Here is a 121,896-nt window from a genome sequence, read left to right as displayed (position 1 = left end):
TCTTTAACTTTTTTGCAACAATATTTAATCATCCAATAATGAAAGTAGCGTAACACTCGTAGTTTACATGACAAAGTGCTATTAACAAAATATAGTAGTACTAATTTTCAGTTTTGTGTAACACCATTGTGAGAGTGTTTTCTTTGATGAGTTAAATATTTCTTAGTGTCTAACTTATTTTGCAAGTTAACTAGTTTATATACAATGAGATGGAAGACTTGCCTTGAGGAGAGACTCAACAACGCCACGAGGTTCACCAAGCACAACTTCAAATCTGATTTATCTTTCAAGAAAGACTCAACACAAAAAAAGTTTTTATAGACTTGTCGTCGATGAAATTAGGAATGATAAATATGTATTCTGCTAAACAGAATCGAATACTTCCGACATACATATTTCCCTTTTCATTGGGATCAATGATCAATAATTTGAGTGACATTAGGAAATGGACAAGTTTAAGATGACTGGATTCCCTTCTATTAATGTTAGACCAGACGATGAGCTCGTGTTCTTTGTTGTTCATTTTTTTTGCATATAATACTTTTTCTTATTGGTTTTGTGTTAAGATTAAGGTCAGTACATCAGTCTAAACCACCATATATAACTTGTTCAATTAATTGATTCAATATATAAATTTGATCTAATTTTTTTTATTAAAAATGATAAAAAAAAGTTAGTTGGAATATGGTAAAGAGTCACACCATTTGCTTAGCTTAGCCACCAAAACACAGGAGCATGGCCCCTCTCAAGCCATTATTATTGACTTGAATTTATTTCTTTTTTCCCTTTTTAAGAAAAAAGTCATATTTCAAATCAAAATTAGCACAATTGGCCATATTTCAAATCAAAATGAGCACAATTATATCAACTTATCATTCTAATCATCTCGAATTTTGTTAATTACTGCACGAACTAATTATTCTAGTACTATTACTTTTTGCTATATGCAGTTGTTATTCAATCAAGACTTAGGTGATGAACCCAAAACATAATGTAAAAATCTAAATTAGTTGGCATGTACAACCAAAAAAAGTTATCATAATAACAACACTGTTGAAAATATCCCTTTTCAATTTGCGATTTTTTAAAAACATATATGTGAGCATTATATACTATATGTTTGATTTTTTCCAACATATGTTATATTTTCTCTACAAAATAGTTCAAAGGATATGCAAATATAAATTCCACTAAGACCACTATATACTCATGAAATATCTTTTTACATATAATATAAATAATAAATGTATATAAACATGCACGCGTGGAGTGGGGTTGGGTGTGTTTGAGTAGTGGAATGGATTCATTGGAAGTAAATGGGAAAATTAGTTGTTTGGCAAGAGAAGAAAAATAAATACTAAAGTTGGGGGGTGGGGCATTAATCCATGGAGCCATTTTGTTTGTGGATTCTCCAACAAAAACATCCACGCTTGGAAAGCAATTTAAACCCATTTATATAAATATAATATATCGATATACATGTGTGTGTGTGTGTGTGTGTGTGTGTGTGTGTGTGTGTGTGAGAGAGAGAGAGAGAGAGATAATTAAAATATTAAAATAATTTGGTTACTAATTATTTAATATATTTACCACGATTAAAGCACCGGAAAAAGTGCCAATTCATCCGCTGATTGCTTATTATTAGTACATTAATTATTAATACTACTAATAATTAATTTCACTATTCCATCCACTTGGTCTAGCCTTTTTTATGTCGTGGAATTGCTAAAGAAGCCATTTCATTGGGTAGAACAATCAAGTCGTTTTACACTTTTTACGAAATTAAATGAGAATTTTAGTTTGAATGATATCATATGACTTACAAGTTTTTCTCTAAAGAAACAAACTAAAGAAACAAATAATAATTCTAACTATAGTGGCATACTATAACAACATGTTTAATAAATGAACAGAATATTAAAAAAAAGTAAAATAAAAATAACTTAATATAAAGTAGAAAATTTACTATTGTTAGTGCTAGAGATATATGTCACACTATTATTTACTAGTATTATAAGAAACTCAATTTTTGTCGGTTTTATAAAAAAATCAAATTTGGCATATATTCAATTAAATAATCACATTTAAGAGGCAAATTCCTTAGATAGAAAAAAAATGATACGATTCTTTAATGACATTTAATGTTGAAAAGATACATTAGCCTCCTCATGATTTCTTATTGACTGAACAAATCATGATTTCTTATGTTAGATGACAACCCAGAAACAAAACTCTTAATTTTAATTTGGATATAAATGGGTAAAGTTGAAATATATTGGCCCATATATCATCAGCTACATACCAAGACCCAACAAAAAAACATATGTCTAGCCCGGCTTATGTGTCATGCTTCAACAGGAGTATTCATAAGTTTGGGCTCATTTGTAGCATATAGTTGAGAATATTAAGATTAAAAAATTGAGATAAACAGCTAAGATAATACTTCTTTCGTCTCATCGAAGATGACCCACTTTCTTTTTTAGTTTGTTCCAACCAAGATGACTCATGATTAAAAATAGAAACACCTTTTATCTCTACATTATTCCCTCTCTCTTACTTTACTCTCTCTCCACTTAATACACAAAATAAAGTTACATAAAATCTTGTGCCGCCTAAGAAAGTGGTCATCTTCCTCGGGACGGAGGGAGTAGTATAATAGATTATTTTGTGTTTAATTACTCTTATTAAGAGAAAATTGAACGTTATGTATTCATGTGTGTATATTGTTTTCTATATTAATATACAAATGGTAGTGATAAAATGCAAACTCTAAATATTGTACAAACTTCAAACTATGATCTGGACTATTGAAAAATGTGCAGATGATAAAATTACCTCAATATAGAATGTCAACACGATGTACACGTAGGAAAGTGGTGATAAGAGCATCTCCAATGGTGGAGGACATCCAATAGCTCTCACATAGTCTTCCCACTGCCACGTCATCACCACTAAAATCCTCCTGCCACATCATCTGGACATGCAACTGGACATCCAATAGCCCTCATATAGCCTTCCCATAGCCTATCCACATCACTAATAACAATTATATAATTTAATTTACAATCGTAACAACATACGGAATTTAATTTACGAGACAAATACGGGAAAATTGAATAATACTATTAAAATTTAAAAAAGTACAATAATTTTAAAAAAAGTACATTAATTTAAAAAAAAACTACAAAAATTAAAATGTACAATAAAAAAATTACATAAAAAATCACTCCTTGCCGCCGTCGTCGCTCAGCCCTTCGTCCAAAGCCGTATATATAGTATTTCGGAATTTTTTTTAAAAAAAAAATTAAAAATATGACGCCGGTCTGACGCCGATCCGGGGCCTACAATGGCGCTGTGAGGACGGCGTGAGAATCGGCGTCAGCTCAAGAATCGGCGTGGGCATGCCGATTTCGACGAAGCCGCTAGCAATGGTTCGGCGTCAGCACCGGTGTCCGCAAAAAATCGGCGTGCCGGTGCCGACGCCGTCATTGGAGATGCTCTCATATAGACTAACATTTTGTCATTACGAAAATGACAATAATGGAGTGCACATGAGGAAAATCGAACAAATAGAAACCGCCTACCACTCCCACAACTCCGTTTCCTTTCTCCTTCTATCCACCTCCTACCACCCACTCCACCTCATTGCCACCTACCCCCTATTCCTATCTCTATTATAAAAATGAGATACAATGAATCGCACGTGGAGGTTGAGACTAAGAGCATCAGCAGTGGAGCGGAATTTCCGGTGGAATTCCCGGAGGAATTCTCAAAAACACCTCCTACCACGTCATACGGACTTCTCACCGCCCTGCCACGTCATACGGAATTTCCACTGCATAGTAGCAGAATTCCCACATTAAAAAAATTCACAAATTAGACAATTTCTGGAATTAAACAATTTACGGAATTAAAATTTCGACGCGAATACGGAGAAAATGCATCCACTTTATTTAAAAAAAACATACTTCATTAAAAAAAACATTTAATGAAAAAAATCGGAATTCCGCGGGCGTCAACGCAATGGCAGACGTCCACAAGGAATTCATCGCGGAATTCCGTATCCGTGCCTGGGACGCGCAATGGCGGACGTCCGCCACGGAATTCCCGCACGCTGGTGAGAATTCTGCGTGGACGTCCGTCATTGCTGATGCTCTAATAAGCCTAAAGAGAACGATGCCCTGAGATGGAGGAAGTGTGAGTCGTACTTGAGTAACGGGCATGCATGAATATTTAACCCACCCACCAAACAACTGGATAATACTGTTAGACCCAAATTGAATAAGCTAATCACGACCTAATCTCTCTTTCCATACACTCCTGCTTTCGAACACTTGAACTTTCTCATCTCATTCAACGACATAACCCGGATCAATTCATACAATCTTAAAAGTCAAAACTAATTAACCTCCTAGGCGAAACAACTGCGATCGGACAAAAATAACCACCATCTAAAGATAATGAATATAAATAATAGTTGTTGATTCATCTAAAATACCCAATAAACTCACAATCGAACTCAAGAATTCTGAGAATTTAAATAAAAAAAATTCAATTTGTAGTCACAAAATCACACAACAAGTCCATCGTTAGGCCATCCACAACGCTGTTCCTATACCGTTCCTTAAACCACTATTTGAGGGCCCCACTGTACTTTTTTACTCCATTCCTTAACTAAGGAACGGAACCTGCAACCCTCCGTTCCTTAACCGTTCCTTAAATTACTATTCATTCAATTTCATTTTTTTTTATTTCCAACCCAATTCAATTTAAATAAACACACTTTAATAAAAAACAAACACACTTTATTAAAAAACACACAACATTAAAAACAAATTCAACTTAAACATAAAAAAAATAAATAAAAATAAAAATAAAGTGTAGATGTTGGTTTAGGAAGGAGATTGAAATAGAAAATTGGAGAGGAATTGATGTTGGTTTAGGAAGAGTAGATGTGTAGTTGTGTGTGAAATGTACTCCCTCCGTCCCGGACTACTTGCACTTATTTCCTTTCTGGGCGTCTCAAGTTATTTGCACTCTTTACATTTTTAGTAAAAATTATCACCTACAGCCGCAATTGTTGACTTTGCTATACACTTATTCCTTAATCTCCGTGCCGAAAAGGAAATGTGCGAGTAGTCTGGGACGGAGGGAGTTATAAATTAGGTGTATTTATAGAATAAGAAAATAAAAATAAAAATAAAAAAAAATTAAAAAAATTAATTATTGCGTCATCGCTGACGTGTCCCGCTCGCGGGCCGGCGAGTGGGAAGCACGCACGAAGCGGGGAGCGCCACGTCGCCCCAGCGCGTGGCGGCACAAGCCGTGCCGCGTTCCGTGCCGTCGGCACTCGGCACGGAATGGGAACGGAATGGGAGCGGAATGGTGCGCCGCAACGCGTTCCGCGGCGAAACTGTTCCGGCGGAACGCCTTGCGGGTGCCCTTAGAGTTTAGACTTTAGACTTTAGACTGTTTGACGTTTCAACAATATCTTAATCGAGCGCCAAAGCAATTCTTTAAAAAACCGAAATCCGAGTAATCTAGTCGGAATCCATATTAACCGTCAGATCTAGTCTTATCCACGGTTAACAATAGATAACTAAGCATCACACGGATCTAATCTCATATCCGTCGATTAAAACTTCAAGATCCACGGTGCCAATCCCTTACCACCACACTCCATCTTCCTATAAAATCAATCTTCCACACTCCCTCTCATCATCAAAAATTCAAACGTAATTCATTCCCTCTTCCAACCCTTTTCGCAAATACAAATCGAAAATATGTCTGGCCGCGGCAAAGGTGGCAAAGGATTGGGCAAGGGAGGCGCTAAACGACACCGTAAGGTGCTCCGCGACAACATCCAGGGGATCACGAAGCCGGCGATCCGCCGCCTGGCTCGCAGGGGCGGCGTCAAGCGCATCAGCGGCCTGATCTACGAGGAGACTCGCGGCGTGTTGAAGATTTTCCTCGAGAACGTCATCCGTGACGCGGTGACCTACACCGAGCATGCTCGCCGGAAAACTGTGACGGCGATGGATGTCGTCTACGCTCTCAAGAGGCAGGGACGCACTCTCTACGGATTCGGTGGTTAGGTTTTAGGCTTAATCGATGTATAGATGAATTGAATCGGAAGTTTAGGGTTTGTGTTTTACGAATTAGGGGTTTATGTTTGTGCCGTTTTGATTCCGCAAAAGCTAATGAAATTTCAACGTTTTCAAAGACCTTGTGCTACTTGTTCTTATAATTCTATGCATTTTTTTGTTATTGAATCATTAGCTTAAATTCACTACTGTGTTTTGATGTTGCAGTAGCAAATCACATTTCCAGTGTATGTTTGATTTTCGTTGATTGAATTCTATTTCTTCGATTTAATCGGCTCGGATCTGGAGTTGTGTAGAATGTTGAGATATTCAATTTTGTTGGTTTGATAAAAGGATTTGAATATGCTAACGATTTGCATCAGTATCATTATAAGCTGTGGAGATGGTGAAATTGTTTGATATTTATATTCAAATAGAAAATGCGTATGAATGTTTATTTCATTATTATTTGAATCTTGGCATCATAACTGCACCAAGTGCAACTTTATTTCATTATTATTTGAATCTTGGCATCATAACTGCACCAAGTGTTGCACACATATACTATATATATATACACTACTAATACTACTACTAAATTATTGAATCTTTATCTAGATAAATATGTTGAGTTAATCTACCAATGATCCTATATCTGTCAAGCAAAACTTGATATCTTCCATCTCTTTCATCAATGAAGAGATGCAAAATCTTGTTGCATTCAGATACTGAATCACCATTTCTCTTAGATTTTTACCATCTTCTTCTTCGTCCTCTCGAGCAAGGGAGGCCTCTGTCTGTTCTGTCAACGGAACACCTGGTTTTTCTCGACTGCATAGCTTCCCGGCCTCCATATCCTCTAAGACTACTTGAGGCTTAGTGATGATCCCTTGCTCGAGATGTATACACGTAGAGCTTAAGGTCTCCTCAAATAGATGCACCTCGTTGTTTATCTGTTCCTGAAATTTGCTTCCTGATTCAGTCTCAGCTAGCTTGGAGAGCAGCTCAAGATTGTGGGTGATGAAGCACAGCATATCCACGGCGTTGGTCAAGGATCGAACGAGCTTCTTGTAGCAAGAAGCCCGGAAGGGGAGGAACCAGAACCCGGGCTCCGTCTCTGCATCTGCTACTAACCCTTTCAGCTGAGAGACTAGTTGATTCAGATGCCTTTCCCTCTCTTTCATATCACGAAACTCATCGCTTGTTTGGTTTTTCTGCATTCTTGTTCCTTTTACGCAGTCTTGCAGGGCGGAAACTGTTAAATACGCGTGATTCCTGGCTAGCGTGGCTGCTGTGGTCGGCTGCAGGAAGAGCTCCACGACAATGAAGGCCGTTATGCCTATAAAAACCTCTGTGAGCCGAGCAATGGCAAATTCAGTGGGAACACCGTAGTTCTTCCTCCCGAGTATCACCAACGCTCCTATGGCTGCAGACACTCCGCCTGTTTGCCCGAACATTCTGCTGTGTCGCAGAGAGGTCGTGACGATGATCCACGGAAGAAGCGCCAGAAGCCTCAGCACTTCGTAGTGGAAGAGAAAACAGCATATCACTCCATAGACCGATCCCAGAGCCGTCCCCTGCAGTCTTGAGTTAGCCACCGTGAATATCGCCTGCCTTCCTTCAACGAAGCTGATGGCGATTGTGAGGCCCGCCCAGCATCCGTTCTCCTTGTCGAATAGCAGCCCCAGCAGCACTGCCAGGCTGAGGGTGAGCGAGCATTTTGTCGCGAACATCAGCCTCTCGTGGCTGGGAATCCAGCGTTTGAGTCCTGTTTCTGTCTTCGTTGGAGGCTCAGAGTTGCAGCACGCAGCCTCGTTGAGGAACATGTGTATGCACGAGAGGTAGAACGAGAGCCATCCGAGGTTCCGGGATGGGAGCTTTGGATCGGGCAAGGATGATGAGTTTGGCATGAGTTCTGTTTCGACTTTGGAGTTGAAAGGAGAGTAGCAACGAAGCTGCTCGATTCTCTCCTCGATGCGTGTGGATATAGCTTGCGTGAATTCGGAGATTTGTTGCTGCTCTGCTCCTTGAAATGGAGTGGCTGTAGCAGAAGAAATCAAGGAGTATTCTATTCCTCTCATCTCAAGCTCCATGTTTTGAAGTCTCTCTCCTAGCTTGGTTGGTTTTCTCCATGGCCTTTCCCACCATAATCCATCCTAAAGAGAGAATGGTTGAGTTGATGATTCTGGAATATGAAGGAGGAATTTTGGGAGAGTAGTTAGTTAGTTAATTACCTCGGAGATTTTGATGCTTTGGAAAAGCTTGGATCCGGTTTCGGACAAGGGCTTGGATTGTGAGATGAGTTCGATCTTGGTTTGCTTGTCCGTCGCGGTTAGAGCGCGTAGGTATAGGTTCATTCTCTGTGAAGCATTCTCGGCATACAATCGGCAGAGCTCTTCCACCTGTAGTCGAAGAAAAAATATCGTTCGCCTAAGATTGTCTAACTTGCTATAGTAGTATTTTGACTCAATAATAAACTAGTTTTGTATAACTACTACTCCATCCGTTCTCTCATAGTTGAGGTGAAACTTTTCCGCATGAAATTTAAGAAAGAGACATTGAATATGTTAAATAAATAGATAAAAAAGTAATAGAGTGCAAAAAATCAGAAAGTATGAAAGTTTTTTTTTTCTCTAGCTTCCTTAGGTTATGTACTACCTATTTGATTGAGATTATAAAAGAACAATTTATTTTATTAAATGAAAATATAAAAATAAAATAAAGTATTTATGTATAAACATGTTGAAGAAAAAGAATTATGATATTAAGATTCATTGAATAACTAAAATAAGGTACGATACAATTTCGAAAATTAAATTAGTTACTAATGACACATGCGTAAATGAAATTTTATGATTTGATAAAAGACCTTAGGAAAGCAAGTTTAAATTCTAAATATCAAATCGTATATTTTCCGAATCATGCTCTAACACGTCAAAGTGGACAACATGGCCGAATCGAATAATTGAGTTCTTAAGAACGACAAATAAATTAAACGAATTATTTAATTTGGTTTGATTTTGTATATTAAATTATTACTACTGTATATTTCAATTGTTAAATATATTAATCTTATCTTAAAATGATATCAAGATTAGAAGAAAAATAATACTCCACCAGTCTACTGAATATTGTCTCATTGGCAGACGCCACGAGTTTTATTGGAAAATTGGTAAAAATATAAGAGAGGAATAGATAAAATTTGATAGAAAAATAGATAAAGTGGACAAAGTAAAAGAGAGAAAGCACAAAAAAATAATGAGGCAGAAATATAAAAAGTGAAGAATAAATTGAGAGTAATGTTCTATTTTTGTACTCTCTCCGTCCCAAGGTAGATGTCACGAGATTTTAAAAAATGTTTTTATATATATTAAATATAGAGAGAATATATTTTTAAATATCAATGCTAGAGAGAATTTTTTAAAAAATGAATTGTGAATCTTTTGTGAGATAAATTGAGAAGGAAAATGTAATATTTACCTTGAAACAAGAGAATATGATAGCACTAATTTTGATGGATAAATCAAAACGGAAAAGATGAATACTATTTTTTTTAACGGAGGAAAAGAATATATATAGTAGTATTTACTACTCACATACATTACACATACCACGTAAATGATAATCTATTGTATTCTCACATCTTGTTAACCAAAGTGTAAAATCCAAAATTTAAGATTTCATTATGAAGCTAAATCGAAGTACTACGAATTAATGAAAAAAATGACGGATCATTTTATTCAATTAGTTCACTTTTCGTAAATTAAATCAACAATAATTTTAACCAAGAACTACATTTAATCAAAATAATAAATACTCCTATAATATTTTATACTGACGAATTATCACTTCTATAACTTTTATTCATAACACACTAACTTTTACCAAAAACCACCATACCTTACTAGAGGCTCGGCTCGGGTACGGCAGGAGCAAAGCGAACAGCGCCGCCAATGCTCCCAGCGCCGTGCTCGCGCCGAGGTACACCGGGTGCATGTAACCGCCCGTCGACCCATCGCCGAGCACCGCCGCGCAGCTGACCAGCACGATCTGCCCGAACGCGATCTTCTTCGCGGTCAGGTGCGTGCATTCCGGCAGCGCCACCGCGAAGGCACCCGCGGCCACGGCCGCGCCTGCGGCTAGGGGTGGCATCTGGGCCGCTGGGCCCAGGAGCCAGCGCCACAGCACGGCCAGCGGCACGACCTGCGCCGTGGCGCAGAACGCGTGCCAGCATCCGCGCAGCGCCTCCCCGGCCGTGGCGTCAGAGATGATCGTTACGGCGGTCAGGTAGGAGAACGCTGCGAACTTTATGTGGCGGGCCCGGAGGAACTCTGGGCCGTAGAGCGTGGTCACGCCCACCGCGGCGCAGGCCGCAGCGGTGCGTGACGCGGAGCGCAGCCGCGTGCGCCACGCGGCGCGGCGGCGCTCCGCCACTGTGCAGGTGGTGCTTCCCATTTGGTGCTATGATCTTTTTTTTTCCTCTTTACTTTGGAGTTTTGTTAAGAAGTAACGTAGTGTTTTTTGGAAGGGAAAAGGATGGAGTGATTCTTGCAAGAAAATGATGGATGGACTTATTTATAAACGCGGTTGCGATGCGGTTGGAGAAGTGTGACAAAATTTTTTGCTGGGTGTAATAGTGTAAATATTTATGTATAAATAAAACGAGAATATTAAAAATACTTTCAACCATTTTCGGCACACTAAACTATTAATAATATTCAAATAATCATCACAAATTACTTACGGTGAATTGTCGGAAAACTATGAATTTTGGTCAAATTTTGGTTAGTCCCGCAGCGTTGAGAATCAATTATAAAAACCTAACACTTTTCTTGATTTTTTTGCTTGGTTTAATTTGGGTGAAATTATATTTAGTGTAAATTGCCGGAAAAACAATGAAGTTTGATTAAATTTTGGCCAAACACACATCTTTAAAAACTACAATAGTTGTATATCATAACTTTGACATTTTTTCAATTGTCCCATTTATTTGTATTTGGTATGACGTTAAAGCCGATATATGTGAATTTTTGCAAATATGTATTTCCTCACAAAAGCAATTAATTTTAATAAGAAAAATATTGAAAACCCCGTCTAATATTAAGCTAAAGTATTTTGGTTCCCAAATCATACATAAATTTGAAACATGTCTGCAATAGATCAACAAAATATTAAAAATAGTAAATTTGAAACATGTGTGCCATAGATCAACAACATATTAAAAATAGTAAGAAATTTGATTTTTTAGCATGAGAAAATTGAAAAAAAGAATTCGCGAATTTTCCAACTAATTGTCAAAGTTATATAATAGACCTTATGCTGGCCAAAATTCATGACTTTCCCGCAATTAACCCAATTAATCATAATTTGATATTTTCGTATCTAGTCGCACCACCCATCCAACGGGTTTACCCCACATGCGGTGCTGATTGGGTGACAGGGTAGAGTCGCGTGACATGCTTTTACACTATGTAGGGTGTAAGCATGCCATCCTCAGTAATCCGTAACGATGTAATAACAATTGATTAGTTCAAACCATAGCCCTAAACTCCATTTCAATATTCAAAATATTTTTTTTATGAAAAATTCATCTTCTATTTTAGTTTCAAAAAGAATATAAGTATCTACATGAATGCCATTTGGATGCTACCGAGTCAAAATAATTAACAGTTTGCCACCCAATTATAGTCGATTATGTTATATTATGATACATACATGAAATTATGTGTATTATGTGGATGTTATTGATAGTATAAGATATTTTAGAGACATGATTTTGCCTATATAACTATTAAAAAACGGTCACATTATTGAAAAAAAGTTGCATCATTTTTACTCTTGTGATTTCGACATATTATTATTTAATATGCTTCAGAATTACATTGTTAATTGATTTACTATATCGACAAGAGTTGGTTTCAGGAAATATTGAATCTAAACAGCAATATTCCAACGAAATGGGACAAGATGCTGTTGTTTTGCAATATAATTTTGTTTTTTCTAATATTTACGATTTCTTTATTTTTTCCTATAATTCTTTGATCAATGGTCGTATCGTCATCATCCTCCACCAACCCCAATTCTTCATAGATATGTTTATATTATTCTATATTTCATCATTTTAATTGGGTGAAAATCAATACTCCATCCGTCCCATAAGAATATGCACTCTTTACTTTTTAGTCCGTTCCGCAAGAATATGCACTTTCTAATTTTAGAGAGTCATTTCTCTCTAATGAGGTGGACTCATTCTCCACTAACAACACTTTAGTTACTTTTTCTCTCTACCCGTCTCTTACTTGATCAATTTTACATTAAAACTCGTACCGATCCCAAAGTGCATATTCTTTAGGGACGGAGGGAGTATATATTTTCAACCAGGAAGGAATATTCCTCAAGCATTTGGTTCTTTTTTTTTCTGAGAATCCTAAATATTCATTCCTCAAAGTTTTATTGATTTTTAATTAATTTTACTATATAAAATCATACACCCACAAACACAAAATTTAATAAATAAATAATTACTGTATATAAATATGGAGTATAATAAAGACCGTCGGTCACAGTGCACACATTTGGCAATAAAATTACAACTAAAAAGAAGTCTGGGGCTTAGTTTATGCTAAGCAGTGGACAATATGGTTTTTAACCTTTTAATAAAATATTACTACAAATTTATAGTATTTCAAAATAAGTTGGATGATTGAGCTTAGTTTATGTGAGGGAAGAGCTTATATAATTAAAACGCCGTTCTGTCATATGCATTATATGTTCGATTGAGATGTCTTTTATGTTTTAAGTGTCACGTAACATTTCAAAAATCATGTCTTATAAATATCTACAACACATTGTTTGGTAAAATTAAGTATAATTACAAGTTTCTAGATCGACCTTGAATATTTGAAAGAGTATCGTCAGCCCATGACAACAGGAAAAATCAATGAAACTCCGCCTTCGGTGGAGTTACTTCTAATTCCATTATATTTAATTTGTTCTTGTTTGTCAACCATAGCTATTGAAACCGCCGCACCTATTCTCCCTTCAGACGTCGACAACAACCTTCTTCGATGTATCTCACCCCACAGGTATTTTTGAACTTGCCATTCTTGACTCCTGCCGAGCTAACGAAGTGCGACACAAATGCTCATATTGTAGTGCATTAAACTTGAATTGTAGATACATTAAGCTTGATTTAAATACATATATGAACTTAATTTTATTGTATTAAACCAAAAATTAAGGATGTAGCTAGCTAAAAGAAAGTGTGACTTGGATCTAGAGCACAATGGGATGATCTCGAATTTTCTCGATCAATCAAATAATAGTAGTTATAATAAATATCAATAGTACTAGTATATATGAAGATTGCCTTGTCGGTACGTTATTAATTCTAAAATTGTATTGAATCGTACAACTGTTTGGATATTAGTATGCCAATGAAAATTATCATCATCATCATCATTGTACTAGCTATTTTTTTATGATTAATGGATAAAATATTTATTATTTGTATGAAAAGTTTGGAATGCTGATATTTAGCTAACATTCACATCATAAATCATGTGTGAAGAAATTAAAGTATTTTCTTATTCAACTTCAAGTTAGGATTTTACAATTGCAGTCATTAAAAGATTCAAAACACATGAAAAATGTTACAATCCCCCCTAAACGATTTTCATAATATATGATCCACGAAACTACAAGCCGATGCTACCTTTTACTTAATTTTTCAAATATATCGATACTTTCTTCTGGCAAAATAAACACAGATAATAACGAATATAAATGAAATAAACAAAGAAATTGTTTATGCAATTTAATACAATGTAATTACGTCAAAGGACGATGTTAAGCCAAATATATCACTATATGATTTTCGGATGCAATTTATAGTGAAAGATGGCGTACATATAGACTGGAAAATGAACCTAAATCCTATCCACGATGGAAATTGAGTTATGCCTAAATATGCGAACTGATAAACTTCTTTTCAGGCTTCATACTCAACAGTTTCGTCTAACAATATTCAGTGTGATTATTTAGTATGCATTCACGTAGAAGCAAGCTAATTTTATTTGTGTAACATCGAATTATCTGTATTTTGTATGAATAGTATAACGTATAGTATTGTTTTATTCAATGTGACAGAGGCAATCCATATATCGATTTATTCAAAATAAAAAGTAAATTCTTTATATTTGAACTTATGTTTTGCTACGGATATAATTCATACGAGTGTCTCGGTCTTGCTATTAAATAATTAATTAAGGTCCACTAAAAATAAACAAAACTCACAATAATATTTATTGAAGTGAAGTCGAAATTAAGTTGTCAGAATATAAAAAGATGTGGTTGTGGGGCATTCACTTGATCCAAGCATAGTCGTGCTTCAATATAATAATCTACTAATAACAGTGCTACAATTTTATAAAAACTATAATAAGTATGCTAGTGATTTTTTTTTTGCATTTTTGTAAAAGATTCAAAACATATCAATTGATCCGCAACATCAATACAATGTTCAAGAGCTACAACGGCTTAACAAGTAACATGAATAAACAAATGAAAAAGGAACAAATGTAAAGAATATGACAAATATACCTACCGTCAACACATAAAACATGAAGCAAAAGAAACGATCAACTACACAGTCAGCAAAGATCGAAAGAAATCACACCACCACAAGTTAGTCCACCAAACACTCTCCCCTCTCGCACCCCTAAATCCGCTGCTAATGATATCCATGTATCTTACATGGATAATAATTTCAAATATTAATTGAACTAATTTCTCTAAAGGGAAGAGGATCTTAATTTAATGCATGACTTGGAAATGTGGATTGCCTCTGTCACAAGGAAACAATGATTTCCACAAATTCTCCAACTAGAGAGAATTTAAATGAATAGTTTGATTGGACAGTATATGTAAGTTGGGATGAGTTACTTGCCTATGAGTACATCAAAATGATCATATCCTCTCATTCAAAATTAAATTCGTGCACCTACATTTATTACATAGGTGTATGTGGCAGCTTCGCGTTGATCGTGTGGTATATCTTGTCAGAACATCCGCAACGCAAATACTCTACACTCTTCATGAGTTGTAAGAGAATAAGTGTGAGTGTATGCATTCTTGGTAATGTGTAGAATTGATTGTATACTACATAAAAATTGAATAGTGTAAGTAAAATAATTTTGAATAATTTTTCGGTATTTATGGATGATAGATGTAAAGTGAAATGATTGAAATACATGAATATAACAAAATAAGTGCTTTTTATGCTCACAATAAAAAATTTGAATCCACTTATACTTTTTTGCTCATTGGAGGCGTGTGTGTGACTTTTTTTGGAGGGAAATAAATTAAACTTATTAATAGGGTATAAAAAAATATAAAAAACAAGCAAAAGACAGACACATTGGTGAGCATATGGAATGACCTTGTCATGTGTTACAATACAATACGACCTTTTAATTGATCTAAAAACAATACAAGCAATAATAAAAGAAATGACATAACAACTATGTGTTTAAAACAAAACCAGACGAAAAAAAATAAATGCCGTATTTAACTATATCACAACTTGAAAAGATTCAAACTCCCAATCCAGCATAAGGAACATTACTCAACTTGAAATCTTCAAGTAATAAAATTTGAGAGTAAATATAAGTGATAAAAGTCTGACGAATCAGGGTGAAGATCAAATAAGCCCTTTTTTTGCAGCTCGTCTCCGGCATGCATCTACAATGGATCTAGCTAACCTATGTCTTTCCAATTGGGTTGCGCAAAATCGAGTACTTCAACCTAGTGTTCCTCTTGTGATACATTCGAATCACGACTAGTCAAGATATGTTCTAACTGAACATGTTTACAAACGCATCCATCGACATTCGTTTAAAAGCTAAAACCTATGCAAGCATTTAGGAATAAGAATATATGCACCTGTCCTATATATTGATGAGCAACTATACAATACTCAAATTGGGCTATCAATATTCACAGCCTTTAAAACCGAGTCCAACAGTATGAAGAAAATAAAGTTAATGGAATTTGTTCGGCCCATTAATAAAGAATCGGTGCATATTTTAGAGATAGAGGCCCAAAACACTATTAGCCCATTATCATCATCTTAGTTATTTACAATATATAATGTATATTTTATATTTTTAATGAAAATTGATATTTCCATCGGTCTCTATCTACTCCGTTTTATAGAAATAAAAATTTCTATTATTAGTAGATTTGTGATGAATCTCATTTTCATCAACAATACTCTTATAAATTTTTCTCTCTATCGCTTCTATTTACAAATTGTGAATTAAAATATGTGATATGTTAAGTTTTGACATGTCTAACGGCTACTATTTGATTTGTCTTTTAATTAGGGATGAACTATTAGATTTATAATTTGATTTTTTGTCAATTTGATCCGATTCGAAAATTTAATGTTTTATGAAAAAAATGAGTCCGACATGTTCCGAATGGTATGAAAATCCGAATTCGAACCGAAAAATCTAAAATTGCACAAAAATTTGGAGTGTAAAATTACAAAATCCAATGCAAAAAATTTCGGAAATTTGAAAACCCAATATCAAAATCTAAAAATCTATTACAGCAAATACCATTATATTTGTACAACACAAATGTTTTATATACTTTAGGTTAATAATTATACTAATTTTTATTACATATAATATATAATTTATTTTAGATTAATTCATATTTTAAAAAATTCATTTGGACTGATTTTTTAATTTCGGTTTGGTTCATATTGAATTTTTGCATTACGTATATTTTGCTCATCCTTGGCTCTAAGCACACCGTACTGTAAGAGGTTAAGTTCCAATACTAAATTTGAGATATCATTTATTCGATAATTTCGGTAATCGAGTAAGTTTGTTACAAGGTACTTAGAAACGTATCGTCGACCATCTATAAAATGAAAATACGAGTGCAATGATACGAGTGCAATGAAGAAGTATTGTTTTAGTAGAATAAGATCTTTGTTATAGTATTACCAACTAATTAAAATGAACATACAAAATGAAAAAGTTTCTTAAACAATAAAAACGAAAAAAGGAAGAAAAATAAAAACCAAGCGCGGCTATGTTCAAACCGTTCAAACCTAGCACTCCCTCCACGCAAAGACCGCAGCCCATCTCCCACCGTCCGATTTTCAATCCGACGGCTCTTAACAATTAGGGTTTATTCAGAACATTCTAGAACGTCAAAGCTAGCTCCCTCCCTCACATACAAATACCAACTCATTTTCTGTAGCCCAGCCTCTCAATTCAAATCTAGTTTTCCTTCACATCTCTCTCCCAATTAGATCTGTAAACTGCTACTATGTCTGGAAAGGGAGAGGGTCCGGCCATCGGGATCGATCTCGGCACCACCTACTCTTGCGTCGGTGTGTGGCAGCACGACCGTGTTGAGATCATCGCCAATGACCAGGGAAACAGAACCACGCCGTCCTATGTCGGCTTCACGGACTCCGAGCGTCTCATCGGTGACGCTGCGAAGAATCAGGTCGCGATGAACCCGATCAACACCGTTTTTGGTACGGATTTTTTATTTTTTTAATGATTTTGTCTGCAAGATCTGATTTAGATTGTGATTTAGTTGATTTCACGTGTTTCCTTGAATTTCTAGTAGTTTTGGATTGTGTGCATATATATGTTCGTCGATTAGTAGGCAAAGTATTCAGTTGATATAAGTAGAATTATCTTAATAAGCATGATGCTGAGCATGATTTTGTCTGCTAGATCTGTTTTGGATTGTGATTTAGTTGATTTACCGTGTTTCCTTTGATTTGGGTTGGTTTTGAATCGGGAACATCTGTATCTGCGTCGATCTGCTTTGTTTGTTTAGTAGGTAAAGGACATAATAGCTACAAGTAGAATTATCTTAATAGGCATGATGCTGAGCATGAATCTGTGTTTTTACTATGTCGCCTTCGATCTGATTCAATATGATACCGATTGTCATCTTAGGAATATGCTGTTGTAGTTTTAAGTGACTACGACGTAATTTTCTACTGGAACTATGCTATACGAGGTGTAAATTAATGTGAATCCAACATAAACCAGCTGTTCATAACCATAACTTGAAAAATAGATATTTTAAATAGGCTTAATATATTGCTTTGTTTTTAGCTTGTGATGTAGTTCTTTAATTTGCATGAATTCACTCTATCACCTTGGATTTAATCGGACTACGACGGTTGATATTGCTCCTGTCAGTGATAGTTACATTGTATTCATTCTGTTGGTATGCACGATTGTTATTGAATGCTTAAATGAATATACACTCTATGTAGCCTTGGTTAAGTATAGATTATTGATTGTTCCATTTTGGTTATTTTTCAGATGCTAAGAGGTTGATTGGAAGGCGTTTTACTGATGCCTCTGTTCAGAGCGACATCAAATTGTGGCCATTCAAGGTTTTTGCCGGACCTGCTGAGAAGCCTATGATCAGTGTTCAATACAAGGGCGAGGAGAAGCACTTTGCTGCTGAGGAGATCTCCTCCATGGTTTTGATGAAAATGAGGGAGATTGCTGAGGCATACCTTGGTTCAGCAGTGAAGAACGCTGTCGTCACTGTCCCAGCTTACTTCAACGACTCCCAGCGTCAAGCCACCAAAGATGCTGGAGTCATTGCTGGCCTCAATGTGATGCGTATCATCAATGAGCCCACTGCCGCTGCCATTGCCTATGGTCTTGACAAGAAGGCGACCAGCGTTGGGGAGAAGAATGTGTTGATCTTCGACCTTGGGGGTGGTACTTTTGATGTCTCTCTTCTGACCATTGAGGAGGGTATCTTCGAGGTGAAGGCAACTGCTGGTGACACTCACTTGGGTGGTGAGGACTTCGACAACAGAATGGTGAACCACTTTGTTCAGGAGTTTAAGAGGAAGAACAAGAAGGACATCAGCGGCAACCCAAGAGCTCTGAGGAGGTTGAGGACAGCTTGTGAGAGGGCGAAGAGGACACTTTCGTCCACTGCTCAGACCACCATTGAGATTGACTCTCTATATGAGGGTATTGATTTCTATGCCCCCATCACCCGTGCTAGGTTTGAGGAGCTCAACATGGACTTGTTCAGAAAGTGTATGGAGCCTGTTGAGAAGTGCCTGAGAGATGCCAAGATGGACAAGAGCTCTGTGCATGATGTTGTCCTTGTTGGAGGATCCACTAGGATTCCCAAAGTTCAGCAGTTGTTGCAGGATTTCTTCAACGGCAAGGAGCTCTGCAAGAGCATTAACCCCGACGAGGCTGTTGCCTATGGTGCTGCAGTCCAGGCTGCTATCTTGAGCGGTGAGGGTAATGAGAAGGTCCAGGATCTGTTGCTTCTTGATGTCACTCCCCTTTCCCTCGGGTTGGAAACTGCCGGAGGTGTCATGACTGTCTTGATCCCAAGAAACACCACCATTCCCACCAAGAAGGAACAGGTCTTCTCGACCTACTCCGACAACCAGCCCGGTGTGTTGATCCAGGTCTATGAAGGTGAGAGAACGAGGACCCGTGACAACAATCTCCTTGGAAAGTTTGAGCTCTCCGGCATCCCACCTGCCCCCAGGGGAGTCCCTCAGATCACTGTCTGCTTCGACATTGACGCCAACGGTATCCTCAACGTCTCGGCTGAGGACAAGACTACTGGCCAGAAGAACAAGATCACAATCACCAACGACAAGGGCAGGCTCTCCAAGGATGACATCGAGAAGATGGTCCAGGAGGCGGAGAAGTACAAGTCTGAGGACGAGGAGCACAAGAAGAAGGTTGAGGCCAAGAATGCGTTGGAGAACTATGCCTACAACATGAGGAACACCGTGAAGGACGAGAAGATCGCCTCCAAGCTGCCAGCTGATGACAAGAAGAAGATTGAGGATGCCATCGAGTCTTGCATCCAGTGGCTTGACGGGAACCAGTTGGGTGAGGCTGATGAGTTTGAGGACAAGATGAAGGAGCTCGAGAGCGTCTGCAACCCCATCATCGCAAAGATGTACCAGGGAGCCGGAGGTGAAGCTCCGATGGATGATGATATCCCAGCCCCCAGCGGCGGCAGCAGTGCCGGCCCCAAGATTGAGGAGGTCGACTAAATCTATCCCCGTGTTTTACCCCATGGCTTTGAGTATCCTGTGTTTTTAAGTTTTTTGTTGGACAAGATTTGATTTTGATGCTGTTTTTTGTCAGAATCAGTTTAGTGCTCTTTTAATATCGTTACCATATTTTGGATTCTACGGTTTTGCCTTCGATTTTCTGCTTTTTACTTTTCTTATGATTCTTTGGTTCTGGTTTTAATCTGCTTCCTGAAATAATTGAAATTCTTCTCATTGCTTATCAAATTTTGCAGCTTACTGAGCTTTTGGAAATTATGAAAATTATGTTTTTCAGTCATAGTGCAAGAAGGCTTTTTACTTGTTTGAAAGTTTTAAAAATAGTGTTAAAAATAATTCATTTGTAAACTTTTTTTATTGACCAAAGTCAACAATTTATACATTATTACCTTTTATACTTAATTGGTTAAATATTACGTAGTATTTTAAATCTCAAAACTAAAATGAAATTATTGACGGATGGAGGAGTTTAGATATTTAATTCACAATTTGCACTTTGATAAACATTGAAGGAAAAAACAATAAATAAAAACCTTGCACTATAAAGAAATTACCTCAGATATTTAGTACTCCTAGGTAATAAATGATTCGACTCAGCATCCATAACTAGTCTATTGGGCCTCTCCTATAAATTGAAAAAGAGAAATGCCTTCTTGCAGTTTTTCCAGCCAACCAAATTTGAATTATTGCAAAAAGTAGAACATGATATTTTCCTCAACAGAAAGTCAGAAATAGTCTCATTCTCACCCATCCATTGAATTATGATCATACTCTTTATTTAAATTCATTTACCCATAATTTTTTTAAAAAATGATCATACTCTTTATAATTATGTTTTCTACTTTTTCCATATTTTGTATTTCTCTTATTTTATCCATTTCATCTTATTCATAATTTACTAATTTTATATTAAAACTTCACAATCTAGCAATATGACTATTTTTTTTAACATTTTAATTCTGATTAATTCCAATTTTATGATATTATCTAGTACTATAATTTTCTAGGATAAGTCCACATCAATACCATCTCATATCATTTAATTTTTTTTATTGAAAATGAATTGAAATTTAAAGATCGTATCACGATGGACTCGAATATAAGACTCACGCTCTTTACTAGGCCAACACACGAGCATAACCTCTCATATCACTTTATATCACCAATATCATCAATATGTGGTAACTGACATTATTCTATCTAGCCTTTGTTAGGTAGATTAGCTAAACATTCTTGAATTATGTTGTTATACTTGCTTTGCCGTTTGTATTTACCATATGACCCTGTTTAAAGCACGTGTATCGGTACAAATTCCGTTTATTATTATGATCTTTTTTTTTATTTGTAAAAAGTCAATAAATTTCTTTATCTTGTTATTTGTTTGCAGTTTGTATTTACCATATGAAATGGGTTTAAGGCACAAATTGGTATAGACCCCTATTATTTTTGCGATTTAGCTGGCTTTTGCTTTGCAATTCGGATTTACCACATAACCGGCTTCAGGCATATATCAACACATATCTAACTTTTTGTTGCCGTTGCTTTGCAGTTCGTATTTTACCACAAAACCTATGTATTAGGCATAAACCGGTACAAATCACGCCTATTGTTGTGATTTTGTTGCCGTTTGCTTTGTTGATCGTATTTATCACATGAACGGAGTTTATGGCAAGAAATGGTACAAATCCCACTTATAGTTGCAATTTCCGTATATATCCAACGATGATGGGATACGAACTAAACAACTAAACAATAATTGCGAGCCCAATAGCAGTGACGGCCCATCAGCCCAAAACCCAAGAAAGAGTATCAGTTTGGCACAACCAAAGAGTTCGGTCACAGCCTATAGCTCGGTAGTATCAGTTCGGCACAACCAAAGAGTTCGGTCACAGCCTATAGCTCGGTAAAAGCCGACCAATCGAGCTCAACTCTCAGATCGGCAAAAGCTGATCGGCAAAGTTCAGCAGTTCGGTCTTAGTATTCGACCGAACAAGGAGATAGTGGACCCATGTAATCAACCCCACTACCTCCATTACACCCACGATCTATTTAGTGGTATTAAGCAGTTATCAACCCCACTACCAGGGCTGCAAACCACGATCTTAGTTCGAGTGTATAAATAGAACTTAGATCAGATAGACGAAGGTTAAGCTCTCTAGATCCTGAATCTTATAGCAAATCAGTATTGTAATCTGTAAGCGAGACCAAGCAATACAAATTTGCCCTCTCTTCTTCCCGTGGACGTAGATTTACCTCAGTAAATCGAACCACGTAATTTTCCGTGTTGTGATAGTTTATTACTTGCATTTATTCCCATCAAAAATTCGCTAAATCATCACTGGCGCCGTCTGTGGGAAACGACAGAAAACCAAAACTGTGATAAAAGCGAGTTTTTGATCCTCTTCCACCAAAAAATGCGTACCAGATCACATAATACCCATACTTCCGTCCGTGATGAACGTGAGGAAGCTAGTCCAGCCCGTAGGTCTGGAAAACAGCCTCGGGAGAAATCTGCCTCCAGTTCTCACGGTGAAAGAACAAACCACTCAAAAAGTCATCGCACCGAGCCTCCCCAGCAGCTCGCTTTGAATGAGGCTGTCAAGTTGTTCTTGGCTGAGAAGCAGGATGAGTTCTTAACATTCCTGCAAAAGAGCCAGAAGCCGGAGAAGAAAACGGCGGATTCTCCCTCCCCCTCCAGACATGAAAGTCACTACCGCAGTAGTGCCGTATCTTCCAGGAGAAAGAATCCTCACCACCGATATGTTCCTTCTCCTCCTTGTTACCGAAATCACAGGAGAACTCCATCTCCACCATACCGTAGAGATGTCGGATTCGCTATGTATGGAGCGCTGAAGACTCCATTTTCGGATGATATCACCAGAACTCCGTTGCCACAAAATTACCGAACTCCGTCAGTGACTTATGACGGGTTGGTGGATCCTCATGATTTCCTGGGACGCTATCAGTATAATATGGCGAACCAGGGTCTCAATGAGGTTCATATGTGTAAGCTGTTTCCCGAGATGCTCATCGGGAACGCAAGAAGGTGGTTTGATAGCCTCCCTCAAGGCAGCATTAGATCTTACAGAGATCTAATGGATGCTTTTCATAGGAGGTTCTTCCAGAAAGCTGAAACCCGAATCACTTCGGCTCAGCTGCTTTCTATACGTCAAGGTCGCGATGAAAAGATTAGCGACTTCATGACAAGATTCCACAAGGAATGCCTACAAGTAGATGATCTCAATGATCTACTTGTCATTTCGGCATTCCAAAATGGAATTCTGCCAGGAGCTCTCTACAGAAAGCTCGTTGAATGCAGTCCGCAAACAGCTCAAGAGATGTGGGACATTGCGGACCAGTTTTCTCATGCTGATGAGGCAGACCGTCGAAAACGGTATTTAGACAGCTCTTCCAGAGGAGACAAGAGGAAGCCCGATCATAGCGATCAGGGACATCCTCGCCGAACTCCTTTTGAAAGAATTCAAAGGGCACCGGTACAAGACAGATTGGGACCACGTCTCAATCCTGAGAAACCACCCGCTCAGTGCGTACCATTGAACAAGTCGAGAGCGGAAATTTTCGAACTGCATTCTGATATGTTCGAAAAACCAAAGTCGATGACGAAATCGGCCACGCGCCGAAGTCAGGATAAATATTGCTCCTTCCATCAAGACCACGGTCACGATACCGAGGAGTGCCGAAATTTGGCAGCAGGTATTGATGTTCTTGTGAAAGCAGGGACGTTAAAAAAATACCAAAGCAAGCCGCCGAAAAAGAATAAGAAACAGAGAAGTGCGAACTGCGCTCCTCAGGATCCTAAAAGGCAACAGGATCCCGAAGACGATGACGAGCCGCAATATGATGGAGTGATCCAGACTATTGACGCTCTCCCAGCCGGGAAGACTAAATCGTCTCTAAAATCAGAGCGCAGAGGCTTCAATCGAGAGGAGCCAACACATAAAAGGCTGAAGAAGGAGGAAGTAATTACATTTTCAGATGCAGATCCTGTCCCGACCATTTCTCCTCATCAAGACGCTATTGTCATTCAAGCTGGAGTGGCAAACAAACTGATCCACAGAGTGTTTGTGGATATAGGAGCGTCGGTTAGCATTCTTTTTAAAGAATGTTTTGATAAACTGGAAGTGGATCCAGCTCGGCTCAGTCCGGCCCCACTTCCTCTGAAAAGTTTCGCCCAGGAGGACACCTGCCCTGAAGGTATTATCAGCCTTCCGATTACGGTAGGAAGAGCGCCTACTAGCTCCAGTACGATGATCGAGTTTTTTGTGGTAAAAGCTCGATCCCCGTATAACATTATACTGGGAAGAGACTGGCTCAACACAGTTCGGGCCATTTGCTCTACTTATCACCTCACAATCAAGATCCCCACTAAAGGAGGAATAGCAGTCATCCGAGGTGATCAAAAGAGAGCAAAAGAATGTTTGCAGATTGCGCTTAAAAGTGCCGAACAATCAGATCGGCACCATCAAGCATAGCAATCACAGCAGCCGGAGTCAGAGGCAGGCGAAATGAACGAAGTCACACCGGAGCCGAACTCGATGAAAGTTCAGTTATACGAAGATGATCCATCCAGAACGGTCAAGATCGGTTTCGCGGGAACACCTCTACTCCGGGAAAAGACCATCCAGCTCCTCAAAGAGTACAAAGATGTCTTTGCGTGGTCTCCGTTGGACATGCCTGGAGTGTCTCCCGAGGTAATTACACATCGGTTAAATATTGATCCTTCCGTCCGGCCTATAAAACAGAAGCAAAGACTCTTTGCGGCAGAAAGAAATCAAGTCATCCATGACGAAGTCCGCCAATTACTGAAAGCGGATGTATTATTTGAAGTAAAATATCCTTCTTGGGTGGCCAATCCTGTGATGATCAAGAAAAAAGAAGGAGGATGGCGGATGTGCATAGATTTTACGGATCTAAATAAGCACTGTCCTAAAGATTGCTACCCCCTTCCCAACATAGATAAAAAAGTAGAAGCTCTGATAGGCTTCGAAATTTTCTGTTTTCTTGATTTGTATAAAGGATACCACCAAGTTTTAATGGATGAGAATGATGCTTCAAAAACGGCTTTCATTACTGACTTCGGTATTTTTGCTTATAAAAAGATGCCATTTGGTTTAAAGAATGCCGGAGCCACATATCAAAGGATGGTAGATAAGCTATTTCGGCACCTGATCGGAAAAGAGGTTGAAGTATATGTTGACGACACAGTTGTTAAAAGCAGAAGCACTTCGGAGTACGAAAACAATCTCAAATCCACTCTCGACGTGCTCAAAAAAGCCAACCTCAAACTCAATCCCCAAAAATGTACCTTTTTGGTAGATTCGGGAAAATTTCTGGGTTGTTGGGTTTCAAAGGAAGGACTCAAGGCAAATCCCCTAAAGGTTCAAGTTGTTCAGAACATGGTAATGCCGAAGTCAATACATGATGTGCAAAGGCTAACTGGATGTCTAGCCGCACTGAATAGATTCCTTTCCCAAGCAGCCGAAAAGCAAATGCCGTTCTTCAATGTTTTGAAGAAGGCACCAAAGTTTGAGTGGGGAGCCGAACAGAAAAAGGCTTTTGACGAACTCAAAAGTTATTTAACCGAACTTCCTATTCTCTCTGCTCCAACAGATGCCGAAGTGATATTCTTATATTTAGCAGCATCAGATCAAACCATTAGCGCGGTGCTTGTACGAGAAGAAGGCCTAAAACAGCGTCCTATCTACTTTACAAGCCGAGCATTAAGAGGTCCCGAAACAAGGTATCAACCTCTGGAAAAAATTGCTCTGGCATTAGTAAATGCAGCAAGGAGACTGCGGCCATATTTCTATGCTCACAAAGTATGCGTCTTAACCGATCTTCCACTTCGGCAAGTTTTGACTAAGCCAGAAGCATCAGGCAGAATTGCCAAGTGGGCCATAGAGTTGGGAGAACATTCAATAGAATATCTACCTCGGAAAGCCATCAAGGGACAAGCCTTGGCAGATTTTCTTGTAGAGGCAAAGTTCGATCAGGCAATCCCTATTATTGCCGAACAGAAAAATCCTACCAATGATGAACTAACACAGCCCCAGAAACCCGAAGTAGAGCCGCCGGACTGTTGGATTGGATTCGTAGATGGAGCTTCGAATAAGACAGGAAGTGGAGCTGGTATTCTACTTATCGCTCCCGACGGACACGAAGTAACTTTTTCACTTCGGTTCTTATTCCCAACCACTAATAACGAAGCCGAATACGAAGCCCTTCTTGCCGGACTTCAGTTAGCGCAACGTCTACTTGTCAAATCTCTCAAAATTCATTGTGATTCACAAGTCATAGTGAATCACATGCTGGGTACAAGTGAAGCCCGTGGTGAAAGGATGAAAAAATACTTGGACAAAGCGCAAAGTATTAGCCGAAATTTCTCTTATTTTCGGATAATCCACATTCCCAGAGCGGGAAATAGCCGAGCAGATACTTTAGGTAAGTTGGCCTCATATCCGAGCTCAAGGGTGGAGGAATTACCGCACAGAAGCATTGATGAAGCTGAAGTACACTGAGTAACCAGTTCACCAAACTGGATGACGCCAATATTAAAGTATCTAGATCAAGGACAACTGTCCGAGGATAAGAGAGAAGCAAGGAAAATCACATGCCGAGCACGTCGGTATGAACTTCATGAAGGAGTCCTATATAGAAAGTCCTACCTTCAACCGTTATTGCGATGTGTAGGACCAAAAGAGACGGATTACATCCTTAGAGAAGTTCATGAAGGATCTTGCGGTAGCCACATCGGAGCTAGAGCATTAGCTAAAAAAGTTCTGAGATGGGGATATTATTGGCCAACTTTGGTACAAGAAGCAGTACGGCTAGTTAAGAAATGTACGAAATGCCAAATCCATGCAAATATCCCAAGGATGCCGCAGACTGATCTATGTGCTATGCAAAGCCCTTGGCCTTTTATGCAATGGGGCATAGACATAGTAGGACCACTACCACAAGCTCCTCGGCAAATGAAATTCTTGATCGTTGCCGTGGATTACTTCACAAAGTGGGTGGAGGCCGAACCATTAGCTACGATAACAAGCTCAAAGGCATTAGATTTTGTCTGGAAGAACATAGTTTGCCGATTTGGCATACCCCATATCCTCATTTCAGATAATGGGACTCAGTTTACTGACAAAACATTCAAGAATTGGTGCCAAGAGTTGAATATTCAACAGCGGTTCACTTCGGTCTCTCACCCACAAGCAAACGGACAAACGGAAGTAACAAACCGTATTTTGGTGAAAGGATTAAAAGCTCGGTTAGAACAAGCCAAAGGACAATGGGTAGAAAATCTTCCTCAAGTCCTATGGTCTTACCGAACTACACCAAAAACCTCCAACGGTGAAACTCCGTACAGTCTAGTGTACGGCACTGAAGCCGTAATTCCGGTTGAGATCGGCATACCCAGCCCCCGAACCCTCAATTTCTCAACAGAACTGAATGACGACGGACTGAGAGCCGAACTAGATCTTGCCGAAGAAAGAAGAGAATTGGCCTGCATAAAAGCAGCCAAGTACAAGGAGCAAGTAACCCGGTATTATAACCAAAGGGTGAAAAAGCTGCAGTTTCAAGTGGGAGATCTCGTATTGAGAAACAATGAAGTAAGCCGAGCAGAAAAGCTGGGCAAACTTGAACCCACATGGGAAGGTCCGTATCGGGTGTCAGAAGTCCTGGGAAAAGGGTCTTATAAATTAACCCACATGTCAGGAGAACAAGTACCCCGAACATGGCATATTTCCAACCTCAAGAAGTTCTATTTGTAAGAGACAAGGTCCGGTCAGTCTTGTGTCTAGTTCGGTCCTAGGGTTATGTGCTTTCTTATTTTTATTGTTCTTGTGTCTAGTTCGGTCCTAGGGTTATGTGCGTTTTGTCTCTTACAAATGTTACTGAGGTATATTGTTCCTTAAAGGCTGATCCCCTTTTTTTAGATCATGTATTAAAGACAATTGTGAGTCCAAGCTTCTAAGGAAGATACAAGACTCCACAATTCAGCTTAAGAAACAAGCAATTCGTCTGAAACGAACTGCAATAAGCCGAGAACCACTCCGGTTAACTAGGGAAAGTCCAATCCAAGCGATAAAACTCGCCAAATAAGGACACTAACTAAGTCCGGTCAAAGAAGAGTTTACTTCATAAGACCGAGGACGAGTACAGGGAAAGTCCAATCCAAGCGATAAAACTCGCCAAATAAGGACACTAACTCAGTCCGGTCAAAGAAGAGTTTACTTCATAAGACCGAGGACGAGTACAATAAATGAAATAAAAAATCGCTGAACTGTAAATACGCAGTGATAGAAGCGAAATGAAAAAATTTCATTTACTAAGTCTTGTTGGGCATACAATTCCGCTGCCCTACGAGAATGCGTTACACCATTACAAAGGACTATTCTACTGTCTACGATTGCTAAAGTTGAGCCACCTATCCGAAAAATCCTCATGATGCTGAGTTCGGGCGTTCCGAGCAGTTGAAGAATAAGTAGGTGGACGAGATGCTCTGATCGACCTACCGCCTCTTCCCTGAGTCCGGGAAGTTCTAGCACCTCGGCGGCGAAGAGTCTCTTCACGAAGCATTCGCTGATCTTGCTCACTCATATTCACAACTCCTCTACGAACTTCAGGGCGTTCTTGTCTTGACGTCTCCGGTTGCTCCTGAGTCCGTTGCTGATTTGGAGTAGAAATTTGAGTAAGTGGATTAGAGGTTTGAGTTGGAGTGTGAGCATCTGTTAGCGGGAAACGGCTAAGGAATCTCTCGATTGAGGGACGCCGGGAAAGAATGATGTCGTACAGAGAAGCCAAGCGCCGCAATGATTTCACAACTTGTTGGCAAGCCGAGCTCTCCAGCACATTGTTCTCCCGGAGTACATGAAGCTCCTCCCACAGTTCATCAACTTGATTCTGAACTTCAGATATAGTCATTCCCCCGCGCCCGCAGATGAAATCTTCATATGCAGTCCTCTCAGCGATGACAGTATTCAGCTCGGCCTCCAGATCTTTCTTTATGGACTCTAAGTCCTTATTGTTGGACTCCAGCTCCACTAAACGAGCCAAGAGTTCATCATACTTCATCTGGTCATCTATAGCTTTTTTCTCAGCTTCATTTAAAGCCAAAGAGTATAGCCGCTTCCAGTGAAGTACCTCCAGCTCCTTAGAGTTAAGAATATGAAGCAGCTATGTCAGTTCGGCATTACAGTTTACCGAGCAGGCAGTAAACCACAATAGGAGTAAAAGAGATTAAGAAAAGCTATAAACAAGACACGAGTGTAGAAAGGAGAATTTTTTCATTCAAAGAAAAAATTTACACAAGGAGGGCTTCAAGGCCATTTTACAAATAGAAAGAAACTAAACTAAGAGAAGGGAGACGAAATCATACTCCGCCAGTTTCGTCTCCGGCTTCTCTGTGGGTTTCAGCTTCTTTCTCCTTGTCTACCTCGGTCTCAGCCTCGGCCTCCCTACTCCCTCCCTCCTGCTCGGCGCCCCCATCGCCGGTCTGCTGATCCTCCTGCTCGGTCTCCCGGCCGGCCTCATTTTCCTGCTCACCCTCTTTGAAAATTGAAGCGGGTGAAACAGGCCCCAAGGAGGCAAAGATGGCCTCCATGTTCTCGTCACGGTCAGCACGGCAATTACGGACTCGTTCAGCAGAAAGCAGGACCGATGAAGACGCAAGCTCCTCAAGGAGCGGCAGACTCTGGAGGCGCGCTGCAATCTCTCGGCCATACAGCGGCAAAACGACTTCGGGTTCCTGCTCAGCGTTATCGGTCATCAATTTCAGCAGATCGCCGATAAGGGCCGAAAATTGATTGCTCAAAAAGAGTTTCTCCGTGTAAACACGGAGAGCCTCCCCCTGAGCAACCACGGCAGCAGCCTCCCTCTGTTTCGACTGCTCTCTCTGGATGATGAGCTGGTTTTTGGCACGCTGGGCTTCATCCTGAGCCGAGATCCTAGCGGCCCTTGCCTCCTCAAAGTCTGCCCGAGCCTGTTCGGCCTGGTGACGAGCAGCATTCAAATTCCTCTGCATCTCATCATAATCGCTGGACGCTTTAGAGAGTTCAACTGTGACGAGCTTGCAGAGCATATTGTTCCTCTGAAAATGGAAAAAGGAAAAAAGTCAACAGAGGGGCCACAAAAAATATAGGAAAGAAGCAAAACCAGAAAATCAAGAAGGAAATTCACCTCCACAAAGTCCTTTGGCCATAAAAAGGGCTCAGAGATATGTTCCGAAGTGGCCGCAACCGCTCCGGATCCACAACCCCCCAGGACAATGTCTCTCTGTGGCGCTTTTGGGGGTTTCTGAGTCTTCGCCTTCCCCTTTGCCGAAGTCGATTCCGGCTTTTTTGGATCCGAAGACTGACTCGAAGAGGTCTTCTGCCTCTTCGGATTCTTCTCGGCATCAGACGCCGAGCTGGTGGCTCTCTGTTTCTCCGGCTCCTTGGATTCGGAGGATTTGCGACCTAGCCTGCTTAGCATGTTCACTGCCAAAAAGCGAGAAAACAAAGTTAGTTTTCGCCGCTAAAGCAGTAAAGCATAAAAAAGAAATCCTCACCCTCAGTCTCTTCGTCCGAAGACGAGGAATCGAACACGAAGTCACCCTTGACGAGCTCAGATTCCGAATACTGTTTCCTAATCATGGGAATCTTATTGAGCTCGCCCTCGAGCTCGTCCAACGGTTCTACCCGAGGATGAGGAATTACGGACTTCGGCCCTCTCCAGGAAAAGTCCGGAGCCGCTGTCCTATTGTAAAAAAAGAAACGATTTTGCCACTTCGGCCATTTGGTTTTACAGAATGCTCTGAAGGGCTGTAAAGGGATCAAGTAAAACCAGGATCCCTTTCTCTTAAACTGAAAGAAATTAAGGATTGCCCTCAGAGACAGATCCTTTTCTAGTCTACGCAGCTCGGCAGCAAAGGCCGATAAGTGCCTCCAAGAATTTGGAGTCACCTGACCTAAAGGAAGTTGAAAAAAATCAAGATGCTCTACAAAGGCAGGGGGAAGAGGGAAACGAAGCCCGCATTCTAAGCAGGCTTCGTAAACGGTGTCATAACCCTCCGGCGGCGAGTTAGCCCTATGAATGTCGTCGGGAATCACCACTAACCCCCCAGGAAGAAAATATTTTCCGTGTAAGGATATCACAGTATCCTTACTCAAAATGCTGTGAAAATATTCTACCGTCTTCTCCCCGGACCTTTTCCGGCCAGAAGACCCCTTACCCCCCTTCCTACCACTACCTGATTCAGAAACAGTTTCAGAAGAAGAAGACATGATTCTTACTCTTTGATGGTCGAAAGTCTCTGAAGAAATTCTTGAAGAAGCGGAAGAAAATTTTACGCAAAAAAGAGAGAATGCAGAAGAAATAATCGCAAAAGTGTTCCAATGATGAAGAAAGGAAATATTTTTCAAATTCGTCGCACCGTTTCAAATCCCACTTTTTCTGGATTCCCTGGCCGGATTTGCTGTCACATTTAATGCAGACACGTGCAGAGCACGTCCCCTGACGTCAGCCTCCCCCTTACACTTATCCAAAATGCCGAAGTGATTCACTTCGCTTTTCGGGGGGGGGGGTGGTGATGGGATACGAACTAAACAACTAAACAATAATTGCGAGCCCAATAGCAGTGACGGCCCATCAGCCCAAAACCCAAGAAAGAGTATCAGTTCGGCACAACCAAAGAGTTCGGTCACAGCCTATAGCTCGGTAGTATCAGTTCGGCACAACCAAAGAGTTCGGTCACAGCCTATAGCTCGGTAAAAGCCGACCAATCGAGCTCAACTCTCAGATCGGCAAAAGCTGATCGGCAAAGTTCAGCAGTTCGGTCTCAGTATTCGACCGAACAAGGAGATAGTGGACCCATGTAATCAACCCCACTACCTCCATTACACCCACGATCTATTTAGTGGTATTAAGCAGTTATCAACCCCACTACCAGGGCTGCAAACCACGATCTTAGTTCGAGTGTATAAATAGAACTTAGATCAGATAGACGAAGGTTAAGCTCTCTAGATCCTGAATCTCATATAGCAAATTAGTATTGTAATCTGTAAGCTAGATCAAGCAATACAAATTTGCCCTCTATTCTTCCCGTGGACGTAGATTTACCTCAGTAAATCGAACCACGTAATTCTCAGTGTTGTGATCTTCATTTATTACTTGCATTTATTCCCATCAAAAATTCGCTAAATCATCAAACGAAATTGAGGATATTATTTTGCCAAGTCATTCTCCAATTCCTAATTATGGATATTTATTACGCATTAAAACACTGCGTACCAAAAACGTACTATAATAGAGAGATATTTCTAAACACCGAAAAAACATATAAACTTGCCCCTTACCAAACATCACCCAAATTTACATGAAAATGACCCGCCTTTACTAAACACACATTATTAAATTTCATCAAACCAATTTTAAATTTCAATTTGTTCAGATCAATTTTTCGGATATTTTGCTAACCTTACCTCTAACCACACCATACCACGATTTTTTTGGCTCTAATACCGAACTTGTGATATAATCATATAAGTATCCAAAAAATGAAAATATGATGTATGAATCGAGTATCCAAGAAATAAAAATATGTCACTTTGAGCATGTAACAAAAAGTATTATTTCAAGAATTAAGAAGGTCATCATTATTAATTTAAAAAAAGAAAATATAAATATTAAAAAGTTTCTAAAATAAGAAAAAAACCGAAAAAGGAAAGAAAAAAAAAACAAGCGCGGCTATGTTGTATCCGTTCAAACCTTGTTCTCTCCACCGTCCGATTTCCGATCCGACGGCTCTAAGCGGTTAGGGTTTCTTCCGAACATCTAGAACTTCAACACAGCTCAACCCTAATATATAAATAGCAGCTCATATTGAGATGCTCAGCCTCTCAGTTCAAATCTAGTTTTCCTTCACATCTTTCCCCCAATTAGATCTGTAAACTGCTACCATGGCTGGAAAGGGAGAAGGTCCGGCCATCGGAATTGATCTCGGCACCACCTACTCCTGCGTTGGTGTATGGCAGCACGACCGTGTTGAGATCATCGCCAATGACCAGGGAAACAGAACCACGCCGTCGTATGTCGGCTTCACAGACTCCGAGCGCCTCATCGGTGACGCCGCGAAGAATCAGGTCGCGATGAACCCGATCAACACTGTTTTCGGTATGGATTTTTGTGAACTGTGTTTATATTTTTTTGATTTTGTTTGCTAGATCTGCGTCTGATTGTACTTGAGTTGATTTATCGTGTTTACTTTAATTTCTAGTAGTTTTGGTTTGTGTACATCTATATGTTCGTCGATTAATACGCATGATGTTGAGCATGAATCTGTCTTTAATTTTTCTATATGGCCTTAGATCTGAATCATTTTGAAGCCTATTTTCATATTAGAATTTACTGTGTTATGTTTGTAGTGGTTTTTGTCTATCAGATTATACTGTATAGGGTAATTAATGTAAATCTATTCATAAGCCGTATGTAACGCGCGACAAATTAATGCCTGGTGACCTAAGCAATTACTACTTGTAAACTAGATCTTTTACATAGGGCAGATGCTGAGCTTTGTCTTTAACTTGTGTGATTGTAGTCTGCTATTGATTCACATTAGTAGCTTGGATGTGATTGGATTGCTAAGATTGATAATGCTAGTGTGATAGTCATTGTGTTGTTCGGCAATAGCTCACTGTTAGTTGTATCTACACATTCTGTTGTGATGCATGCTCGTTATTGAGTACTTGAATGTATGTATATTCTACATTGTATAGTTGTGACCGGATTTCATTTTTGAAACTGTTTGCTGATAGAGAATTGGTTATTGTTTCAATTACATGATTGATTATTCCATTTTGGTTATTTTTCAGATGCTAAGAGGTTGATTGGAAGGCGTTTTACTGATGCCTCTGTTCAGAGCGACATCAAATTGTGGCCATTCAAGGTTTTTGCCGGACCTGCTGAGAAGCCTATGATCAGTGTTCAATACAAGGGCGAGGAGAAGCACTTTGCTGCTGAGGAGATCTCCTCCATGGTTTTGATGAAAATGAGGGAGATTGCTGAGGCATACCTTGGTTCAGCAGTGAAGAACGCTGTCGTCACTGTCCCAGCTTACTTCAACGACTCCCAGCGTCAAGCCACCAAAGATGCTGGAGTCATTGCTGGCCTCAATGTGATGCGTATCATCAATGAGCCCACTGCCGCTGCCATTGCCTATGGTCTTGACAAGAAGGCGACCAGTGTTGGGGAGAAGAATGTGTTGATCTTCGACCTTGGGGGTGGTACTTTTGATGTCTCTCTTCTGACCATTGAGGAGGGTATCTTCGAGGTGAAGGCAACTGCTGGTGACACTCACTTGGGTGGTGAGGACTTCGACAACAGAATGGTGAACCACTTTGTTCAGGAGTTTAAGAGGAAGAACAAGAAGGACATCAGTGGCAACCCAAGAGCTCTGAGGAGGTTGAGGACAGCTTGTGAGAGGGCGAAGAGGACACTTTCGTCCACTGCTCAGACCACCATTGAGATTGACTCTCTATATGAGGGTATTGATTTCTATGCCCCCATCACCCGTGCTAGGTTTGAGGAGCTCAACATGGACTTGTTCAGAAAGTGTATGGAGCCTGTTGAGAAGTGCCTGAGAGATGCCAAGATGGACAAGAGCTCTGTGCATGATGTTGTCCTTGTTGGAGGATCCACTAGGATTCCCAAAGTTCAGCAGTTGTTGCAGGATTTCTTCAACGGCAAGGAGCTCTGCAAGAGCATTAACCCCGACGAGGCTGTTGCCTATGGTGCCGCAGTCCAGGCTGCTATCTTGAGCGGTGAGGGTAACGAGAAGGTCCAGGATCTGTTGCTTCTTGATGTCACTCCCCTTTCCCTCGGGTTGGAAACTGCTGGAGGTGTCATGACTGTCTTGATCCCAAGAAACACCACCATTCCCACCAAGAAGGAACAGGTCTTCTCGACCTACTCCGACAACCAGCCCGGTGTGTTGATCCAGGTCTATGAAGGTGAGAGAACGAGGACCCGTGACAACAATCTCCTTGGAAAGTTTGAGCTCTCCGGCATCCCACCTGCCCCCAGGGGAGTCCCTCAGATCACTGTCTGCTTCGACATTGACGCCAACGGTATCCTCAACGTCTCGGCTGAGGACAAGACTACTGGCCAGAAGAACAAGATCACAATCACCAACGACAAGGGCAGGCTCTCCAAGGATGACATCGAGAAGATGGTCCAGGAGGCGGAGAAGTACAAGTCTGAGGACGAGGAGCACAAGAAGAAGGTTGAGGCCAAGAATGCGTTGGAGAACTATGCCTACAACATGAGGAACACCGTGAAGGACGAGAAGATTGCCTCCAAGCTGCCAGCTGATGACAAGAAGAAGATCGAGGACGCCATTGAGTCTTGCATCCAGTGGCTTGACGGGAACCAGATGGGTGAGGCTGATGAGTTTGAGGACAAGATGAAGGAGCTCGAGAGCGTCTGCAACCCCATCATTGCCAAGATGTATCAGGGAGCAGGAGGCGAAGCGCCGATGGATGATGATGATGTGCCGGCTCCCAGTGGCGGCAGCAGTGCCGGGCCCAAGATCGAGGAGGTCGACTAAGTCAGTGTCGTCGCTGAGCCATGTGTTTGAATATCCCCTACCTATGCTTTTAAAATTTTTGCTGGACATGATTTTATATTTATGCAGTTTTTTTTTGTATGAATCATGCTAATGCTCTTTTAATGATTATCATATCTTGGATTTTATGCTGTTGACTTTTGATTTTCCATGTTGTGCTTCGTAGTTTATTGTTTAGATTTTTTTCTGCTGCATGAAAGTTTTTCCATTGGTTTATCAAATTTTCTGCTTATAATAGTAATTATTAGGCTGTTGGGTAAACTTTGAAATTAAATGAAAATTAGCTTGATCATGAATGTGTGATGTAGGAATGGTATAATCTAATAAAGGGTTTTAGTTGATTGATTTTCTTAAAATAATAGTATCATGAATCTATTTTCATCATCTGTACTTGGTTGTTTATTTAGTTAAAGAAACAATTCCAATTTTGTTAAAAGTATATAGGAAAAAGTATTTAAATTTTGCATTTTTACTGTAATTAAGTATCAGCGGTAAGTTTAATGTTTAAAAATATTTTAATTATTATTTATAATATATAGCTGATTTTTATATTTATGAATAATTTTTAAATATTGCTGAATAAATCAAAATTCATGATTTAATCTGATAATTTATTATATAAAGAGAACACCAAAAAACCTAGTTTGTTCTATGAAATAGACCAAAAAGTATTGACCATGTAAATTATTCAGAAAGAAATTACAACAAATCCCCTCAAGATATTTCAATAAATGCATCGACTCAGCCTCCATAATTGGCCTTCTCATACAAAGTGAGAAAGAGAAATGCATCTTTTGCTCTCCCCTTTAATTATTCTTTTCCTTGCAGTTTCTCCAACCAACCAACTTTGAATTATTGAAGAAAGTGGAATATGATTTATAATTTCAGGGCCCCACACACATCCAATACGCCAGGTGGATTGGAACTCACAAATAACAAGGCTTCCTTATCATGTCATACATATGTTTTTCTCAACATTTGAATTCAATTTTTTTTGATATTATCTCTCAATATCTAGGATGGTACTTCCACCACTAGTGTTCTCCCACGTGTCAACACCATCTCTCTATCTTTGCAGTTCGTATTACTCATCAAACTAGTCTAGTTAGAGAATGATAAATTCAAAAAACAAAAAACACAGAGAAAAGAGAGCTGATAAATTCAAATATAATTTTCCATAACAAAAACAAAATTACAACTTAAATCAAACTAGATTTCAAGAGGTTCAAAAACCGAATATATAACAAATAATAATACTATCTATAAAGCATATTCCATTCGATTTCAGGTCAGTTTGAGATCACTACCTCTGTGGTGAGGACGAAGACACACGCGGACCTCGTGCTCCTCCTGCCCCTCGCGCAGCTTAGGCACCAATATCTCGAGCACTGTCCCCGGGCCATCGTAGTACGCTTCTATGTTGGCGTCTTCGGGGATCCGAGTCGAGAGCGGGATTTCTCGAACAAACTCCCCGGGCGGGCAGTGCTCTGACGACGGATCCGTCAGCTTGAACGTCCGGTTGTGCCTCTTGACGAATGGTGCGCGGGAGGTGCTTGTGCACGACACCTTGATGATCCCGTGGGTCAGGGTGTTCCTCCACGAGACTTTCACGCTCGGAAGATCCACGAAGGGCAGGCTGATGACGATGAGATAGCCCTCTGCGTCCTCGTAGACTGTTTTGGCAGCTGTGACCGGGCCGCAGGCGCTCCTCAGCACCCCGCTGAACTCGTGCAGCCAGTGAGGCCCATTCGGGTGAGCTTCGGGATCCGGGGCCCGATCGGGAGGATTTACGGCAAGGAAGCACTCTTCGTCATTCCCCTGTGGGAAAAAGTCTTTCTTCCGCTTGTTGTTGATGGGCGAGAGGTCGAGGACATCCCCGTTGCTATGGTTGTTGGTTGGCTGAGTTGACAGATTCAGCACGGATCCGTTGAGGAGCTTCTTCGCGTGGGAATGCAGATTCGCCTTTACGGGAGCGGATCTTTCAAGCTCGAACTCAGTGTTTGGTAGATTTCTCCACGAGCCATAGTCGCTAGCTTCGGGTGGAATGGTGAGGTTGGCTTCCCTCCCGGTGAGCTCGTTCCATCTCTTCCGATCCTCTTCGTCCAGAGCCATGAGGTTCGGGGAGTGAACAACCTCAATGCCGTGAACACACTGAGGGTTCGAAAGACCCCTATAATGCTTACGCTGCATCCTGTGAGACCGAACAAAGCCCTTATCGACGCTAAATGGGAAGGGACGCTCTCCTTGACGAGAATGCCCGTTCATATAACTGCGCAGCTGCATCTTTCCAAGCGCGTTCTCGGGCCTCTCCTTGAACACCCACATATACATGTTTTCCATGTCATGCTGAACCATGAAAGTATCAAGCTGCAGATCGGACTTATTAAAACCCGAAACCCCATTACTATCCCGCACTATCTTCGCCTTCGATTTCTCATTCAAAACAGGCTTAAAGTAGAAGCTGAAGAAGAACCAAGCACCCCAGATGCTATCGACCCTCTTTGCACATTTCCTCCCGACCTTGGGGGCAACAAGGAAGCTCTCCGTCTCGTATATTTGAGTACCTAGGCCGACATCAAGAATGTCGCACGCCTCAGGGTTCCAAGGCTGTGGAGGCTCAGCCGAAAGGGGCAAGTTGATGTCAGGGGCCCCGGTCAACAAGACTTGCCGATTCATCTCAAGGTCGATTTCCTCGTGGGAAGACGAGGCGCTCGAATCCATGGACAGGATGGTTGAAGGGTGATGATTCTCCATTGACAAACCAGTTAGAAGTGCATCTCCCATCACATAAAACACAAAAAGAAGCCTTTTTTAAGGCGCTGGATCGACTAATTTCACCCCCAATAAGAATCTTAACAAAATTCAATCCTTATATGATGTCAATCCCAGCTGCAAACTCCCACCTCCATTAAAACCCTAAACTTGTTCATATCTAAAACTCAAACAAAAAGGGAACTCATATCCCAATTTTGTGTTGAACAGAGCTAGAAAAATCAAGAACAAGCTGATGAAATCCCAGAAAATAACAAGAAATCAGACACTACTAAAACCCCCTAATTTATATCAAGAGAAATCAAATGAAATCCAACCAATCTCCTCAAACCCTCCAAACACAGGCTGGAGACACTGAATCAAGCCCATCAAATCCATATTCTACCTTGTAAATATCTAATACACGAAGAGAGAGAGAGAGAGAGAGAGGGGGAAATTTCTAAATTGAAACTTTATCTATAAAAATTGAGATGTATATTACCAATCTATGAAGCCCAGGCCCAGGAAAAGGACCAAATCGGAAGGGATCTTGGAAGAATACCTCTTGGGATAAGCTTCCACAACCAAAAATCCACAAAAATTAGGGCACGAGGAGGAATCAATTGTACTCAAAATCCTCATCTTTTTTTCTCTCCTACCAATAATTCAACCTATCACCCTTCAACGAGCAGCTAATTGGAGCAATTTTCAGGAGAATTAGCGATGTAGCTCGAACAAGTTTGGTGCAGAAACAGTCAAATAGTGGAACATGGGAAAAAGGGGGGGCGTAGAAAGAGGTGATTTTGGAGAGGGAGAAAATGTAAATGGTGAAATGAGAGTGGTATTTATAGAAGGAAGAGTGAGAGGTAAAAGCCGGCACCGAATATCGCCGGGCTGAATCGCGACGGCGCCGTTTGGACGTTGTTAAGTTAAGGTAGATGGCTTTTGCCTTTTCCTTATCTGTTATACGTTGTATTTTCTATTTTAACTATTTTCTTCATTTGTATAGTTATATTATTCCTTTATTTCCATTTATTTTTTCATAAATTAAAATGTTTGATAATGAAATATAGAAAAGATAAATGGTTGAAGAATTAAGATGTCACAAATTATAAAAAATAAAAATTTATCAAAAATAGAAGTAGAATAATTTTGTAGAACATATCTAAATAAAAAAAAGAAACTACTAGCAATTTTATAGAACGGAATATATGAGATGAGATTGTTGAATCAAGAAATTTAAAATGACATTTATATTCGTATTTAGATTCTAATTTATGGTCTAACTAGAGATCGTGTTTATACTTGTTCCTTGTTTGGTTTGTTTTTCTCGTAGAAGTATTGATATGTGATACTTAAATTCAGCTGTTGGTCTTTATTTGCGGTGCCAAGATTACATTGATTTGGCCAAACATCCATCCCACCTCAACTTGATGACTTCTTGTCTCTCTCTTAAGGTCGATTGATTTTGGCCGAAAATGTTATCTTTTCAGATCGATTGATTTTGGGTGAAAACATATTAAGTTGATGAAAATTAATGTTTACCTATGTCAGTTAAATATTTTTTGTCTATCATTTTTAGACACAAATAGTTAATCAAACAATAATATTCAAAATTAATTTAATTTAGCATAATATAAAAACAATAACATAAAAGGCAATACTAATTTAAATTTTTTAAAAACCATCTTAATTGGTTCAATACAACATCATTCTATTTTCTTATCTGATAAATCAAATACAACCACAAATAATTATCTTAATCACATGTTATGAATTTGTATTCTAATTTTATTCCATACTCCATAGATACAATTAGTTGTCAAACCAACATCAACTAATTTTGTTTTTCCCAAAATAAAAAAAAACTGAAAATGTATTATTGCAACGTTCATGCATCTGTTTAATTGTTTGAAAATTCACATGTCAATCTCCATCATACTGTTTTTTCCTATTTGGCGCATATGATGGCCCATACACTAATTGGTCATTTCACTTAATTTATCATTACATATTATCTATCAGAGTTGTTTGTAAGAGTATCCACTATAAGGCGGACACGCCCAATAGCCCCGCTCCAGTTTTTGTCCATAGCCCCAATTTTGTTGTACATAGCCCCAAAATTCTATTTCCGCCACTATAATGGACACCTCCAATAGCCTCAAAATTCCAAATACAAAATTCCACATTTTCACATCCCTCCAATAGCCGCGTCCTCGCCGCGAACGCGGCTATCTCGCGTCCGCCCCCCCCCCCCCCCCCCCCGCCCAATAGTCCCAAAAGTTGTCCGCCCACCTTCCCCACTATAGCCGCCCGCCCACCGCCGCCCACCGCCCCCAAGACGCGGCTATAGCCGCGTCCTACTATAGTGGACACTCGGATCGAGCCGACATGCTGTGAGCAAGATTCGAGATAAGCGGTCAAAAACCAACCCGCAAAACCAAAAGCTGAAAAACACAACAATATTCCAACCAAACAATAAAAGGCAAACCAACATGTGCTTAAGGATTGTGGATTGTGATTACTTTTACCGTACCATATAAATACGAGACAATTATATTGATATAATGTGAAAAGAGAGTCATGATATTCAACCATAATGTGACTCAGCCATGATTCTAATTCAATTAAAATCGATAAACTTGAGTTCACATAAAAAAACATAATTTTTCTTATAACTATTATTTCCTTTGGCTTAGGAATGAATGTAAGAGTCTTATCTTTGAATTGGTTTGCTGACAAATTTTGTGTTTGTTGTAGTATTTCTTACTAGTATTTAGCAGTTTCTTTTGCTTTTGTGTTTTTAGCTTGACTAGGGTTGTAGTATCCTCTACTTGTTTAAGACTTGTATGTAATTGTTTTTTGCCTTTGCTACTAGTATTTTTCTTTTTCATATCTTTTGCTGATGTACTTTATTGTATTCATGGTCACCACTTTTTTTTATAGTTTAAATATTTTCTTTTACATATAAAAACCATCTCTCTAAAATAAATAGAATATTTGAGGGACTTGATTTTGCCACTCGTTCTCAATAACATAATCTTTAATTATTTAACCAAAGATATGGAAATAGATAAAAAAAAATTATACCAAACGGCAAACTGCACTATTGCTTTGAAATTAAATACACACAAAAAAGTAAAAGTATATAAACCAATTATAAGCAAGTCTCATGAAACGAATAATATATACAAATCAAATTATTAGTTGGACAAAAAAAATCGTGTGCGTGATACCCAACCCATTATTAAATAGGCAAATAAATAAATATTAGGTTGCAATAATTAAGGATAGTAGTGTTATTCAAGTAGTACACGTCTCTATGAATGAATCTTGATGGGCAACATTTGATGGTTTCTAATAATACTCATTGCCGTATATAAGACTCTTTTTTTTTCTCTCTCTTTTTGAAAAGTGGATTGGCTTTTCTACAATGCTTGGCTCTTATTGATTGGTGATACTAATAATATACAAATAAGATAAGAAGGGAAAATAATGTCTACCTTTTTTGGATCCTATTTTATCAAGATATATACTTATTGTATTCCATCCATCCCATTAAAATAGAAATTTTAAAGATAACATAAGTTTTATTGCAAATTCAATAAAATAGAAGAGAGTTAAAAATAAAAGGTAAATTGAAGTATTATTAATTTTATGATTATAGGTGACAATCTTAAATCTCTAGCACTCATATATCAATCTCGCATTCACCAACATTTGTTGGTACAAATGCAACACTAGACCTCATCCAAATGTTTATTTCTCTTCTTTCAAGCATAGAAAATGATATTCCTCCTATGCTATATTCCAAGTGCTTTACAAGTGCTAGAGATTTAAGATTGTCAGCTAAAAGCACTTGGTACAGTAACACCTTATGCTTTAATAATAAACCACGATCTATCTATATATAATGTTTTAGAAGTGTGATATTGCATTGAACTTTAAAAAATTGTAATACTACTACTATTTATTTAATTTCCGAACCTATATATGTGCGTCGAGCAATATAAGTACTACAGTACATTATAATACCTATGTACATGGATCATTGGCCGATCTAGTCGGGGCTGAAAGGATTGATTGATCACACTGTCGGCCTATGAGAATTAGAAAACTTCATTGATGCCGGCATTTGGAGCTATCACCGATCCACATCGCGATAACTCTGCCTAAACCTTTAAGAGTTAGGTGATCTTTGTCCATCATCCATTGTTAACAATGAACGCCACACTGCCCTATATTCAGATCTCAACGACTTTTGTTACGTGTCACACTCCAACCCAAGAGTTCCATTTTTTTATCTGTCATCGCTTTAGATATCTCGATTAAAGAGCCATTATAAGGTTAAAACTGAATGTGTTAGTTAATAAGTAATGTAGTCTCTCATGTACAAAGTGACATATTTTTATTTTTAAAATATACTCCCTCCGTCCCAAGTTACTTGAGTCGTATTCTATTTTAATTTGGGTTGTCCCAAGTTACTTGAGTCATTTTTTTTAGCTAAAAACAAAACATCTAATCGTACATACTTTATTCTTTCTTTTACTTTACTCTCTCTTCTTTCTATTACTTTATTCTCTCATCTACTTTATTTACCCCATCAAACACAACTTTCTTAAATCTCATGCAAAAAAGAAACGACTCAAGTAACGTGGGATGAGGGGTATGAATTAAAATGATACATTTTTAAAAACAAAAACATACCATTCTCTTTATTATCCACCTAACATAATAAATAATGTAGTACTATAAAATCTTATATGCCAAAAGTAAATATTTTAGACAAAGGGCAAACTACTCCGCCAACTCTTCACTATAAGATATACCTTGTCAATAACTAGATTTACCCTATAGTGACAAATATCTGATAAAAGATTTATGTGACGTCAACTAATTTGAGATTGTCACACTTGTAAAATACTAATATGGATCAATAATTACAATTTACAAATGTGCTGACATTTACAAACTGACAACTTAATACACATATAAAATATCCATTATCTATTGGTGTTATATTAAAGATGTACTTACTTACGAAAGTCCAATATTCATTAACCAATGAAACTAAAAAGCACCATATTAATTTCCATTAAATAGCCATTAATTTCACGTGAAATTACTTTGTTTCTCATAAAAAAAACAGAAAAGCACAATGGGACGCTTGAAAAGTGCAGTCTTATTAGGATTAACACTTATATAGTTGCTAATTACTCATTCCTTTTGTCATTTTGAGGTGATAATTACATTTAGTAGTTATCTATAATTAGTCTTTCATTGCAATCGCGTCGTTTGGCGACAGCCCCATTAATAATACATTAATTAATTAATTCCTCCACATGCTTAGTTTGTGGAAAAGAACATGATCTGAAGCTGTAAGATCGCACTGGAATTATTGTTAATTTTTAATAATTACTATTAATCAAGTTGTTTAAACTAATTGCAACTAGATTCCCAAAATTTTGGATAATCAGATATCACCTCTTCTTCAGATTCAGGTGTTTTCTCCACATAACATGTTTCCTACTTTCCTATGACTTTCATTTAGGTCAATTAGTCGATATAATTATATTGAACGAGGAGTCTTGTTTGAGATTGTTTCGTTACGAGATTGATCAAGATCTAGATCCAAACCCAAGTGTTTGATACTTTATTTACTAATGAAGGTAACAATATGGACAAGAGAAATATGAGTTTGGATCGAAATTTATGAAGAGATAATCTGACATAAGTTTTTGCACACGATAAATAATGTAAAGCTCTTGAACGTGGTGTCAGCAACGTACACATGCTACCGATCTAAGTACGGATTTTCTTCTCGATCCATTGAGCCGAATCGACTTCTCTCGTGGCCCGGTGGCTCGGATTCGGCCAGACGCTTTACGAATATACCCTTGGTATAGATGGACTAATAATAGTCGTCTTTACAATTATTTTGTTTTTGGTGTTATCCAAATATAATAATTTCAATGAATTGATGAAGCTAAAAAAGTCAACCGAGCCATTATTTATTTTGAAATAGGATATTTTTATCATATTAAATGAGAATTGTGTATGATGACAAAACAATTCTTAAATAGCGAAATCTAATAAATGAGAATGGTTAAGAACGGGTTAGTTTCGGCCCACCTTCGGCCGGCCCATCAAAGGATCACTATATGGGCTTAAAAATCAATATTTTACCCTCAAAATTTCAAAAAAAAAATTATTTTCAGGAATACTGATCGAATCTATCATGTCATCTAATGATTTAGCTTATAAATTTCAATTCAAAATTTAAAATCTATCAATTTATATATTCAATATTTAGTGGTTGTATTGATTCTATCACAGATTTTTCAACTATATGCTAAACTTTGTAATTTGTATTAATTTAATCCATTATTTCAGATAATTGTTTCTAAAAATAAAACATTTAATATATTTCAATACACAATTTATCTTTGAGAGAAAAATAATACTACAGTCGATCATTTCCAGGGACTTCATGTCACAATTTCACCCTTAAGTGAGAACTGATAATAGAAATTGATCTGGTTGAAAGGATTCATAAATTGAGATAGAATTAGTAAGTTGACAAATAGGGATAAAATTGATACGAATATTAATGGTTAGGGATAAAATTGATAGTATATTTAAAAGATTGAAATAAATTTACCATGTAAAGATTTTTTTTTTGTGGGTGAAAAGTATCAAATTTGTGACAAGTCGCCATCGGAGCCATATTACACAATTATAAAAAGCCAAATTATGTTTATTTTTTATACGTTTATATACCAAGACACAAGACAATTTGGAAAAAAAAAATATTATCTTTTTTCTTTATCCCTTTTAGCCAACATAGGTGAATAATTCGTACAAATTTGGAGACCACACAAAAATGTGCATGTTCCATAGTGATTGTGACAAAAGCAATTTCGGAGTCCACTTGTTTAAATAATGTATTGTTGATAAGCCCAATTATTTATTTTGGTGGGACCCCCATACGCGGCGACAGCCTATTTGTGGAGCAAGAACCATCGTGAAAGCGATTGGTGGATTTTTCTACTATTTTATAATAATGTTTAGTAATAATAATAATAATAATAATAATAATAATAATAATAATAATAATAATAATAATAATAATAATTCCACGGACAATAGAAGAGGCTCTAAAGTTAAAATATTGGAGGGATGCGATGAGAGCAAAAATGAAAACGTTGAGAAAAATGTCAAACTTTCATGAAGGGCAAAAGTGTCATTTTTTGTTGACGGATGTTTACTATCAAACGAAGACTTGATGAATCAAATGAAAGATTTACGATGTGGGTACAAAGGTTACACATGGTAGGATTATTTTAGAAACCTTAACTCATGTACAGGGACGTAGCCAGAAATTCTATATAAATGGGGCAAAAATACACATGAAGATATTTTAAGGATTAGAGAAGGGACAAATATAAGGGATATTTCCAAATATTTTAAAATTATGATCAAAATAGTATAAATGATTTTTTTTTGAGGTGGGGCATTTGCCCCCTGTGAGTCTAATATAGATCCGTCCCTGCTCATGCACCAAAGATGAATATTGTTCGGGAGTTTATATTTGTCCAATACATAAAGAATGTGTCATTCATCAATTCGATGTCACAAATGCTCGACGAATTGAATAAGGAAATTATATGTGAAGGTATCATTGGATTTTGGAAGTAGAGAGATATGTGGATCAAGGAGGAACAAATTAAGAGTGGTGTCTAGATAATTATTTTAACATAATTGTACTAAACACGTTGTGTCAAATATATAATTTATCAAAAGAAGATAAACGTTGGCATAGTGGAATTGTCTTTGATTGATCTGAAGGTCTGCCAGCAAATAATGACTAAATCAGAAACTCTGAAAGTTTTTTAATTTTTTTGGCAAGTATTGATAATTGCATCAACTTAACTTAATTGAGTTGGGGAATTGGAACAAATGTAAGAAATTCATAAGAATCAAGGTCGATGATAATACAATTCAGCGTTCATTGCAATAACTCAATACAAAAACTACCATGTTTCGATCTAATTTCAACACATCTCTCTAAAACATGATGCATCTTAATTTAACAAAATAAAAATTTAGCCTGATCCGAAAAGGCAAATTCCAAATAATAAAAATTCAAATAACATTTAACATGGATATTATATTGGGCCAAATAAATCTGGTGGGCTCGGCCCAATGAAAACTTTATAAGAGACTTAGTTCTAGATTTGAGTTGCATGAAAAAGAAGAAAGAAACATTGGATGCCGAAAATTAAAAAAATGGTTAAAATTCACAATTTATATACTACACTCAAAATTTTTATTTAATTAAAAATAATCTTATGATCTCGGTTCTATTCATAACTGAATTGATTAAAGTAACTATTTTTCTCATATATAGGACCCCTTTTACTTTTAACGTTACACTGAAATCATGAAACACATTACTTTCAGTTTCTTATATAGTTCTAGTAAATTAAGATCTTTCTCATATACTTTAATATGATGTAATAAATTACGAATAATATATAAAAAAAGAATTTAATTGGCAATTTTCTGAAAGTGGAGGTGGGGTAGCCAATAAAAATGTAGACAGAAGAAATTAAAGTTTCATAAGGTTGGGACACACTGTTTATTTCCTCCAAACTTTTCCCCCCTTTTTATGTGCTATTTCAATTTTCTATACAAACTATTATTACTAGTTTACGAATAATATACTTATTTATTGCATGAAAAAAGCAACACCACTGTTTGTTCCTTTGTACATAATTGCATGGAACCATGTTTCAAGTAAAAGATATGAGCACATCTTTAAAAAATAAAAATATGTAATATTAAAGACAAAATGAAACGTTTTGTATCTTTTTGTGTTAAGCCACATGACATGGACTTGCCAATATCCATAACAAAGAAGTTTTTTACAAAGAGAATAAAAATGCTAAAAACCATCAATAGGTGATTAGCTCAATCTCAGCTACATCAGTTGCGAAATCAGCATCGACAAGAAACAAACAAAGAATAATAACAAGTAAATAAAGAAAACAAAAGATGGGATCATAAAAGCCGCACACAAAGCAGACAAGGGATCGAGAAAAACAAGGAATGATATTAAGAGAGAAGAATAAGTTAAAGAATATATACATTCAAATAGATTCACATACAAATCTAGTTCATAATTCCATTACAATTCTCGAAAAGTGTTGGGTTTTTTTTTCTTCTTAGATCAGTTTGGACTAGTCTTTTTCATCAAACAGGACCAAATTTGAAGCCTAGGCATACTAATGTGTTAGTCATTTTTGTTGTTTCGGATATGATGATGTGTTAGTCAAGTTTCAGTTTAAAATCGAAAACCAGCTCTTATACTATGATAGAAGTTCATAGGTTTTCATCTTAAAACTTAAAGGTAATAGCCAAGAGATTCATATAGCAATTTCAATTAAAACTTAAAGGTGATAACCAAGAGATTCATATAGCAATTTTAATTATCACTTTACATTGATGTATAACATTTGTTTGTTTCAGGTGTCCATAGTCAAAAAGTGAATATTGTCCCAAAATAACATTCCAAGTTCACTATTTCATAATAAAATCCCCCGAATTACCGTTTTGTCCTTGCCTCAAGCAAAAAAAAAGTACTTAATGCAATAAAAGAGTAAGTTAAGGACTAAATTACCCACTCTCTTGATTTATGACTTTAGCTACTTATTCAAAACAACTCTTCTATTAAAGGTGCATATTTTCTATTCCAAAAGTTTTCAAACCATTTGAAACACATTAACATAGTAATGGAACATTACATATGCTCCAATTGTTTTTTACTACATAATAATGTGGGAATTTCTAACATGGATGACGTGGCAAATAAGACCAGATTTCTCCATGCAGCAACCACAAAAAGAAGCTTAAAGACTAAGTAATAAATAAAACACCAACCTCTCGAAACCCTAAAAAGCAACCAGCAATACCAAACTAGACAGTGAAAACAATTTAGTAACATAGCTTTATTTCCATGAAAATCACTGTATCTATTCTATATCTATCTATATATATATACTAGCATAAAGCTCCCTGCTTTATTTTTAGCTCCTATATTCTCATTCCCCCTTTCTCTCTCCTCTCTCTCTCTCTCTCAAGCAAGCTTCTAGTTGATGTGATTCTCCACTTACAAAAGAGAAGAAGCCATGGTTTTTCCTTCAGTTCCTCCTTATCTTGATCCTAACAATTGGCATCAGGTTAGGGTTTCTTTTTTTTGTTACTATTAATTTCATATTTTTCCATGAGATCATTAGCCAATAAAGCAAGAATTTCAAAAGATAAATATTCCCATCTCCTTTTCTTGATTTTTTTTTCAATTTAATTTTTCATAACTTGTTTGTTACATCTTTTAATTTTGTTTTTCATTATTTCCCCCTTTTTTTTTCAGCCACAAAATCATCATATAATTAGGAGCAGCGGTGGAAACCACCATCTGCTCCCAGAGCAGGAGGCTGGGGCGCAGCAGGCGCCCCCGCCTCCTGCGGCGCAGGGGCCGATCGGGCCCGGCACGATGTCGGAGCGGGCGCGCATCGCGAACGTGCCGATGCCGGATTCGTCCCTGAAGTGCCCGCGCTGCGAGTCGACCAACACGAAGTTCTGCTACTTCAACAACTACAGCCTCTCGCAGCCGCGGCACTTCTGCAAGACGTGCCGCCGCTACTGGACCCGCGGCGGCGCGCTGCGGAACGTCCCCGTCGGGGGCGGCTGCCGCCGCAACAAGCGGAGCAAGTCCAAGTCCTCCCCGGCCGCCAGCGGCGACCACCAGGTCGCTGCCGCCACGTCGACCTCCGCGAGCACCGTCTCGACCAGCGCCGCGGCCGGGATGCTGCCGCAGTTCCAGCCTCTCCGGTTCATGTCGCCGCTGAGTCAACTCACCGACAACTTCAGCGGCGACATGGGCTTGACTTACCCGCCGACCGGGACTCAGATGGGGTTCCACGGCGGCGGGGCGATGGCTTCGCTGCTGTCGAGCGTCGGCGCCGGCAGCATTGAGCCGTGGCGTATGCAGCAAGTCCAGCAGTTCCCCTTTTTCGGGGGTTTGGAGGCCTCGCAGCAGGGGAACTACCAATTCCCCAGCAGCGAGGCCGGGTTTCTGAGTCAGGAAGCGAGTCGGCTGAAGTTTTCGAGCTCGCTTCTGACTCAGCTGGCGTCGGTGAAAATGGAGGAAAGCCCTAATATGTCGAGGCAATTGATGGGAGGAATTGGGGGAAATGAGCAATGGAATTCCAACACGAATTGGACAGGGCTTTCCAATTTCAGTTCTTCTTCGACGAGCACTCCATTGTAATCAATGATCTCGAGCATTTCTCTAATTGAAAAAAGCCCTAGAAATTGCTAGGTTTTATTTTATTTTTGGGTTTTTTGGAGCATTAATTAGCTTAATATTTCTACTTGATATGTACTGCCTGAGATTAATGTTTAGATGAATGTGTGATTTCTTGTAGTTTTTTCTTTCTTAGAAATGGGTGACTGAAGTAAAATACGCACACGCGCACGCACAGACTCGTTCGTTGCTTAAGCAAAAATGTATTTGTGTAACATCCTTACTCGGTTACTTAATAATCGAATAAATGATGTCACTGAAAGACGTTTTTACTATTTTTATAAGATGTGACTTTAGAGGTAGTAATTTTCCCCCCTTATCTTCTTGTTTCCAAACTTTATAGCGTACAATAAGGATTTTATTTTAATTTAGATTTTATGAATCACATTTGATTGAAATGTAGGGTAAATTTGCAATTTAGGAAGTATTTTCAGATATAGAGTTCCTTTTTTAATTAATGGAGTGCACACTTTTCAGATTGGCAAGCTATTAGTACAAATGTGTGTAAAAATGTAAAAATATTTGATGGATGATTATGTAATTAATTACTTATTAAGACAATCAAGCTATTTTTTTTTCTAAGTGAGCTCATTAATTAAGTGCTTGTAGAGATAAAGTGGAGAATGTATTTTGAATATATCTTCCATATGTGGCTTGTTAACAAATTCATTTATCAATATTGTGTGGCAATTACTGTTCATTGTTCTATCAAAACTATAGTCTAAAGAACTTAAAAAAGAATACGATTAATTGGTTTTTGAAAGTCACAAAACTAAAAGTCATTGTTTGAGAAGCAAACATGTTTTAATAGGATCAAAATAGAGTATTACTATGATTTATTTGGTGCTCCCGTTAACCAATGTTTTTTTAAAGATTAGTATATGAAGATTAAAATGTATATATACATTTATGTAGAATCTAACTATTCCATATTCCTATCGAAATATTTGTATATTGAGCGTATAATATTGCTATGAAGGAACTTAAATTAGTAAATATTGTAACTTAATTAACTCATTTAATCTTTAAACAAATTTGAACTAGTGTGTATTATTAGGAAATAAACACAAATAATATCACAAATATAAAAGGCGAAACATAAGGACTTGTTCACCCAATTCGATACTATGTGTATAAATCCGGCGGCGATGACAATCTACATATTTTCAGTATATAATTTTTGGATGTAAGATACAATGGTAAAACAAATATATATAGGCAAAAATAAAGAACTCTAGTTCTAGCTCAAATAATATTTTTATTAAATTTAAATTTATTGTACATCAGCCCATAATTTCACCATAGTCGAAGATTAATTAGCTTCCTTTGAGACTTCATAGTCAACAAAGCATAAAACAACATCTAATAATATTTCTTGAAAACAAAAGCTCAAACTTCAATGCCTTGAAACCCAATAATTACCTAAGGATTACATCGTACCCTAAAAAACCTAGAAAAATCCAAACTATTCACTTTTGACTAAATTTCTGAAATTTCTCATCAGAAAATCTACCTAGAATTTAGTTGTGCTCACTCTCCCTAGGAAACTTCTCACTCAGATCATGTCGAAATAATGTTCTGTTTTAATAATTCCGTTTGGCTTTAACAATCAATACTTACATATACATACATTTATGCATAATGTGATCATTTTTTTACAATGATTTCTCAATAATATTTTGCCAAGAATATGTGTTGATGTTTTGTATTTTTCTACAAAATCGGACAATATTCTTAAAAGACCATGCGCACTCAATTCCACACACATATCATTCTCTCCTTCCATTTCCAAAACCCCAAAAAAGCATTCAATGTCCCAAAACCCCATAAAAGCTTCTAAAGCTTTAAGAGAGAGAGAGAGAGAGTCACATAAAGAGTTGAATGGACGAGTGAGAGATCATGAAGACAACAAGTCGAAGGAATTTCTTGTTAAATTATTTATTTATTTATGGGAAAATTTACAAAAGAAATCCATAATGTTTGGTCAAATTCTCTGCTACTTTGAAAACCAGCCAGAAAAATTAGGAAGTTCGGATTTGTTTTCAATCATCACATGTCGAAAAAATTGCCATCTATGTGTAATATACTGTTAACATTGTTTAATTTATCGATGGTAACATCCATGTATGATTTTTTCGGCTTCCATATCACATACGATTTCACCAAAAAGTTTTACCATTGAATAGCTAATAACAAATTCGAACTTCACATTTTGTTCTAGTTGATTTTCAAAGTTGCTGTATAGACCAGAATTTGACCAAAATTCATGATATTTCGGCAATTTAACCTGTATTAACATAGACACTTTTTTGGTGGTTGATTTTCTAAGTTGTGAGATAGACCACAATTTGACCAAACTTCATAGTTTTTTCGACAATTTAATTACCTTTATTTATTTTAATTTTCACATAGACACTTTTTGGTACGCGTGAAACACTCTCTGTATCTATCATGTGTGAGTGTGTGTGGGTGTTTTTTGGTCTTAGGTACTGAAAATGCATGGCACTGTCAGTTTCCTTTGTGAATAATAGAGTCATGCTTCTGACAATAGAAATATGTTCTATCATATGCTTCTTTTGTTACCTAATCTTATTTAAACTTTTTTATTTGCGAAAAAGTTCGCCAAATGTCAAATTAGATAAGTAAAATTTACTAAAAGAGATGAAGCATTAGTAGATAATGTTTTTTTTTGCTTTTACTCCTTGAGTGTGTGTGGCATATCTTGCTTGAAACTATGCCTTATCTATATAATGGGTATATTTTTGTAATAGCAGAATAAGGGAAGATGTAACTTTTGAATTAATTAATTAATTAAACTTTATGCAATTTAAGCATCATAGTAATTAGTTTGGATTGGTTAAGATTACCGCAGGCAAATTTGGTCAGTAATTTTTTTAGATGAGATTATTATATTTAATAAAAACTATAGTCTACATCTGTTTGTATAGTAAAACCCGAGAAAAAAAATTATATTTTCTTACTACTATTGAAGATTCAAACTAATTAATCGGAATATTGTAGTATATAATATTCTAACAATAAAAGTCGTATGAAAATATGACTAAGCATTTATTCCTCCCAATATTATTTAACTATAACCACAGTAGTGAGAAAATAGGAACTTGCTTAATGTGAATTCCATTCGAAAAGTCTTTTTCTGAAGAATTACGTTATTCCAATGTATATTCTGTGATTAGAAAATATAGTGATCAGGCATATATTCATGGTTGACTTGTGACTTGGAAATTTTTTGTTTGAGAGTCTTTCCAAATCAACTTTATCTTTTGATACAAAATAATTGCTAAGAACAAAATATCAGCGAACAACAATAAAAGATGACGAAACCACTTTAAAAGATGAAAAAAATCCGAAATTATTAAACAAAAAATATCAATCGAACACAAGAAAATAGAAAAAAATGAGGTAAACAGGCAACACACATCCTAACACACATCCTAACGTTCACCACCAACTTCATCCGCGAAAAAGATGTGTATTAGGCATATCCAGAATTATTAGTTTGGGTGCAATAAATAATTATGGTGACATGGAGTTTCTAATACGACCAATTATTCTTTTACTCTTATATTACTATTATATTTTATTTTCGGGATATAGTTGTATCTCTTGTTTCTATGTAGATACACCACTGCACACATGATAATATCTGTTGAATGCAAAATGATAGCATACAATTATTTTGAATAGTGTTTTTACTTTTTGAAATTATTGTATGATCATATTATTGTTGCTAGATTATTACACATGATATTCATGACACGAGACACTAAGACTTTATATTACATAATGAAATCTCAAAGAGCAAATTCATGATGACATCCAAAATCATGACATCAATCTAACAATTAAGATAAAATTTCTTTACCATAGAGACAAGGAATCTTTGGAATTTCACTTTTTGTAAGAATCAAAGCTGCCTACCAACAACGAATAAAGTCACTATTCTCAAAATAAAGCTCTCTATCTCTCTCACAGCATATACATACAGACACACATGCATATATTCAGAGATAATCATGCAGATTTGATTATTTGTCGGTTAGCTGTCATAATTATTGAAGCTAGGCTGCTGTTATATGTCCGGCCATAAAACACTATTTATTTTTATTAATTTTAATAAATAAGTAAGTAATACTAATAATTATTGATTTAATATTGGATAAATTATTGAAAAATCCATGAAGTTTGATCAAGTTATAGTCTTTCAACAATTTTATAAATCGAAAAAATCATGAAGTTTGAAATTGTTTGTAATAGTGAAATTTTTGATGAACTTGCATCTGAAATGACAGAGAAAGTATACATGCGTGACGGTGAGTTAAACGTGTCATTTATTTATACAAAATAGCAATATTATCGTTTGATAAAAAAATACCAGCAATATATTACATATAGGTGATCGAATTTTTTCGTTGTGCGATTGTTGCTAATAAATCCAAACTTCGTGATTTTTCCAACTTATTTTAAAATTTACTAGACATATTTGACAAATTTGACAAATTTCATGATTTGACAAATTTGACAAATTTCATGATTTTTGAGACAAAAAATTCTTTAATGAAAAGTATAATATCATAATAAAATGAATCGATTTTTTTATTAAATCATCAATAAATGAATCGATTTTTATTTGAATCAATAATTTATTCAATTCTGTCGTGATCCCAAGATTGTGTCACGCACATTAATTTACGTAAAACAAAGTATTTAATTATGCGAAAGCTGGATGTACTAATTAATTATTACTATTAGCAGAGATTTGATGGTATTTGTTAGGCTCGGAAATCCAAGCCAGATCTTGCTAGTTAGGGAAAATTATCCACAAACAAAATAGTAACATAATTGTAGTATACTATCATAGCATAATTAAGCATAAATTCTCACACACACTGTGGGTACTGTATGTGGCAGAAGGCATGCAGCTTTATCTTTTATAAACGTTCTTCTAAATAATGCACCTAAACTATAATACTACTAAGTTCATCACATAGTTTGAATAGATTTAAATCATAGTATAGTATTACAAAATTCTAAATAAGTATTGTAAAATCGTACTCCCAACTCTTTTTTTTTTTGATAAAATGTCCACCCTTCCATATTCTCACATATATCCTTATTTAATTTACAAAAGAAAACATAGATATATAAAGCCTAAACTTGCATATTTGCAAGTGAAAAATGCATATAACAATACATAAATATGTATATCGCCGAACATTAATTATTTTGTGGCATTATCCATCATGATTGTGCCGTTTGTTTGGTAGGAAGTGAGTAGACGAATACGTGTCTCCCCCAATTGCTGTTATACATTACTATAAAAAATTATGGACCACATATACTTTTTTTTATTTATTTTTTTTATTTTGGGCTCATTAAATTGACTATACACAAAAAGTATATGCAGGTTTGAACTGAAATTTGGGCCATTACCATCTTGCTTTATAGAAACTTGACCCAAAAATTATTTTCCAAAAATCAATTTTACCTTCTTGGAATTCCAGTTTTTTTTCACTTCTTTTGTTAGGGAAAATCATTTCTCACAGTTTCTTTTATTATCTCTCATTACTAAGTCCAAGAAGACCTCAAAGTATTAGTGGGAAAAGTCCAAAATATATTGTTAATATAAAATAATTTAATAAATATTCTTTACGTAAAAAAAAGCTCCAACTCAACCACCCGGCGAGTTAAAGGTTCAACACAACAAAAACGTGAAGACCACTAACAAGTGACAACCTAAAACCAGCGCCAACAGCAACAAAACGAAACCCCAACAAAGACACATACTACAACATTCAAACATATACGACAACAACTAACCAGCCTCAACAAATGAGCATTTTAGAAATGACAATCAACAATTATTGAGGCACAAATTACTCAATTACTCGTATAAAGGCTATAAACTTATACGTAGTAATACTATATTTAACGTTATTTATGGAAGAGAAAGTTACTATAGTGTACTACATGTAAGCTAAGATGACGAAACACTGCACAAATGTTACAAATGTACAATTAAAGAAATAGAGAATAATTTTAAATTCCTATTGAAATACAAATATCAAAATAATATAGCACAAATGTTGAGATGGCCGAGTTGGTCTAAGGCGCCAGATTAAGGTTCTGGTCCGAAAGGGCGTGGGTTCAAATCCCACTCTCAACATTGATTTTTTTTATTTTTATTTTAATACTTAAGGGAGTACCATTATATAGAAATAAAACTTCGAATCTATATGGTTCGAAAAAAGGCATAAAAATGAGTAATAATTTTACAATTATTTTCATTTTTACTATTCTTTTATCACTTACCCCCATTATTTTTCACTTTAGCATCAAATGTAGATTAATAAAATATAAAATCTCATATTCAAGCCTCTAATTTGGTCATTTTTATATACACTTCTCCATTCATCAAGTTTCCATTATATAAATGACATGTAGATTCATGTAAAACATAAAGATATCCGTATATAGATGTCAATATAGTCCGAAACTAAATGATTTATTTATCCTAATAACTTGAAAAGAATGGAGAGATATATAGATTGGCTTTTATAATCCAATATTATATCCAGACTACTTGGGCAGTTGGGCTTATTACCTGAGCAGGTTGATGGTCAATCGGGCTGAATGATTATTTGTTTCATAAAAACAAATTGATAATTAAAACTATAATAGCATAAATTTTACTATATATGTTTACAAAAGCATTTTTAATATCAAAATATTCTTTTTATGAGATTAGTATTTATAAATTGGCACATGTTTAACAGTGAAAATGCAAGGCTTTAAGAAAGGGTTACAGTTTCAATTCTCACTAGCAAACACATTTTCAATATTTTTTCCAATAGCGTTTGAACATTAAAATTGTTTCTTCATTGGTTTCAATAATTGCCAACGTATTAATAACCCGTGGTTAAAAACCGAAATAGGATCGCAAGTTACAATTTTCGAACCACGACCGTCTCTCATGAGCTGAACCAAACCTCGAGTTCCATTCTACCGTTCAGATTGCAAAACTTTTAGGGTATCCACTATGGATAGCCACGGGTTGGGGTGGTCGCGGGGCGAACCATAGTGTAGGCGACGTCCGCCCCGGGACGGACGAGAAACGGGGGGCGGACGACCATTCGGCGAAAGCGGGGCGAGGACGCGCAGGTCCGGGGCTATCTATAGTGGGGCGGCGGTCGGCGCGCCGGCCGCCCCCTTGAATTTTATTTTTTTTATAATTTTCGATAATTTTTTGAGAGATGAAGGAAGAAGGAAGAATTGAATATTTTTTTTATAATTTTTGATAATTTTTTGAGAGATGAAGGAAGAAGGAAGAATTAATTTTTTTAATACACGTTTTTTGTTATAATTGATTATAATTGGTTATAAAATTTTAGGGCTATTGGAAGTGTCCACCATAGTGGCGGAAACAAATTTTTAGAGCTATGGACAAAAAAATTGGGGTTGTGAACAAAAAATAGGGCGGGGCTATTGGAGTGTCCACCTTATAGTGGACACTCTTACAATTGTAGTTTTGGCCCAAAGCCAGAAAAACAATTGATATTTGAAAAAAAAATCATGAAAAATTGGGGAAATCGGGAAAACACGCCATTGCTTATGCCGGGCTGGTTAAGCTACCAATTTGTTTTTGAACCAGAACAGAAATCAGCAGTTCTTGAACCGGAACCGAACACAGAGAAACACTTGTTTTTTTAACTGTATATCTGTCGGTTTTAGTACAGTTTACACAGGATCGTACTGATAAAGAAAGAAAGGAAAAAGCTGTTAAACCAATCATTCATCTCTAATCTTCAACCATAAACAGTTAATCATGTAGTAACAAATTTATTCTCTAACAAATCTGTAACCTCCATTTATAGCAAAAAACAGAAGTTGTAGAATAAGAGATCTACTTGTATCTAGGTAGTTGTCAATATGGTATCATAATCTTATTACCACCTTAAATTCATCAACTATTTATAGTAATTTCAGAAAACATATATCACGTAGTAGTATTACACATTACTCATTCAAGTAAGTAACAAACAGAGAAAGGAAACGATGTTTGAATTGAGAAAATATAGGTCATAATTGAATTGAACTTAACAAATCAATAAATCTTGAAAGCTATGTTCTTACAACAAATCTATACTAAAAGATTTTGTTTCCCTAACAATAATATCTGCAAAAGATTTCCATATTGGTTCTCACTGCCTAATTATTTTGTAAAAAACATTAAATATCGCTATTTACCCGACCGACTACGGCTGCTGCTGATCGCGTGACATCGTTCCGAGCAGCTTTTCCTTGGTTAGCCGCTCCGGTGCATCTGATTTGACGACAAAGGTATGGAACACTTTCTCGCTCCCGGAGGCAAATTTTGCGTCTACTATGGTCGCCCGAGCATCCTTGATTGCTCGAACGAAACTCGACACGGGGTGAGCATCGAGCTGGCAGCTCACCTTCAGGGTGACTTCGCCTACGCCTGCTTGGATGTCGATGCTAGGGGGTGGCCTTTCCGTATTTGGCGGATTTTCCGACACTGACGCCTCTCCCGACAGCCTCCCGTTACAAGATTCCAAGCCCTTGAGCTTGTTCTGAAGCTCGGTTATGTAAGCAATCGCATCTCCCAAGAGGGAAGCTTTGTCCATCTTGGAAATATTCGGAACCACCGCTCTCAGCGCGTAGAAACGCTGGTTCAGCTTCTCGCGTCGCTGCCTCTCCGCCTCCACGTGATTGAGGGGCTCCTCCCTCCCGTTGGCAGGCTTCCGGCCACGCTTCCTTGGCCTGTTGTCTTCTGATACCAGCATGCTCTCTTCGATACACGGAACTTCAATGTCAGAGTGCTCTGCCTCTGTGCTCTGTGGTCGCGAATTCGCACCAAAATCAATCTGCATTTGCGCTGGTTTCCGGTTCAACGGATGTTTTATTTGCCTTGGAGGATTATAAACCTCCACTGGGGTTGCAGGCTTCGCGTTCGGGTACTGTCTCCACACCAAACCGTTCCCATTCCCGTTCCCGTTCCCATATTCAACCTTCCTAACATCGCCATTCCCCTTCAATTCCACGCGACCAGAGCATAAATCTTGCCCGAAAACCTTAGGAACCATTTGTTCGACTACAAAACCCTTCGATCGCTCATTCACTGCAACTCTCTTGGACTTCGAAGAGAAAGACGACCTAACGGCCCTCAACACCTCCACATTCTCCGGAACACAACTAACAGAGCCCAGCTCCACCACACCAATATCCGTCGGAACCAACACAACGGTCTGCACCCCCGCATTCCTCGCCAAAAACGAGCGAACGCAGTAATCAACGGGCGACTTAAACGCATCGCTCAACCACAAATGCTCGCCCGAGCTAAAGCACCTTCCCGGCCCCCCTTCCCCTCGACTAAACGAAAAATACATCGACGCCAAGAAAAACATCTCGGCATCCGTCACCCTATCCAACCCAAACGCGTAGCTCTCGTCTTCGCTCCCCCCGAACCAGATATGCAGCTTCTGCAGAACCCGCTTCCGCATCCGCTGCTGCCACTCGTCCTCCTGCCGGAGCTTGAGGAACCGAGTAACATCGGAATCCTCCTCATCGTCCCGGGGCTCCCGACAGCACCCGTCCCCCCACCCCAACACTAAATCCCCAATTTTTGACCTCGACATTTGCCAGAAAATTGCGTAATTCCAACTGAAATTGGACAAATTGGGATGTTCTACTAGATCTGAGAGCTTGTTCTGTAAATTCTCATCATTGCTAATCGACATTAAAGAGCATTCCGCAGAAACCTTGTTTGAAATCAAGTAATCGAATGCTTTGCTACCTAAAACGGCAGAAGCCATAGCCCTATCTTCGTCGGTCCACCTAACACCGGCCATACTAGATTCTCTCCTCATCAAACACTCCAAATCAAATTTGTTCAACAAAAAACAGAGGAAAACACCAAGTTTTTATCTAAATAAATTCAGCAAGATTAAATCTTTTGCTCAGATCTCAAAAACTAACATGCAAAAGTAAAGAATCGATGAATAATGGAAGGGATTGGAAGAATTTACTTGCCGGATTTTGCGGTTTAGTAATTTGAGAGAGATGGGAAAAGAATAGTTTGAATAAATTAAGTGAGAAAGGAAGAAGAAAGAAGCTTATTCGGAAAGAGGCAAATGAAATTATGGTTATTTTATTTAATAATTTAAATTATTTTTGATCGTGACCTTTTTTGGCCTAACCCTGCATGTGTATCACTTTTTGTTCAAGTTAGATATATTACTAATATTAATTTGGTGATTATTAGATTATTTATGGGATGTTACAAAGGGTTTGATTTTGATATTTTGAGTGATTTCCAAATTGGTTGATTTTGTGATGCGATTAGAGAATCGGACGGTGGGAAGCGGGACACGTGGCGGGGGAAGTGGGTGAATGTGGGACACGTGTGGAAAGTGGGAATCATGATTCTCACACGTTTCTCGTTTGGCCAGAAAGGCTCTCATGTCAACGAACGTGAAAGGCACGTGACACGAGGGGAGTTTGGAGTGTGAGAAGCACGTGAGCCGCATTTAGTTTTGTTTTTCCATGCTTTTAAAATAGTTTAGTTGCTTTAACGTGTAGGTTGTGTGTGGTAGGAGGTTTTTCTTTATTTGGTAAAGTAAAATGCTCGGAGCAAAAGAATGAATAGTTCACTAATAATAATACAATGATAAATACAAACAAAAATAAAAGAAAATAAGCACTAATGTAAATTTTAAGACGTTTAAAGGTAAAAAAGTTCATTCAGACAATAAAAAATCATAAGATATCGACAACAAGCATCAAAAAAATCACATCTACAACTAACAACGAAATAGTTATCCTATGCATGTTATCACAAGACAACAAAGGGCATCTACAACACAATGTGAAGAAGACGGGCCAGTCGAAGTCTCATCGTTTTCGCATTTATAATCGATAAATCTCAACTATAAAAGAAATTGATCAAAAGTAGGGTAAAATTAAAATAGAAAATTAGGAGTAATAATTATGAACAATAATAATTTTATACTCCTTCTATCCTATCTTATTAAGAGCATTTCTTTTTGATATAGGATTAAGAAATAAGTATTTAGAGAATAAGTGAAGAGAGACCAAAGGGAATGAATAAAAAGTAAAATTAGAGAATAATTTTATTGTAAAAATAATTGCTCAATTATATACCATGGGGTGACTAAAAAAGAATACGACTGTACTATCATAAAACTGGGGGAGTAGATGTTTGATTATTTTCTTTTTGTTTTTACACTGCTCACCAAACATATGAACATAAAAAGTTTAATATGGAAAAGTATTTGTGCATGTTCAAAGATGTTATGACTCACGTGTTTGAGTCTTTGTGTTTAAACTTGGGTCATTTATTTCACTTGTATCTATTGAATCTCTTTTAATGTGACCATAAATTTTATACAAATGGTCTAGACATAGATAAAGATACATTATTATATTAAAACTATGTACTATTATATACAAAAAAAATAAAACTTGGGTCATTTTTCTATTTTATTCTATTTTATTTTATATTAAAATATACTTTTATATTAAATCTCATATCGAAAAAAGTATTTCGCTTTCAATGGGATAGAGGGAATATCAATATATAAGCATACGTTCGGTGTTCCCGTGACCCTTATTCATAATTGCTAAAAATTTAATACTCCTAAATCGTTGAAGATGAAGATAAAACAATTTAAAATTTAATGCAAAACAATACAAAATTAGAACTAGTCAATGCAAATCACAAGGTTCACGTGCCCGTGGTCCCCATCGTATTGAGTTACTCCCTCCGTTCCTTGTTAATAGAGGCATTTCTTTTCGGCACGGAGTTTAAGAATAGTGTGTTAAATGGATGGTGAAAAAAGTAAGAGAGAGTAAAGTAAGAGAGATGAAGAGAGAATAAAGTAAAAAGAAGAATTACTTTTTGCTAAAAATAGAAATGACTCAATTAACTTGAAACTTCCCAAAATAGAAAAATGACTCTATTAACATGGAACGGAGGGAGTATTAATTTGAACGTGGCTACAATATTTATTTACTAAAACATTATTTGTCTTGCTTATTTAATAGCTACTCATTCGTCCATGACTATGTAGGCATATTAGAGAGAAAAAAAGTATCGAATGCTTTATAAAGAGAAAAAATATAATTCAGTGGTAGTGAAACCATGGGGAAAAAAATAATGAGAAGGAAAGCGTGACATCTTAAGCAACAATTATACCTATTTTATGTAGAGAATATTCTAGAAAAATATAATTGATTAAATTTAATGTGTATTAAATAAATTATTTTGAGAAAAAATATAAATACTCAATTATATTTTAGCTAGGAACCACCGTCACAAAACCAAAAATAAAGATAAATTTGTGTGGGAGAAAATAAAGTTTAATAGTACTACCATTTTTCAGTAAATAATTAATGAATTTTCGATCTAATCTGCAAAGGATAGGCACGAGTAGATATATTTGGCAAGGGGTACTATGCTATGCATCTATAGTTTTGTAGTACATATTTTTAATTAGGTTTACCTATATGTCTAAAACAAAATTAGGTTCAATTATAATCTTCCTAAACGGAAGTCATGTCAAATAAAAAAAGCATATTTTCATATGTTTAGCCAAACACAACACATAGTTTAGACCATTAAATTTGTTGTTAGTTATGTTGATGAGAAAATTTTCCCTTTAAATTCAACACTTCCATCTTGTTGAAAAGCAGATTCACTTTTTAACCGTTTAGAAATTTTCTATTTTTCTTGCATGAATGTGGAGCTGTGTTTTTTGGTGTTAATCTAAACATTGGAATCTAAAATGGATCGTTAGTAGTACTCATGGAGACATTTTATAATAAATAGTTTTATAAATATAATTAAGCCCATATCAAATTTAGGACCTATACAGAAAATAAAAAAAAGTAGTACAAATAAAGTGTTTCAAATTTGATAAAGTAAGCCAATGTCAAATTGAGCCGACATAGTCTTTTTTTTTTCTAGTGTTAAAATTAGCATATAATCTTTTCTTAAATTGAACTCATCCAAATTTCGAGTGCAGCGACGATGATTAAGCGTAGATTAGTTAATAAAAAGCTTCTCTTCCAATAACTGGTCAAATTCTCAGTCACCACACTAACAAAAGTAATTGAAAATCATTTAACAAAAAGACACAGAACACATATTGAATATATACATTCAACCAGTAAAATCGAACATGCCAAGAAAAATCAGTACTCCCTTCGTCCGTCATAAGGAGTCTCATTTCCTGGCGGCACGAGTTTTAAGAAATGTTAAGAAAAGTGGGTGAAAAAAAATTAGTAGAATATGAGCCGCACTTGTATATATTAGTTTTAAATGAAAGATGAGTGTTTTAAGAAATGTTAAGAAAAGTGGGTGAAAAAAAATTAGTAGAATATGAGCCGCACTTGTATATATTAGTTTTAAATGAAAGGTGAGTGGAATGAGTCCTATTACCATTTATGGTAAAAGTGAACCGGAACAGCGAGGACGGACTAAAATTAAAAAACGGGACTCTTATTCGCGGATTGAGAGAGTATCTATTTTCAGTAACACCGTTTAAGTTGTAATTGGAAAATTATGGTCTCAATAAAAAGTTATTATCTTATACTTTACTACTCCTTCCATTCCATAGTAGTAGAATCATTTTTCCATTTTGACCGTTCCGTAGTAGTAAATTATTTTCTTTTTTTTTAAAGTAAAGAGTAACACATATTCTAGATCTTACTTTTCTCTATCTCTTACTTTATGTTCTTTACTTTTTCCTCTCATACTTTATTATCTTTTTATTTACAAACTTTTTTCTTAATATCCGTGCCAAAAAGAAATATCCCCACTACTATGAAATGGAGGTAATATAAAATATTATTTTCTAATACATATGCTCAATGCGTGAAGCATATTCTAATAGGAGAGAATACTCTACATGCGGACTATGCCATGCCAAACTCGGATCGGACTGTGTCAAACATACCCAACCCATTCTTTTCAATTAGATAAGAATACTTTGATTCATTGACACGATCACTTTTACTGATAAAAACTTCACTTTTAACACATATTATATTTTAATTAAAAATAGATAGTTATTTATATTTATAATAACATCACTTTTATTCATTACAATAATTACTTACGTAATAGTCACCACTTTTCGTTGCAAATGTTATTTTTTTAGAACCAGTGTTACTTACAGTATAAAATAAGTTAACGATCTATACCTGAGGATCAGTTCAGAGTGAATTCGAATTAGGTGCGATTTCGGTCCAGGTGATCGGGCCCGCACGAAGAGACTAGAGAAAGAAAGCAAGGGCACATAGATCTCGTGGTGGCTTTTGCACATGTGAAGTTCTTAACAGGACCAAACTCTTTTGAAGCATTTATGCCTGAAGCCCTAACGTCGGTTTCAAGAGTTTAACTCATTCATTTAATTTTTTTAATTCTTTTTTTCCCCTAGTGGTCACTTCAATTAATCATGCATAATGCCAATAAAATTTTTGGCCCATCCAACTTCTCTGTAAATTTTTTTTTCCATTGCATTCATTGTTATTTAATCTCTATAATTTGTGGTCACTTATATTGAATACATTTACTATATCATACAAGTGAAGTGTTGCTAGATTTGATATGATCTTACCTTATCATCTTTGTCCATTTATATCGATTTTTGCAACACGTGCACATTATTTCTAATAGAGTTAGAGAAGCAGCAGCGGATAGGGGTGCCCTGGGACGATACAAGAGCCTAATTTTTCTTTAGGATCAATCGAAAATGTTATAGTCGACTTCAGTTTAAAATATTTCTTTTAAACTTATGTTTTGCAATTATAATTTTAATTCTCATTATAGTAACGAATAATATTTCTCTCTTCGATACCATTTTCACTCCTATAACTTATGTGATGACAATATTGGAGTACATCATGGCTAAGCTAGCTATCACTTCTTCTAGAATCACAATTTTTGTGTTAAATCATTCTAAAGATACAGAAAACAATACAAGAAAGATGCTGAAAACACAACAAAAATATGACAAGAAAGAATCAGCACAAGTAATCAAGTTTGACCACAATGGAAAATTACTTGTTGTGAAGTACTAGTAATAAATATTGTAAGTATATGAATTGATTACTTTTCACTACCATGTGTTTGTCAATCAATAATAGGAGCAAATTCCAGTACACATCTTCAATAAAGATCTTTCATTATCATTTTATACGATTATTTACCGATTCATCTCCCAAATGAGGCATTCATTATGGGCGATTAATTGTAGCTCAATTGATAAAATAGCTGCCATCAATTAATAGATTGAAAATTCGGAGTCAACGATACTAATTATTTTGCAACCAATAATAATTATTTATTAACGTTGTAATAATTCGTGTGCTCAAAAGTTAATTATAATTCCATCCGTCACACAATAAAAGTCATACTCCACTAACTTACTTAACTTACATTTTATTATAAAATTAATATAAAAAGTGAACCATATATTCCACTAACTTATCCAACCTATTATTCTTTACATTTTTTAAAATTCATGTCCATATTAAATATGACTCCTATTATGAGACATATAATATTTTTGACTAAAGTCACATAAGTTTTTGACTAAGTTTTATAGGGGAATAATTGGACATATATAAAAAAAACAATAAAACTATATGTAGCTGGCCTAAAATAATATTTTAATAAAAAGACAAATAATAAAGTAATGATCTTATTTAAAACTCAAGTACCTTGGTAGTACTCTTTATTTGTATACGGAGTATATTCTAAAGAGAGATTTTGACTCCAATGTAGAGATATAATAATAATAATAATAATAATAAGAATCATAAAATTATATTTTTAAGTAAATTAAAAATTATCCAAATCTTATGGCTGAATAGCCTCAACCTTTATGTATCAGTAATAAATAAATAAATAAACGAAAATATATAAAATACACCAAGGCAACTATGACAGCTGTGCTACTCTTGCTACAAAATTACAACCACATTAAATGATAGGTTATGACACTTTTATTGGCAATATTTATTTGTTACACTCATGTCATGTCATGTCACACTATTAATAGGTAATTTGATTAACTTAAAATAACTAATCCAAATCTAAAATTAAATTCTAAAGCCTATATGTAGTAACCAGCTGCATCACTAAGAGTAACAGAGGGAATACACAACAGGACTGTTTATCACTCCCCCGAGCTGACAATAGCATATCACTAAGAGAAAAACGTTTGCAACCAACCTGATATAATGAAAACATGGGACTGTTCGATTGAAAGTTAGGAGGTAGTGAACTTGCACAATGGAGTGTGTGAGTGATGATGAAGGCTAGGCTAACTAAAATTACGGCCATGGGAAGTCAAGCAATCATTGATAAGCATAGTAAGTGTTCTTGCATGTGAATGATACAACTCGTGGATAAAACACATCGATCCCCTATCACTATTGTGTAGCATTTTGATCATAAACATGTGCAACATGCCCTTCTTGCATTAGAGATTCTTATTGCAGAGTAGATGACAACCCGATATAGAAGATCATTTTCCACGCCATATGTCCTGCATTAAAACAAACACTTAAACACGGTTCCCTCGAGTCCTCAACAAAAATTTGTAAGCCCCTGCCATTTCATTTCTTTTGGAGGCATCCTACCATTTTATACCGAAACCAAGCTTGTTTCTTCTTATCTTTTTCTTCGATTTTTACCTCACAATAGCCGTCATGTATAATAAATTAATCATGTCAAGCCCAGCATTGCAACACACACAGCAGCAAGAATATATCATTGATTGCAGAAAAAAACACATAAAAAATAAATCATGAAAATATTTACCTACAATCACTCAACCCTAGTAGTTCAAGTGTGGAAAACGGAAAAACATCAACCAATTAGATCTCTATTTCAGTCTCAATCACTTCAAATCGATTATGGAACATCAATCTAATTCGCACACCACGAAAATTCGAGCTGTGTGCAAATGCCTATTAATACCTTTTTTCATGACAATAATTCGCTCAATTATTCCAAAAACTGCAACAGAGAAGAAATCGCGCAAATTGAAGTATATTGTGAAAGATTTGGTGTTAGCTTCAAATTCGATCAAGCAACAAAAAAGCCCTAATTTCGATTCGGATAGGAAACTTGAACAGTACGGAGGGAGAAAAAATGAAGAGAACATGTGGAAAGATGTTGCTGAAGTTAGTTAAGTCGGTTATATTAGACATAAATGGAAAGGCACTTTTTATTTTGTTATACACAATTCATAAAAAGTAGGCTTAAAATGAGAGTAATAAAATTAGTAAGTACATTGGTACATTACGAATAATTGTGATTTGTGATAATATTATAAATGGAAAAGAACTATTTTATACCTATAAAAATGGATCCATTCAATCAATGGTGGACGTATAAATGTCTGTCCGCCCCCTCCATTTGCCCTGAAGTTAGGGCTGACAATTTTCGACACGACACGATAATCTGACACGAATCCGCACGAAATTATTGGGTTGGGTCAAGTCTTATTGGATCCGTGTCCTTATCGGGTTGACCCATTAAGAACCCGATAATTTCGGGTTGGGTTCGGGTCGGATGCGGGTCGGATACGGGTAACCCATTAAGAAATAATATTATTATTTTTATTATTATTTAAAAATATATATATTACTTTAATTTTTTAATTTCTTATAAATTAGGTTTAAATAGTATAAAATGAATTTTAATTGTGTAAATTAGGTTAAAAATTAAGGTTTAATCGTGTAATATTAGATTTTAATCGTGTAATATCATGTTCGGGTTGTTATCGTGTCGTGTCAACCCATATTATATCGTGTCGATAACGGGTTCGTGTCGGGTGCGGGTCGTGTTCGGATTTGAAGGTAGCAGGTCGGGTTCGTGTTCGGATTTACAGTTTCCTTAACAGGTCGGGTTCAGGTTAGGCCTTATTGGATTGGGTCATTATCAGGTTGACCCGATAACGACCCAATCCGCACGATTTGCCAGCCCTACCTGAAGTTGCTCTAAAGATTTTAAATAATAGCCATTTTCGCCTTAAAACAAGCTACTAATATATATTCCGCCATCTCCATTTACGAATTCTGGATCCGCCACTTCAGGAACTGAAACATGAAGCCGCTCAAGGTCAATACAGAAAGGACCAAAGAGACGCTAGGGTAGAATTGGGAAATTATGCAAGTTGGATAATTATTGGGTCAACTTGATAATAATCCAACTCGTTAAGGTCAAATACGACATGTTTAAGCAAAGCCTCAACCAAACACAAACCTGACCTTCTTTGTTCAAACTCGAACACAATCTGATAGGATACAACACTACTAGTGACACGATTTTCTTCGTGTTGACAAGATACAAAAATAACACAATAATGATTCAAACCCGACGCGACAATCACACGAAATGAGTTAAGCATGTTACAGATGAGATACAAAACAAAAATGAGTAATACTTCTAACTCAACCATAAACCAACGCTACCCGAAATTAAAAATACTCCCTTCGTTCCATAAAAATAGGGACTTTGGGGATGGTACGAATTATAATGCGACATTGTTAAAGTAGGATAGATGTAGAAAGAAAAAATGATTGCAGTATTGTTTGTGGAAAATGAGACTCAATCTTATAAAAGAGAAAAGACTTGCCAAAAAATGGTTATATTTGTGGGTTAAATCAAAATGGAAAAAGAAATTATTTTTATAGGACGAAGGGAATATTATAGTAACAGGGGTACTAAATAATGATATTAATCACAAATTATATAAACACAATCCGAACCTATCCGAAATTATCGTGTCCTTATTTGATAGACATGATAGAGAAAGATATGAAAAGGCTCGACACTAGCTCACTAGCCATTAATTTCATCTACTAATCCTTACTAAAAAAGGTTCTTTAACTTATTGCCCTTTTACTATGTATTCTCCAAAATTTCAAAACCTCGGCTCAAGTAATATATTCAGCAACAACTATATAAGAATCAGTATTAAGATGATGAAAATTAAAATACACAAATCGAAAAAAAAAATCAAAACACTTGCATAAACAAAATCATCTCCAAAACTCTAGTTTAATTATAGTTATTTTTAGTTTAAATACGAATTAACTTTCTATGGATATTAGCTGGGATTTAATTAATCAACTCTATTAAACATCAGCCAGGAAATTACAATAATAATATAAATACATATATATTAATGTTATTTTTAAGAAAACATATTATTATGTCAAGATAAGAGTCGAACATATATATCTACATTAATATCCACTATCATGTTCCAAACGACTGTGCAAAATATGAAACTTAGTAATAAATGACTATCCATAATTGCTGTATACAAAGCACGATTGTTCTGTTTGTTCTACTATTAAACATGCATTGAAAAATGGTTGTGAAAGAATAGCAAATAGGTCTTGCATTGTTTGGAAACATTATTCAATCTTTTGTTTTAATTGCATTGGCTATGATAGTCAAATGGTTTTTTTCAACTCATCCTTGTCCTAAAAATAACTTTTGTATAATCTTTTCTTGCAAAACAATCCTAACTAAAAAAAGGAACAATATTCTGATAAAGTGGTATTGTTTCAAAGGCATTTCAGGTAAAGAAGTAACATAGTTTTTCTACAATTCCCAACAGATCATAAGCCAAAATCATCTAAACTTTACTATGTGATTTGATGATTCGTTTTGATCAGTTGAAAAACGGAAGAGTCTTTCTTTTCTCGCACGCACAGCAGATGATGACGGGGCTGCACACGTGGACAGTCCCGATTGAATGAAAACACATTTGTGCTGGATAAAAATCAAGATTGTCAATATTGACACCAGTGACAAACCAAACTTCATAGTGAAACTAGAGAACAAGTTCATACACATTCGTCCACGGGATATTTACTCGACACTACTGAAGTATGTATCTTTTATCTCATCATGGTCTCAGGCTTGGCACAGGTGACCTACTGTACAAGGGAAAGGATAAGCAGGTTTAGATGAGGACTGACAGAGAATTCTATAAGAATAATATATACATGTAGACGATTCTGAAAGAGAAAATTTTGGACTTGGTAAAATATTTATTTTTCTCAAAGATTGGATGCAAACAAAAGATTAAGTAAAAAGACACCAAGACAGTGCATATATATACCTTCCATATCACGCGCTGTCAGGATTCGTGGCCCCTGTACTTATCATAAACAGGACTTGCTCGCACATGGTAAGGAATCCTGGCCCTTGGATTTGAAGGATCCTCGTACCAATTATAAACAGGACTTGCTCGCACATGGTAAGGAATCCTTCCCCTTGGATTTGAAGGACCCTCGTATCTACCATAAACAGGACTTGCTCGGGCATGTGAAGGACTCCGGGCCTTTGGATTTGAAGGACCATCGTTTCTATCATAAACATGACTTGCTCGCGCACGGAAAGGTCTCCTGGCCCTTGAATTTGAAGGACCACCATGCTTATCATAAACATGACTTGCTCGCGCGCGATATGGATGTGAATGACCATCGTACCTCCTATTGTAGTGCCGAGACAGAGAAATCTATAAGTAATATTTACACGTAGATGATAAAGACACGCAGAGGAAAAAGTTCCAAGATAGTGCATATATATATAACTTCTATAGTACCCATAATCAGGACTAGCTTGACCATGGCGGTATGCTGGAATGGATGACCTCAGTGGAGCATCATTTCTACGCCTTCCGTTATGCTTGTCATCATCATCTTGGAAAGCATAACCAACAGAAATAATTCTATCGAATATCTTACTGAAAATGCAAACTTTAATTTATCAGCCGACTAGGAAGAGGTTAAGAAAAAGTTGAGATGAAGCATAATTCATTACCTCCTATGGGTGCGTTTCAGAGCTTCTGTGGCATCTTCCTGAGTTGCAAAGTCCACAAAAGCATAATTCCGACGCATAGTTACATTGAGAACCTTCCCATAATGCTCAAAGTGGCTTTTTATGTCACGATCTCGAGTACGAACAGGGTCATAGTGTATCACAAAAAGGGTTTTATTTGGTCTTGCGTTTGATTCTGAACCATCATGATGCCTATGCTCTCCCTGAAAAACAAAATATAATGCCAGTGTTTTCGAATGAAATTACTCTTAGGAACCTCATACATTCCTTTCAGAAACAAGTGACCAAATAACACAAATAAAATACGGATGCAACATACCGTGTCCGTGCCCCAGTCAACATGTAATCTCCGTCCCATATGCCCAATCAGTATGCCATCAAGACCACGGATGGCAGCTTCCGCATCATTTTTATCCTCGAAATAGACAAATGCAAAGCCTACCAAGTACTAACTAGCATGAGTAACACAACAGGACTGTTTATCACTCCCCCGAGCTGACAGTAGCATCACTAAGAGAAAAATGTTTGCAACCAAAAAATAAAGAACAGAGACTGAAAACATGGGAGCTAGAGAACTTGCATGATGAACAGTAGGCTAACTAAAATCACGGCCATGAGAAGTCGAGCAATTATTGCTAATCATGGCTTCACCAATATTTAAAACAACGTTCAGTAAATGGAGACATGTGAATGAAACAGCTCGTGGACGTCCTTATGATTAGTGTGGTTGGCATGGAATGTCCCCTATAACTATTGTGGCAGCATGGTATTATGATCAGAAACATGCACAACATTTCCATTTGTGTGTGAGAGAGATCTGGCAAGTAGATAGGTAGCCCTTCTTGCATTCGAGATGGCAACCCAATATACGATTCTTGTTATCTTTTTCCATGGAAAAGGTCCTGCGTGAAAACAAACACTTAAACACGGTGCCCTCAATTCCTCAACAAAGATTTAAAAGCCCCTTCCATTTCATTTCTTTCGGAGGCATCCTGCCAATTTATACCGATGCTAAGCTCATTTATACGACTCTTCTTATCAATAAATTATCACCAATTGCAACACACAGAACAAATCATTGATTGCAGCAAGAAACACATTCAAATAAATCATGAATACAATTATCAACAATCACTCAAGGCTAGTTCAACTGATACTCATCTCATTTCTCAACTATAAACTGGAAAAGGGAAAAACATCAAACAATTAGTTCTTCCTTCCAGTCTTAATCACTTCAAATCAATTATGGAATCAATCAATCAAGATCAAGCTAAACATCAAATTAATTCGCACCACGAAAAATCGATCTGTGTGCGAATGCAAATGTGTGACTTAACTACCTTCTTTCACGACAATACTCTCAATTCTTCCGTATTTGGGGAACAAATTTTCGAAGTCCGACTGCGACTCAAAGTTGCAGCAATAGACCGGCCACATGATCCCTTGCAAAATTCCGATTTCTAAAAACTGCAATAGGGAAGAGATCGCGCGAATTGAAGTATATATTGAAAGATTTGGTGTTACCTTCAAATTTGATCAAGAAACAAAAAGCCCTAATTTCGATTGGGATAGGAAATTTGAGCAGTACGGAAGGAGAAAAAATGAAAAGAAAAGGATGGTAGTTAAGTCGGTTATATTTGAATGGTTTGAACTTTGAAGTAAATGAAAGCCACTTTTTTATTTTTGTTATACATAATTCCCAAAAAAAATAGGCCTAATATGATAGTAGTAATAAAATTATGGATGAAAGCCGATTCACTCATCATTTATATTTAGGCCTAACACGATTACAATTGTGAATAGGATTGGGGTTCACAATTTTCCCACATTTCATCATATGGTGGAAAATGAAGTGATATTCCCAAATTAGTGCAAACAATTCAACACTGTAATAGAAAATTGAATGAGTTTTAAACATACAAATCAACAAACTTCATATTGAATCTGTCTATCTACAAACTTTTGAAACTTTTGATCAACAAACTTTCTAAACTTTACAAATCAACAAACTTTTGGCATATTGAAACTTACAAATCAACAAACTTCATATTGAATCTGTCTATCAACAAAACAACTTCACACAAATTTCATCTGTTTGTTTCTAGTGCTACTTACTACTTCCTCATCACTGTCTCGACCTTCGCACAGGACCTTGCTCGCGCACGATCAGGACTCCTAGCCCTTGGATTTGTAGGACCCTCGTACCTATCATAAACAGGACTTGCTCGCAGCACACGTTTAGGACTCCTGGCCCTTGGATTTGTAGGACCCTCGTACCTATCATAAACAGGACTTGCTCGCAGAACACGTTTAGGACTCCTGGCCCTTGGATTTGTAGGACCCTCGTACCTATCATAAACAGGACTTGCTCGCAGCAAACGTTTAGGACTCCTGGCCCTTGGATTTGAAGGACCAGCGTGCCTATCATAAACAGGACTTGCTCGTCTGTGGCGGTATGCTGGACTAGGTAACCTCGAGGAAGCATAATTTCTACGCTTTCGCTTCTTTCTTCTGTGCCTAGCATCATATTCCTTAAAAGCATACTCAACACGAGGAACTGTATCAAATAACATACTGAAAATTCACAAATTAATCCATCAGCCCACTAGGAAGACGACGTTGAGAAAAGGTTGAAACGAAGCACACATTAACATATTCGTTACCTATTCTGGGAGAGCTCCAGGGCTCTTGTGGCATCTTCCTGAGTTTCGAAATGCACAAAAGCAACATCCCCAGACATACGCACATTAAGAACCCTCCCATAAGGCTCGAAGTGTTTTTCAATGTCACGATTTTGAGTACGAACAGGGTCAAAGTGTTTCACAAAAAGGGTTCTAGATGGCCTTGGATTTGATTCTAAATCACCATGATGCCCACGACGCTTACCCTAAAAACAAATTATAATGCCACTGATTTTGAATGAAATAACTCTCAAATAATTCTCATTTGTATTCTGTAAGACTTAATAACACAAATAAAATGTGGTGGCTACGTACCACGGCCCATTTAACATGTAATCTGAGTCTTTGAGACCCAAATGGCTTGCCTTGAAGTTCTCGGATGGCCTTTGCCGCATCATTTTCATCCTCAAAATAGACAAAAGCATATTCTACAGGTACTAACTAGCATGAGTAACAGAGGGTATAAAAGAAAAAAAACATTTGCAACCAAGAAATAAATAAAGAACAAAAACACTTAAAAATTGGGAATGTTTGATTGGGAGTTAGGAGGTAGAGAACTTGCATGATGAACTAGAGAAGTGTGCGAGTGATGATGAAGGCTAGGCTGACTAAAATTACGGCCATGTGAAGTCGAGCAATCATTGTCTAAGTCACGAATTTTTCACAGTGATGTTCAGTAAATGGAGACATGTGAATGATACAAACTCATGGACCTCATTATGATCAGAAACATGTGCAACATTTCCATTCGTGTGTGAGAGACATCCGGCACGTAGATATCCCTTGCATATGACAAGCCAACATAGAAGCTCATTTTCCATGGCATACGTCCTGCGTCAAAACAAACACTTAAACACGGTGCCATTTTATGCCGAGACTAAGCTCATTTATACGACTCTTCTTATCTTTTTCTTCGATTTTTACCTCACAATAGCCCAGATAGTACCAACCAATTGCATCACACAGAAAAGGAATAGTATATCATTGATTAACAAGAGACGCATTCACATAAATCATGAATTATATATACCACCAATCAATCACTGACTGCTAGTTCAAGTGCTCAACTGATACTGTTCCTATTTCTCAACAATAAAGTGGAAAACGGGAAACATCAAACAATTAGATCTTAATCACTTCAAATCGATTATGGAGTCAATCAAGATCAAGCTAAACATCAAATTAATTCAAAATTGAGCTGTGTGCAAACGCAAAACTGCGTATAACTACCTGATTTCATTTCAATACGCACAATTTTTCCGTATCTGGAGAACAAACGGTCCAAGTCCGACTGTTGAGTCTGGCACTCATAGTTGCGGCAAAACACCGGCCACATGATCCCTTTGCGAAATATCACCTTCTAAAAACTGAAACAGAAAAGAAGAAATCACGCCAATTGAAGTATATTGTGAAAGATTTGGTGTTACCTTCAAATTCGATCAAGAAACACAAAATCCCTAATTTCGATTGGGGAAAGGAGTTGGAGAGGTGAAGTCCGTTGGTTTTTAAAATATTTGGCGCAAAATGAAAGCCATTTTTTATTTTGTTTTGGAAGCCAATATTTATAAAATCGAAATAATATTTTGGGAGGCAATGTTTATAAAATCAAAATAAACTAATTTTTGTGAACGTACTAAATTCACTCATTTTACAAAAGAAGAAGAGGATAAATGCTTAGAATTTCGAATTGAGTTAGAGAGAGGTTTTTCTTTTCTTTTTTTGATGTTTTTTTAATGTATATTAACATTTACATTCTTCTTATATAAGTGTAATGAAGATTGGGATATAATAAAAATGAAAGAGGTATATTTAATTGGGATGGTCTAAAATAGCAAAATGTACCCTATCAAGGGTACTGCTTTGTGTGATATACTGTCAATGAAAGTCGATTTGCTCATTTACAAATGAATAAGATTGATGTTAGAGCATCCAAATATATAAAATGCTTAGGGCGGACTGTAGGGCATCCCACTGCAGATGGAAGGGTAGGAGGATGAAATGCTGATGTTGCGGAGCATAGGGTGCCCCATTGTGGATGCCCTTAGGTCAACAAAGAAGGAACTGAAGAGGAGCTAGGACTTCGAACGAATGGTGTGATGGACGATGATGCTTCATTTTAACCAAGGAAGAACATACGGGTTTTCAATCAAATGCGACTAGGGTTTGGATCGATTGGGGGAAGATACAATTTTTTCACCCGGAGAAGAGGAAGAATCAAGAAATGGCTAAGGTTTTCACTGGAATGGGAATACAGACGTCACATGATTCATTAGAATCCACCATGAATACAGTCAATATGAAAGAAGTCTAATAAGTAGGAACGACCCAAAATGACAAAATGACGAAGTATTATTTTGCACATTGCTAGCAAGAATTGTATGTACAGAGAGTTAAAATTGCAATAAGATAGCAAGAAAAGGAGTTTCAATCATAATCTTCCATTCGTCTAAATGCTATTAGTCAACACTAGTCTTATGACTTCATCCGTTTCTGACTGCTGCTCACTACTTCCTCATCACTTTCGCGGCCTTGGCACGGATGACCTACTGTACAAGGTAAATGATAAGCAGATGATTCAACAAGTATAATAGTAGTATATATCTATTTAGATGATTCTGAGATGCAAAGACCATTCTTTCTCAAGTGGACTTTGTAAAAATCTTATTTTTGTCAAGATTGGATACAGCCAAAAGAATAAAAAAAAAAGAACAAGATATAATATACTACTACCTTCTATATTGCGCACAGGACTTGCTCGCGCAGGGTCAGGACTCATGGCCGTTGGATTTGAAGGGCCATCGTACCAATCATCAACAGGACTTCCTCGCCAGGGTCAGGACTCATGGCCGTTGGATTTGAAGGACCATCACACCTATCATCAACAGGATTTGCTTGCGCAGGGTCAGGAGTCATGGTCCTTGGATTTGAAGGACCATCGCACCTATCATCAACAGGACTTGCTTGCGCAGGGTCAGGACTCATGGCCCTTGGATTTGAAGGACCATCGCGCCTATCATCTACAGGACTTGCTCGCGCAGGGTCAGGACTCATGGCTGTTGGATTTGAAGGACCATCACACCTATCATCAACAGGACTTGCTTGCTCAGGGTCAGGAGTCATGGCCCTTGGATTTGAAGGACCATCACACCTACCCTTTTCATCATCACCCGGCCTTGAAGAAGCATACTCAACACGAATAATTCTACCAAAAAGCGTACTGAAATTCACAAGTCAATTTATCAACTCACTACGAAGAGGTTGAGAAAAGGAAGAGATGAAGCAAGTTAAAACATTCATTACCTCAGATGGGTGCACTCCAGAGCTTTTGTGGCATTTTCCTGAGTTTCAAAGTCCACAAAAGCATATTCCGAAAGTTTACGTACACTAAGAACCTTCCCATAAGGCTCAAAGTGTCTTTTTATGTCATGATTTTTGGTAAGAATAGGGTCAAAGTTTGCCACAAAAAGGGTTATGTTCGGTATTGGATAATATCCCGAACTGCCATGCGAACCACGGTTATTCTAAAAAACAAAATATAATGCTAGTGACCAAATAATTCTCATTTGTACTGTGTTAGACTTAATAACAGGCGCATAAGTGAAACACAAATAAAATGTGTAGGCTACATACCTTGGCCCATTCAACTACTAATTTGCATCTGTGAAACCCAGGCTCAGATCGTTTGCGACCATTAAGACCACGGATGGCATTTTCCGCATCATTTTCATCCTCGAAATAAACAAAAGCATAGCCTACAGGCACTAACTAGCATGAGTAACAGAGTGAATATACAATAGGACTTCTTATCGGGCCCCCCAGCTGACAGTAGCATCACAAGAAGAAAAAAGTTTGCAACCAAGAAATAAATAAAGAAAAAAACCTGATAAAATGGGAATGCTTGAATGAAAGTAAGGAGGTAGAGAACTTGCATGAACTAAAGAAGTGTGTGAGTGATGATGAAGGCTAACTAAAATTACAGCCATGCGAAGTCAAGCAATCATTGATAAGCATGGTTTCACCAATTTCACAGAGACGTTCAGTAAATGGAGACATGTGAAGAGAGATCTGGCAAGTAGATAGGTAGCCCTTCTTGCATTAGAGATTCTTATTGCAGAGTAGATGGCAACCCAAAATAGAAGATCATTTTCCTTAGCATAGGTCCTGCGTCAAAACAAACACTTAAACACGATGCCATTTCATTTGTTTTGGAGGCATCCTGCTGTTATACCGACACTAAGCTCATTTATAAGACTCTTCTCTTCTTATCTTTTTCTTCAATGTTTGCCTCACAAGTCACAATAGTCATCATGAATATACTCAATGCTAGCTAGTTCAACAGTTCAACCGATACTTTTCTTATGTCTCAGCTACACACTCAAAAAGGGAAAAAGCATCAAATATGCACTCAATGCTAGTTCAACAGGTACTCATTTTCCACCGTTTGAAGGCATTTTATACAACCCTATGCTGACACTAAGCTCATTTATACAACTCTTCCTATCTTTAATGACATGAATCCCAGCATTGTTCAGATATTACTTCCAAATTTTCCAACCATTTGCAACAAGCATATACTATTGATTGCAGCTCACACTTTTATTTCTCAACTATAAACTGGGACAGGGAAAATTTTCAAAACATTTAGGTCTTCAATCATCTATGGAATTGATCAAGATCAAATTAGTACTACCAAATTGTACAACCAATTGCAACACACATAACAAGAATATATTGCTTGATTGCAGCAAGAAACACATACATATAAATAATGGACGTATTTATCAACAGGCACTCAATGCTAGTTCAACAGTTCAACCAATACTTTTTCTTATTTCCCAGATACAAACGGGAAAAGGGAAAAGCATCAAGCAGGCTCTCAATGCTAGTTAAACAGGCACTCATTTTCACTGATTAAAAATTACTTTGGAGGCATTTTATACAGACCCTACGGCGACACAACTCTTCCTATCTTTTTCTTCGATGCTCACCTAACAATAGCCATCATTTATTCATCTATTATGACATTAATCCCAGCATTGTTCAGATATTACTTCCAAATTGCCCAACCAATTGCAACAAGAAACGCATACAAATAAACAGGGAAAGGGAAAAGCATCAAACATTTAGGTCATCAATCATCGATTCCAATCGATCAAATTAATTCGAACGGTGAAAAAATGAGTTGTCTGTAAGTATTAACTACCTGTTTCCATTTCAATTCGCACAACATTTCCGTATTGGGAGAACAAACTCTTCAAGTCCGACTCTCGAGTCTGGTACCCGAATTTGGCGCAATAGATCGGCCTCATGATCCCACGCGAAATTTCACCTTCTGAAAAAACTGCAACAGTGGAAGAATGAATCACACAACTTGATAGGAAATTATGCAATGCAAGATTTGGTGTTGCCTTCAAAATTACTACTAATTAAGAAACCACAAACCCTAATTTCCAGCACATTACCGAAGAAGAAAAAGGGGCTGACTAAACTCCGATGAGTTTTAAATTTTTTTGGCGCAAAGGGAAAGCCAACTCCTTTTGTTCTTATATACTCTATTGGTATGTTTTTTTAAGAGTAAAGGCCAAAATTGGTCCTGAACATATAGCCATTTTACGATTTTGGTCATAAACATTATCTTTTGGATTTTTTGGTCCTGCACATATGGACATTTGATCATTTTGGTCCTCCGTCAATATTTCCGTTAAAAACTAACGGTCAACATTATCTTTTGGATTTTTTGGTCCTGCACATATGGACATTTGATCATTTTGGTCCTGCACATATGGAATTTTGATCATTTTGGTCCTCCGTCAACATTTTCGTTAAAAACTAACGGTCAACGGCCGATTTTTGACTAAAACAATGGGTTGGGTCGGGTCGTGTTTGGGTCGGGTTTGGGTTATACGTTAAGAAAAAAATAATATTTTCTTAAAATCTAAGCATAATATTTTCGTTAAAATCTAAGCATAATATTCTTAAAAAATTAATTAATATTTTTTAATTAATAAAATTAAAGTATAGTATTTTTTAATTAATTTTTTTCATGAATTTGAAGAAAATATTATGCTTAGATTTTATTAAAAATAATTTTTTAATTATTTAATTTTATTATATAGATTTAATATTAATATACTTTAATTTTATTATTTTGATTAAAAAATGATTATTTTAATTTGGTAATTTTTTATTTTATTGTGTAATATCATGTTTAAATCGTATAATATCATCATGTTTTAGTCGTTATAATATTTTTAATCAACAAAAGTAACTAAAAATTAAAGTTTTATAATTTTTTAATTAATAAAAAATAATTATTTTTTTTCTTAACGTGTAACCCAAACACGACCCGACCCAACCCATTGTTTTAGTCAAAAATCGGCCGTTGACCGTTAGTTTTTAACGAAAATGTTGACGGATGACCAAAATGATCAAAATTCCATATGTGCAGGACCAAAATGATCAAATATCCATATGTGCAGGACCAAAAAATCCAAAAGATAATGTTGACCGTTAGTTTTTAACGAAAATGTTGACGGGGGACCAAAATGATCAAATTTCCATATGTGCAGGACCAAAATGATCAAATGTCCATATGTGCAGGACCAAAAAATCCAAAAGATAATGTTTAGGACCAAAATCGTAAAATGGCTATATGTTCAGGACCAATTTTGGCCTTTACTCTTTTTTTAATCTATCCTAATTTGGTGCAAGTTTGATGATAAGACTTTGATACCTTTTTTGGAGGGAAAATAAAAAGATAAAGTGTCTTTTATCTAAAAATATTTTTTTAAAGCAAAAACAATTCGATAAATAATGGTCCAATAAAATGCTAAAACACATTAAATAGTGCACTACCATTAATTTTTTTTATAATTAAGTTAATAAATTTATATATTAATTAGCCTTATATTTGGGTTAAAATTGGAATTGTGCTATAGAGTTTAGTTTGTCTTCCAGTTATTTAAGTTAAAATTGAGATTTAATCCTTTATTGTAATACTTTTTTCCGAATTAATTCACGAGCAAAGTTAGAATTTATATATTAATTAGCATCTCCAATGCACGGATGTCCCATTCGGACATCCACTAGGACTTCCCAAAAACACCTCCTACCACGTCACTAGGACTTCCCATCCCACTGCCACGTCACTAGGACATCCCCTTCACAATCTGCCCTTCCCATCGCCCTTCCCACTATGACTTCCCGCAATAAAAAAATCATAAATTCACAAATAAAATAATTTACGTTTACGGAAATAAAATTTCAACACGAATACGAACGGAAAAAATTATCAACTTCATTAAAAAATATACATGATTTGAAAAAAAAATTACATAGTAATAAAACAAAAAAAAAGTAATAACATCGACGTCAACCCCTCCGCATCCAAATCTCTTCGATAATATCGTGCTGAAGTCGAACATGGGCATCTGTTTGCCGCATGCCGGCAAATGCACGCATCCGCTCGACCTCTCCATGAGGTACCCCCATATTCACATTCGCGGTGGCCACGCCGTGACTTGGACCTGCACCCTATCATCTTCATTGGTCCACTGATTCAGTTCCGCAGCTTCATTTTCGACAATCATGTTATGCATTATGATACATGCGTACATGACATCGCCGATGTTGGGAATATACCACTGCCGTGCTTTACTACCGCCCATCGACTCTGGAGCACACCAAATGCCCGCTCCACATCCTTGCGCGCTGCTTCCTGACGGCTCGCAAAGTATGACTTCTTTTGTCCGAGCGGATGCTTGATTGTCTTCACAAAGACGGACCAATTTGGGTATATCACATCCGCCAAATAGTATCCCATATTGTGTTGGTTGCCGTTAGCGACGAAACTGATGGTGGGACCAACGCCATTGCACTGAGCGTTGAACAGGGGCGACGACTGCAGAACGTTGATGTCGTTGTTCGACCCGGCGAATCCAAAATAAGCATGCCATATCCACAGCCGGTAGTCAGCTACAACTTCAAGGATCATCGTGGGATGCTTGGCTTTGAAGCCGGTAGTGTACATCCCCTTCCAGGCGGCGGGGCAGTTCTTCCACTCCCAATGCATACAATCTATGCTGCCCAACATCCCAGGGAACCCGTGCACCGACCGATGCATATCTATCAGCCTCTGGCAGTCTTCGGAGCTCGGACTCCGAAGATACCACTCCTCGAATATCGCTCTCACGCCCGCACAAAAATTCTGCAGACACTCGACGGTTGTCGACTCACCAATGTGGAGGTACTCGTCGAACATGTCGGCCGCGCCTCCGTACGCCAGTTGTCTGATTGCGACAGTGCACTTCTGTTAGGGCGTGAGTCCGGGTTTTCCAACTGCATCCTCACTGATCCTAAAATACAGGTAGCTTCTCTCTAAAGCACCCACGATATGCATAAACAGCGGACGATGCATCCTAAAACGTCGCCGGAATAAGGCATCCCCAAAACGCGGCTGCGGAGCGAAGTAGTCCTGATACAACTGAATATGTGCAGCAATGTGGTCACGGGGTATTGTAGTTCGACGACGGATCGGCCGATGTACCGCCGCCTGCTGCCGCCGCTGCTCCCTCTGGTGTAGCAGCCTATCTATCGCACCTTCCACAGTGACCTCCAATTCATCATCGCTATCACTGTCACTAGTCATTTTAGATATACTTGAAAATAGAGATGTAGAGAGAGAAACTTGTTAACACAAGTGGTGCGAATGAAATGAAGTTCAACGAGCCGTATATATAAAGTTTTTAAAAAAAATTAAATTAAATTAAATACCGGACGTCCGACCCACGCCACAATGGCGGACGTCTACCCGCCCGTCGCCCGCACGTCCGAGGACATCCGACATCCTTACGGGACGTCCGTATCCGAGTTGAAACGCCACAATGGTGGATGTCCCGGTCGCTCGTCGCGGATGTCCGACCGGACGTCTGCCATTGGAGATGCTCTAAACGAACAAATATGTAATGTTTACAATTTTCATCCTATATTTACTCAATTGAAGTTTTTAATTCTTATATATTAATTTGCCTCTAATTAATTAAAAAATACTACTAAGTTTATAGATTAAACTACGGAATATGATGAAATTATATATATTTAAAATTAAATCTAACTTACAAAGTTTGTACTTCTTAACATAAAGAGTAGTGTAAATTGTCACATTATTCAAAACAAACAAGATGCATAAAATGTATCGTTGTTTTAAGTGATAATTTACTTTTTATACGTATATGTGGCGGGAGGTAAGAAATTTATTTCTTTCCAGTATAAAAAATTCATTTAGTCTTTGGTAATGTATATCAAATTATGCTATGTTCTGAAATTAAACAGAAGAAATAAATAGTCAACTAAAATTTGATTATTGGGCAATACGATTTTTCTAACTTGACTTCTCAAAGAAGTTTTAAATTTTTATGATTTACATTATTCATATATTTAATGTGGGTATGTTTAATATTCCATATATGTTTTTCAAATTTTTTTAAAATTAAGCTATTAAATTTATATATTAATTTATCTTTTATTTGGATTAATGACGTGCATAACACTGTCAATAAACATCTTTACTCACACATATTTTCTTTATTTTATATCTTATTATAATTAACTCATATTCTTTGATCATTAGTCACACATCTTCTTTTTGTCATTAATTTTATTATTTTTACTCCACTTAGATTATAAATTAGAATTGCATAATTGTTTCATTCATTAGGGAATAGGAAATTCTTCATTTAGAGTAAGACAAGATAAGTACATTTCTATTTTTTTAAATCTTCACATTGCTTTTTTGAATTCTTATTTTCTATATATTTATTATATTTTGAATTCATTACGTGAAACTCTTATATCTCGTGCATAGCTCGGGTGTAAATACTAGTGAAAATAAATTGAAGGTGACGTTACGATGAATACGAACATTACTACTTTATCAATCTCTTAATATCTCTACGGACTGAAAGAAGGAACCACCCAAAGAGACTAATATCTTTGATCGATTGGCATAGTGCACGATGCTTTACTACTGAATCTCGAGTATTACAATCATGAACATAAGAGTTTTTTTTTAATCAAATGAGGCTAGGGTTTGGATCAGTCGAGGTCGAGGAGAAGATATGATTTCATCATCGTCGATGAATTTAGTGAGCTTTGGACACTTATAAAATGACATAATCTTGAGATGGCTATTATATTGACATATTTTATATACTATGTTGACATTTGTTGCTTTACGAAAAAATTGATAATTTTTGAATTTTTTTTCAAAATTTGACATCGGAACATATGCAAGTGAGATCTCGTTACAATCCTTATGAAATTATCTTTAATTTGATATATGTTGTGCGAAAACATAATTTAAATCGAGAAAGTTATATGCGTTTTAAAGTTATGGATATTTTTCAAAAGTTAGTTATAACTAATTTGTTGTAAATTGACCTTAATACCCTTATTGACGTTTTTGATTGATCGTATTAACATTCCGGGGGTGATGACCTAGGCCATTGATTTAAATATCTAATAGCTATTATTTAACTATAGTTAACAATTAAGTATTGAGTTAGCAATATAACACTCTCCATTAAGTTAAAACCACGTAACTGAAATCCTAAAAAAACGAAAACTACATAATTTTGAATTAAACAAAACAAAAAATGACATAGTTTAAAGCCTTAACAACAACAATTAATTTTGTAAAAAAGTAATGATGGGCTCGCAATTGGCTGCACGAGAAGCATGCCTAGGCACCCGTTTGCTTGAAAAGCCGCGCTCTTTATTTTCTGCATCAGCATGCTTATTATGGATAAGCACGCACCCGACCCCTAAGCGCACCGGGACGTGGATGCTCTTAGGAATAAGCTTATATTTGAAAGGTGGAACAAGTTTATATTTGAAATGATATGGAGAAGCACCACTTTGTGCAGTTGTATTTTGTATTGTTGTTCAATAAATCTCACCCTTTCAACCTTGAAAAAAGGTCAATGCATCTCCGATTCTCACCCTTTCAATCTTGCACAAAAGGCTTAAAGGGTTTTACTTTTCTCGACAAAGTAGAATGCTCATAGCCAAAAAAAAATGACGAGCAAGAAAGTTCGCAAACGTAAAATTTCTCAAAAAAGTAAACAACAAATCTAACAAACAATACAAACAATTACACCTAATTTGAGCATCCTTACAACTAGGCATGAGTAACAACTAACAACCAACAATGCAATGTCAATCAACAACTACATATGACTAAGCAAGTAACCAAAGGCACAACCAAGCAACACAAGAAACAAAGGGCGTGGACTTACCAAAACAGCTACCAAGGATGCAATAAATCAACCTAAGGAGCATCTCCCGATAACATCGAAAAACAACAACCGTATAATTTATCCACAAACAACTCTCGCTTCGTGCACGAAAAAGTCAAAAACATTTAATCTTGAGTTCAATGCATATTTATTGCCCGTGGGGTCACTCCAAACATGTCTCAATTCGACATACATATGTCCCAAGAAAATATAAAGTTCGAGTACCATCCTCTAATCCACACTCAAACGAACTAAATTACAAAACCGAATTTGGATTTCTCCCTTAATTATTCAAATCCAAAAAGTGAGCACTATATATGTCCACACCATTTAAAAGTAACACAATCAAATAAAACAACATGATGAGGTATCACAACAATTTAATTCTTCATGTGAAATGAATCTACACTACTAAATTAATATGCCTCAGCCCTTGCACGAATGCTACAAAAATTTAAAGATAAAAGTAATTTATGCACAAATTACATTCATTTAATAACTAAATATATAAAATTAAAAAAGGGAAAAAATTTTCTATTCGATAAAAATAATTGTATATTGTGTTTATTTGACGCATCTATAACCGTCCAATTTCATCTTGATCGAACGATCCGGCTTTCCTGCAGCTCTTCAGCCGTAACAGCCCATACAATTTCCGGAATTCCTTAGGCATTGCTTCCTTCCAGGCGGCGCCGCCGCCTTCCTCCGTCACAAACGGCGGCGCCGGCGAAGATGCCGAGCTGTCGCTCGGCCGCGTCGCGGCGGCCCTTCCGCCGCTCGATTGCAATGCAGAAATTACAGATTTCAGCGCGCGGCTCGGGGAAGAGCGGTTCACCAGCATCAACTCGCTGATCTCCGCCAAGCTCATCGCCGCGCCGCTCTGGAAAATCTCCTCCACCTGAGGAAACAGCTTGTGCTCCTTCACTCCGAGATAATTGCTCGCTAGATTTTTGAAAGAGGCGAAATCGCACAGGGGGAAGTGAATGTGCATATCGATTCTCCCCGGCCGCAGCAGCGCCGGATCGATTCCGTCCTTGCTGTTCATCGTGAAGATCGAAATCCGCTCCTCCTGCGAATTCAATAGTCCGTCCATGAAATTCAGCAAACAGGATGTATTAATCCGCGAATTAGACCTAGAATCGGAAACGTAACGATCGAGATCCTCCACGACGATCAGAGACTTGCTCGTGGTTTGAATTAGGAGCGAGTTCAGATCCTCCGCATCGGCGATTTGCGAGAGATTGAGGTAGTACACGTCGTAGCTTAGGAGATTCGCCGCGGCGGCGATGAAGCTGGATTTTCCGGTGCCGGATTGGCCGTAGAGGAGATAGCTCCGCTTCCAAAAGCGGCCGAGCTTGTGGTAGTACTGTTTCGATTTCAGAAAATTCTCCAAATCGTGCCGGATTTTCGCCTTCAGATCCGAATCGAGAACAATCGCGTCGAAATCGGCGGGGTGATTGAACAGAACTGACTTCCATCTCCCGTCGCAGTGGTTGTAAATCCTCAATTCGTTTCCTCTCTCCTCAATTTCATCGGAAACTGCGTGGATGTGCTGGAGATACGGCTTCAGAATCCTCCGCTTATCCTTCTTCCTAATCCTCAGCACGAAGCTCCGGCTTCTGCCGCCTCTCTCCACTCGATTCAGCCACGAGACTCTCGCCCCGAGGAAATCGTCGTGGATCGTCTGATTGTCGTCGAGCGACAAAACAATGTCGTTTGACTTTTTGCCGGCGGAGAGGTTGGTGAAATCGGACTCCTCGAGCGACGGGAGGGAGGTGAGGTAGAGCGAAACGCGGTGGTAGAAGAGGTTGCGCTGGTGAGTTGAATCGTTCAACTCAGGGACTTTGAAGTGTTGGTGAACGTGAGCTCGGTCGCCGATCCAGTCAATTCCTTTCCTGACGGCGTAGATCAGAGCAGTTCGAAGCAGAAACCACCGCACCAGGAAAATTGAGAAGCATATCAACAGCAGATTCACAACAAACATGGATATACACAGTAATGAAAAATATTTTCCTGGATTTGAGAAGAATTTATGAATTATGATATATATATGGTGAGAGTAGTCAAAAGAGGAGAAGGGAGAGAGAGCGCCGCAAATTTTATTTGGAATTTGGAATAAAGTTGAGGGATTGTTTTTATTTATTTATTATATATTATTATTATTATTATTATTATTATTATTATTATTATTATTATTATTATTATTATTATTATTAATTTTTGTAGTGGAGGTTGGTCTGCAGTCGACTTTTTTCAAATAAAATAATATTTCCGAATTGTCGTTATAAACTAGACGTTCTAGTTAAGAAATTAGCAAGATAATATAATGTGATAATGTAATTAATTAATAAATATGGATTATGGTTTTAGAGTGCACGGCAATGGGGATGAAGAGGTGTCGTTTTGCTTAGGTGCCTACGAAATTCTAATGGTTATGGCTTTCTTCTTCAACATAATAAAGTTAGATATTAAATTTCTCTATTAGATTTGTTTGACTTAAATTCCTATAATTTTGGGATTGGTTATGCGTTGTTAGTTCGGAATTGATGGGTCAAATTTAAATTGGATTGGGTTGAACTAATAATTTTGATTTTGGAACCATAGTAGTAGTTTTTTTTATTAATGTTGATCGAATGAAATATATCATTTTCTAAATACTACTAAGAGATTTAAGTTAAAACTCACACCACTTTCTTTCTTAATCCACAAAAGCAATAAAAACAAAAAAACATTAGTATCAAACACAAGTTCTTGTTAACATCTACTACTAATGAAGGAGAAATCAACCTATTTAAGGAAAATATTTAGTATATCCCAACTTTCAACCCTTTCCTTCTTACTTAATTCACAAAAGCAATAAAAACCAAATATTATCAAACACAAAGTTCTTGTAAACATCTAATAGAGGACAAATCAACCTATTCCCAAGTATATATCTCTTCGTTTTCATTTAATTTTATGTGTCGCTAATAATTTCCTCCATTCGCAATAGATATTTTTGTTTTAATTGCTAAAATTAATTTTAATATCCTATGGCCAATATGGCCAACAGATATCAATGATAAGTATTTATTTATTTATTTTAATAGGTAAAAATAGCATATATCCCTTTATAAATATTGTCCACTTTCTTTTTCCATACATATTAAGAAAATATATTATAATACAATAAAAACAAGTAAATCCTTCCCTACTATGACTTTATTTAGGTATTCAAAACAAAAAAAAATGGGAATCCCAAATAAGATGGTAAATTAAAAAGAAGAAATTTAATGCACATATATAATTAGGTGAACTTTAATCATGGGGAATAAAGATAAGATGACAAATGCACATTATTTTATATGATAAGAAAAGTTGACTATAATATTGGGGAAAAAGGAAATATGATTTGTGGCCTATATTTCTCGATAAGTGGGACTGTGTGAGCAAATGTCAACTTTAATTTAATCAATTTTAAAGAAAATTAATGGTATTGGGATTAAGAAAATTATAATGTATCTTTTATATTCGTATAATAAGTCATCAGTGACAATAACTGACTCAAAATAGAGTAATTATGAAACTTGTAATATAACAATCGACTTCAATTAACACTTGTTAATTACTTAATGATAATTTATCCTTTAATTAGGTGAAGTTTTTTATTCTAACGATAAGATCTTACCATAAATACATTAATGAAACAATCAATCATAGTTATCAACCAAATTGCTTTAAAACTATAATGGTGGCTACAACAATAAAAAATAAATTCCATTAGGTATTAATCACTGAGTTTCATTATTCGTACTAATACTAATTAGATTCGGTGGAATTACATTTGGGTGAATTTAATTTATTTCAAATTATTTAAAAAAAATTAAAAGGTTGGAGAAGATTCTTTGATTATTAATTAAAACCACTAAAGATGACTAAGAAAACATTGGCTTAACTCTTTGGTAAATAATTGATATATTCCTTATTAAATTAAATCATAACAAAACTGCCTTGATTTTTCATCTACTACTTAATTGGACCACTTAATTGTTAATCGCTAGGTTAACGTAGCAAGTGGAAACCGTGTAATGAACCTTTAGTTGTCGTTTTCCTAGTCAATTAAATAAGGAATTAATTATGTATAGGCTTGATCATTAATATGGCTTGAATTGAAGATGATTGTTGTGTATTTTGCAAAGAAGAATAAGAGACTATCAAAAACTTCTACAACAAGATATTAAGTAGTATACTTGGTATTATTTTTGTGAGCGTTGAAATATTCTCATTGGTATTTCCAAGGCGCCATGAAGATGTGCTTCCTATATCCTAATCTAATTAGAGCATCCACAACCGTGCTCTTGCCAGCGGCACGGTTGTGGGCCCGGGCGGTACTATTCATGCCTGCTCTCTGGCAAGAGCACAACACCCACAACTGTGCTCTTCCGCAAGGACGAGCACAATTAATATAAAATTCAATTACACAAAAACATTTCCATAATATTAAAATTCATTTAAAACCCACAATAAATATTACAAATGACAAATAAAATTAAACATTGCATAATTAAAATCCTAAAAATTAAAAATTACATAATTAAAATCCTAAAAATTAAAAATTACATAATTAAAATCCTAAAAATTAAAAATGACACTACTCGTTGCCGAATTTCGCCCACATGTGGTTGATTAGGTCTTCTTGTAGTTGATTGTGGATTCGAGTATCGCGCATTGTGTGTCTTGTCTCGATCCTCTGGCCAACCGTCGTATGCTCGCCTCGGCGTAGGGGAGACCTCGCTGTTGAGCTTCCGGCTTCGTCCTCGTCGTAGAAGCTAGCCGCCCTCGGCCCTTCGTCGGCTATAATCATGTTGTGTAATATAATACACGTGAACATGATGTCGGCGATATTATTCACGTACCACAGCCGAGCCGGGGCCTTCACAATGTTGAATCGAGCTTGAAGGACCCCGAAGGCTCTTTCGACATCTTTCCGCGCTGACTCTTGACGCTGCGCAAAAAGAACCCGTCTCGGGTCGTGCGGGTTGTGGAGCGTCTTCACGAACGTCGACCACCTTGGGTAGATACCATCGGCGAGATAGTAACCCATGCGGTATATATTTCCGTTGATGGTGAAGTCGATCGCCGGTGCTACACCATTCATCACATCATTGAAGAGTGGTGACGAATATAGCACATTCAAGTCGTTGTTGGATCCAGCAACGCCGAAATATGCATGCCAAATCCATAGGCGGTAGTCGGCGACCGCCTCAAGGATAAGCGTTGGGCCGCCGCCTTTGTGACCGCTCAAGTGTTGCCCCCTCCAAGCAGTCGGACAATTCTTCCACCTCCAATGCATGCAGTCAATGCTGCCAAGCATTCCGGGAAAGCCATGGACTGATTCATGAAGACGAAGCAACCGTTGGCAATCATCAGTGGTGGGTGCTCGAAGGAATTCATCCCCAAAAGCAGAACGAACGCCCTCGCAAAAATTCTTTAAACATAGGATTCCAGTGGACTCACCGATATGCAAATACTCGTCGAACATGTCGGCCGTTTGCCCAGTAGCGAGTTGTCGGATGGCACACGTACACTTCTGCAACGCCGTGATACTTTGCCGGCCGGCTGCATCTACACCTGTTTGAAAGTATTCAACACGTGCGGACAATGTGTTGACAATTCGCATGAACAAGCGCTTTGACATGCGAAAACGGCGCTTGAAGTAATCTGCCGGAAACCGCGGCTGGTCGGCAAAGTAGTCGGCAACGAGCCTTTCGTGGGCTCCCTCCCGGTCACGATGGATGTACCGTCGATTTGATCTGGTTCGTTGAGGAGGAGGAGCAGGGGTATTCGCCGCGACATATGCTTCGTAAGCGGCACGATGTTGTTCGTAGTATTCTTGTTCTTCGCGTTCCGCTTCCGCCATAATATGGGTGAAATCCATTTGAGATTTTGAGTGGGTGATGAATGTGTTGATAGTTTGTATGAGAATTATGAATGAGAGATGAATGAGAGATGATTTGATGTGATAAATGGATGATGAATGTGTGCATTTATAGATGATTTTGGGGAAAAAAAAATAAAAAAAAATCAAAAAAATTCAGAAAAAACGGGAAAAAAACGGCCATATTTTTGGGATTTGGAAAATATTTTTTTTTATTTTTTAGCATTATTTATAATTAAATACCGATTTTAAAAAAAAATAAAAAAAAGTTTAAACACAACGGCTATGCCGTTGACGAATGGGAGCGCGCCACGTGTGCGTCCGCTGGCACGGACGTGCTCGATACATCGAGCAGCGCCGTGCCAGCGGCGCGGCTGCAGCGGCGGCGGTCCTGCGCCTTGCCAACGGCGCGGACGGCGGTGGCGTCTTTCGCCACCGCTGCGGATGCTCTTAGGGATTTGTTCAGAATGTTTAATAAAAAAACTATAGGTTTGCATACTACGTTATATCATGGTCTATTTGAGATATTAATAAGAAGGTAAGACTCCAAGCAAGTTTTATAATCCGATTGTGTGATGAAGAATAAATGTTTTATTCTCGCGCTTTAAAATTAGACTAGAGATTGATGCTGAAACATCCCATTATAATCGGATCAATGATCGATAACTTAGGCGACGTAAAAAATTAGACGGGAGGAACTTTCAAAAAGCTGGGACACAGCGAGATCGTTAGTAATGATGTGTTGGCTTCACTTACTTTATTTGTTAATATCATTGAACCTTTCATGACTACCCTCACATGTTTAATTATAAAAACAATGAGTACTTAATTAAATTAAAATATAATAAAAACACAAAGTCTAAAGATACTTTGTGTTTGGAATTGTGACTTTGTTTGGGAGTATTACCCGTTTTCATCAACATGTTCTAGCCTCCACTCTTTTGTCATGAACTATATTCATATAAGAAATATTGTTTGAAAATTGATTATCAATGATCCTCTATTTAAGATATAAATATAATTACTTGAATTTCTAATTTATATATGGTGAGCCCATGAAGAATTTCGATTTGCAATTCAAGTCCACTAATTCTCATGGGCCCTTTACCATAAAAAATTTGTGAATCAACCACATCAGACAAGCAAGTTATAATTTTAACAATGGATTTCTCAAATATTGAATGGACCTCATTCATTACATTCTTGCAACGTGGCCACAATTTTCATCATTCATTACTTGCTTTGTAGTCTCAGGAAGTGTCAATATTCCCTCCCTTTACATGAGTCGTCTTCCCACCATTTCTGAAAATTTATCATATTTCATTTTCTGCACTTATTTTAATATAGAGAAGACTCTCATCTACATTATTCTCTATCTTATTTTACCCACTCTCCACTTTAACTATTTATTAATATCAATTTTTCAAAATGAGTGCAGAAAATGAAATGTGAAATTTTCAGGAGCAGAGGGTGTAATTAAACCTGGAGGATGAAAAGGGATTTTACAAGATTTTTAGTGTGTTGAATAAAATAAGAAAAAGTAACTAAATATATTAATGAAAAAAGAAAATAATCATTGAAGTAATAAAGAAGAGATAGAAAAGGTGGTTGGATGTAGGGATGTTAGTACAACCCGTACGCAATTTGTGGGTTGTGACTTGAATAGCTAGCTAAATTTAGAGGTTTGGAGTAAGAGATATCTAGCTCGATAAAATTATAACTCAATTTGCTTGCAACCCGAATAAGATTGATCCAGAACTTGATGGGCTGACCTAATGAATTGGACCTAAGTGCAACTATTGTCTATTGTTCCTTTTGTTTGATATCTAATTCGATACTTCATTGATGATTTTTATATTAAAACTATATAAAAAAACCTTCTATTTTATATTAAATATACATACTATATGTTAATTTTTTTATTATATAATAGTAATAGTTAAATAATTTAAACATTCAAATTTATTGTAAAAATATTAATTTTAAGACATGCTTCAAATTTCTCAATTAAAATACGTTTATATTTTATTTGATTTAAAAAAATCTTATATTTTTATTTAATATGTCTGAGTTAAAGCCAATAAAAGTTATCATAATTAAAAAATTTTACATCCTATAAAATATGATTAATATCACATATTAATTTTATCATTAGTAGGCCGAGTAGCTCTTGGACTAGCTCGAAACCCGGAAAATTACTTCTACTACTACGTAGATTTTTGCATAAAACCATAGACCGGTCCTTTATCTATTGGACTTGGAAATTTTGGCCCAAGCTTACACATTAAACATCTAAATATATTAAATACGTAGAAAACTAAAATATTTCAAATGTGAAGGTTTTTTTTTCTTCTTATCCGGTTAACTAAGTTTTTTAAATTCTCCTTTATTGAAAATATCTAGTCTTGGGTGTTATATAGGTGTAGAAGTATAAATATGTTTGGCAATGAATATATGTTGAGTGCATAATCGATAGTGTTCCAATAGATAGGGATAAGTTGCCGGTTACCTACCATGCCTAACATGTCGGACTCACTCTTTCAATTATTCAAACCATTTCTGAGGCTCATATTTCAGTAGAGATTCTCGACGATGAAGCTTAACTTAGTCGGTAAAGTGCTTTTACTCCAGTCAATAAAGTTATACGTTACAATTTGCACAATTTTCCTTTCCTTCCTTTCTTATTTTAATTAACAAAGCAACTATTACCAAAATAATAATTTTACAGACCGAAATTTTCATTGGCAATTCTTGTTTTACCGTTGGTAAACAGTGTTACTGACGGAAAAACCGTCGGGAATTTTTAGATGTGGGCTATAGACATTCCGTAGGTGACACTATTTCCATTGATAATTACTAAGAGAATGTCAACTGTTGGTAATCTAACCTTTTTTTTTAGTGAATGTTGTATTGAAAATAATGAAAAGACATAATTTTTTTACATAAAATGGACATTTGAAAAAAAAATTAAAACTTTGTAATTCAATAAGTAAGTACTATTCAACTTTCAAACCTAATGAGACTACAAATTTAGCTAAATTTTGTAATTTAAATGACTATGTTCCCTTAATAAAAATCTTATACGGGCTAAACTAATGCTCGTTAGAATTTTGTAACGAAAATTATGAAAAGTTTATTGTAATTAAGATGATCAAAAGTTAAGGGTATTGGAATTTTATTATTGAAGATTCATAACTAACTCGAATGGGCTAAGCCCAATGAAGATTCATAATAGAAATATTTATAAAAGCATGAGATTATTTGTTTTTATATTATCTTATTTTGTTTTTTTTATTTGGTTATAAGCTTCAATATATATCCATAAAAAGTGTACTAAATTAATTGTCCCTTTTATATCATTATAAAAAAAGAGAAAAAATACATAGATAAATTATTCATAGCAAGTAGAAGTACAAGTTACAAAGCTCGTTGGTTATTTATATCACAATAGAAACACATGAACTTTAACTCCCAAATTATCTACAATTAACTCAATTAACAATATAGCTAACAATATATATTTCCTCCAATAGAATCTTATTTACTTTTCATATAAAATAATAAATAGTCCCTACTTCCATTAAACCATTCCACTCGCATTTTATTAATATAAACTATTAATATAAAAAAAATATGAGATTCGCATTCGACTAATCCAGAATTTCATATTTCTTAAAACCTGTAGCAGAAGAAAGTAAAACTCTTTTTTACTTGATGGAGGGAGTAGAATTTAGCAAACTTTAGTTGTAAAAAAGAAGAAGATAAATTAGTTGGTGAAAATAATTGTAAAATGAAAATACGACCTTTCAATATATAGGTAGCAAAACACCTTATAAAGGAGTCAAATGTATTAGAGAAAACCAATCACTAGGGAACAAATTCAACTCTTATACATTGTATCAGCGAATGCCTCAAGCTCGAGCCGAAATGGATGATAACGTTCAGATATTTACAAGTGAGTTGTCATGCATCGAAATATAAAATAAAAAGAGATCAACTTAAATACTCAATGAATCCTTCATCGTAACACCAGTTGTTTTTAAAATTGATCCCCATTCGGATTTAGTTGATGTCCCCTTCACTACCATGTACCGTTCGATAAAAGGGGTCTGTACCTAGCCCCATAAAATAACACCATTATTATCCACCAAAAAGTTGAAATTTCTCTCAACCATCGCAGTCCACATATAATCTCATGATTTAGCTTTTGTAAGAATCCAAAGCAACACACAGTTCAAACATCATATGCTATAACACATGGCCCATGTAGACCTGGATTTCATGTCCCATCTTATTGTTTTCTTTCTATATATACAAAGACACTAACTAACTAATTAAGACCTATATTCATCTATAGTTTTTGTTCGTATTAAAATGAAATATTTGACATTATATCATTATATACTCTACTAAATTACTTTTTCCATTAATGGAAAATTACTTTTTTTACAAGACCATGAGTGGACGCAGAAAAAATATTGATAGTGGCTATGAAATAATATTTAGAATATAATTGTTAGGTGATTCGAATCACCCACCTTGTGTCTGCCACAACTTTTAACTAATCCGATTGATCGCGTGAAATACGACTCAGACCTGATATCTTAATGGGTAATTTCTCTTGAGCATGTGTTAAAAAATATAATGCGGAAAATAAAAGATTATTACGGAAAGTAAAAGACGGGAAGAACTTTAAAGACTACATTGTGAATGACTTGAATTCTATTCTCTCCATGGTTACACAACTATATATAGACTCTAATTCTAGCTAAATATGGAAAATATATTCTAATTATACTAATATCCTTTTTATTTGATTTTCCATAATCTTCATTGATTTCCTTCTTTATTCTTGCCATATCTTCATCCATTGCCTTCTTGTTCTCCAATTAATTAATTTCCTTATTCCAACACTCCCCCTCAAGTTGAGTGTTGACTTTTTCGGCACTTAACTTGCACGATCTTTAGTTTGATATATAGTTTATACTCGTATTTAAGAGTTATTCAATTCCCATTGATAGTTTATGCTCGTATCATAGAGCTTCTTCAATTCATCATTGATAGTGTATACTCGTATCAAAGAGTTATTGAAAGTTTAAACTCGTTTCAAGGAGTTCTTCAATTTTTTCTTCAATGAAAGTTTAGGCTCTTATCAAGGAGCTCTTCAATTTTTGTTGACGGTTTTAACTCGTGTCAAGGACCTCATTCGGCAATTTTGACTCGTGTCAAGGAGCTTGTCTAAACAGTTTTTACTTATATTTAGGAGCTATCTTAGATAGTTTTTGCTCATATCAAGGAGCCATCAGACAGTTTTAGCTCGTATCTAGGAGCTAATTCTAACAGTTTTGACTCTTGTCGAGGAGCTAATTCTGACAGTTTTGACTCTTGTCGAGGAGCTAGTTCTGACAGTTTTGACTCATGTCGAGGAGCTAAATCAGACAGTTTTGACTCTTGTCGAGGAGCTAATCTAGACAGTTTTTGCTCTTGTCTAGGAGCCATTTAGACCATTCTCGGTCCATTCCAAACTCAAACTATGAGTCCATTATTTTCATTTCTTTTCTTTCTTGAGCCTAATAACCACATGGCCCAAATTTACTTCTCTAAAAATGAAGACGTGAAACCATCAGTCTCCTTTATGTTTCTTTATGGGTTTTTTCCCCCGGTGACATACTCTCAAACCATGCCACCTCCACCGAGTTATTGCCGAACACTGTGGTGAGAATACTTCTCTGACAATACTTTTGGTCATCCATCCAAAGTCTGCTCTCTCCCGACGGTGAGAATTCTCCCGTTACTCCTTCAATCCGATTTTTTATTGTTCAACAGTCGACGCTTCGCGGCCATTGTGTGGCAGCGACATTAGCTCTCTCCCCCTCGTTGCGCAGACGTTGGCGTCGTCTTCGTCATTGGCAATTATCTCATTGATTCGGAGATTGAATCGTTTGGCAGTGGTTGATATCTCCCCCTCGGCCAAACGCTTCATCCATTATAACATGAGTTCGCAGCCTCTCAAGGGTGCCACCTCTTCGGAAGTAGCTTCTCCTCTATTGGTCGGCTTCTGCTCGTTTCTCCTTCACAAACCGTGAACTCCTTATCTTGACTACTGTTATTTTCTCTTCGGCTGCAGTCAGCCTTCTTCTCCGGGGATGATGACTCCTCCTTCTGGTTTCTTGGTACTGTGGGTGGAACTCTCCGGCAGTGGTACTACTCTCCCCCTCAGCCGGATGGTTCATTAAACAGGGTTGATCCCGTTGGTGCTGCAACACAATCGCCTCTTCTCTTGGCAATGTTTTCACGACCTCCACTACCTCCACGGTCTCCTCCCATTAGCGTTTGCCTTTCTAGACGGTCTGCTCATTCCTTTCCGGTGGTCGATCACGTATTCGCCTTCCTTCTCGTCTTCCCCAGTACCCATAATTTTAGTAGCAATTCTATTTGGCTCCTAATTCTTGTGGATCAACTGCACCAGATGCACTCCTAATTTTAGTAGCAATTTGTTTGGGTCAACCAGCCACGATGGCTGCTTTCTCGGTTGCTTCTTCTTCTCCGGACCATTTCTGCCTGAAGCTATCTTCTCTTCTATGGCATAGGCACTACTCCAATCATCTCGAATAATTATCCGGTTGGGGATAACCTCTCCCCCTCTGCCGGATAATTCTTCGACTGCTTTACCTTTCCGGGGTTGTCTTGCTACCAATCTTTCCTGGCTCCACCGATATATGGGCTGCTCCTTTGGGTCATCTTTGGCTTTCACTACCATTATAGATTTGGAGAGGAGTTGTTCGGCCGCATTCTTCCTCCCCCCCTCGGCCGGACAAACTGTGGAATCATTCTCTGTTTTCTTCTCTTGGTTTCAAGCTTTAGTTAATTGAGTGGATTATCAAACACAAGGTCTGCTGCTGCACCTAATTTGAGCTTTGGTCAACCAAACAAATTCCAGAACGATACTCAGCCATCTAGCTTTCAAACAAACAATTCCCCTCTTCTCCTCTACAAAATTGTTCGGCTATTTAGTTCCTCACCTCACAAAAGATCTCGGTATCAGGAGCGACTACACAGTACTCCGCAGGATCAGTCTCGATAATTTTAAACTCTACACTTCTCATTCCACCCCTAACAAGGAACATGTCACCTTTTCTCACTAGCCAATAAGCCTCCAAGAAATATGGCTTCAGGTAGGCATCAAATAGATTCCCAGTAACCCCTTCGACTGTGTCATCAATGGGAAGTATGTGGACACGCTTCCCATACTTCACATCAGCATATGGCTAGGCTTCTTTTTTTTTGTTTTTTATAGAGACAGCGAACGATCCCTATGATCGAACCTGCTCTGATACCATGTTAAAAAATATAATGCGAAAAATAAAAGATTATTGCGAAAAGTAAAAGACGAGAAGAACTTTAAAGACTACATTGTGAATGACTTGAATTCTATTCTCTCCATGGTTACACAACTATATATAGACTCTAATTCTAGCTAAACATGGAAAATATATTCTAATTATACTAATATCCTTTTTATTTGATTTTCCATAATCTTCATTGATTTCCTTCTTTATTCTTGCCATATCTTCATCCATTGCCTTCTTGTTCTTCAATTAATTAATTTTCTTATTCCAACATCATGGTTTGTAACACATACTTTGATAATTCGGTCTTAATAATAGAACTCTACCAATTAATAAGCAATATCTATAAACTAAGTTGGGGAAATATGCCTAAACCTAATGCCAAATTGACTAAATAACAATCTTTTTAACATGGGGTTAGCTTTAAACATCACTTCATTTTACTAAGTAGGAAAGAGATTATGATATATAGATTGGATTGGTTTGTGTTGGGAGTGTGTTTTTGTCTTAGATTAGGGGTTCTATTCCATAATTATTTGTACCAAAAATTAATTAAAAGAAAGGAATTAAAGGGGTTAGGGCACATCGATTGTTTGGGGGTCAAAGCCAGAGAGAGGAGGCCAAACTAGGGACCCACCTAGCTATAGAAACGTGGCATTTAGTTAGAACCTCCTATCCAAAACCGAATTTAGGGGGTCGCGCCGTCTCACTACCAAGAAAGGAGAGCCTAATTTTCTACGGTTGAAATATAAAAAACAAAGACGAGAATATAAAAATAGATTCGTGTTCAACATGTAAATATGATAGATAAAAATAGCTATTTGTTGCATTATTTTGATTGAATCCTGCATGCGAATCCACTACTTTTGATACTTGCGCGTATGTCAATCCGATGTAAAAAGTACACAATAATACGCTGAAGGTTTTACCAAACTTCATGATTTTATCGTCAATTTGCCCTTATTAATTGTATGAATCATAATAATAACAAATGTTAATATAATGATGATTATTATGTTCTCGATTAATAACTTATTAAGCAAATTTTAATCTACTTTTAAAATGATTGATTATAATATTATTATTATTTTATATATTAAAAATTTAAGTAAAAAAAATCATACTTCAATTTTTACATCAATTAGTTATTTTATTATAATGTCTATTAGTTAATTAAATTCAATTGATTAATATAAGTTAAAAATCTTAACAATTTTTCTCGACATTTTTAAACACAGGACAAATAATTTCTCAATAATTATAATCTCCAACAACATTAGTTTTTGATAAACAAACATGCTCATTCGATTTCTTTATAGTAGTATATATTATTTTCATGTAAAATGTCATGGATACTGAAAACGTATTGTGAGATTGGGAAAATGGCCGTTTAAATCACCAACTTTGGTCAAAATCTGGTCTATCCCACAAAGTTTGAAATCCGCTAATTAAATCACGAAGTTTCAATTTTTCCAGTTTATCTCATATGTTGAATTTTAGGTGAAATCTTTATTGACGTGGATTGAGATTTCAAGATGGATTGAGATTTAAATCATGAAAAAGATGCGTGGATAATCCAAAGTGTAATCACAAGGAGCTTGATCTTAAAGTTGGATTGAAATTTCAAGATGCAAATATTCCACCTAAAATTCAACACATGGGATAAACTAGAAAAATTAAAACTTCGTAATTTAATTAGCGGATTTCAAATTTTGTGGGTTAGACCAGATTTTGACCAAACTTGGTGATTTAAATGACTATTTACCTTTAAAATTGTATAAATATTTAGTACTCTAATTTCACCTCACAATAAAAACATTAAAAAAACCCTTTTTCTTTTGTTTGCTTACTTTACACTACAAGTTTTTTTTTATCAATTAAATTCATTTAAAATTATATTCTGAATTCGCCACTTATTCCTTTACTTCGTGCTACAAATTATATTTACCAAAAAATTATATTTTGAGTCCACCACTTTTATTAATTAGGACTACTCTATCTCAATTGCCACTACACTTCCCACTCTCTCAACTTTCCTCACTCACCAACAAGAAAAAAAAATGAAGGCAAGTTTCTCATCAAATTCTAACATCCATCTTCATATTATTCTTGATCATGTTTTTCATTGTTTCCTTTGTTTATGTATAGATCTTCAATTGGGTTCACCGCAAGTTTAATAACAAAGGTAATCTTGATCAATGAATCAAATCAATCCCTTCTTTTCCAATCAAACTTTCTTGTTTATTTTTTTTCATCAAATGTGTAATTCATGCAGCGGAGAATCCGAAGAAACACGGCGACAATGCCGCCGCGGAAGAGCATTTTCCGGCCGAGAACAAATGCGACGACGTTTTCGAGGGGTGGAGAGGGGGGATTCTGGCGATCGGAACATTCGGCTATGACTCCTTGAAAGATGAAAATCAACAACTTAAGAGCGATTACTTTTTCGAGGAGGCGGACGAGAGTGGCGAAGACGAAGATGGCGACGAGCCTTTGGTGCTCGTGGCTTGCGAGTTTAACGAGGGGGAGATTGCGGAGACGGAGGAGAATGAGGAGCAGTTTGGGTTTGAATATGTGATGATGAAGAAGGAGAGAACTACGCTTGCGGATTTGTTTGTGGTCGATTCGGGCAAGGATGATCGCGCTATTGGCGGGAACCGGAAGTTCGAAAAGCCGGATTTGGTCGGGGAGAAGTCGAGTCGCAAGTGCGCGCCGTCGTCGGCTTCCGGGAAGCTCACTGCGAAGGACGGTCATCGCCCCATCCACAAATTCAATAAAGTGAGTTTTCTATTATTATCAGTGACGAATTCAGAACATAATTTTTTTTATGTTGATATACTTTTAAACTAAAATAGTTTGGAGTCTATGGTGATTGAATTAGTATGCTTTCTTTTTACATTAATGAGGGGTAAAACTGTAGTTTTATAGAGTTACTATGTTTTTATAATTTAACAGAGGATAAGATTTTAATTTCACAATGTTAATTTTTTAAATAAAACTTAAAATGACGCCATCTTCTTCTTAAAAAGATTCTTCAAATCGAGGAACAATCAAGACGTTTTCGGTCAATACTAAAAAGAACTAGGCTCTCAGCAGTATAGCCACAAGTGAGGTGCTCAAGCGACTTGAGATACTACAAAACTTCTTTTTATTATAAATTTTTAAATTTATCCAAATTGTTATATAAAATTCTTTATTAATGTGATCTGAATCTTCTAAAAAATATATTTTCTCATGCGCACGTTGCTCTCAAAATTTTGTAGGATGGCTATGCGATTAGTAGTAAGAATTAAGTTTGCTAACTAAGATTCGTTTACACTTTGTGCGAGCACGATCATGAGACCAACTCTTCGAATAAAATTTTAAAAAATAAAGACTTTTAATATATTTTTTCTGTATTCGCTCCCGCCAACGGTCAAAGGAGTGATCACCCCCTAATACCCCTAAAGGCCAAAACCCTGAACCCCCACTGTGTATTGCATCTCGTATTTTACTATTATCAATAACTTTAAAATGCATATAAGATTTAGTAGGACTTTATAAGTATCATGAACAACGTTAGTTGCTTTTAATTAATTACTCATAAATAATGGGATGTAAATTAGGTGATGCGAAGAATGATGAGAAGAAAGATCCATCCTGACGTGGGACCCATCAATCCTAAAGTCGCAACATTGAATGATTATAATAGTCAGAGTCGCGTTTCTAACGATTGCGAGGCGCTTCTTCCAACTCAAGGTGCGTTTTCTGTTTTACTGATTTCACGACTTTTAATTTCTACCATTTTAACTTCTTGATACTTATGTTGCAATGAGTACTTGTGATAATTCATTCATCATATTGGTACTAGTAGTAGAATCACATATAAAATTCTTATTTCCAAATTAAGATTATCTTTCCATTTAAATAACAAGGTTTGGTCAAATTCTGGCTTGTCTATAAGATTTGAAAATGAAATTTTAAATTTTTTCAATTATCACATGTGTATAAAACGGTGTCTTTTGGTGATGTTACTGCTTCATTAAAACTAATATTTTTTTTATTTACATTCATTTTTTCTTTTCTTATTTAACTAAAAAATATCATTTTGAGCATCACCAACAACGTTGTTTTTATACACGAAGGAGACAATCAAGAAAAATTGAAACTTTGCGCTTTAATATAGTCTTTGAAACCTTATGAAAGTGAAATTTGACCATACTTCGTAATTTAAATAGTTATTATTCCTGAACTAAAGTAGAGAGTTGGAATTGGAACAAGAATTCCATCTACACCGGACGTTCTTCTTCCGTTATGCACTATGTCATAGAATATAACCGGTATCTGTTCAGATATTCACATATGACTTATCACCCATCGAAAATGTGTAACTCTCTCACTTGTCAACTAACCGTCACCCGTAAAATATCCCCCGTAAAATAAAATATCCAACTCTAGTCCCTAGCTATACCAACAATAAATATCTATAGTAGTATCATTCTTGGATCAGAAACCACATGGTTTGATCTATCTTTTTGTTTGTCGATATTGAGAACTGATAGACGTGGTCCTCTTTTTTGGATCAAAAGTACATATTTTTAATCATTTATGTCCCTGAAATTTACGCAAGACGATTAGTCACCATTAATAGATTCCATACATGTTTTTAGTTGTATGAATGATGAATGATATTTTATTGCAGAATGATTCTTTCAAGAATGAAGTATGTCTGAGACAAGGTGAGGCCATCTATAATTTGAAGATTTCTTGGCTTTCTTTTCATTAAATGTAACGGTTTGTTCTCTTGGATGATAAGTATATAATTGTTTGATTGAAGTGTGTGTGTATTATGTGTAATGTACGAATTTGATTCCATGTTTGGATTGTGCTATTATTGAAGTTGGGTTGCCATGTTTCAATTTTTTTTTTCTCATTCTTGCATTTTTAATTTACTCATCAACACATTGATTTACAAACACACAACACACACACACACATAGGTAGATATAATCAAGTCAATTAAACCACATTTCAATAGAACTCAAATTGTGTGTGTGTTTCTCCCTACAACGGGAGAGTGTGGTTTCCAAAAGATGTAGATACATGATTACTAATTTACTAGGGGTGGTAAATCATGCAGGTTGGGTCGTTCTCGGGTTGACCCGATAGCGACCTTACCGAATAAGGCTTAACCTGAACTCGATCTGTTTACGACACAATATAATATGGTTGACACAACACAATAGCAACCCGAACCTGATATTACACTATTAAAACCTGATATTCTCAATTAAACCTTATTTTACAACCTAGTTTACACGATAAAAATTCGTTTTATAAGATTTAGACCTTATCAAAAAGAAATTGAAAATTAAAGTGAAACATATTTTTTTAAATAATAATAATATTTCTTAATGGGTTATCCGTATCCAACCTGCATCCAATCCGAAATTATCGGGTTTTTAACTGGTCAAACCAATAAGGACACGAACCCAATAAGGCTTGATCCAAACCCAATAATTTCGTTTGTGTCGAAAGTCCAGAGTGTAGTGCGTTACGTTTGTCCAAGTCCAGAGACGTTTCCTTCCATGCGAGGGAGATGCTATCGAAGTTCATCGTATTCTTTATTTTCCAATTAATTTTCGTTTATATTGTATTGGGATTCATACACATACATTAGCATAGCCCATAGCCAAACTTGATCTACAATTAGCCATGGAATTTATATATAGCGCACCCCCTAATCATATTATTAATAAATATTAGTGCTTAACTTATTAAAGCTCGGACCAATAAAGTGGAAGGCTTAGTAATAGCTAAAGGAGTCCAAATACTTCAACTTTTGCACTTATAATTTAGGCATTTTCAAGGATTTTAAGATTTTACTAGTATATTTTTTTACTAATCAAATTAATTGGGATATATATTTTGTAATTTTTTCTTGTGTTGACTGGTCAAATGGTATAAATTGATAATTTTAGTTTTGTTCAATGAATTGTCACCGAAGTTAATCACTAGCATCATCATTCATTATGTTTTGGAGTAATTAATTAATTAATTAATTATAAATAGAAAGTCAAACAATTCTCACACAATAAATATGTAGGTGATGTGCTCGTTGAATTAAAAGGACAACCTACGCTGATTGGCCAATATAACAAGAAATTACGACGAATATTAATTATTAACCCAATTTTTATTATCAGAAGGCGGCGTGAGAGACCAGCCTAGCAAATTAATCAACATAAATAACAATAATAATAAAAGAAGATTGCAAGATTTATAACTCATTTAGAGAGGATATTAGTACTATTTATTGCAATGTTTACATAGCTTTTTTCTAAGGATAATTTGGTTTAGTTTAGTTTGGAGAAATGGAGAAAAAGGTATTCACCTTTGAGGAGGCGTCACAGCACTGTAACCCAGACGATTGTTGGCTTATCATCGATGGCAAGGTCATCTCCTTCTCTCTCTTTCTTCGATATCTAAATTATTAGACTAAAAATCTATGTTGCTAGATGATACGTGACATTAAGAATCCTTCATACTCCCTGTGTCTATAAAAAATAGACATAAATTGTGTATGACACGGGTTTTAATATGCAATTGGTAAAGTAAGAGAAAAAAAAGTAAAAGAGAAGTAGTGTTAGTGGATTGTGTGAGGTCCATAGTATTTAAATGTTTAAAATTTTCTATATTTAGAAACTAATCTAATTTTGGTGGACGACCCAAAATGGTAAAACTGGTCTATTTTTTGTGGACGGAAGGAGTATTTATTAATATCCGAACATGAAAACCAACTAATCCGCAGTGAGATTTCGTTACAAAGGGTTTAGTAGTAGTTTTTCAATAACAAATTCTTTGTTTTATTTCAAGTTGTGCTCTAAAATTAAATAATAAAATCATTAAAAATTGCATTGGGCCGGGCCATTTGACCCAGAATAAGTGGGCCATAGTTCAAGATTTTGTACCCATGCACCGCCCACCTAAGGGCCTTAACATTTTAATTTACTATGACATTTTTCTGAAATAAGTTCTTTAGAAATACATGAATTAAATATGGTAATTGAAAAAATGTACAGGAAATATTTTGATCTATTCACAGCTGCAAATTAAGATCTGTTTAATCAAAAAATTGATGAATTCCAAGTTGAGTGAGTGACCATTTGTATAGGAAGCTAATAGCTTTTGTATCATTGTATATCAGGCCTACGACGTGACGGGATTTCTTGACGAACATCCCGGGGGCAAGGGACCCATGTTAAACATATCAGGTACGTTTCAATAAATAGGTGATCTGTGTATCTAATTTTCATTTTTAATTATAAGAAGTGTGTTTTATTCTAGCCCATCCCTTCGTGTATTGAGTTACATGATGGGGTTTAGGGTTTTCTATGCATGTTTTGGTAATTTTATTAAAACTATATTAGTTTATATTCATTTTTTTTTCATTTTGGCCATTCACAAAAAAAAACACATTTCATTTTTGGTATGATATTCACTTTTCCCCACAAAAATAAGTCCATTAATAGTACTTCAATCTTTTTTTCTATTCCTCCTACTTTATTAATTTTATGTTAAAATATGTGATATCCACTAACAAGATTAATGGAAGTTGACAAAGGTACTTGTTTTTTTTAATCCTATAGCTAATTCATTTTTCTATTTCTTATTTCTCTTAGTTTTAAGATTGATATTGAGAATATATGCTAAAATAAGAGTAGTTAGGTTTAATTTTTGTTTTGATTTCAAAAGGTACCTTCTTAATGTGAAATATCTTATCGGGCCCTCAACGTGAAATGCCTGGCTCTGTATAGCATATATCGCGTCACTGAAATGAATTTCATGATGTAGGGGAAGATGCAACCTTTGAATTTGAAGATGTTGGGCACAGCGAAAAAACAGAGGAATTGATGAAGGAATTCTTTGTTGGGAAAATAGAGCCATATACTCGTCCTAAAATAAGGCCGAGTATAACCAGACATGTTGATGGTCTCCTAAGGCACGGTTCAACTTCAACTTCAACTTCGACTTCGAGACTCAGCTTGCTCTATGCCACCATGCCCCCATTCATACTCGCGGCTGCATTTCTTTTTCGTTATTACAATAGCAACAACAACGACTACAACGTCTAGTTTCACAGCTTCATAATAAATAATTTACAACAATAATGGCCATTCATGTGCTTCGATTCAAATAAGAGGTTGGTATGGGTGATGACATTGTGTTATTGGTTGGGTTGTAGCAAATAACTACGATTTTTATTAGACGGAGATGGTATATGGTCCTATTTATTGAAGCGTATTTGATATGAGAAAGGAAACTAAACAAATTCGGTGATGTATCATCCTATGAAACTAATTGGTAGAAATAAAAGGAAAATTTAAATTTCTGACAATTCACATGTGAATATGTTTTGCCTATAGAAGTTAGTAACTGCTGTGAGTCTAATCTAATTGCACAATGGAGAATATATATTTCACATGGTATAAATTAACTAAATTCATAAAATTATAAATATGTCACTAGATATGAATTTGGATCAGATATGGGTACCGTATGACAAATATGACAAGATTGCTATTGACAGATTATTGTTATTAAAAGAAGCATGGAATACATCGATAATATGTTGACAGTTGATTAATTGGCCAATTAATTTTTCTTTATATTGTATTGGGCGATCGAGAATTAGCAATGGAATTTATAAATAGCGAACCCCCTATTCATATTATTATTAAATATTACGCCAAACTTATTAAATCCAGAACCAAAAAAAGGTACAGGGCTAGCTAATTAAAGAAGTCCAAACACTTCCTTTTATTACCAACTTACTACTATAATTTTGACATTTTCATGGATATTTAGATTTTACTACTATTTTCTGACTTAGTGGGATATATTTTAATCATTTCTTGTGTTGACTCGTCAAATGGTATAAATAAATCAAGTCTCTTATTGATAATGTGAGTTTTGTTCAATTAATTGTCACCGATATGTTAATCACTAGTACTCCACTATTCATCATGTTTTGTTTTGAGAAGGATCCCAACTAAATTGAGACATGACTTTTGAGCACAGAGATTAAAAAATTGTATTGAAAAGTAGGAGAGAGAAACAAAATAGAAAAGATAAAGAGAGATTAAAGTAGATGGTGGAATAAAGTAAAAGTGATTTGGATGTTTTGTTTTTTATTAAAAAAAGGAAATGACTCAAGTACTCAACTTAGTTGAAACATCTCAAAGAGTAATACGACTCAACTTAGTTGGAACAGAGGGAGTAGTAATTATTGTTCTTATCTTTCTACTACTCCCTCCGTCCCCAAAGAGTATGAACTTTGCGTTCGGCACGAGTTTTAATAAATAAGGGGAAAAGTAAGAGAGAGAAAGAAATGGTAGTGGAAATAATGTTAGTGGAGAGTGGAGTCCACATTATTATAATGGTATAAGTGTTAATGGTAATGATATAAGTTGTAAATAAAATTATGTGTAGGGGTAGTATGTTGTTTGAATTTTTCAAAATTAGAAAGTTCATACTGTTTAGAGACGGACGAAAAAAGAAATAGTTCATATTCTTTGAGGACGGAGATATTATTTTTCACTAATGTGAGAGTTGGAATTTTGAAGATTAATCAAACTTCACTCAATACTCAAGTGTACACTTCTAATTAGATAAAAAAATATAGAAACTCCAACATATAACAAATTTCTTATACATGAGAGTCAAACAAATAGTACTAACAAATTTCTCACACAATAAATTCGTAGGTTCAAAAAACATGTGCACGTTGAATTCAAAGGACAACCTACGCCGATTGGTCAATATTATAAGAAATTACGACGAATATTAATTATTAACCCAACTTTTATTATCAGAAGGCGGCGTGATAGACCAGTCTAGTAAATTAGTCAACATAAATAATAGTAAAAAAAAAGGAGTGGAAGATTTTGACTCATTTTGTGTGTGATTGAGATTATTATTTATTGCATTGTTTACTTCCTTTTTTTCTAAGGTTTGGTTTGATTTAGTTTGCAGAAATGGAGGAAAAGATGTTCAGCTTTGAGGAGGTGTCCAAGCACAATACTGAAGGGGATTGTTGGGTTGTCATCCATGGCAACTTCATTTTCTTCTCTCTCTCTTTCTATATATGGGAAAATCAAATATAGTTGGAGGAATATGAATTTTGTGTTTCTAGGGTCAAAATTGTTAGATTTTACGCGAATTAGATCCGGTCCTCGGATGAGGAGTGGCGTATTCAGGATTCCGAGTTTGGGGGTGTGGCAAATAATACGCAGTCGTGGCGATAGGACCATGAAGATTGGGAGGAGTCGTAATAGCCATTTTTTTTAGTAGCCAGAAAAGTAGCATAACTCTTTCATTTCATAAATTTAACTCTTCTCTTAGCTTTTTCTCATCTTACACTTCTTCTTATCGGTGGCATCGTTAGTGTGTGTTTGTTTGTGTATATGTTTTTGGTTAATAATCTTATGATATAAATATCTTTCATTTTTAAGGTAAAATTGTACTACTATCATTTGTTCAAAGCTAGATACCCCTACTTCATGTATCCTTCGGGGTGTTTGGTTTACTAGATAAAATAGGGAGTATCAAGATAGTATAATCTAGGATAGAGTTGTTAGGTTATTTTAGTTGGAGAGAATTGACTATGACTAATTATCACATGATTATCCATCTGAGATTAAGTTGTGGTATTCAATTTCATGAACCAAACATAATACATATTTAATCATAAGATATAATCATGCAAACCGAACGGTCTTCGAGTATGTTAATACACCCTCCGTCCACTAATACAAGGCCAATTTTGACCGGGTACGAGTTTTAAGAAATGTAGTGGAAAATGTTAGTGAAAGTGAATCCTACTTTTATATATTAGTTTTATATTGAAATGTGAGGGAAATAAAGTTAATGGAATGTGAGGTCTATTACTAAAAGTAAGTAAAAAAGCAAATGAAACATTTATTGGTGGGCGGATGAAAATAGCAAAAAAGGACACTTATTGGTGGGCGGAAGAGGTATCAAATAAATGAATGTCACCTCACATGTTATATGTAACTAGTTATTTAAGATTATCCCTTGCGTAAATAAAATAATATGTCGTCTCACATGTGAATACTTCCTATTTGTTAATATCTGAAATATGACGACCAACTAATCCTCAGTGAGATTTCATTACAAAACTAGTAATTCCTTAGGCATTCATGGGCCGCTCTGGTTGACCCAAAATAGATGGGCCGTAGTTTAACATTTTGGACCCATAACCAGCCCAATAAAGGCATTCATCTTTTAACTTTTTTTTTGGTAATATGAAAGCGGGCAACGCCCGAACGAGACTATATGCTACCGATCATAAGAAATTCCTAACCTATCATGTAATAACCAAATAGCAAGGCTTGTAGGCGGCTGTTCAAGAACATGCACTCCTCTCTCGAAGTTGTATGCATGGTGTGACAAGAAATCTGCCGCAAAATTTCTTTCTCGATGCACATGTCTCACTGATGCCGAATCAAACTCTAGCAATAAGCTACCAATCTTTCCCACTATCGCACGACAGCTGACATTCACCTCAAATTTCCCTGTAATCGTAGCGACCGCTACAAAATTATCGCTCTCTACCTCCAACATTCTTATTCCCAGCGTTTTTGCAAATTCTAAACCATGAAAAATGCACCAAATTTCAGCGAGAAGAATAGAACAAACTCCGATGTTTGCGACAAACCCTTGTCTCCACTGTCCAGAAACATCACGGAAAAGTCCTCCCCCATATGCACGGCCGGTCCCCTTCTTTAAGGTATACAAAATAAACATGTCAATTAAGATCCAATTTCAGCTGCAAATTAAGATCTGGTTAATAAAATTGATGAGTTACAAGTGGAGTGTGACCATTTATTTAGTAATCTAATGGCTTTAGTCGCAATACATATATATCAAGTGTACGACGTGTCGCGATTTCTTGACGAACATCCCGGGGGCGATGAAGTCATGTTAAACGCATCATCGGGCACATTTTCACAAAACAAGTTATCTGTGTATCTACTTTATTAATTTTACGTTAAAACATGTGTTATCCACAAACAAATTAAAACAAGACCATTGTATTGCTATTTGATTAGTTAAATTTTGAGAATTGGGATGTGCCATAACTTTAATTAAACATATTGCTAATTCATTTTTCTATTTTTGCTATTTCATGATGTAGGGATGGATGCAACTGTTGAATTTGAGGACGTTTTCGCACACCGATTATGCACGAGGATTGATGAAGGATTTCTTGATTGGGAAAATCGATGCAAACACTCTTCCTAAGATGCAGAAGAAATACACCAAAAATGATGCTTCTTCGAGCAACGATTCATCATCCCATCTCTTGCTCTATGACGCGTGCTCTATGACGCGCCCCTATTCATACTCGCATTTGCATTTCTTCTAAGTTACTACAACAACAACAACCAGTTTTGGGCTTCTCATTCATGGCTTCATAATAATTCACAACAATGGCCATTTGAACCTTTTCTTTGTTTGTAACAAATCTCTCGATTTTTATTTGTGGTTGGTAAGTTGAGAAAGCAATTCGATTAAGAGGTTGGTGTGGGTGATGGTCTATAGTCCTATTTATTGAAACGCACTTGATACGAAAAAGAAATTGTTTATGGTTTTTATTACATAGGGATGGTCTGTGGTCCTATATTGAAGCGTACTTGATACAGCTAAGGAAATTAAATAAATTATGATGATGTTTCATCCTATAAAACTAATGAGTTAGTAGTAATAAGAGGAAAATTTTAGATTTAAGACCATTTACATATAAATATCTCACCAGTTTTGCTTGTAGAAGTTAGTAATTGCTCGTGCAAGTCTAATTGCACATTGGAGAATATATATATATATATATATATATATATATATATATATATATATAGGGTTTTGATCTATGCAAAACTAGATTTAAATACTGAAACGCAGAACAATATCATAATTAGGACACTTGTAGGTCATAATTAGGTAATTTTTAGGTCATGCTAACAAAGCATGACCTAAAACGATCTTAGCATGACATTAAACCTAAATATTATAATATGACCTAAAATTGCTTAATTATGACCTTCCGTGTTTTTGGTTAATTATTGACCATTAGATCATCTAATCCTAGGGCCAAGATTTGGTCTGCATTTCTGGATTTAAACACATACTTATTTTGATCATCTCCCTATATATATATATATATATATATATAGAGTTGTGATCAATGTCGAACCAATTTTAAAGACCGAACTAGAGACCAAATCTGGGCCATTAGATCTAGTTTATTTGATGAGATGTGTTGCTGTGTAAATTTTTTGGTCTTCATTACAGGCCCATTTTACTTCATTGTATAGGTTTATTTTCATTTCGTATGTAATACCTTGAAACTACAACATGTTTTTACTTTCTTCCAGTAGGTTTTGAAATGATTCAACATATGTTTCATTTGAATTCATTGACCTGAGTTTTTACTTTATTTACATTAAAAAATGCAATTTATTCAAGTAAGTTTATTACTTCATTCAGAAATGTTATTACTTCATTGGATAAGGTTTTTACTTCATTCCAGTAGGACTTCAAATGCTTCTACACATACTTCATTCCAATAATTTATTACATCATTCCATGTGTTTATTATATCATATCAGCGTTGTGGCGGTGGTGATAGATATTGTAGAGAGAAAGAACGGCACGCGACGGTGAAATCGCATTTACGTACTGGAATGAAGTAATAATCCTACTAGAATGAAGTAAAAACCTACTTGAATGAAGTAAAAACCTACTGGAATGAAGTTAAATCTTCGTAACATGTTAGTATGACTTATTTACCTTCGGATGAATTAAAATAGGCTCGTGATGAAGGCGAAAATAATTGATAAATTTGTGTCTCTCATCCATAAAAAACTAGATCTAAAAACCCTAATTTGGTATGGTTCGGTTTTTAAGAGTAGATTTGTGAATAATGGGACTATATATATATATATATATAGGAAAATGATCAATACAAAACTTGATCTCAATACAAAATCCAGACCAAATCCTGACCATGAGATTTGACAATCCAATGGGCAATAATTAAACAAAAACACGGAGGGTCATTGTAAAGCAGTTTTAGGTCATATTATAAACTTTGGGTTTGAGGTCATGTTAAGATCATTTCATGTCATCCTTACTATAATGACTTAAAAATAAGCTTACAATGACCTAAAAATGACTTTTGTATGCTTGGTTCTGCATTTTTGATCCAAGCAAAACCATTCTTAATACAAAAATGCAGAACCAAGCATACAAAAGTCATTTTTAGGTCATTGTAAGCTTATTTTTAAGTCATTATAGTAAGGATGACATGAAATGATCTTAACATGACCTCAAACCCAAAGTTTATAATATGACCTAAAACTGCTTTACAATGACCCTCCGTGTTTTTGTTTAATTATTGACCATTGGATTGTCAAATCTCATGATCATGATTTGGTCTGGATTTTGTATTGAGATCAAGTTTTGTATTGATCATTTTCCTATATATATATATATATATATATCAATTCTCACATGGTATAAATTAACTTTCTCGGTGCCCACTAAATTCATAAAATTACAAATTAAATATGTCACTGGATATGAATTTGGATCGGCTATAGGTATCATATGAGAAGTCTGATTGGCTATTGGTTTGGCACGAGATTTGATGCTGCCAATATAACATACTCCTTACCCCCAAAATTCGTGTTATTTAAAAAAAATTCAACCCAAATAATTGGTCTCTGTTTTTGTGTACTTAAAAGATAAGTTTTTTTTAACAGGACTATCGTACATTTTCTATTTAAATATATATATATAAATATTATGAGTGGCTATCCTATAATAGAAACTAGACGCGCTCATCATGGCCAAGTGGAAGAGTCATCGACTAATTAATTATTGATGGCAACTATTTCATTACATGGCATAGTAATGTTTGAGCAAATTGGTACTTTTGTTTTTTTAGATGGGTGGGAAATTGATCACACGATTGAATGGGGAAACAACGAGTCGTTTTCTTCACTGTGAGGATTAGTAGTAGAATACAAGTGGTCGAGAGATTCGTGGGATATGCCACTCTGATGAAGAGCATTACTTGATGGAGGAAATGTGATAGTGAAAACAAATAGTATAAGTTAATAATTGAACTAATTTTACTTGATTGCCTTCTTTGAAGGAGGACCCGAAATTTCTATACTGACTCGAATATCTAACCTATTAGTTGGAGGAGAATGAATAAGATATGTGTTAGTATTTTTTAATGGTTGGCTAACGAAGAACAAAACTGAACACTGATCGTAAAGGGTTGTGACAAAACTGTTGCGCGTGCAAGTGGCTACGGCTATAAAAGCCAAATCAAATTTGATTAATGGAGTTTTCAAACTCAGATGGGCCAGCTATGGAGTCAGTCGACGCCCCTTGACAACATAGGTTGTTGCCAACGTTCTAACACCTAATCGGCCATCACTAGCTTCACATGTGTCCCAAATCGATTATATAAAGCAATTGGTGGACTAGGTCTTTTCAAAGAGTGTAGCTAGTTTTTTTTAAATAAGTTTTTTTATTTGGTCGGTAACAATATTATAAATGGGATGTAACGATCTGCGTGAGATTTGTTTCACTGTTTACTTTCCTTCTATTATGGTGGGAAGTCTTTTTCTATGTCAAATCACATCATGCTCCCTCTTCAATTCACCTCTTTCATTAGATCATTTTCATTTCACTGTCATATAATTAGGGATTGTTTGGTTTGTTTGACTTGATATAACAATATACGATATTATTAGTAGATTTTGTAGTGTTGTGTTTTGAGCTTATAAAGATCTTTTTTCTCTACAAATTTTGGATACTAAACAATGCCTAAATATATGTCCAGAGCCTTTGTCCTAGCGGCAATGAGCTTAGACATTATTGTAAGAGGTGTCGAGTTCGAGCCCTCTTGACATCAATTGTAATTTCTTCCTTCTTAATATAGGAGTTTCTTTAAAAAAAACAATGCCTAAATGTAATCTAAAAAACAAAAAAAATAATGCGTAAATGTATAATTTTAGAGTTTGATGGACTGACAGAGACTCATCTATCCTCAATCAAACGTAATGAGTCTGATCCTCAATTTTGGGTACTGAATAGTTTTAATTATGTCGATTAGTGGTCCTGCATTTTGAGGTATCTATAAATCAACAATCTTTATATTATTGAGCCGCCTTCTGAATGAACTATAAATCAACAAGAGAATTAGTCAATTACTATCGGTGGATGTTCACATAATGAACCAAAAAATATACTCCCTCCGTCCCACTCAAGATGTCCACATTCTTGAGTGGCACGAGATTTTAGAAAGAGTTGTTAGGTGGAATAAAGTAGAGAGAAAAATGTAGTTGAATATTTTAATAAGGAGAGAGGAGAGAAGAGTTATTTCCAAATATAGAAAGTGGATATCTTAAATGTGAAAAACTAAAAAGGAAAGGTGGACATATTGAATGAGACGAATATAGTATAATTAATGTATGTGCTCTTAACATGTCCCATTTATTACTATTTGAATGACCATACTATATCTGTACTTAACAATATACTTTGTTCATTTTTCTTGAAATGGCTTCACATGTTCTTGTCTCAATGTGTTTTTAAATGTTTAAAACTCATTGATCTTGACAGTAAATTAAGGTAGGATCAAACGGTTTTGTTCCATGGAGTGGTTGGCTTATAAAGAATACTGAAATTACTTAAATATATTAGTATTAAAATTAAACAAAAGTCACATCTCCAGAACATATTATATTATTTTACCAGTAGAAACTTTGGACGCTCTAATAATAACAAGATAACTGAGAGTTAAATCCATAGTGTAAAAATAATAAAATTCACTAATATTGTTAATTAATTTCCGATGTCTGTTTATGCAGAAAATGGAGCGTAAAAGAAAGTGAATCAGTCAATGATTGTGGCGATCCAACTATGGCTTCCATACATATTTTTGGACCCAATATGATTCTTGATATTACTACTGGCTCGCTATATTTTTCACCAGAATGTGAATAAAGCAAAATTAACTTAAATTATGAGTTATTAATGGACTCGAGATATCTCATAATTTCAATTCTTCAAAGTAATTTGCTCTTAGTACTATTCTTTTACCTATATAGGTTAATTCTTAAAATTAAACACTCCTGAATATGGAATATGGATGATAGTTACTCGCTTTAATTTCATGTTTGGCGACGAACACAACCAACAAAACATTATTTTCGCCATAAATAAATAAATTAGTTATTTTATATAGTTAGTTATTGTAGCATTAAAAATATAATTGCTTGGGAATCCTCACTTAAAAGGAAAATTCCGAAAACAAACTTTTCAAAATGATCTAATTAAACATATAATATTCTGGTTGTTAAGTTTGACCATATCCAAAACCTTAATTAAGTCCTTGTCAAGTAAACCAAGTGGTCAAGATGTGACCATGCAATCATTAAATTTTTATAATTACATATATTAATGAAGATTGAAGATCAACTCAGTAGTATTCAGAAAACAGAAATCGTGTATTTGAAGGTGTCGGAAGACAAAAGTGTTGGTAAATTTAGAAAATAAAACTCGTGAAATTGAAGGTATTTGACGGTGTCGCAAGACAAAGGTAGAGCAACAGCCAACAATACTATGATTTGTGAGGGGAATTCTTTTTGGATAAGGTAGAACAATTCTCATTACTAGTAATAGATCCACATTGTCGGTAGATATGCTATGGCCCCATTTAGTAGTACTTTGTAGTAACATAGAATGCGCGATTATGCAATGAATTTCTATACGAGTTTTATCGATATGTAAAAATTGAAAATATTAAATAAATTCGGACTTTGGTGCTATAGCCAACTCTTCGTGGTTGGGTCCACTTGCGCTTCGTGTTCGATGTCCATTCATGTCAACATTTTGCCTCCCGACGCCACATGTATCCAACCTCAAGTGTTTCGTTTTCTGGATTTACCATTGCTTGAAGCGAAATATCACATGGTACACACAAGCCACGCGTTTGTTGGCTTCTGCACATACTTCTTTGGGCTCAATCCAATTCATATTGCTACTCCGATTAAGGCTCCTGATTTCTCATTAAAACTATTGTCGTCCACAAATAAGACTATTTTTCGTGGACAGATGGAATAAAATATTTTACCCTTACCCATAGTATTTGAAAAACGATTTTCCCTTACTACTTTCCACATTATACATATACATAGTCATAAAATAATAATCCAAAAGTTACATCAAAATGACATCACTCCACATTCAAATATTTATAGCAATAGATACATATATTCTCCATTGTCGCTGTCTCGATCCCTTTTCCTTAAACTTTCACTGCTCCAACGCCTCTATCCCGCCGGCGCCGCACCGCCACCGTCAGCGGCTCCTTCATTTCACAAGACAGCCTCATCTCCTCCGACAAATCCACGTCACCGCCCGCAAACTCAAACTCATGCAAAAGCCTCGCCACCCAAAAGCTCACCGCCGTCATGCCCATTACTTTCCCCGGGCACGACCTCCGGCCAGACCCGAACGGCGCCAGAGTCATATCCGCGATCTCCGCGCCCGAGAGGAACCTCTCGGGCTTGAAGCTTAGCGGGTCGGGCCAGTTGTCTGGATCCCGGCATATCGCCCACATGTTAACCATCGCCGTGGTCCCCGCGGGGACGCGGTGGCCGTCCACCGTCCCGTCCCGGATCGAGAGACGGGACCACGAGAGCAACGGCCCGGGCGGGTGCAGGCGCAGGACCTCCTTGACGACGGCCGTCAGGTAAGGGAGCTTCGTCAGGTCAGACTCTGTGACCTGGCGCGAGCTCCCGACCACCTCGTCCAGCTCGTGCTGCACCTTTGACTGAACGTCGTGGTGTAGCACGAGCCTGGCTAGTATCCACTCCATCAACACTGCCACTGTGTCTGTCCCTCTGAATATCATTTCCTGCATGACAGGATAAAAAATATATATTTATATAGTGATTTCAGTTCTCTTTTTATATTACTATCTACGTCCCCTAAATATTGTCCCACTTTGACCCAACATGGATTTTAAGAAATATAATTGAAAGTGAGTTGAAAAAGTTAGTGGAATGTAGCTCGTACTTTTATATATTAGTTTTATATTAAAATGTGAGTATGAATGAGTTAGTGGAATATGAGGTCCACTACCAAAAATTGTAAAAAGTGAAATTGACAAACTTTGGGGGACGGACAAAAATAGAAAAAATTGGACAAACTTTCAGTTAGAAGGTAGTATTATATTTTTATCTGTTTCATTTGCTAGCACAGTACACAGTACAACACAGACATGCTACTTACCCAGAGAAGTGAGATCATGTCGGGTTCCGACAACCGGTCGGGCCCTTGAAGCGACATCAGGACGTCCACGAAATCATGATCGCCCTCTCGCCTCTCGTGCTCGGCCATGATCCGGCCGACAATCCGGTTCACCCGGGGCGCCATCCTGGCGCACCGGAACCGGATTCTCTGCAAGTCGAAATCCGACAAAAACGAGAAGTGGTCGGACCAGTTGAGCCGGCCGAGCAAATCGTACCCTTCCTCCACCAATTCCCTCAGCTCCGCCGTCTCCCGATTACCGGAATCGAGAACGTACCGCCGCCCAAACACAGTGAACATCATGTTGTTAAGCGACGCCACCTTCAAAACATCCCTCACTCGAACACCACCACCACCGTTTCTTCCAGAAGCTTCCACCACCGCCGCCGCCATCTGATCGCCAATCTCCGACCGCCTCCCCGCGGAAGCCCTGAGCTGCTTCGGGCAGAAGAGGTGGCCGGAGGCGATCCTCCGCAGCGTCGTCCAGTAGACCCCGTACGGGGCGAACCCCATGGACCGGCCGAACATCAGCTCGTAGGCAGACTCCTTCGCCGGCCGGTCCACGAAGGCCGACCCGTTCAGGATGTCACGTGCGACCTCAGGGTCGCATGTGACGACCGCAGGCGTCTCCCCGAGGCTGAACGCCATCAAGCGCCTGGCCCTGTGGGATTCAGCCGCGGAGGCCAGCCTGCGGTGGGCCAGGCCGGTCATGAGCGACATGCTGCCCACGACAGGGAGGCCTCTCGGGCCGGGGATGGCCCCGGACCGAGAGAAGGGGCTCGACCACTGCAGGCGGCCCCAGGCGGAGCCGCCGGGGTGAGCCCAGAAGATGATGTGGTGGATTAGCCATGATAGGAAGAGGACAAATGCCAAGATTATGGCGTTAGAAGGAGAGAGAGATTTGCATTTGGAAACTAGAGTTATGAGCCATAGATTGTCTACGTGTGGTTTGATCATGTTATGTTTTGTGTGTGAGAGAGATAGAAAGAGATATGCAAAGATGGAGCAAAGTTTGATTGCTTTTGAAACTTTTGCTACCTTCAACTGGTTTATATAGAGAGAGCTGTGAGTGCTTCGGTTTTCACTTTTTTTCTACTTTTGAATTAATAATGTGTGTATTTTTGTAACATTGATGAGTGGTTCAAAAATTATACTCCTTTCATATGTATTCAGTATAAAGTCTAATTTTGTTATTTCAATACTACTATTTATTAAATTATTATAATGTTCACATTTCATTATAAACTTATATATTACCTAACGAGCGATAAATATTTTAAAATAAAATTGGTATCGAAAAGTAGAATAATAGTTGGAATATTACTCCTATTAATTAAAAGTCCGCCCATCTATAATTGAGGTATTTTTTTTTGGACACGGATTAAAAATGTATAATTAATTAAGTGGAGTGAAAATGAAAGAGAACAAAGAATAAACTAGATAAATGAACATAATATAAAGTAAGAGCGATAATATAGTAAACAATTGAAGAAAAAATAAAGTAAAAGCGATTAAGGGTCGTTTTTTGCCATAGAAACTTAACTATAGTTGGACAGTCCAAATAAGAATACGACTATTTTACCATGAATAATGGATGAAACAATATGGAACCAGATACGATTAGTTATAAAACAAGGGTGGTATATAATGCTGAGTTTCATACTTTCACTTATTTTTTTAACTAACTAATTTTTTTAATCTCGTGTCGAGTCAAAATGGGACTAAACATCGCTGACAAAGGAAGTAGTTACAGGAAAAGAACAGCGCCGCCATGGGCAACAACAGAGGGAAGAACAAACTAAAATTAAGGATGGTGCGTAGGGGCACGCACCAATAGGAATTGATAACGTGCGACAACCAAAACCTTAATGCGACAGAAGATGCCTTAAGCCATTAATTAATTAATCAAAATCTTATTATTTGTTAATAAAGTGGTGTTTTTGTTAATTACTTATGTATGGATCAAGATCTGTGAGGTCATTACTTGCCTCTGCCTTTCTTATTAAACCGCACCTAATTAGGCATTACCACTTCCACTCTGCCAATATTTTTTTCCACACATAGAGCAATTTGATGGGAGAATAATAAATATAATTAGATCAAAGTCCAACTAGCTTTAATTTATCCATAAACATGAATAGTGGATAGACTTCTTAATCTAAAATCTTTTTGTTTGTAAAATTAATCAGAGGGATTCTAGGAATTTTGTAATTTAATATCTAGACTTGATTTGACAACTATAGAAGAAAATTCATGTCATATTTATAAAACAAATGAGTTCCCATGATATATCCGAGATCTACAAAAGGGTAAAAAAGTAAAAATCATAATCTGAAAAATAGACTCAATTGATGGTTTAATATTTTAGCATAACACTTCCTTGAGTAGATATGTGAATAGGTGTACTTATTCAGTTGGTTCGGTTATAACACATTATTGAATCGTCTCTATGATTACTAGTCATGAAAGCTAGAATCGATCGATGATCCAACCACATCTATAATTTTCGATTATCGATCTACTGAGAACTAACCGTTTCGATTTCCTACCAATTATCGTTATTATTAAGGTTATACCCTACCAATTACAAACTCTCTATCATTTTTTTTAAAACAAAATGCAAAATGCTCAAATCAAAGAAGGTACTCCAAAACATATAACATGAAGATATCACAAATATAAACAAAACATACCACGATACAGAGAAGATGTAAAGTAAGATGCAAGAGATGACTAGACAATTATCACTGACAACAACATATATAACAAACAAAGATGTCATCTAGCAAAGGAGAACACAAACAAAATATAAAATAAAGACAAGACTAGAAGCAATCAACAACACAGAACAACAACACATTCGATACAACAAAACTCCATCTTCTTCTCTTGACGTGTTCATCAAGACCGACCCGATTATAGGTCATTGGACGACCACGATCGAGATCCCCATGACTTGAACTACAAAAAACAAGGTCATGTTTTTGTCAAACATATGATAATAGATGTGCTCAATGATTATAAACTATTTATTTGTGCAACCTTATCATCATCTTGAGTTAGTTTCCAAATTCATCATAGCCTCAAAGCTTTCTCAAGGTAGAGGCACAGTTCCATAGAGTAAATTCTATAATCAAACAAACAATAATCATCTCCATTTTTAATGGATAAAGTGAAACCTTAAACAGAGATTCTTCATATATGTGAAACAAGATTTATTTAATTGAAGTGGCTTGCAACTTGTCACACAAAGCCACTTGTTCTCATTCAAGAAATGATTGGATTCGATGCCATAATCTTACAAAATCATCTTTCTGGCTGATTTTTAGGTGTAAAGATTCTCACTATAGTTTGTTTTTTTCGACAATTTTATTCTTCAATATGTTGATATAAGTGAAGAATAATTTGTGTAGTTTAATTGTGGAGTTGAGGTTGATTAACCCTAGCGAAAACACAGGCTTTTTTTGGAGTATCTTTAATCAATTTCAACACTTTATTAATGGCTATTTAATCTAATTAGCCTTTATTTGCCACTTAATCTTTGACTAAAGTAGTTATTCTTGTTTTTATAATAAAAAAACTGTGCATTTCCCTGCCTATGATTCTAGTATGATGATGATTGATGTTTGGACTCAAAATCTTAACCTTTCCTCTTTGGGTAAATTTCTCGAAAATATCTCGTTTCGAGGTTATCCATAGCTCTTGAGCAGTATCAGTAATACCTTGACTATAATCAACTTATGCATGTTTGAACACTACTCACAATCCTTGAACACGAAGAAATTAAGCACTTACACTATTCACCTGTATATATTTTTAATTTTCTTTTCTTAATTTTTAATTTAATAGTATTAATTAACAAATAATCAAAAATAAAAAAAATCATTAAAATTCAAATTATATACTCAAAATAAATAATAAAATAGATGATTGGAAATTGTGAAATGGGTGTATATATAGACAAAAAAAGGATGACATGTGACGAGCTCTGATTGTGCAACAAAACGGGTGCCCTTACACCAATGGCGCGTAAAGCGCGCAGTGCATGTTTAATTAAGAGTGGAATTTGGAAAAGCAATGATGCTTTAAAGCTTTCGATTCCGAGACAATTATATTTTACTGAATAATTCTTGATTAGTATATAGAGCATATATGTAAGAAATTTAATCTTACAAGGAACGAGTGGATGTCTTATTTATCAAATTATATGGTTTCAATTCTATAATCACATTCCATATTTTGAGGAATAATTTATACTTATAAATATAGTACGACAGTGCCGGTAAACATATGTATATAAAAAGGTTGTTATTAAAAGCTACTGAGAATAATACTCCCTCCGTCCCGTGTTACTTGCACTTATTTCCTTTCTTGGCGTCTCAAGTTAT

At 36.4% G+C, this 121,896-nt stretch overlaps 14 protein-coding genes, 1 non-coding gene and 1 pseudogene across 22 annotated transcripts; 8 read left to right on the top strand and 8 right to left on the bottom strand.

Moving 5' to 3' along the window:
• The first annotated feature begins 5,709 nt into the window (after positions 1-5,709).
• LOC121746769 (histone H4) lies at positions 5,710-6,222 on the top strand. Its single transcript, XM_042140698.1, has one exon. It carries the CDS (start codon positions 5,784-5,786, stop codon positions 6,093-6,095), a length of 312 nt encoding a protein of 103 aa, XP_041996632.1. The 5' UTR covers positions 5,710-5,783; the 3' UTR covers positions 6,096-6,222.
• Positions 6,223-6,524: 302 nt separating this feature from the next.
• Positions 6,525-10,615, bottom strand: LOC121747775. The gene is made up of 3 exons (XM_042141887.1): positions 9,984-10,615; positions 8,318-8,485; positions 6,525-8,239 (listed from the first exon to the last, which is right to left on the bottom strand). Exons 1-3 carry the CDS (start codon positions 10,536-10,538, stop codon positions 6,716-6,718), a joined length of 2,247 nt encoding a protein of 748 aa, XP_041997821.1. The 5' UTR covers positions 10,539-10,615; the 3' UTR covers positions 6,525-6,715.
• Positions 10,616-17,358: 6,743 nt separating this feature from the next.
• On the top strand, positions 17,359-20,322 carry LOC121747012 (heat shock cognate 70 kDa protein 2-like). The gene is made up of 2 exons (XM_042140988.1): positions 17,359-17,643; positions 18,452-20,322. Exons 1-2 carry the CDS (start codon positions 17,430-17,432, stop codon positions 20,179-20,181), a joined length of 1,944 nt encoding a protein of 647 aa, XP_041996922.1. The 5' UTR covers positions 17,359-17,429; the 3' UTR covers positions 20,182-20,322.
• A 12,761-nt stretch (positions 20,323-33,083) lies between these two features.
• On the top strand, positions 33,084-35,946 carry LOC121747800 (heat shock cognate 70 kDa protein 2-like). The gene is made up of 2 exons (XM_042141922.1): positions 33,084-33,369; positions 34,068-35,946. Exons 1-2 carry the CDS (start codon positions 33,156-33,158, stop codon positions 35,798-35,800), a joined length of 1,947 nt encoding a protein of 648 aa, XP_041997856.1. The 5' UTR covers positions 33,084-33,155; the 3' UTR covers positions 35,801-35,946.
• A 1,028-nt stretch (positions 35,947-36,974) lies between these two features.
• Positions 36,975-39,528, bottom strand: LOC121748744. The gene has a single exon (XM_042143236.1). It carries the CDS (start codon positions 38,600-38,602, stop codon positions 37,103-37,105), a length of 1,500 nt encoding a protein of 499 aa, XP_041999170.1. The 5' UTR covers positions 38,603-39,528; the 3' UTR covers positions 36,975-37,102.
• A 9,123-nt stretch (positions 39,529-48,651) lies between these two features.
• Positions 48,652-50,057, top strand: LOC121749710 (dof zinc finger protein DOF5.1-like). The gene is made up of 2 exons (XM_042144307.1): positions 48,652-48,810; positions 49,002-50,057. The coding sequence occupies exons 1-2, from the start codon at positions 48,760-48,762 to the stop codon at positions 49,899-49,901; spliced, it is 951 nt and encodes a 316-aa protein (XP_042000241.1). The 5' UTR covers positions 48,652-48,759; the 3' UTR covers positions 49,902-50,057.
• A 5,986-nt stretch (positions 50,058-56,043) lies between these two features.
• Positions 56,044-56,124, top strand: TRNAL-AAG. The gene has a single exon. It is a non-coding gene; the product is annotated as a tRNA-Leu (tRNA).
• A 1,909-nt stretch (positions 56,125-58,033) lies between these two features.
• LOC121749673 (transcription factor MTB1-like) lies at positions 58,034-60,084 on the bottom strand. The gene has a single exon (XM_042144258.1). The coding sequence runs from the start codon at positions 59,843-59,845 to the stop codon at positions 58,214-58,216; it is 1,632 nt and encodes a 543-aa protein (XP_042000192.1). The 5' UTR covers positions 59,846-60,084; the 3' UTR covers positions 58,034-58,213.
• Positions 60,085-69,572: 9,488 nt separating this feature from the next.
• Positions 69,573-72,572, bottom strand: LOC121746491 (serine/arginine-rich splicing factor RS31-like). 4 transcript variants are annotated; one of them, XR_006039046.1, is made up of 7 exons: positions 72,213-72,571; positions 71,192-71,310; positions 70,855-71,075; positions 70,637-70,777; positions 70,151-70,523; positions 69,879-69,965; positions 69,573-69,798 (listed from the first exon to the last, which is right to left on the bottom strand). XR_006039046.1 is itself a non-coding variant. In XM_042140348.1 (7 exons), exons 2-6 carry the CDS (start codon positions 72,307-72,309, stop codon positions 70,169-70,171), a joined length of 933 nt encoding a protein of 310 aa, XP_041996282.1. In that variant the 5' UTR covers positions 72,310-72,314; positions 72,397-72,572; the 3' UTR covers positions 69,573-69,965; positions 70,151-70,168. The 4 variants fall into 4 exon arrangements, 3 of the variants coding, with proteins under 3 accessions (XP_041996282.1, XP_041996281.1, XP_041996284.1); XM_042140348.1 differs by having other exon boundaries at positions 69,573-69,965; positions 72,213-72,314; positions 72,397-72,572; XM_042140347.1 differs by having other exon boundaries at positions 69,573-69,965.
• A 310-nt stretch (positions 72,573-72,882) lies between these two features.
• LOC121747897 (serine/arginine-rich splicing factor RS31-like) lies at positions 72,883-75,061 on the bottom strand. 2 transcript variants are annotated; one of them, XM_042142043.1, is made up of 5 exons: positions 74,981-75,061; positions 74,784-74,920; positions 73,869-73,981; positions 73,536-73,759; positions 72,883-73,446 (listed from the first exon to the last, which is right to left on the bottom strand). In XM_042142043.1, exons 2-5 carry the CDS (start codon positions 74,887-74,889, stop codon positions 72,987-72,989), a joined length of 903 nt encoding a protein of 300 aa, XP_041997977.1. In that variant the 5' UTR covers positions 74,890-74,920; positions 74,981-75,061; the 3' UTR covers positions 72,883-72,986. The 2 variants fall into 2 exon arrangements, with proteins under 2 accessions (XP_041997977.1, XP_041997976.1); XM_042142042.1 differs by having other exon boundaries at positions 74,784-75,055.
• Positions 75,062-75,884: 823 nt separating this feature from the next.
• Positions 75,885-79,057, bottom strand: LOC121747898 (serine/arginine-rich splicing factor RS31-like). Of its 4 annotated transcripts, none has more exons than XM_042142048.1 (6): positions 78,996-79,057; positions 78,757-78,894; positions 77,184-77,305; positions 76,854-77,074; positions 76,281-76,770; positions 75,885-76,099 (listed from the first exon to the last, which is right to left on the bottom strand). In XM_042142048.1, exons 2-5 carry the CDS (start codon positions 78,860-78,862, stop codon positions 76,326-76,328), a joined length of 894 nt encoding a protein of 297 aa, XP_041997982.1. In that variant the 5' UTR covers positions 78,863-78,894; positions 78,996-79,057; the 3' UTR covers positions 75,885-76,099; positions 76,281-76,325. The 4 variants fall into 4 exon arrangements, with proteins under 4 accessions (XP_041997982.1, XP_041997978.1, XP_041997981.1 ...); XM_042142044.1 differs by having other exon boundaries at positions 76,284-76,770; XM_042142047.1 differs by having other exon boundaries at positions 75,885-76,096; positions 76,284-76,770.
• A 6,239-nt stretch (positions 79,058-85,296) lies between these two features.
• Positions 85,297-86,948, bottom strand: LOC121749731 (AAA-ATPase At2g46620-like; the record flags this gene model as incomplete). Its single annotated transcript, XM_042144344.1, has 1 exon — positions 85,297-86,948. A coding segment is annotated over one exon (1,524 nt), but the record flags the coding sequence as incomplete, so codon positions are not given.
• Positions 86,949-100,107: 13,159 nt separating this feature from the next.
• On the top strand, positions 100,108-103,011 carry LOC121747445 (protein TILLER ANGLE CONTROL 1-like). The gene is made up of 5 exons (XM_042141480.1): positions 100,108-100,179; positions 100,262-100,298; positions 100,389-100,891; positions 101,719-101,851; positions 102,795-103,011. Exons 1-5 carry the CDS (start codon positions 100,174-100,176, stop codon positions 102,797-102,799), a joined length of 684 nt encoding a protein of 227 aa, XP_041997414.1. The 5' UTR covers positions 100,108-100,173; the 3' UTR covers positions 102,800-103,011.
• Positions 103,012-104,395: 1,384 nt separating this feature from the next.
• LOC121747269 (cytochrome b5-like) lies at positions 104,396-106,432 on the top strand. The gene is made up of 3 exons (XM_042141278.1): positions 104,396-104,547; positions 105,300-105,366; positions 105,947-106,432. Exons 1-3 carry the CDS (start codon positions 104,467-104,469, stop codon positions 106,225-106,227), a joined length of 429 nt encoding a protein of 142 aa, XP_041997212.1. The 5' UTR covers positions 104,396-104,466; the 3' UTR covers positions 106,228-106,432.
• A 1,697-nt stretch (positions 106,433-108,129) lies between these two features.
• On the top strand, positions 108,130-110,543 carry LOC121748064 (annotated as a pseudogene).
• A 5,798-nt stretch (positions 110,544-116,341) lies between these two features.
• LOC121748739 (cytochrome P450 78A9-like) lies at positions 116,342-118,536 on the bottom strand. Its single transcript, XM_042143232.1, has 2 exons — positions 117,491-118,536; positions 116,342-117,113 (listed from the first exon to the last, which is right to left on the bottom strand). The coding sequence occupies exons 1-2, from the start codon at positions 118,463-118,465 to the stop codon at positions 116,502-116,504; spliced, it is 1,587 nt and encodes a 528-aa protein (XP_041999166.1). The 5' UTR covers positions 118,466-118,536; the 3' UTR covers positions 116,342-116,501.
• Between the last annotated feature and the right edge of the window lie 3,360 nt (positions 118,537-121,896).

This window comes from Salvia splendens, chromosome 9 (assembly GCF_004379255.2).
Source record: "Salvia splendens isolate huo1 chromosome 9, SspV2, whole genome shotgun sequence".
NCBI classification, from domain to species: Eukaryota; Viridiplantae; Streptophyta; class Magnoliopsida; order Lamiales; family Lamiaceae; genus Salvia; species Salvia splendens.
Note: the sequence above shows the minus strand (reverse complement) of the source record. Positions and strands in the feature narration are given on the sequence as shown.

What these genes read in the sequence shown, in the direction of transcription:
- LOC121746769 (XM_042140698.1), top strand. Translation starts at nt 5,784, where the DNA reads ATGTCTGGCCGCGGCAAAGGTGGCAAAGGATTGGGCAAGGGAGGCGCT.
- LOC121747775 (XM_042141887.1), bottom strand. Translation starts at nt 10,538, where the DNA reads ATGGGAAGCACCACCTGCACAGTGGCGGAGCGCCGCCGCGCCGCGTGG. An exon ending in CGAGCCGAGCCTCTAGTAAG is followed by an intron (nt 8,486 to 9,983) that starts GTATGGTGGTTT and finishes CTTCGACTACAG; the next exon opens with GTGGAAGAGCTCTGCCGATT. An exon ending in AAAGCATCAAAATCTCCGAG is followed by an intron (nt 8,240 to 8,317) that starts GTAATTAACTAA and finishes TTCTCTCTTTAG; the next exon opens with GATGGATTATGGTGGGAAAG.
- LOC121747012 (XM_042140988.1), top strand. Translation starts at nt 17,430, where the DNA reads ATGTCTGGAAAGGGAGAGGGTCCGGCCATCGGGATCGATCTCGGCACC. An exon ending in CCCGATCAACACCGTTTTTG is followed by an intron (nt 17,644 to 18,451) that starts GTACGGATTTTT and finishes GTTATTTTTCAG; the next exon opens with ATGCTAAGAGGTTGATTGGA.
- LOC121747800 (XM_042141922.1), top strand. Translation starts at nt 33,156, where the DNA reads ATGGCTGGAAAGGGAGAAGGTCCGGCCATCGGAATTGATCTCGGCACC. An exon ending in CCCGATCAACACTGTTTTCG is followed by an intron (nt 33,370 to 34,067) that starts GTATGGATTTTT and finishes GTTATTTTTCAG; the next exon opens with ATGCTAAGAGGTTGATTGGA.
- LOC121748744 (XM_042143236.1), bottom strand. Translation starts at nt 38,602, where the DNA reads ATGGGAGATGCACTTCTAACTGGTTTGTCAATGGAGAATCATCACCCT.
- LOC121749710 (XM_042144307.1), top strand. Translation starts at nt 48,760, where the DNA reads ATGGTTTTTCCTTCAGTTCCTCCTTATCTTGATCCTAACAATTGGCAT. An exon ending in ATCCTAACAATTGGCATCAG is followed by an intron (nt 48,811 to 49,001) that starts GTTAGGGTTTCT and finishes TTTTTTTTTCAG; the next exon opens with CCACAAAATCATCATATAAT.
- LOC121749673 (XM_042144258.1), bottom strand. Translation starts at nt 59,845, where the DNA reads ATGAGGAGAGAATCTAGTATGGCCGGTGTTAGGTGGACCGACGAAGAT.
- LOC121746491 (XM_042140348.1), bottom strand. Translation starts at nt 72,309, where the DNA reads ATGTGGCCGGTCTATTGCTGCAACTTTGAGTCGCAGTCGGACTTCGAA. An exon ending in GAGTATTGTCGTGAAAGAAG is followed by an intron (nt 71,311 to 72,212) that starts GTAGTTAAGTCA and finishes AGTACTTGGTAG; the next exon opens with GCTTTGCATTTGTCTATTTC. An exon ending in CAAGCTAGTCCTGATTATGG is followed by an intron (nt 70,524 to 70,636) that starts GTACTATAGAAG and finishes GCACTACAATAG; the next exon opens with GAGGTACGATGGTCATTCAC.
- LOC121747897 (XM_042142043.1), bottom strand. Translation starts at nt 74,889, where the DNA reads ATGTGGCCGGTGTTTTGCCGCAACTATGAGTGCCAGACTCAACAGTCG. An exon ending in TACATGTTAAATGGGCCGTG is followed by an intron (nt 73,760 to 73,868) that starts GTACGTAGCCAC and finishes ATTTGTTTTTAG; the next exon opens with GGTAAGCGTCGTGGGCATCA. An exon ending in CTGGAGCTCTCCCAGAATAG is followed by an intron (nt 73,447 to 73,535) that starts GTAACGAATATG and finishes GTGAATTTTCAG; the next exon opens with TATGTTATTTGATACAGTTC.
- LOC121747898 (XM_042142048.1), bottom strand. Translation starts at nt 78,862, where the DNA reads ATGAGGCCGATCTATTGCGCCAAATTCGGGTACCAGACTCGAGAGTCG. An exon ending in TAGTAGTTGAATGGGCCAAG is followed by an intron (nt 77,075 to 77,183) that starts GTATGTAGCCTA and finishes TTTGTTTTTTAG; the next exon opens with AATAACCGTGGTTCGCATGG. An exon ending in CTGGAGTGCACCCATCTGAG is followed by an intron (nt 76,771 to 76,853) that starts GTAATGAATGTT and finishes TGTGAATTTCAG; the next exon opens with TACGCTTTTTGGTAGAATTA.
- LOC121747445 (XM_042141480.1), top strand. An exon ending in CCGCAAGTTTAATAACAAAG is followed by an intron (nt 100,299 to 100,388) that starts GTAATCTTGATC and finishes TAATTCATGCAG; the next exon opens with CGGAGAATCCGAAGAAACAC. An exon ending in CCATCCACAAATTCAATAAA is followed by an intron (nt 100,892 to 101,718) that starts GTGAGTTTTCTA and finishes GATGTAAATTAG; the next exon opens with GTGATGCGAAGAATGATGAG.
- LOC121747269 (XM_042141278.1), top strand. Translation starts at nt 104,467, where the DNA reads ATGGAGAAAAAGGTATTCACCTTTGAGGAGGCGTCACAGCACTGTAAC. An exon ending in GGCTTATCATCGATGGCAAG is followed by an intron (nt 104,548 to 105,299) that starts GTCATCTCCTTC and finishes ATTGTATATCAG; the next exon opens with GCCTACGACGTGACGGGATT. An exon ending in ACCCATGTTAAACATATCAG is followed by an intron (nt 105,367 to 105,946) that starts GTACGTTTCAAT and finishes TTCATGATGTAG; the next exon opens with GGGAAGATGCAACCTTTGAA.
- LOC121748739 (XM_042143232.1), bottom strand. Translation starts at nt 118,465, where the DNA reads ATGATCAAACCACACGTAGACAATCTATGGCTCATAACTCTAGTTTCC. An exon ending in ACATGATCTCACTTCTCTGG is followed by an intron (nt 117,114 to 117,490) that starts GTAAGTAGCATG and finishes CCTGTCATGCAG; the next exon opens with GAAATGATATTCAGAGGGAC.